This window comes from Podarcis pityusensis, assembly GCF_964106645.2.
Source record: "Podarcis pityusensis genome assembly, chromosome: 18".
NCBI classification, from domain to species: domain Eukaryota; kingdom Metazoa; phylum Chordata; class Lepidosauria; order Squamata; family Lacertidae; genus Podarcis; species Podarcis pityusensis.
Window position 1 is genome coordinate 6,077,474 of NC_138043.1, and position 121,727 is coordinate 6,199,200.

At 48.5% G+C, this 121,727-nt stretch overlaps 1 protein-coding gene across 3 annotated transcripts; it reads left to right on the forward strand.

Moving 5' to 3' along the window:
* Window positions 1-31,837: 31,837 nt before the first annotated feature.
* On the forward strand, window positions 31,838-99,571 carry NRTN (neurturin). 3 transcript variants are annotated; one of them, XM_080989254.1, is made up of 3 exons: window positions 31,838-32,918; window positions 86,109-86,346; window positions 90,936-99,571. In XM_080989254.1, exons 2-3 carry the CDS (start codon window positions 86,136-86,138, stop codon window positions 91,382-91,384), a joined length of 660 nt encoding a protein of 219 aa, XP_080845380.1. In that variant the 5' UTR covers window positions 31,838-32,918; window positions 86,109-86,135; the 3' UTR covers window positions 91,385-99,571. The 3 variants fall into 3 exon arrangements, with proteins under 3 accessions (XP_080845380.1, XP_080845382.1, XP_080845381.1); XM_080989256.1 differs by having other exon boundaries at window positions 86,207-86,346; XM_080989255.1 differs by having other exon boundaries at window positions 31,838-32,755.
* Window positions 99,572-121,727: the final 22,156 nt, after the last annotated feature.

Here is a 121,727-nt window from a genome sequence, read left to right on the forward strand (position 1 = left end):
AGTTCGAAAGCACGTCAAATGCAAGTAGATAAATAGGTACCGCTCCGGCAGGAAGGTAAACGGTGTTTCCGTGCGCTGCTCTGGTTCGCCAGAAGCGACTTTGTCATGCTGGCCACATGACCTGGAAGCTGTACGCCGGCTCCCATGGCCAGTAAAGCGAGATGAGCGCCACAACCTCAGAGTCGGCCACGACTGGACCTAATCATCGGGGTCCCTTTACCTTTACTTGGGCTATAGGGTGGGCAATTTCGAAAGTCTATTATAAGGGCTTGCGCACCATTGTTCAGGGTTCTCCTCCCTCCTGCGTGTGGGGACCCTGTTGCAACAGTTAATAAAAATCAGGCTTAATAGCCGCTTTGCTTCTCAATATTCTCTGCTTGGCCTCTGTTCTTTCCTCCTACCAATAGGGAACCCACTTAAGGACTCTATACTGGCTCCGGAATACCCCATAAGGGAAAAGGAGCAGTTTTTCTTATGGCACAATTATCTTTCCTGGCGCAGAAGGCAGACAAGTCGGAATAGCTCGGGGCACCAAATCCTGCCACCGTGGCTTGGAAGTTGGCACAACTTCTGTGACCTCTCTGCTTAGCTGCTTTCACTTCCGGGGGTGGCATTTCTTGACACTGCTATCTTCGTAGATCATTCTCCCATATCCCCAGTATTCAGACTGTGAGTGTTGTTGATTATTATTATTATTACTAATTTATGTACTGTCTTTTCCCCTGACAGGAAGTCAAGGTGGCTTACAGGTAAAAACAAAAACAACTAAAAACATGGGGGCGGAGGAAACCATCATTAAAAACAATTAAATATTGCTAGAATTAAAACTATATTCACATACATATATGCGTATGGGCCCAGCCCTACTGGGGGACATTGCTATCCCTGACAACAAATCCTAATTATTGGATTATTTTGCCTCATCTTTTTATGCCTGCCAAACAGCCATGTCACGCTTATGATAATATTTTATTCTCTTGTTAATTATGCTGTTTTAAATGTGCATTTTATATTTGACTTCACTTAGCAATGGTGCTGTTGTTTTTTGAAATGTTTAAGTTTTTTATAACTTTGTTTGTATTCTGTAGTTGACCTTTGCAATATTTTATTTTGAAATCTTTAAGATAATATTTAATTTTCTGTCAATTATGTTGCTTTGACTGTATACAGTGGTACCTCGGGTTAAGTACTTAATTCATTCTGGAGGTCCGTTCTTAACCTGAAACTGTTCTTAACCTGAAGCACCACTTTAGCTAATGGGGCCTCCTGCTGCTGCTGCGCCACCACTGCACGATTTCTGTACTCATCCTGAAGCAAAGTTCTTAACCTGAAGCACTATTTCTGGGTTAGCGGAGTCTGTAACCTGAAGCGTATGTAACCTGAGGTACCACTGTACTCTATACAGAAATGTTTGATTCTGAATTGTTTTATTGATGTTTGAATGTGCTGTAAACCGCTTTGAGATGTTTCTTAAATATATTAAGTGCTATAAAAGTGAAATATAATAATAATACATATATACAGGGCTTTTTTCAGCCAGAAGTCACCAGAAATCAGTTCCGGCACCTCTCAGGTGGACGCCGTTGCCATTCTAAGACGAGGGACACGTTCATGGTGATTTCTGGCGCCTCTTTTTCCAGAAAAACAGCTCTGCATCTATATACACACACACACACATAAAATCTATTAAAGCCATGCAGAGAATTGCAATGAAAAGAACATGTCGCCAGGCCTTTAATTGGAAGCAGTCAGTTCCCAGAAGCCCGTTGGAACGAAAAAGTCTTAGAATAGTAGAATTGGGGGGCTGGGACCCCTAGATCCATCTAGTCCAGCCCCCTGCGATGAAGGAATCTCAGCTCAAGCATCCATGACAGATGGCAAATATATATATATATTTGGGGGTCCGAAACTGCCTCGGCCCATAGCTGTCAACTTACAGATTTGAAAATAAGGGACCAGCAGCCTCGAAAATAAGGGACCAGCAGCCTCGAAAATAAGGGACCTGCAGCCAAAATAAGGGATCAACAATTACTTTGATAAAATACATATTTTGTTGCATGCAAATGGCTTTAGATACCTATTAGGTCCATAAATTACCATATAGCACATATTCAACACAAAAAACCAGCAACAATTTGTTGCTGACAAAGCACAGCTGGACATAGAAAGGGCCCCATTACCTTCAGTAGCTTATTTAAGGGACATCAACAATAAGGGACAGCAGCGGGACATGGCGCTGGGATAAGGGACTGTCCCGCCAAATAAGGGACGCTTGACAGCTATGCCTCGGCCCCTAGGAGTCGGTGCCTATGGCTCCTAACTTCTCGGCATTGGTTGAGAGAGCTGCGGAATCTCTGTTTCATGTGACTCTCATCCAAGAATTTTTATTACTCCTCGCTGTGTTTGTAAGTTTGATTGTCCCGGAATGGGCAGGGATTAATCATGACATCCTGTTAGTTCGCCGGGATTTTCTTAATGCCTTTGCTTTGATTCATCTGTTTGTGTCGCGATGTGGAGCCCATGGGCTGCTGGACATTTCAGATGACTCAATTGCTTCATCTCTCCCTCCCCTTTTCAATGCTTGTGGACATTTGTTCCCTCCACGTTTTGGGTGTGATAAAATGCCCTGAGCTTTTCTGACCCCCCCCTTCCACCTGTTTACATACATACATACATACATACATACATACACACACAATTTTATTTGTATGCGGCCTTAGGTAAAAAGTAAAGGACCCCTGGATGGTTAAGTCCTATCAAAGGTGACTATGGAGTTGCAACGTTCATCTCACTTTTAGACTGAGGGAACCGGTGTTCAGAAGGTTCAGAAGGTCGGTGGTTCGAATCCCCGCAACGGAGTGAGCTCCCATTGCTCGGTCCCAGCTCCTGCCAACCTAGCAGTTCTAAAACACATCAAAGTGCAAGTAGATAAATAGGTACCACTGCGGCGGGAAGGTAAACGGCGTTTCCATGTGTTTTGGTTTCTGTCGCGGTGTCCTGTTGCACCAGAAGCGGTTTAGTCCTGCTGGCCACATGACCCAGAAAGCTGTCTGTGGACAAACGCCGGCTCCCTCGGCCCGAAAGCGAGATGAGCGCCGGAACCCCATAGTCACCTTTGGCTGGACTTAAACGTCCAGGGGTCTTTTAAAAGGTAAAGGGACCCCTGACCATTAGGTCCAGTCGTGGCCGACTCTGGGGTTGCAGTGCTCATCTCGCTTTACTGGCCGAGGGAGCCGGCGTACAGCTTCCATGTCATGTGGCCAGCAGGACTAAGCCGCTTCTGGCGAACCAGAGCAGCGCACGGAAACGCCGTTTACCTTCCCGCCAGAGCGGTACCTATTTATCTACTTGCACTTTGACGTGCTTTCGAACTGCTAGGTTGGCAGGAGCAGGGACCGAGCAACGGGAGCTCACCCCGTCGTGGGGATTCGAACCGCCGACCTTCTGATTGGCAAGTCCTAGGCTCTGTGGTTTAACCCACAGCGCCACCCGCGTCCCTCCCAGGGGTCCTTTACCTTTACCTTATTGGGGCAGATGGGAAGCAGAAGGGACACAGCTCAATTCTGGCCCATGTTGCTGACACGCCAGTAAATGGGAAAGTTGGCCTCAGTGTGGTATTTTCCATATCCCACACGATTCTTCCTCTCTCGTCTGCATCTGAGTGACATCCTCCAGGGGGCAGAAAACGTGATGTTTGGGCATCTCCTTCTTGGCCCATGCCGAAGTCTCAAAGATGCTGGCAGAGAGATGCCCCCAATGGGCAGGGGTGTGCGCATGGAGGGCGGAGCGCATGTTCCACTCGAGGCCCGTCACTTGCGCTTGCGAAAATCCGCCCTGACAACGTGTGGGAAAAGGGGCCTCCGGTTTCTTCCAGGCTCTGTGAGGAGATCAGAAATACGTCAAGGTCAGCCGTGCTCTTCTCAGGCTCCCAGTTGGTCCTGGAAGATGCGAAGGAGACGGAATTAGACGAGGAGGCAGCATGATTTGGGGATCAGTCACGACCAGAGCGGCAGGAAGGGAAGGTCACGGCCGCTGCCACCAGGAGATCAGACTGATAAGGGCTGTGGAGCTTTCAATCTTCCGAGCTCTCTCTCACAAGATAGGAGTTGGGCTGCGCCGCCCAGCCAGGCAAGAGCTTGGCTGACGGGCCGTGAGAAAGAAAACCAAAGATTTCTAAACGTTTCTGCGAACCAAAGGGAGTGGGAAAGGTTGCAGTTCAGTGGCAAGGGCACATGCTCCTGTTGAAATCTGTTCAGAATCACGAGGACTGCAATCATTCACACTTCCTTTTGTACTGTGTTCCTACATGCAGGCCTGTGCTTTCAGACCTTCCAAGTGTCCTTATTTTCCAGGGACAGTCCTGGATTTACAGGAGTCATCACGGTTTTTGATTTGATCCTGGGATGCCTTGCTTTTCCTTTGTTGTTGTTGAGTCGTTTAGTCGTGTCTGACTCTTCATGACCCCCTGGATTGGAGCACGCCAGGCACTCCTGTCTTACACTGCCTCCCACAGTTTGGTCAAACTCATGCTGGTAGCTTCGAGAACACTGTCCCACCATCTCGTCCTCTGTCGTCCCCTTCTCCTTGCACCCTCCATCTTTCCCAACATCAGGGTCTTTTCCAGGGTGTCTTCTCTTCCCATGATGTGGCCAAAGTCTTGGAGCCTCAGCTTCACAATCTGTCCTTCCAGTGAGCACTCAGGGCTGATTTCCTTCAGAATGGATAGGTTTGATCTTCTTGCAGTTCATGGGACTCTCAAGAGTCTCCTGCAGCACCAGAATTCAAAAGCATCCATTCTTCGGCGATCAGCCTTCTTTATGGTCCAGCTCTCACTTCCATACATCACTACTGGGAAAACCATAGCTTTAACTATACAGACCTTTGTCGGCAAGGTGATGTCTCTGCTTTTTAAGATGCTGTCTAGGTTTGTCATCACTTTTCTCCCAAGAAGCAGGCGTCTTTTAATTTCGTGACTGCTGTCACCATCTGCAGTGATCAGGGAGCCCAAGAAAGTAAAATCTCTCACTGCCTCCATTTCTTCCCCTTCTATTTGCCAGGAGGTGATGGGACCGCTTTTCCTTAGGACATCCCAATTTTCATCGGAGAAATGTTCAGGGGATGGAGTTATGTGACCCCCAAGCTTAGGATATAAGGAACCATACAGCCTTTAGAAGACATCTGAAGGCAGCCCTATATAGGGAAGGGTTTTTAATGTTCAGTGTTCATTATTTTATTATGGGTGGGAAATCAGTCAATCAATCAATCAATCAATCAATCAATCTGGCAGTACAATTGACTTTTGAAGATGATTACATGAATTCCACTACATAAGAAGAACTTCCAAGTGTCCCTTTTTTCCAGGGACAGTCCCAGATTTACAGAAGCCATCCTGGTTTCTGATTTGATCCCGGAATGTCCCGCTTTCCCTTAGGACATCTCTATTTTCACTGGAGAAATGTTGGAGGGTAAGGAGTTATCTGATGCCTGAGCCATCTGAAGGCAGCCCTGCATAGGGAAGTTTCAAAGTTATAATAATAAAGTTGTTGTTGTTGTTGTTGTTGAATAGGACCTCCCTATTTTAATCAGAGAAATGTCGGAGGGTATGCACTTTAAAGCTGCATCGGAGCAAATGGTAAAACACCGGAAGACCAAATTGCTGTTTGTTCCAATTCAGCATTAGAGAGCAGGTTTTCCTAGGGAAAAAAGGCAGTGGGATCCGGGAAATCACTCAGACATGGCGCTTTAAAGCACTGACCTATGCCAAAAAAATACAGGGCAAAAGGTTAAGTGTGAATGAGCCCTTTATTTTATTTTTTGCTTGGGAGAGGGCTGCAGCTCAGTAACGCAGAAAAAACAAATGATTCAAAGGCAAGGAGCCCTGTGCCAAACCGAGCACGCTTCAATTTTGGAAATGGATTTCCGAAATTCTTGTGGCTGAATTCAAATGCGGGAGGCGCGGAATGCAGGACAGATGCAGAGGAGCCGAAGCAATGGATTTGTCGTGGAGCAACAGGGCCTGCTGGTCAACCCTCTGTTGACCACGTTGCATAGCAGGGCCAGTGTGCTGGTCCGGGGGGGGCATGGTCCGTGTCCGGTCTGAGGCTGAAGCGGGGTCCAAAGCGTGGAGTCAGGTGTGGTCAGGAACTCTGGCAGAAAGCAGGACAGGGTGCCGGCAGGAACAGGTTTCCAGCAATGTTGCTCCCGCAACCTGGGACTGGGCTGGCTGGCTTTTATCTCCTCCGAGGCATAGGGCGGCCCCGGTCCACAGGTGACTCGCCTCTCCTGGCCTGGAGGCGAGCCCTCCTCCTGCGGGAACTTAGTTCCCTCTGCCTCTCTGCCCTGAGCCTCTGCAGCTCAGGAGAGGCTGGAGGGTTACTGGACCCAGAGGCAACCTCAGCTTCCCCTGACAGGGCTGGGAGAGGAGCACCTGCAGGCAATGGGTCACCTCCGGAGCCAGAGCGGATTCAGCTGGTGTCTGCTCCTGAGGATCCGGCACAGGTGAGAACCCTTCAGATTCAAGCCCCAACCCTGGCTCAGCCGGCCCTGGAGGTGGGGACTCCTGTGCAGGCTGGGATTCCTCAGGTTCAGCCTCTGAATCAGATTCCCAGGCCATCACAGCCAGACCGTTACGTGCCTCATGCGCACAGAACGAAAGCGGCACGGGGCCAGCTTACGGGTTTCTCTTCTGCGTGGCATGTTCTCCCGCAGCTCAGTTTGGAGTTAGCGCTTGTGGCCCCTCTGACTTTCAACATCTGCACCAAAAACATCTGGGAGTTGGTGTAGGAACTGTGGCAACACGTGTCGACACGGCTCCGATTTCCTGGCTGCGACCAGCGGCACTATAAGGGCGGGTGCGGACAGAAATCCATTGTTAACTCCCGACTTGCGGTCGCACTGCACATCATCAGGTAGTTTCTACAGGTGCTTGAGTTTGGAATCTGCAGCTCCGATGCTTGGCTGAACCAGGGGGACAATATTAACTCTGCTCCCCAAGCTTTCATCAGGAACAGGAAGGCATGGGAGTGGGGAGCTTCCCCCAGCTACTGCTGAAAGTTGTGGGTATAAATACCAGCCGGCCCAAATCTTCCTTCACCTGGTCAGCAAAAAATGGACTTAGGTCTCCAAGGATGCACAATGTTTTCTGTGCCACATCTCACTGAAAGAATTGAGCAAACAGGATCCTCTCTCCCTATAGGGAGAGAGTAGGGAGACTGAGAGAGAGAGAGAGAAAGCGAGAAAGCGAGAAAGCGAGAAAGAGAGAGAGAGAGAGAGAGAGAGAGAGAGAGAGACTCCTGCCTTGCATTGCCAAGACTCCAGTTAATTTGTGATCATGTTCCATTTAACAAGACAGCCTAAATATTTAAAATAGATTTGCGAGCGCGGGGGACGCGAGATCTGAGCAAAAGCGCGCTTTGCGAGGTCCCCCAGCTGATCGGGTTACAGCGTGCTGCAGATGGAAATTATTACGGCTCCAAGCCGGGAAAGGAGGAGAGGCACGTAGGTTTTATACACTGGTGTGACAACAACAACAACAACAGCATCCGGACCATCAGAGCCCAGGCAGCTGTTTTGAAGCCTGATAATTTAATTCTGCTTCTAAAACAAAACTAATTCTGAGCAGGTGTGGTGAGTTGAGGATCATATCTCCATTGGCAAAACGAGGGTCTTGGATGCTGGGAATGCTCAGAGCGCTCCCAGGCAACTGTTCCACTGAGCATCCATCCTGATTTGTTTGCAGGGAGGTTAGACGACGTTGGCTATTTATTGTCGGACTGTGGTTTCTCCAGTATCCAGCTGCTAGTCCTGGAGCAACTTGGTGTCAGAAGTGGGATCCCTCTCTGGCCAGGCATTTCCCCCTGGTAATCTGGAGGAGCCAAACAGCAGACTCAATAAACAAATGTAACCCCCAGTTCTCCTTGGGGACAACCTCTTGTTATTAGTTATGGTGGTTGTCTGGGATCTCCCTGTACAGGAGCAGTCTACCTGTAAATGCCAAACAATGGGGGAAAGGCCAGTAGCTCAGCAGTGGAACATCTGCTTTGTGTGCAGAAGTCCTCAGGTTCAATCCTTTGCATTTCTGGGTAGGGCCAGAAAAGACTCCCTAGCAAGTTGGTGCAGACCACACTGGGCTAGATGAGCAACTTCCTATGTTAGTAAGAAGACTGTTGCCTTGATATTCTGGCAATGGGCTCCCAAAAGGCATTTGATAAGCTACTGTGGTAAGCAAGGTGATAGGGTGGATCACTTGCTCTGATCCAGCAGCTCTTCACTTAGGGAGCCAATCCCAGCTCTGCTGTATGGAACCCTTTAAGCTGGAAGGAGGGGAAGTGTTTTAACCTGGGATCTTCTGCATTTCATAGAATCATAGACAATTAAGGGTCATCTTGTCAAACCCTCTACAATGCAGGAATCTCAACTAAAGCATCCATGATAGATGATCATCGAAATGCTGTTTAAAAACCTCCAAGGAAGGAGAGTCTGCCACCTCCCGAGGGAGACTGTTCCACTGTCAAACAGCTCTCACCATCAGAAAGTTCTTCTGAATGTTTTGTAAGAATCTCCTTGCTTGCAACTTAAAGCCATGGGTTCGAGTCCTACCCTCCAGAGCAGGAGAAAACAAGCTTGTTCCCTCTTCCCTGTGACAGCCCTTGAGATATTGGAAGATGGCTCTTATATCTCCTCTCAGTCTCCTCTTTTCCAGGCTAAACATACCCAGCTCCTTCGACCGTTCCTCATCAGGCTTGGTTTCCAGACCCTTGATCATCTCAGTCACCCTCCTCTGCACACCTTCCAGCTTGTCAACATCTTCAGGGATGTTGCTGTAACACTCATAAGAGCTAAGGAGTCTTTGCCCCCCAATAAAATATTTTAGGGGGGCAGGACCCCCCTCCCAAGTTAATGGGCATTGCCATCCAAATGTTGTCTGTGCACGGCCTAGGACCCTTGTACCTACGGGACCGCCTCTCCTGGTATGTCCCACAGAGGAACTTACGCTCTTCAAACAAAAACATCCTGAAAGCCCCAGGCCACAGAGAGGTTAGGCTGGCCTCAACTAGAGCCAGGGCTATTTCGGCTGTGGCTCCAATATGGTGGAACGCTCTGGCACAAGAGACTAGGGCCCTGCGGGACTTGACATCTTTCCGCAGGGCCTGCAAGACAGAGCTGTTCCACCAGGCCTTTGGCCAGGGCACAGCCTGACTCCCTCCTTTGGCAATCTTCGCAGATCTCTGGCCCAGTCGTTGCCATCAGTTTGATTTGAGTTAATTTTATAATGAATGGTTTTGGTATGTTGTACTATTTTATTGTTAGCCGCCCTGAGCCCGGCTTCGGCTGGGGAGGGCGGGATATAAATAAAATTGTTATTATTATCACATCATGTGATCGATTATGCAAGACAGGGCTTACTTGCCCCCAAAATATTTTTTTCAAGTTGGTACCCCTGGTAACACTGAACAGCTTTCGGTTCCCAGTTGAAGGGACGGGACTCCTTCTCTATGGGGAAAAGCAACAGATTTGGCTAGGCAATAATTTAGAAAGCTTTAGATACAGAAGAACTTGGAGGACTTCCATGTTCTGAAGCAGTCTACCTCCAAACACTGGTTGTTAGGGACAAACAGCAGGGGAGAGGTGTTGCTTTCATATTTTCCCCAGAAGCACATGCTTGGTTGCTGTGAGAAACAGGAGGCTGGGACTTAGGGTAATTCTTCAGTCAGATCCAATAAGGGTCTTCTTCTGTGCTTAAGCTTGGTGGGCCATTTTTGTGGCACAGAGAACTTGCAACTGCCTACTGTGGCAGGTTGTGGTGGCCTGGGATTCGGACTTTGAGGCTGAACCTGAGGAATCCCAGCCTGCACAGGAGTCCCCACCTCCAGAACCAGCTGAGCCGGGGCTGGGGCATGAGCCTGAAGGGTCCTCACCTGTGCTGGGTCCTCAGGTACAGGCACCAACTGAATCTGCTCTGGCTCCTGAGGTGATGGAGGACCCATTGCCTGCAGGTGCTCCACTCTCAGCCCCGTCAGAGGAAGCTGAGGTTGCCTCTGGGTCTGGTAACCCTCCAGCCTCTCCTGGGCTGCAGAGGCTCAGGGCAGAGAGGCGGAGGGAACCAAGTTCCCGCAGGAGGAGTGCTCGCTTCCAGGCCAGGAGAGGCAAGTCACCTGAGGATCGGGGCCGCCCTATGCCTCGGGGCAGATAAAAGCCGGCCAGCCCCAGTCCCAAGTTGCGGGAGCAACATTGTTGGTTGCTAGTTCCTGCCTGAACCCTGTCCTGTTTTCCTGCCAGAGCTCCTGACCCGCCCTGGCTCCCTGCTTGCAAGCCTGTTCCTGACTTCACCCGACTCTCTGCCCTGCACCCAGCTTCCGCTACTATGGACTGCCTCCACGTTGCACCTTCGACCTCGGACTGGACTTGGACCTTGCCTCACGGAAACCCACGGGACCAGCACACATGTTATACTTGGTCCTAAGCAGTCAGTCCTTTGAAATTCAAAATTCTCTGAATTTTGCAATTCTGCCATTCGCAGAATAATGGAATTGTAGAGGGGACCCGAGGGTCATCTAGCCCAACCCCCTGCAATGCAGGAACTTTTTATCTAACATGGGACTCGAACCCACAACCCTAAGATTCAGAGTATCATGCTCTACCGACCGAACCCTTAAGAGACTGTTAAGCAGTGTGTATAGAAACACATATTTAATTTTAATTTTAATTGTTTTATTTTTTAAAGAAAAGAAGGATCTTTTTATCACATGTGGTGGGAATGTAAGAAAGCGAAAAGCTTCTGGGAAATGATATATAATGAGATGAAAAAGATGTTGAAATATACCTTTATTAAAAAAAAACCAGAAGCATTTCTACTTGGCATTGTAGGGGAGGACATTAATACACAGGATAATAAACTGTTTTTATATGCAATAACGGCAGCAAGAGTACTATTGGCACAGAAATGGAAACAAGAAGAACTACCGACGAAAGAGGAACGGCAGACGAAATTAATGGACTACGCAGAATTAGGCAAGGTGACAGGAAGGATTCAAAACCTGCGGGATCAAAGATTCTCAGAGGACTGGAGTAAATAAGTGAACTATTTGAAAAGCAATTGTAATCAATAGATTACACTAGTAGGATTGCAAGAAGTTTTGTAAGGAGGACTATGTGAAATATTGCAGAGAAAAGTATGAAGAGAATTATTAGTGAAGGACTATTAAAAGTAATAATGAAGTTAATGAAATGAAGATTAAGTGATAAAGATTGAAAAATCTTCAGATGTGCTTGATGTCCAAAACACTGAATAAGATGAGAAAATATGTTGTAATTTTTTTTTGGAAATTTCATGCATAAATTATATATATATATATATATATATATATATATATATATATATATAAAAAGAAACACTTATTTTAAGTGTTCACAAAATGCATACGCATTCTCACGAAAACAGCATGCCATTTGGGGAGACTGCATGCGAAAATATGTACGGCAGGACGAATCTCCATTAAAATGTTGGGGAATTTCCGTGAGGACTTGGGGGGGGGTGTATGAATTGCAAATGCGGAGAACCAAATTTCAGATCAGAAAAACGAAAAACGGTATCATTCATATGCGTGGGATGTTTTTGGGGTTTATTATATGCATTTTGAATTCTGGTGCTGGAGGAGACTCTTGAGAGTCCCATGGACTGCAAGAAGATCAAACCTCTCCATTCTGAAGGAAATCAGCCCTGAGTGCTCACTGGAAGGACGGATCCTGAAGCTGAGGCTCCAAGACTTTGGCCACCTCCTGAGAAGAGAAGACTCCCTGGAAAAGACCCTGATGTTGGGAAAGATGGAGGGCACAAGGAGAAGGGGACAACAGAGGACGAGATGGTGGGACAGTGTTCTCGAAGCTACCAGCATGAGTTTGACCAAACTTCGGGAGGCAGTGGAAGACAGGAGTGCCTGGCGTGCTCTGGTCCAGGGGGTCACGAAGAGGCGGACACGACTAAACGACTCAACAACAACAACAACATTATATGCATTTTCTGAAACTTGAAAAATAAGTTTTAGAAAGGAAATAAGAAAAGATGATAAGATAAGATAAGATAAGATAAGATAAGATAAGATAAGATAAGATAAAATAAGATAAAATAAAATAAAATAAAATAAAAGAGCATGCACCCATTTCCTTTGCCCGTCCGTCAACTCTGGAGGCGCCGCAACAAAGACTTGCGAAATCTGTTTGCCAGAGGCAATATGGTGTGTACACAGCCCATGATGTCTCTATCATAGTCCTTTCAGCGCTAGGAATATAAACCCGTCATCTGCCTCCAGCCGTACAGATCACTCCCATGGCAGCGGACCCCATCCCCTTGCTCTCTCACGCATGCACTCCCCTCCCCTGAAAATTTATTGTCCGGCACAACTCCCTCCCCCCCATGCTAAGCCATCGCTCCCCAGCCTGGATTCGCCCTCCCTCCCTGCTTTCTTCGTACCAATAACTCAGAGGAAATAGCAAAAAGCTTTCAAGTTTCTGTTGCTAAGGGCAACTGTTTTTATTGGGGTAGCCACATGTTGGGCACATGTGTCCAAAGCCATGACGGCTCTCTTTGCAAAAGGAGGAAAGGAAAAGGCTTGCCTTCCAGCCGAGGCCTCATTCCCCCAGCAAAACGCCGCTGAATCGCAGGAATCTTGAGCGGCGAGGCACCTAAGGGTTCATCTAGTCCACCCCGTGGAAGACGACAAGAAAGCAACCCTGACAGACGCCCACCAAGCCTCTACTTAGATGGGGGGCACCTGGCTTGCTAGTAGTAGGTGTGAAAAGGATCTAGGGGTCTTGGTGGACCACAAGATGAGTCAAGAATGTGAGGCTAATGCTATTCCAGATCAAGGGAAGTCATAGTCCCGTTCTGTTCTGCCTTCGTCAGACCACATCTGGAATGCTGTGTCCAATTCTGGGCAGCACAATTTGGAAAGGATGTTGACAAGCTGGAAGGTGTGCTGAGGAGGGCGACTGAGGTGATCAAGGCTCTGGAAGCCAAGCCTGATGAGGAACAATTGAAGGATCTGGGTATGTTTAGCCTAGAAAAGAGGAGACATGATAGCCTTCTTCAAATATCCGAAGGGCTGCCACATGGAAGATGGAGCAAGCTTGTTTTCTCCTGCTCTGGAGGGTAGGACTCGAACTCATGGCTTCAAGAAAGGAGATTCCGACTCAACATCAGGAAGAACTTTCTGATGGTGAGAGACGTTTGACAGTGGAACGGTCTCCCTCGGGGGGTGAAGGACTCTCCTTCCTTGAGGTTTTTAAGCAGAGGTTGGACGGCCATCTGTCATGGATGCTTTAGCTGAGATCCCTGCATTGCAGGGGTTGGACTAGATGGCCCTTGGGGTCCCTCTACAATTCTATGATCTCGTAAGTGAACTGGTCCCAAGTTGTTAAGGGCTTTATATACTACTAGCAAAACCACGAACCTGGTCCAGCAGCAAACCGGCAAGCAGTGAAGATCTCTGAGCACAGGCATTGCATTCTAACAAGGGCTCACTTCTGTCAGCAATTGTGTTGCAGCATTCTGCCAGTTCTGGGTCAACGGCCAGGGAAGCCCCACATGAAGGGCATTGCACTAGTCTATCCATAAAGCAAGCAACACATGAACGACTGTGTCAAGGCTTTATGGGAACTGCTTCTGGGTTTTTCCAGAGGTTTTTGAACTTATCGAGTGAAATTTGTTAAGCAGAATTAGTTTTTTGTCTCTGCATCTCAGCCCTGCCTGAATCCTGATTCAACCGAGATAAGAACTTTAATAATCATCCGCACCCTGCTTTCCTTTCTAAACTGGACATTGTCCTAGAAGGCAAGTTACTGATCTTCTGAGCACAAAAAGTGTAAGCTGGACGTGGCCTGCGTCAGATAAAACCCGAACATATGAAACACCCAGTCTAAAATCCAAAACAATAAATTCCGATAATATCCCAAAAATCAAACGCAGAAGGCGGCAGCGTAAAAACATTAAAATTAAAACAGCTAATTAATATCAGCTCCAGACTCGGAGGGTGAACACAGCTGGCTCCATATTTCAGCTCCTTTATTTCACTTGCAGCTTCCTGTCCCTGCTGCTGAGTCCGCACTGAAAAATTGCTGCCAGAGGGTAGGACTCGAACCAGTGGCTTCAAAGTCCTGGAACGAAGAATGCGGGGAGCACCGACCAAACCAGCTGGGAACTTGGGGATGAGGAGCGTGGTTTGTACCTGATGAGCAGATCTTTCTGTCCATGCTGCTGAGTCCACACTGATAAATTGCTGCGAGAAAGCAATGTTCTTGTGACCGTATGAGATGGTGGTGTCAAAATCTTTTCAGGAGAATTTGGGGACTCTCAGGTCTGGGGGCCAAATGTGGTCTTCTAGACTTTTCCATCTGGCCAGCATTCAAGCTACCCATCTCCTCCCACCCCCAGCTGCTGACCCTCCAAGTGTCCTGATTTTCCAGGGACAGTCCCAAATTTACAGAAGCCGTCCCGTTTGATCTTGGAATGTCTCGCTTTTCCTTAAAGGTAAAGGTAAAGGGACGCCCTGAGCATTAGGTCCATTTGTGACCGACTCTGGGGTTGCGGTGCTCATTTCGCTTTATTGGCCAAGGGAGCCGGCGTGCAGCTTCCGGGTCATGTTGCCAGCAGGACTAAGCCGCTTCTGGCGAACCAGAGCAGCGCACGGAAACGCTGTTTACCTTCCCGCCAGAGTGGTACCTATTTATCTACTTGCACTTTGACGTGCTTTCGAACTGCTAGGTTGGCAGGAGCAGGGACTGAGCAATGGGAGCTCACCCCATTGTGGGGATTCAAACCGCTGACCTTCTGATCGGCAATTTGCATCGGAAAAATCTTGGAGGGTATGGAGTTGTGCAACCCCCGAGCCCAGGAGATAAGGAACTATACAACCTTTAGAAGACATCTGAAGGCAGCCCTGTATACGGAAGTTTTTAAACATTCAGTGTTTTATTATGTTTTTATGTATGTTGGAAGCTGCCCAGAGTGGCTTTGGCAGCCCAATCAGATGAACAGAGTATAAAATTCTAACAGTGGTACCTTGGTTCGCAAACTTAATCCGTTCCGGAAGTCTGTTCAAAAACAGAAGCGTTCCAAAACCAAGGCGCACTTTCCCATAGAACGGATTAATCCCTTCCAGACTTCTAAAAACAACCCCTAAAACAGCAATTTAACATGAATTTTACTATCTAACGAGACCATTGATCCATAAAAGGAAAGCAATAAACAATGTACTGCAGCCACACAATCAATCCATCAGTGGCTGAACTGGGTTCCACACAGACACAGACACACAAAAAGAGCCGCAAAAACAAAAACGCAAAATAAATAGCAAAAACAGACAGACCTCAGTCTAACACATAAAATGGAAGTTTGGCACGCAAATTGGAAGCGTAACACTCAAAATGGAGCATGTTCAGCTTCCGAAAAAAGTTTGCAAACCAGAACACTTACTTCCGGTTTGGGTTCCAAGTTGTTTGAGTACCAAGGCATTTGAGAACCAAGGCACCACTGTATTGTTATTGCTGTTGTTGTTAGTATTAAATAGGACATTCCTATGTTCTTCAGATAAGGGATGTGGGTGGCACTGTGGGTTAAACCACAGAGCCTAGGACTTGCCAATCAGAAGGTTGGCGGTTCGAATCCCCGCGACGGAGTGAGCTCCCGTTGCTCAGTCCCAGCTCCTGCCAACCTAGCAGTTCGAAAGCACAAAGTGCAAGTAGATAAATAGGAACCGCTCCGGCGGGAAGGTAAACGGCGTTTCTGTGCGCTGCTCTGGTTCGCCAGAAGCGGCTTAGTCCTGCTGGCCACATACCCAGAAGCTGTACGCTGGCTCCCTCGGCCAGTAAAGCGAGATGAGCGCCGCAACCCCAGAGTTGGTCACGACTGGAACTAATGGTCAAGGGTCCCTTTACGACTCTTAAAGTGGTATAAGAGAGCTTTACATGTATGGTACTGGATGTGACCAGATGGGATCTGGAAAGACGGAGAAGCGAATTTAAGACTGGAGACAGGAGGGGAATGCGATGGGCAGAATTTCACCCTGTCCCTCCCTTGCCTGGCCTAGCAAAGTCCAGAGGGTGAGAGAGAAGGGGCAGGAAGCCCACCCCACCCCTTCTCTAAGTAATGATACCTCATTTGAGGTTCAGGGTGACTTTGTGGAGAAAAGAAATAAAATGACTTGGAGCATCAAAAGAGCAACAACAAACTGTAAAATGCAGACCGTCCTGGTCAGAGTCAGTAGCTGCTAAAGCAAACATCTTAATCTGAACCAGACTCGCTGCAGAAGAGAAAACATAGAAGCAGGGCAGAGGGGGGGGGGGAAGAGTTTGGAAAGCCCTTTTCACAAAAACTGGTTGTAGTTCAGGCATAGGCAAACTCGGCCCTCCAGATGTTTTGAGACTACAACTCCCATAATCCCTGACCGCGGGCCCTGTTAGCTAGGGATGATGGGAGTTGTAGTCCCAAAACATCTGGACGGCCCAGTTTGCCTGTTCTAGTTCAACCTTTCTCCAAAGGAACTGTTATGGAAATTACCGGAGGGGGGCACATCTTTAAAGTTAAATATTACAAATATTATGCCTGAATGTATCCTTTCAACTTGACAGCTCAGGGAAGTTACCTAGCTTTAAAAATAATATAAAATCATCTCCTTTCCCAGTTTCCTCCATTCCAAAGCTATTTTCCCCTTGGAAAAGGACTCCAGGAAGTTCCCAGAGGTGACAATTTCTGGGCTCATTGTTAGTCAAGGGTAGCCCAATCTCATCACCTGACTCGCCTCAGGCTCCAGACATGAAAGGAAGTTCTATTGTACTTTTGGGTGGTGGGTACTTAAGACATATTTGTCTATGCTGATCTTATACCTGAGTCTTGCCCTGCCATGTCGGCTTATGCTAATCTTGTACCAAGGACTTGTCTGGACATGTTTGCCAAGGTTAACCCCTCCCCTTCGAACTGTTTTCTGGGATGTGGTGGAAAAGTTTTAAAAGTCCTTGTCACCCCATCCTCAGGGTTCAAATTTGCTCTTTGAACCTATTGCTCAATAAACTTTGGTCTACAGCGGGAATTCGCGCTGTGCTCCGAAGGCTTCGGGTTCCTTTCGCTAAAGCCAGGAGAGTCTTGCTCTCCCCTGCACGCCGGAGGCTTCAGGCGGCTATCCCTGAAGCCTGGAGAGCGAGAGGGGTCAGTGCACACCGCCCCTCTCGCTCTCCAGGCTTCAGCGAAAGCAACGCGAAGCCTCCGGAGTGCGGAGGGAGCGCTCCCTCTGCGCTTCGGAGGCTTCGCGTTGCTATCGCTGAAGCCAAGGAGTCTGCATTCGCTCCATAAGACGCACACACATTTCCCCTTAATTTTTGGAGGGGGGAAAGTGCGTCCTATAGCGCGAAAAATACGGTATTTGTTTGTTACATTTATGTGCCAACTTTGTCTTGGGTCTCAAGGCGGTGCCCATGGTTCTCTGCCTCCCCATTTCATCCTCTCAACAAGCCTGCGAGGTAGTTTAAGAGATGCTGCGACGGACTCCAAGGTCCAGATGGATCAAGCAGCAGAATGTGAAATGATTTGTTACTTACAGTTCCCCACCCCCTTTTCTCTTTAAAGGTCCTATTTCGGTTTTCTTTTGCAGAAAAGGCACCCGTAAAGTCTCTCCAGCGGGTACCACGAGCCCCTCCCCCTCCCCCATCTGGAAACCTTATTTTCTGGGGACAGCTGGAAAGGCTTAACTCTTAACATCTGCATTGGCGGGGCTGGCAAAGCAAAGGGATGGGTGTTGTTGACGTTTGCTTCTCGCCCCTTTGGAAATGAAGAGACAAGTCAATGCAAAAGAGGTGGCTGGGAATTGCAGTACAGTGGTACCTGGGGTTACATACGCTTCAGGTTACATACGCTTCAGGTTACACACTCCGCTAACCTAGAAATAGTGCTTCAGGTTAAGAACTTTGCTTCAGGATGAGAACAGAAATCGGGCTCTGGCAGCGCGGCAGCAGCAAGAGGCCCCATTAGCTAAAGTGGTGCTTCAGATTAAGAACAGTTTCAGGTTAAGAACGGACCTCCGGAATGAAGTAAGTACTTAACCTGAGGTACCACTGTACTTTTCTAACTCCACAGGGAGAGATGAAGGCAAGGAGAATCGCAGACTCAAGGCCAGTTGCAGTCTCAGTTTTTGAATGTGGCAAGTGAGGCATGGAGTAAAGTTCAGTTTTTGGATCTGCCCGGTAAGTATCTTTATACAGCGATGTTAAGTAAAACAGTGTTTGCCTCCTGTTGCTCATGAATTACATTACATATATTTCAATATACATTGGTACCTTGGGTTACATACGCTTCAGGTTACAGACGCTTCAGGCTACAAACTTCACTAACCCAGAAACAGTACCTCAGGTTAAGAAATTTGCTTCAGGATGAGCACAGAAATCGTGCGGCGGCAGCGGGAGGCCTCATTAGCTAAAGTGGTGCTTCAGGTTAAGAACAGTTTCAGGTTAAGAACGGACCTTCAGAACGAATTAAGTAATTAACCAGAGGTACCACTGTACAGTGGTACCTCAGGTTACAGACGCTTCAGGTTACAGGCACTTCAGGTTACAGACTCCACTAACCCAGAAATAATACCTCGGGTTAAGAACTTTGCTTCAGGATGAGAACAGAAACTGCGCAACAGTGGTGTGGCAGCAGTGGGAGGCCCCATGAGCTAAAGTGGTGCTTCAGGTTAAGAACAGTTTCAGGTTAAGAACGGACCTCCAGAACAAATTAAGTTCTTAACCTGAGGTACCACTGTATATATATTTCAATATACTTTAAAAAGGTAAAAGTAAAGGACCCCTGACAGTTAAGTCCAGTTGTGGACGACTCTGGGGTTGCGGCACTCATCTCACTTTACAGGCCGAGGGAGCCGGTGTTTGTCCACAGACAGTTTTTCCGGGTCACATGGCCAGCATGACTAAGCCGCTTCTGGCAAAACCAGAGCAGCGCACGGAAACGCCATTTACCTCCCCGCCGCAGTGGTACCTATTTATCTACTTGTACTTTGACGTGCTTTCGAACTGCTAGGTTGGCAGAAGCAGGGACCGAGCAACAGGAGCTCACCCCGTCGCGGGGATTCAAACCGCCGACCTTCTGATCAGCAAGCCCAAGAGGCTCAGTGGTTTAGACCACAGCGCCACCCGCATCCCTTTCAATATACTTTAGTGCTGCCCAATTAATGCATTTTTGAAAAGAAAGACGCAGATGTGGAGAAAAGTGTTCTGTCTATTCTCAAAATTGAGAATGGACTATTCTTCTACTGAAGGAATCTGGAAACCAAGTCTCTTTCTAGGCTGAAGATTCCAAGCTCCTTCAACCATTCCTCATCAGGCTTGGTTTCCAGACCCTTGATCATCTCAGTCACCCTCCTCTGAACACCTTCCAGCTTGTCAACATCCTTCCTAAATTGTGGTGCCCAGAACTGGACACAATATTCCAGGTGTGGTCTGACCAAGGGGGAACAGAGTGGTACTATGACTTCTCTTGGTCTCCAACTTGGGGACTTCCCATTGGGGCAACTGAATGGTCACCGGGCTGTGGCAGCTGTCCCAGGTGGCAGAACCTCAAGAGTTGGCGCCCTGCCTAAACTACCGCCTTTGCTGTTGGTGGAGAAACGGCAGTGGCGACTTCTGGCAAGCTGTTGTTGAGATCTCACGAGATCTCATGAGCTTTGTGAGTTCGCGTGAGAGTTCCACAAGATCTCGCTCATCCCCACTGCTTCTTGGGTACCACCACACATTTGTCATGGGAGAAATGTTGGAGGGGATGGAATAGGATGTCCCTATTTTCATCGGGAAAATGTGGGAGGGGATGGAAGAGGACGTTAGTTTTTTCATCGGAGAAATGTTGGAGAGGATGGAATAAGATGCCCTTATTTTCTTGGAAGAAATGTTGGAGGGGATGGAATAGGATGCCCCTATTTTCTTGGAAGAAATGTTGGAGGGGATGGAATAGGATGCCCCTATTTTCATGGGAGAAATGTTGGAGGGGATGGAATAGAACGTCCCTATTTTCATCAGGGAAATGTTGGAAGGGATGGAATAGGACGTCCTTATTTTCATCAGGGAAATGTTGGAAGGGATGGAATAGGACGTCCCTATTTTCAAAAGAGAAATGTTGGAGGGGATAGAATAGGACGTCTCTATTTTCATCAGGGAAATGTTAGAGGGGATGGAATAGGATGCCCCTATTTTCATGGGATAAATGTTGGAGGGGATAGAATAGGACGTCTCTATTTTCATCGGGGAAATGTGGGAGGGGATGGAAGAGGACGTTAGTTTTTTCATCGGAGAAATGTTGGAGAGGATGGAATAAGATGCCCTTATTTTCTTGGAAGAAATGTTGGAGGGGATGGAATAGGATGCCCCTATTTTCATGGGAGAAATGTTGGAGGGGATGGAATAGGATGTCCCTATTTTCATCAGGGAAATGTTGGAAGGGATGGAATAGGACGTCCTTATTTTCATCAGGGAAATGTTGGAAGGGATGGAATAGGACGTCCCTATTTTCAAAAGAGAAATGTTGGAGGGGATAGAATAGGACGTCTCTATTTTCATCAGGGAAATGTTAGAGGGGATGGAATAGGATGCCCCTATTTTCATGGGAGAAATGTTGGCGGGGATGGAATAGGATGTCCCTATTTTCATCGGGGAAATGTGGGAGGGGATGGAAGAGGACGTTAGTTTTTTCATTGGAGAAATGTTGGAGAGGATGGAATAAGATGCCCTTATTTTCTTGGAAGAAATGTTGGCGGGGATGGAATAGGATGCCCCTATTTTCATGGGATAAATGTTGGAGGGGATAGAATAGGACGTCTCTATTTTCATCAGGGAAATGTTGGAGGGGCTGGAATAGGATGTCCCTATTTTCATCAGGAAAATGTTGGAGGGGAACAGGAATAGGACTCCCCTATTTTCATGGGAGAAATGTTGGAAAATATGGAATAGGATGTCCCTATTTTCAATGGCAGGACTGTACCTTCCCATTTTACCTCAGGCGGCAAAATGGAATGGGCCACACTCTACTTCGTGGGCCACTGGCCTGATTCAGCAAGCTGGCCTTACGATCTTAAGTCTAAAAATTTGTCAGACCTGACTGGGGAACCTATGTAAAACTGTGTGCCTTCCCTTTGTGATGAAATACACTTTCCTGGAGCCACCAGCGCACAGCCCTGGGGCGAAATCCTGCCCCTTGCTCTCGCCCCTGCCCTGCCCCAGGAGAAAGCAAGATGGGGAGCCCAGCCAGGACAAACCTTCTCCTGACCCCACACCTTTCCAAAGCCAGAAGACGCTTTAAATGGTCAAAACTGTACCACGGGGAAACATGCCATATTAATCATAATAATCCTAAATCCAGGTCAGCTATATAAAGGCTGATGTCAAGGAATTTAAATCCTATGAAAAATATACACAGCGCCGGTGTTTCAAACCAGAGTCGCAAAAAAGCATTGAGATTCTCTTCTTCGTACAACCCTTAGATTTACAGGGAGGTCACGTGGTACGGGCTATTTTGGGGGGCAAATAGTGGCGGGACTCCAGGGAGGACTTAACATTTTCAGGAACAATACTTGTTGCCCCTGTAGGTTTCAATACAGTGGTACCTTGGTTCTCAAACTTAAACCAAAACGTTCCAAAACCAAGGTGCTCTTTCCCATAGAAAGTGATGCAAAATGGAAGAACCTGTTCCAGACTTTTAAAAACAACCCCTAAAACAACAATTTAACATGATTTTTACTATCTAATGAGACCTTTGATCCATAAAATGAAAGCAATGAACAATGTAAAGGTAAAGGTACCCCTGACCATTAGGTCCAGTTGTGGCCGACTCCGGGGTTGCTCATCTCATTTCATTGGCCGAGGGAGCCGGCGTACAGCTTCCAGGTCATGTGGCCAGCATGACGAAGCCGCTTCTGGCGAACCAGAGCAGCACATGGAAACGCCGTTTACCTTCCCGCCGGAGTGGTACCTATTTATCTACTTGCACTTAGATGTGCTTTCGAACTTCTAGGTTGGCAGGAGCAGGGACCGAGCAACAGGAGCTCACCCCGTTGTGGGGATTCAAACCGCTGACCTTCTGATTGGCAAGTCCTAGGTTCTGTGGGTTAACCCACAGCGCCACCAGCATCGGTGTAAAATCAATAAAACAGTATTGTTAAAAATGAAAATGTATTTTTTCCCCTACCTGCACTGTCTAAAGTGGCTTTGCAGCTTTTATCCGCTTCCGCAGGCACACAATCGAATCGATCAGTAGCTGAACTGGGTTCTACACAGTCACAAAAACAAATGAACCAAAAAAGCCTCAAAAACAAAACGCAAAATAAATAGCAAAAACAGACAGACCTTAGTATAGCACTCAATATGGAAGTGTGCCACTCAGAAAGGAAGAGAGGCACTCAAATCGGAAGCGTAGCACTCAAATCGTGTCAGGTGTGCGTGCAGGAACCAGGCCCTGTGACCAATAGGACTCTGCAGGACTGGAGCCTTCCTAAGTTTGTTCTGAAGAGGCAAGGCACGGCTGCACAGGTGAGGCCGCTTGGTAACTTGCTGGACCTGGTGGCAAGAGCCGGGAAGGGATATAAGGTCAGCATTTCCCTTTGGCTCTTTGCCACAGCAACACGTTTCCTGCCTTGCTGTGTTTGGCTCCTTGATTTCTTGCTCCTCGGACCCCTGACTTCGTGATTCCTTGCTTCTTGATCCTCAGACCCCTGGCTTCGTGACTCCTTGCTTCTTGCTCCTCGGACCCCTGATTTCGTAACTCCTTGCTTCTTGCTCCTCGGACCCCTGACTTTGTGACTCCTTGCTTCTTGATCCTCAAACCCCTGGCTTCGTAACTCCTTGCTTCCTGACCCTCGGACCCCTGACTTCGTGACTCCTTGCTTCCTGACCCTCGGATCCTTGGCTTTTTGACTCCTGGCTCTCTGACCTTCGGACCCTTGGCTTCCTGACTTCTGGCTTCTGGACCCCTGTTCCTGCTCCCACTCCACCATCTTGCCCCCGGTCCTGACGTCCCCTGCTGGGACTTCGATCGCCCATGAACCGGACCGTGACAGCACAGTTTGTACCCAGTTTGGACTGGGTGAAGTCACCTCAAACTGGGCGGTGGTTATCTCCAGAAGTGCCCTCATCGGCACATTTTGGGTTCATCGTACCCAACCGCTCAGAATCATGCCAAAGTCATGCTTCGGTCTGCCCCCTTGATTCCAAATGCCCCCCCAGAGTCCAAACGTTGACTTGTCAACCCCATCTTGGGACCCCCAGTGCGGGTTTTGGCGACGGCATCTTGAGAGGCAGCTGAACCGAGGTCAAAAAAAAGGGCAAAGTCACACAGCAGCTGTGGTTCGGTTCAGCGTCTCGATTCAAAATGGCAGCTGGCAGCCAAAGGTCGGTAAAATGGCCGCCACTACCTCAGGAAGTTGTGCGCCAAGTTTGATGATGATATCTCAACACGCGTCTCAACCGATGCCCCCCCAAAACAGGCAAAGTTACATTTTAGTCTGCTATCTTGAGTCTAACTGTTGCTCAGTATCCAAGCAGGGATATCTTCCACCTCCTGCGCCTCAGAAACCCTCATGGAATTTTCTGCGACGATATCTCAGGAGGCATCCAACTTTACAATTCTACGATTTCTGGTTGAGCACAATATCCCTAGCGCAGTTACACTATAGATTTTTATAATGGCATTATGATATTGCCAGAAAGATACTGACCCCTTTCTTAATGTTGTCCCCTATGGAAATACCCAATTTTCGCAAGTTCCAATCAGGGTTGAGGGTTCTTCATGCAGGAAAATGTCACCCTGAGGCAAGGCCTGCGTTCTATTTTTATTCCGCCCCCAGCCCCCGCCTCCCCTGCCACCATTTTCTCTGAAAAGGGAACAGTTTGGTTGAAATACTTACTTACAGAAAACAAATGTCACATTAAATTTTAATTTTAACCATCTGGCTGAACTCGTTTTGGAACGAGTAGATGAGCGAATGTCGTGCTTGGCCCACTTTACTGACCAAGAACTGGGAATTGTATCTAAAGCCAGCCCTGCTCAGCACAGACCCACTGAATTAATGGACAAGGCTATGGTAGATTTGTTAATTTCAGTGGGTTTCTCCTGAGCAGAATTTAGCTTGATGGAGAGATGGCAGAATATCCTGGCGAAAACAGAAAGGAGAGTGGAAATCGCTGATATTTGCTTCTTTGTCCCATGTTCAGAACAGATGGATAGAAGATAGATTCTTTATTTGCATCAGCCACTGTTGTTGTTGTTTAGTCGTTTAGTCATGTCCGCCTCTTCGTGACCCCCTGGACCAGAGCACGCCAGGCACTCCTGTCTTCCACTGCCTCCAGCAGTTTGGTCAAACTCATGATTGTAGTTTCAAGAACACGGTCCCACCATCTCGTCCTCTGTCGTCCCCTTCTCCTTGTGCCCTCCATCTTTCCCAACATCAGGGTCTTTTCCAGGGAGTCTTCTCTTCTCCTGAGGTGGCCAGATTCTAGGAGCCTCAGCTTCAGGATCTGTCCTTCCATTGAGCTCTCAAGGCTGATTTCCTTCAGAATGGAGAGGTTTGATCTTCTTGCAGTCCATGGGACTCTCAAGAGTCTCCTCCAGCACCAGAATTCAAAAGCATCCATTCTTCGGCGATCAGCCTTCTTTATGATCCAGCTCTCAGCCACTAGCCATAGCAATAAAATGAAATAAAATGCACTGAAGATAGAGGTAAAAACTTAACTATAGGAAATACATTCGGGGGGTTTACATCAATAATCAAATAATAGATCTTCTACTAATTGCCTCTGCTAAAAAACTTGCAGTTTTTGCTGTCACCTGATCATCTTGATCTGCAAAGTAGCAAAGGTTGAGCAACCCAGCATGGGTAATAACATCACTCCTCAAATCTTTATAAAGCGTTAAAGCCAGAAACATACGAGCCACTGACTCAATACTGCCATCTCCACAGGGACATAACCGTTTTTCCAGTGGAATTTTCTGAAACTGACCCTCAAGTCCAGCCGAAGGCAGTCTTTTCAATCTTGCGAGAGTGAGAGCACATTTGTATTTTGGAATTGCTAAATTTCGCAGATAGGGTGCCCAAAGTGTCAAAATGACTAGGTGGGAAATAATCATACCATGGATACCTATTAAAGGTAAAGGGACCCCTGACAATTAAGTCCAGTCGCAAATGACTCTGGGTTTGCAGCGCTCATCTCGCTTTACAGGCCGAGGGAGCCGGCGTTTGTCCACTTCCACAGACTGTTTTTCCAGGTCTTGTGGCCAGCAGGACTAAGCCGCTCCTGGCGAAACCAGAAACGCCATTTGCCTTCCCGCCGGAGTGGTACCTATTTATCTACTTGCACTTTGACGTGCTTTTGAACTGCTAGGTTGGCAGAAGCTGGGACTGAGCAATGGGAGCTCACCCCGTTGCAGGGATTCGAACCACTGACCTTCTGATTGGCAAGTCCTAGGCTCTGTGGTTTAACCCACAGCACCACCCGCATCCCACAGATACAGTCATACGTCTGGTTGCGAACATGATCCATGCGGCAGGCACGTTTGCAACACACAGCATTCACAGCCTGAAGCGCCGCATTGATTTGGCACTTCTGTGCATGAGCATGACATCATTTTGCGCTTCTGCGCATGCCCGAGTGCCGAAACCCAGAAGTAACCCATTCCGGTACTTCCGGGTTAGGTGCGGTTTGCAACCCAAAAACGCTCAACCTGCAGCAAGCTATGACTGTACCTATTCGGTCCATAAATTAACCCATAAAAGGTAAAGGTAAAGGGACCCCTGACCATTAGGTCCAGTTGTGATCGACTCTGGGGTTGCAGCGCTCATCTCGCTTTACTGGCCGAGGGAGCCAGCGCACAGCTTCCAGGTCATGTGGCCAGCATGACTAAGCCGCTTCTGGCAAAGCAGAGCAGAGCACGGAAATGCCGTTTACCTTCCTGCCGGAGCGGTACCTATTTATCTACTTGCACTTTGATGTGCTTTCGAACTGCTAGGTTGGCAGGAGCAGGGACCGAGCAACGGGAGCTCACCCCATCGCAGGGATTCGAACCGCCGACCTTCTGATTGGCAAGCCCAAGAGGCACAGTGGTTTAACCCACAGCGCCCCCCACATCCCACAGATACCTATTAGGTCCATAAATGACCATGTAGTATATATTCAACACAAAAAACAGCGGCAATTTGTTGTTGACAAAGGGCAGCGGGGACATAGAAAGGGCCCCGTTACCTTCAGTAGCTCAGGGCCAGATTTAGGTTTGATGAGGCCCTAATGGGCTTGACTCCACCAGCCATCGGCATGTGAGTCGCACCCTGACCTCTCTGCGCCTCGCAACCCCCGCCCCACGCGCCCGGGTCCCCACCTTTGCCTTGGGGGCTGATGGCTGATGGATGGCCTCTCCTCTTTCGCTGACATCTGGTTTGCAAGCCGGAATTTGTTTTACTGCTGATGACTCAGGACTCGGGCTGGGCGTCCCCGAGGTGATGCTGAGGTATTAAAGGGGCCTTAGGTGGAAGCCGCGGAAAAGCCGGGATGATCCAAGAACCCTCCTCTGAGAGGAGGCTGACAGGATGTGAGGGCAGCGGGGAGATAACCAGACACAGCTTGCTGGTTCGGAATCTGTTGTCATTCTATTCCCATCACCCCTCCACCTTCCTGTTGCAGAAGGGAAGGCTGCCTGTCTGCTAAAATTCACCAGACCTCCGTTGCTTTGAGCAAAGCACTGGATTTATGAAGTGGAGTCCTTCCACAGTAGGAAGGGAGGGATAAATTTAGCCACTGAGCCTCTTGGGCTTGCCGATCGGAAGGTCGGCGGTTCGAATCTGCACAACACGGTGAGCTCCCGTTGCTCTGTCCCAGCTCCCGCCAACCTAGCAGTTCAAAAGCACACCAGCGCAAGTAGATAAATAGGTACAGCTGTGGCGGGAAGGTAAACGGAGTCTCCGTGTGCTCTGGTTTCCGTCACGGTGTCCCGCGGAGGCCAATTCTGGATCCACACGTCCTTCCACAATGTGGACATAGGTTTCTGGGCGGGAGTTGATCTTGGTGAGGGTTTGCCAAGCGTGCCTTCCTCTTGGCGCATTCCCCCTTTTCGCCCTGAGTTCGCGCTTCTTCAAAGCCCAGGATTTAAAAACAAACAAACGAAAAAGAAGTTTGGAAAAAGAGAAACGGAGAAAAACCAAAACTGGTAGGTCCCTCTTCCACAGTCAGCCTTGCGACTTTCTGGCATGGGAGTCTGCTATCCTCTGGGTTCCCTGCCATTTCGTTTTGTAGTCGTGGCTTCTTGTCTAAATTTATGTGAAACGGGCCTCCGTTAAGGTTAAAAAGCTCTCCAGCTAAAATGTCATAAAACACAATTACAACCATAAAACCCCTAATAACAGGCAGACATAAAAAATGATGTTAACATCCAGCACAAGCCGCACCCACTCGATATATGTAAAGCACATTGAATGCATATGGCTTGCCCCTAAAGGATCATGGGAACTGTAGTTTTCTTCTTCTTCTTCTTCACAGAACTACCCTCGCAGCACCCTTAGCAAACAGTTCCTACGGCCGCTGGAGCAAAGCCACGATTTTCACATCGGCTTTAACTGTCTGGTGTGGGTGTGCCGAATGGGTTACGTGACTACGATCCAACCTTTCAGCAGCACAAGAAAGACACAACTTCGGAGCATTCAGACTAAAGCAGAGGAACACAGAATGCCGAAACATTCAGTGGATGGGGGCTCTTGGGGCATGGCTGGTCCAGTGCTCCAGGGAGACATGGTGCTGCTGCAGATACGGATGCGGGTCTCTCTGTGGTCTAAACCTCTGAACCTCTTGGGCTTGCCGATCGGAAGGTCGGCGGTTCGAATCCCCACGACAGAGTGAGCTCCCGTTGCTCCGTCCCAGCTCCTGCCAACCTAGCAGTTTGAAAGCACACCAGTGCAAGTAGATAAATAGGTACCGCTGCGGCGGGAAGGTAAACGGCGTTTCCGTGCGCTCTGGTTTCCGTCACGGTGTCCCGTTGCGCCAGAAGTCATTTAGTTCTGCTGGCCACATGACCCGGAAAGCTGTCTGTGGATAAACGCCGGCTCCCTCAGCCCGAAAGCGAGATGAGCGCCGCAACCCCATAGTCACCTTTGGCTGGACTTAACCGTCCAGGGGTCCTTTACCTTTTTACCATTACCTGCAGATATGGACCTCCTCCATTGTACTTGCCTTCCAATCTAGCTGTTTTCAGAGGCAGGGAATCCATCACATACAGATTGGTGGACCGCCATATATATATATTCCTATATATAGATATATAAAAGTAAAGGTAAAGGGACTCCTGACCATTAGGTCCAGTCGTGGCCGACTCTGGGGTTGCGGCGCTCATCTCGCTTTACTGGCCGAGGGAGCCGGCGTACATCTTCCAGGTCATGTGGCCAGCAGGACTAAGCCGCTTCTGGCGAACCAGAGCAGCGCACGGAAACACCGTTTACCTTCCTGCCAGAGTGGTACCTATTTATCTACTTGCACTTTGAGGTGCTTTCAAACTGCTAGGTGGGCAGGAGCAGGGACTGAGCAACGGGAGCTCACTCCTTCGCGGGGATTCGAACCGCGACCTTCTGTGCTTTAACCCACAGCGTCACCCACATTCCAGGATATAGATATATAGATAACCCCAAAATTAAGTCCTCAAATTCAAAGCTTTGAAAAGCACAGTGGTCAGAGCCTGGCAGACAACTTCTTCTTCTCCTTCTTCTTCTTCTTCTTCTTCTTCTTCTTCTTCTTCTTCTTCTTCTTCTTCTTCTTCTTTTTCTTCTTCCTCTTCTTCTTCTTCCCCCACCCAAACAATGACTATCATCAGTGCAGGTAAGATTTTTTTTAAATTCATAATAAAATTCATGGTAAATTGCTGTTTTAGGGGTTGGTTTTAAAAGTCTGGAACCGATTAATCCATTCTGCATTACTTTCTATGGGAAAGCGTGCCTTGGTTTTTGTTTTGGAATGGACTTCCGGAATGGATTAAGCTTGAGAACCAAGGTACCCCCCCCTCTCTCTCTCTCTGTGTGTGTGTGTGTGTGTGTGTGTGTGTGTGTAATTTTTTAAATTAGATTTTCTAATTTACATTTCAAAATAAGAAGTCTTCCCCTGCTATAATCTTTAGCTTCCCTTTAACCCCAGGCACCTGCATTTCTCTACAGTTCTCTCACAGAATTGCAAAATTCAGAGAAGTGTGAATGTCAAAGGATGGCTGTTTTTCGATCCACATCTTGCAAGGATGAATGCTAACTTTGCAACTATCACCATTTCCTTCGCGAGAATTGCTCAGGCGTGAAGGAAAGGCACTCTGCAAACGCCCAGGAATATTGCATTTTTGGTTGTTGGTTTTTTTTACTACATAATGTTGCGTTTCCAAATATTGGCTATGTGAGAAAGCCCCTTCCGCTTTCAGGAGGAGTTGGGGTTGGGGGCTTCACGGCCCCTCCACGCGTGCAGTTGCTGGAGACCAGCCCCGTGCGATTGGGGGGATTCCCGGCTGCGTCACCCCCTAGCCGGCCAATCGGCTGGCTTTGGGGGCGTGGCCTGCCTTATATAAACCAGGACGCGGCCGGGTATCTCCCTCTTTGACACCCGCCAGCTGTTCCTGTTTTCCCACCCTATAAGGTTTTCGTTCCTTGACCTTGCTATGGACCTCGGTTGGTCGCCGTTGAGGGGCCTGGTAGGAATTTTTCCACTTGGCAATTTGGCACCAGCCACTTGGCTTTCACCTACCTCGTAGCAAATCGTCACAACTTTCTGGGTACAGTGGTACCTCGGGTTACATACACTTCAGGTTACAGACTCCGCTAACCCAGAAATAGTGCTTCAGGTTAAGAACTTTGCTTCAGGATGAGAACAGAAATCGTGCTCCGGTGGCACAGTGGCAGCAGGAGGCCCCATTAGCTAAAGTGGTGCTTCAGGTTAAGAACAGTTTCAGGTTAAGCATGGACCTCCGGAACAAATTAAGAACTTAACCCGGGGTACCACTGTATTGGTGGTTAGGCATTGGTATTGTTTTGTAGATGGAAAATGGGGAGGTAGCGCCATCACCTGCCCCACATATTGAAGGGTAGTCCGATAAAGGATTCCGGGGGGCATGGCCCTGTCTGAAGCCTAAGGAGGTTAGGGCCTAAGGCACGCCCCCTAGCGGTGACCCCGGGGGAGTTCCTAGTTGATGTGCATCAGCAGGACTCCCCCTACTGGTGGTTAACCCTTCCCAGACTTCAAGCGGACGGGGTGAAGTCGGATATAGTCGGTTAGGACCAATGCAGTGGAATTTGCTGCCAAGGAGTGTGGTGGAGTCTCCTTCTTTGGAGGTCTTTAAGCAGAGGCTTGACAACCATATGTCAGGAGTGCTCTGATGGTGTTTCCTGCTTGGCGGGGGGTTGGAGTCGATGGCCCTTGTGGTCTCTTCCAACTCTATGATTCTATGAATGCCTAAGCCAATATCGCTCATCACCTGTAATCAATAAAGTTGTGGCCTTTTTTTTTTTAGCACATTAACCTTAATAATTGCATAATGTGTCATTATTTCCACCTGGGGAACTTTCCATGCAATGCTGGGGTCAAATCACTTGTGGCTTCCTGGGACAGCTCAGAAGGCAGAGCCGCAAGACTCTTAATCTCAGGGCTGTGGGTTCCAGCCCCACACTGAGCAAAAGATTCCTGCATCACAGGGGGTTGGACTGGATGACCCTTGGGGTCCCTTTCTACAATTCTATGAGTCTATGAAAGAAAAGTGGAGCAGAACAAGCAGGTCCTGTACAGTGCTGCCCCGCAAGACGAATGCCTCGCAAGACGAAAAACTCGTTAGACGAAAGGGTTTTGCGTTTTTTGAGTCGTTCCGCAAGACAAATTTCCCTATGGGCTTGCTTCGCAAGACGAAACGTGCAGCGAGTTCTTGCGAGTTTGTTTCCTTTTTCTTAAAGCCGCTAAGCCGCTAAGCCGTTAATAGCCACTAAGCCGCTAAGCCGCTAATAGCCGTGCTTCGCAAGACGAAACGTGCAGCGAGTTCTTGCGAGTTTGTTTCCTTTTTCTTAAAGCCGCTAAGCCGCTAAGCCGTTAATAGCCGCTAAGCCGCTAAGCCGCTAATAGCCGTGCTTCGCAAGACGAAAAAACCGCAAGACGAAGAGACTCGCGGAATGGATTAATTTCGTCTTGCGAGGCACCACTGTACAACACTTTCGTCCTTTCTGCCTTCCTTCAAATCACTCTTCAATTTGCAGACTTCCCTGTGTGGCCTTCCTTTCTGAAAATCACCACTCCAAATTTTGACTGCCCTTATCTGGATTCATCCACTCCCTGGTTCCCCTCCCTGGTCCCCCCCCCAGCCTTGTTTGTTTATTTTACTTTGTAAGCTCCTAGGGGGCGGAGAGCTGCCTTCCACATTTTTGCCTCCGCGAGGAAGACAGCATGCGAATCGATGATGTCTACAAAAAGTGCCTCTTAAACGGCAAACGCCCGGATGACATCCTCGCTGAGCTATTTCAAATAAAATGTCCTCACCTGGTACTTAAAATAAAATCACTCCTCTCGTCTTCCCCCCCTACCCCCCCTGAAATCTAGATTTTCCAGCCCTCTCATCCTTCTCTCTTCCCATGGTTTGGGAGAAGCAGCTCCGACCGTCTCAGGAAAGACACGCTTAATCTTTTGGGCACTGGGGGGAAATTTGACACCCTCAGCCTTGGTGGTGGAGGGTGGGGCTTGCCAAAACCCCTCCCCTCGTGCATTCGGCTCTGTGGACTGCACCTTCTCCGCCCCCCTCCTTTCACCCCCCCCCAGAAAAAGAGTTGGAAGGCAGGAACAGATCCACCAAACCCTTTCACTGTTCCCCCTAAAGCAGAGAAGCTCCAAGGTGAATGTGAAAAATGCAAAGCAGGGGAGAAGGAAAATAGCTGCTGTGGAAGGAAATAACTTCTTGAAAAGTGACAGAACCAGAAGCCTTGGTTTTTTGTTTTTTTTTTTTGGTGTGTGGGGTTTCCCCCCCCTTGCATGTGTGCTTCTTGCTTGCTTTCTCTACCCCCACCGTTCTAAACAACCCTGCTGTTCTGTCTCCAAAGGATTTCTGAGTTGAGGCTGGCAGCTGGCTAGGAAGAGGAGGAAAGGTCGGCGTTTATGCACACCAGACGCACCAGCGCAAAGAGACTCCAGCTGCGGCCGGGAGAAGCGCTTCGGAAAGGGCATCCGAGTGACCTTTGGAGGCCTGAAGACCGCCACCTTCCAGCAAGAAGTGGCAGGGAATTAGTCAGCTGGGGGAGACCGATTCGCCAGGTGCCCAAAGGAGGCTCCGCTGGCGAGGATCGCACCTGGCCCAGGAGCAGAGGTGGGCGGCAAGAGCCACGTGCAGACGTCCACCTGCTTGACCTCCCTCCAGAGGACCTCTTCTCCCTCGGGGCGAGGCGAAGGAGGGAGGCCCAGGTCAGCAGAGGGAGCGTCCTCCGCCGCAGAGAGCCACAAAAACTTCTGGAATCTGCATCTGTGTGTCGTCCCCAGACCGTTTCCGATGTCCTTCAAAGTCTGGATCCCCAGGGAGTGAGAAGATGGGTTTTGGTAGCAAAGCTGCCCTGGTTTGGCAGAATGCAGAAAACGGAATGAGGTTTCGCAGGGCGGTTGGTGGTCAGAAGGAGGATTAACCCAAAGTCGGGTGTGGAGGTTTTCTGGAGTTGCCGCTGAATTATTTTTGGACTTTCCTGGATGAGATGGGCCCTTTGAGGTGATTTGTGTTCCCACCCCCCACCCCACCCCTTGTGTTTTTGTGGGTTTTTGTTTGTTTTTGCAAGGATGACTGGCCTTGTGGGTTTTGATTCTTTCGGAGATCTCTGCTTTCTCGGGGACGCTTTTTGACGGATGGTTTTCGGAGAGACTGGACTGCGAAGGTAAGAGGACGGGGGCTCTTCCCATTGTTTTCCGGGCTGTTAAGGCAGGGTATAATCCTGCTTTCCGGGGGAGGTGGAAATGTGAGGACATGCAGAGTTTGAGGACAACTTGCTGAGATCATTTTAACAACCAGATCAAGAGGAGAAGTGTCTTAAATATGGGAGGGTGACGGAAGATGTGTACATTTCCTTCTTTCCCCCCAGTGCCATCTCAAATCAGATCTGTCCCTGCAGCAAAATGAGGTGGTCGGATCCTGATGAAGTAGAATGGCTTTATACCCCTTCAGGCTGCATGGAGTGGCGGGGGACGTAGGAAATTATACATTGGTTTATCTACTCTCCGGTGTTTCACACAGGGGGGTAATTTGCAGTCCCCCCTAGAGATGACAAGGATTGAATCCTGGCATCCAAAATAGTTTCCCTACCCTTGGGCTCCATCCCTTCTCCAGCCACAGTTTTGAGCATTCCCCCATATTAAAATGAAAGCCAAGCAAAATGCCCCGCAAGCAGAAATCTAGCACAGCATGCAGAGGGCAAGGTTTTTCTCCTTGCGGTCAAACAAGGAGCTTTTTTTTTCTTTTCCATTTTATTACATGTCAGGAAGCATTTGAGCACCCCCCCCCCCCCGCTTGCAACCTTGAAAGCAGCACAGTCCACTACTCCCTTCCTCCTCAGGGCCATGCTTTTGGGCAAAGTGGAAATTCTACTTTTTGAACACAGGACCGGAGTTGGGAATTTATTTCTGGGCGGCTTAATGTAGCCTACGGTGAACGAACTTTACAAATTTGGGTGGCTCTCAGATGCTGGATAGAGAATAGTTTTCATATCTCTTGTTAGAGGGGTAGGGCAGTGCCAAATACTCAACTAATTGGGACTAAGAATTTATCCCTAGATTTAAATATTTGGTTTTTTTAGGTTAGGGGGATACCAAGAACACTGATATACCAACTGCTTCATTCACTAATTAATGAATAGCATACCTCCCCAGTGTTGACAGGGATGTGCAAAGTTAAAATCCCCAGGGAAGAATTTTGCACGTGAAATAATGGCTCGACGCACATGTTTCAACAGTGCGTAAACCAGAAAACTCTGCTTTCTCACTGTAGAGTTAGTGCAGGGCAGGGAAATGAGGGCAGGGCATATTCCTCCGTTTTCACGAATACATAAATGAGTATCAGAGCAGCTGCTCGCATCAACTATGAACTCGTTTCCAGAACTGCCCAACTTCTACTTACGGGAGCAAAACTGCATAGCCGACTATCGCAAACTCGGAATTTATTTATTTAGCGAAATCTAGCTTTGGGATACAGTGTGATTTCCTCACTTGCTGGCGACAAAAGCATGAAGCTTGCACCTTGTAATCGGTATGCCTAGGTGCACATTTAGAAATACCGTATTTTTTGCTCTATAAGACTCACTTTTTCCCTCCTAAAAAGTAAGGGGAAATGTGTGTGTGTCTTATGGAGCGAATGCAGGCTGCGCAGCTATCCCAGAAGCCAGAACAGCAAGAGGGATTGCTGTTCTGGCTTCTGAGATTCAGAATATTTTTTTCCTTGTTTTCCTCCTCCAAAAACTAGGTGCGTCTTGTGGTCTGGTGCGTCTTATAGAGCGAAAAATACGGTAATTGCAAAGGTTTATATAGAGATGCGTTTCATCTCCTGGAATGGGGAAGACTGACAAGGCGACTTGTATTCTGCATCTGTAAGCTGCCTTGAGTCTTTGTCTGGGAAACAGTCAAGGTATAAATAAATATATCATCATCAATATCACAATCTGTTGTTGATGTTCTCACTGTGGATGGGAAGCATGGAAGTATTTTCAGATCTGCCTTCTTGGCATTCTTTGGCAGTGTTCAGACCAGTGCCGGATTTACGTATAAGCTAAACAAGCTATAGCTTAGGGCCCCACTCTCTTGGGGGGCCCCAAAAAAATTAAAGGAAAACACTGGATGTACATTTCCAAAATATAAGATAAAAAACAGACCAATAATATAAGACCTACATACAGCAACAGCGCTTTGTGTTGTGTAGGCTCCTATGATGTAAGTCATGGGCCCCGCCTGCTCCCTAAAATATCACTGGTTTGCACCTTTCTATATATAGGGTGCCTACATTCTGCATGGACTGGTTGCAACATGGGCAAATGGCTTGAGATACCTATGAGATCCATAAATGACCATATAGCATATATTCAACACAAAAAAACAGCGACACTTTGTTGTGGACAAAGGACAGCTGGACATAGAAAGGGCCCCATTACCTTCAGTAGGGCCTCATCAAACCTAAAACCAGCCCTGGTTCAGACTATACATTTAAATACATACGATTGGATCCTGACGTTTACCCACTACAGAGCTACATTTCCCAGCACCCAGAGCAAACTACAGTTCCCAGGATTTCTTTGGGGGGGGGAATCACGTGTCCTTATGTGTGTCTGCAGACTTTTGTCTCTAGACTAGGCTTGGGCTGGACAGCCCCCCAGACAGAGAGCAGACCCTCCAAGCCTCTCTGTTTTCCAGGGACAGTCCCGGATTTACAGAAGCCATCCCAGTTTCTGATCTGATCCCGGAACGTCCCGCTTTTCCTTAGGGCGTCCCTATTTTCATCAGAAAAACGTTGGAGGGCAAGGAGTTATGTGACTGCCCCCCCGCAAGCCAAGGTGATAAGTCACAATGCAACCTTTAGAAGACATCTGGATAGGGAGGTTTCTTAATGTTCTGTTTTCTTATGTTTTTACCTATGTTGGAAGCTGCCCAGAGTGGCTGGGGAAACCAGTCAGATGGGCGGGGCATAAATAATGAAAGTGTTGTTGTTGTTGCTCTTCTTCTTCTTCTTCTTCTTCTTCTTCTTCTTCTTCTTCTGGTTATTATTATTATTATTGATGTTCTAGTCAGACGAGCGAACTGCTAGGTTGGCAGGAGCTGGGACTGAGCAACGGGAGCTCACCCCGTCGTGGGGATTTGAGCCGCCGACCTTCTGATTGGCAAGCCCTAGGCTCAGTGGTTTAACCCACAGCGCCACCCGCATCCCTAAAGGTAAAGGGACCATTGACCATTAGGTTCAGTTGTGGACGACTCTGGGGTTGCAGCGCTCATCTCGCTTTACTGGCCGAGGGAGCCGGCGTACAGCTTCCGGATCATGTGGCCAGCAGGACTAAGCCGCTTCTGGCGAACCAGACCAGCGCACAGAAACGTCGTTTACCTTACCGCCGGAGCGGTACCTATTTATCTACTTGTGCTGGTGTGCTTTCGAACTGCTAGGTTGGCAGGAGCTGGTACAGAACAACGGGAGCTCACCCGGTTGCGGGGATTCGAACCGCCGACCTTCTGATCGGCAAGTCCTAGGCTCTGTGATTCTGTGATCCTGAACTCAGCTTCAAGGTTCCATCTCTCTCTCTCTATAGATCACTCTCTTGTTTAGGCTTCCTCAAATACCTCTGGCCGCTTGCTCTTTCGAGACGCTGCCAGGCGCCGTGGAGTGTCTTAAGTCATATAAATTTTTACTGTATTGCAATCTCAAGTGCCTTCTGGAGAAGCGAAGGACCGCTGCCAAGCCGCTTCACGAGAAAACTTTGTTTAGGGAAGCATGTTATTCCAAGGCCCTGCTCCTCCCCTCCCGGTTCTGCAGGCTGTGGCCGCATTTCCCCCCAAGCACGCATGCTTTCCTTGACTGAGATGGTTGTTCCTGAACCATGCGCTGAGTGGTGGCTGGTGCTCCTTGCGACTGGACCCAGAGCCAAGGACAAGGGAGGGCCAAGCCATTCTACTTTGGTCTCGCTCCTCTTCGCTCCTGAGTTCTACAGGAGCAGCCTTGGGTCTTGAGGAGCAGGAGGAAGGTGGAAGGAAGCATCTCCCTCTAGTTTGGCTGAAAGTAACAAAGGTCCGTACAGTTAAAGCTTTGGTTTCCCCAGTAGTGATGTATGGAAGTGAGAGCTGGACCATAAAGAAGGCTGATCGCCGAAGAATGGATGCTTTTGAATTATGGTGCTGGAGGAGACTCTTGAGAGTCCCATGGACTGCAAGAAGATCAAACCTCTCCATTCTGAAGGAAATCAGCCCTGAGTGCTCACTGGAAGGACAGATCCTGAAGCTGAGACTCCAAGACTTTGGCCACCTCATGAGAAGAGAAGCCTCCTGGGAAAAGACCCTGATGTTGGGAAAGATGGAGGGTGCAAGGAGAAGGGGACGACGGAGGACGAGATGGTGGGACAGTGTTCTCAAAGCTACCAGCATGAGTTTGATCAAACTGCAGGAGGCAGTGGAAGACAGGAGTGCCTGGCATGCTCTGGTCCAGGGGGTCACGAAGAGTTGGAAATGACTAAACAACAACAACAAAGGATCTAGTGGCTGGCTGAGGGCATACATAGAACACCGGTCCTGAAAGACCTCCATTGGCTCCCAGGACGTTTCCGAGCACAATTCAAAGTGTTGGTGCTGACCTTTCAAGCCCTAAACGGCCCAGTATACCTGAAGGAGCGTCTCCACCCCCATCGTTCAGCCCGGACACTGAGGTCCAGCTCCAAGGGTCTTCTGGCGGTTCCCTCCCTGCGAAAAGTGAGGTTACAGGGAACCAGGCAGAGGGCCTTCTCGGTGGTGGCGCCCTCCCATCAGATGTCAAGGAAATAAACAACTATCTGACTTTCAGAAGACATCTGAAGGCGGACCTGTTTAGGGAAGTTTCTAATGTTTGATGTGCTTTTAATATCCTGTTGGAAGCCGCCCAGAGTGGCTGGGGAGACCCAGCCAGAGGGGCGGGGTATAAGTAATAAATTATTATTATTATTGAGTGTTTGGGGCACACTGAGCCAATTCTGTTTCAGGGACTAAGTACCAGTTGTCAACTTGTGGGGCAATGTCTGGAGAATCGAGAAGTTGTCTACCTTTGCCTTGTCGAAAAGGGATCCGTGAGCTACCTGTTCAATGAATACTCCTTCCTGCTGTGGCTACCTTTTGTGGGAGGTATTTAAACAGCGTCTGGTTGTTCGTCTGTCGGGGATGCTGTGCATTCATGAAGGGATTTCTGCTCGACCTGTCTTCCTCACAGCTGTTTCTGTTCTGCTGCGATTCGGTTCCGCCAAATGCCACATTCCTCTGTGGCATCCCCTGCCTGCTATTTAATGCAACCTCAGTGATTGGTTGCATATGTTACCCTAAGCTGCGAATTCCATGGAACCAAGGGCATAATTATTTCTACCCCCTCCGCTGAAATGCAAAGGAAGCGCGATTTAAACGGGGGAAAGTAATCAGTTACAGGCAGAAAACAACAGCAGCGAACTTCTAAACATCTCCAGCGCTGCACCCTTTTCTTGCAGGGCTCCAACCCTTGATTGTTTCGCTGCCCCTTTTCCAAATCTTTTCCAAACTCTTCAATGTCCTTTTTGAGCGACGGTGCATTGTAAAGGGTTGGACTAGATGACCGCAAGGGGGCCCTCCAACTTTACAGTTCTATGATTCTCTGTGTCCTAACACTAGAACCCATGGAAATCCAATGAAGCTGGACACCGGAAGATTCAGGACAGACAAAGGCCTACTTCACAGAGCATGTTAAGTGTAAGAGAACATGTAAGACTAAGAGTACCGTATTTTTTGCTCTGTAAGACTCACTTTTTCCCTCCTAAAAAGTAAGGGGAAATGTGTGTGCGTCTTATGGAGCGAATGCAGGCTGCGCAGCTATCCCAGAAGCCAGAACAGCTTTCACTGCGCAGCGATCCCTCTTGCTGTTCTGGCTTCTGAGATTCAGAACATTTTTTTTCTTGTTTCCCTCCTCCAAAAACTAGGTGCGTCTTGTGGTCTAGTGCGTCTTGTAGAGCGAAAAATACGGGTATGGGCTCTCTCTGGCGCAAGGATTCATATCCTAAACCTGTGCCAAAATAAGCACCCCTCTCCCTTAATGCAAATTGAGGAAATGTGCGCAGTGCTTCTTATTTTGCATAATTCTGGTTTTCCTAGTTGAGGCAGGTGGGAGAGCCCATCTTCCCCCTCCCCTCCCCGGTTGCTGGAAATCTGCAGCCGATTTTTGCACCCACTCTTAAAACGGCTATTGAACCGCTTTCCTGCTTCTGGAAATCCCAGTCTAGCGACAAGGCAGTACCGAGTCGCCGTTGAGGCAGACGGGCTGTGGGACGCCTTCTTCTCCCTTGTTAACTGGGAAAGGCAAGCGGTGATATATAAAGCGTTATATGCACATCCTCTGAATGGCTCTCGCGCACATGGACTGAATATTTCCCAGAACCTCTCTCTCTCTCTCTCTCTCCTTAAGTAAAGCAAGCTGAGATTCTCAGGAAGTTGAGTTGTGGGGTCAAAGCTGCTTTCTGTGATTTTTACGGCGTTCCTGGAGAATCGCAGCATCTAAACGCAGCCCTGAATTAGACGGATTTCCTGCTCTGTTGAAGTAAGGTGGAACTCAGGAGGCTAGCGGTGAATGGAAGGAGGTCAGCTTTCTCTGTTCCTGAAATAACCTGCTTCCTTTGGGTTCTCTCTCACACCTCTATTTTACTGCCCTCCCAGTGCTAATAAAGACTTCACAATTCTCTCTCTCTCTCTCTCTCTCTCTCTCTCTCTCTCTCTCTCCCTATTCAAGTTGGAAGAGGATTTTGGAGGGGCACTCACACTCTGCAATTTGCTTTTGCATTTTGTTTCAGGAATATTTTATTTCTTCCTCCCAACTAGTCAGTCAGTCAGTCAGTTTTATTGCACATAGCCAAAGGCTGCTGCAATGTACACAGAATTATTTGACAATTAAAAGAAAATATACTGAAAGACTTAAAACATTTATATTATCAAAACATTACGTATTCAAAACAGAGCTATAAAAGTACCCCAATGTACAAATCAAGACATTAAACAATAAAATTCGTAAGCTGAAATCATCACATGGCCACTAGTGTTAAAAGCAATGTCAATTAATACAGTGTGCAATTTATACTCAGGGTTTGGTGACAAAGATAGAGCAGAGCCTGAGGTAGATAGATAGGATCAAATAAATTAATCTCCTTTACAGTTAATGGCTACCTTGGCTATATAATTTGCTCTGATTTTCCTAGCAGCAGTTGTAAAAAGTGCTACACACTATTAGGAAGCTATTAGGAAGAACTTACTGATGACATGAGGTGTTTGACCGTGTGGACGGACTTTCCTTAGAATCACAGAATCACAGGGTTGGAAGGGACCCGGGGCGGTCATCTAGCACAACCCCCCTGCAACGCAGGAAAATATGCAGCTGTCACATGCAGGGATCGAACCAACAACCTTGAGGTCTTCAGGACCACACCCTAACCTACTGAGCTATCCAGACTGTGCTCAACTTCCTCATAGACTTTTAAAACTAGGCTGGGCGCCTACCTGTCGGGGGGAGGAATTTGGTTTGGCTCATATTTTAATGCAAACCCACCTGATTCACAATTTCTGAAACAATTTGTTGTTGTTGTTTAGTCACTTAGTCCTATCCGACTCTTCGTGACCCCCTGGACCAGAGCACGCCAGGCACTCCTGTCTTCCACTGCCTCCCGCAGTTTGGTCAAACTCATGCTGGTAGCTTCAAGAACACTATCCAACCATCTCGTCCTCTGTCATCCCCTTCTCCTTGTGCCCTCCATCTTTCCTAACATCAGGGTCTTTTCCAGGGAGTCTTCTCTTCTCCTGAGGTGGCCAAAGTCTTGGAGCCTCAGCTTCAGGATCTGTCCTTCCAGTGAACACTCAGGGCTGATTTCCTTCAGAATGGAGCGGCTTGATCTTCTTGCAGTCCGTGGGACTCTCAAGAGTCTCCTCCAGCACCAGAATTCAAAAGCATCCATTCTTCGGCGATCAGCCTTCTTTATGGTCCAGCTCTCACTTCCATACATCACTACTGGGAAAACCATAGCTTTAACTATATGGACCTTTGTCGGCAAGGTGATGTCTCTGCTTTTTAAGATGCTGTCTAGGTTTGTCATTGCTTTTCTCCCGAGAAGCAGGCGTCTTTTAATTTCGTGGCTGCTGTCACCATCTGCAGTGATCATGGAGCCCAAGAAAGTAAAATCTCTCCCTGCCTCCATTTCTTCCCCTTCTATTTGCCAGGAGGTGATGGGAAAAGTGGCCATTATCTTCGTTTTATGATGTTGAGCTTCAGACCATATTTTGCGCACTCCTCTTTCACCCTCATTAAGAGGTTCTTTAATTCCTCCTTACTTTCTGCCATCAAAGTTGTGTCATCTGCATATCTGAGGTTGTTGATAGTTCTTCTGGCAATCTTAATTCCAGTTTGGGATTTATCCAGTCCAGCCTTTGAAACGCAGCCGTCCTTCTGAATTCTCGCTTGTCCCTGAATTTTGTAATACAGCTCTATAGCCAGGAGCCGTGTACAAAAAAAGGCACGTACTAAGGGGATGTGTACATAAAAATGAATATATTGCTGAAAAAGGACCAATAGTGCATTGCATTGGGAGGGGAAAGGCTTTGTAAATAATGTGTAGCTTGGGAGAATTTCGCACTGAACCGTTGATGAATTTTAACGACTTTATGATACTGCACATTGCTGCAGAAATGTGGAGAACTGAATTTAATTGGGGTGTGTGCGTGAGAAATTGAGATAAACTTAAATTTTCAGATTCCCCCCTTAGTCTAAGGAGATCCCTTTCACTTCTGTGGTTCATTGATAAATCTCCACCACCCCAGCCCCATCTATGTGCAGGATCTGAAACACAGGTAAAAACAGATTCATAGCAGGGCAAGGTTACTCAGAAGCAAGCCCTGTTGGGTCCAGTAAGGCCTACTCTCTAGTCTAGTAAGTAGCGATTGGGGATAAATTTGGTACCAGCAATCCTTCAAAATCTTCACCTACCTCCCATCCAAAAATAACCCCCAAAGTGTCATGCTGCAATAAAATAACAATTCACAGGGAGACAGCAAACTAAGTCATACTGAATTTAATGGGCTAGGGACGTGGGTGGCGCTGTGGGTTAAACCACAGAGCCTAGGGCTTGCCGATCAGAAGGTCGGTGGTTCGAATCCCCGCAATGACGGGGTGAGCTCCCGTTGCTCGGTCCCTGCTCCTGCCAACTAGCAGTTCGAAAGCACGTCAAAGTGCAAATAGATAAATAGGTACCGCTCCGGCGGGAAGGTAAACGGCGTTTCCGTGCGCTGCTCTGGTTCGCCAGAAGCGCCTTAGTCCTGCTGGCCACATGACCCGGAAGCCGTACGCCGGCTCCCTCGGCCAATAAAGCGAGATGAGCGCTGCAACCCCAGAGTCGGTCACGACTGGATCTAACGGTCAGGGGTCCCTTTACCTTTTAACTTTAACTCCATTGATTTCAATATGTCATCTCTATGACTAACATTCAATGGTACCCACATTGGGTTTTTTAAAAATAATAATAAGACAGCTTTAGGGCTTGTTTGGTTTCTTAAACCACTTAACACAACCAACTAAAACAAACAGAGGCAGAAGGATTTATTTATTCAAAGAGCAGTGCCTTGAAGAAGTAATGGTTGTCAGAATATTGTTATAAGCACTTCTCTGAATGGGGAGATATCCTAAAATAAGCACTGCTGCAGCGCTTAGGAACCCAGAGAGCTCCTTATATGGGCTGCTCATATGGAATCAGACCATTGGCCCATTTAGTCCAGTATTGGCTGCACGGGCTTGCAGCAGCAGCTCTCCAGGATTCCAGACAGTGTGGTGTAGTGGTTAAGAGCGGTGGACTCGTAATCTGGTGAACTGGGTTGGCTTCCCCGCTCCTCCACCTGCAGCTGCTGGGTGACCTTGGGCTAGTCACACTTCTCTGAAGTCTCTCAGCCCCACTCACCTCACAGAGTGTTTGTTGTGGGGGAGGAAGAGAAAGCAGAATGTTAGCCGCTTTGAGACTCCTTCGGGTAGTGATAAAGCGAGATATCAAATCCAAACTCCTCTTCTTCTTCTACCTGAACACAAGGTGTTTTCAGGAATCATTTGTCAGGCGAGTGTTAACCTAACAAGTTGACGATTTCCATTGATTCCTATGGGGAAATTTCTAATGCGTTCCCAGCCATGGAATTTTGACCCCCCCCCCCAAAAAAAATGCCTCAGGCATCATCTGAACCAAGCCTGGGGCCTGAACCTGAAGAGTCCCGGACTGCACAGGTTCCCCTGCAACAAACACCAGCTGGGCTGAGTCAGGTGCCTGGGCCTGCCCTGGCTCCAGATGCGGGGATGACCTCGTTGCCTTCAGCTGGGCCATCACTTACAGCTGCTCCACTACCGGTTGGGTCAGGAGAGGCTGAGGCGGCCTCTGGGTCTAGTAACCCACCGACGTCTCCCGAGCAGCAGAGACTCAGGTCTGAGAGAAGGAGAGACCTGAGTACTCGCAGGAGGAGTGCTCGCCTTCATGCGAGTCAGGGAGGTGAGTTGCTGGGGGATCAGGACTGGCCATTACCCCGACAAAGATAAAAGGCTGTCGGACCCCACCCCAGGTTGCGGGAGCAACATTGCTGTATGATAGATCCTGCCTGAGATCCTGTACCTGTTCTTGCCTGGTTTCCTGCCTCGTGTCCTGCCTTGACCCTGTCGGACTGACTCCTAGAGGAACCTTTGGATTCGGGACCACACCTGGACCGCGTTGCTCGGGTTACCCCTAGGGCCAGCATAAAAGGTAAAGGGACCCCTGACCATTAGGTCCAGTCGTGGCCGACTCTGGGGTTGTGGCACTCATCTTGCTTTATTGGTCGAGGGAGCCGGCATACAGCTTCCGGGTCATGTGTCCAGTAGGACTAAGCCGCTTCTGGCGAACCAGAGCAGAACATGGAAACCAGAGCAGCACACAGAAACGCCGTTTACCTTCCCGCCGGAGTGGTACCTGTTTATCTACTTGCACTTTGACGTGCTTTCGAACTGCTAGGTTGGCAGGAGCAGGGACCGAGCAACGGGAGCTCACCCCGTCGCGGGGATTCGAACCGCCGACCTTCTGATCGGCAAGTCCTAGGCTCTGTGGCTTAACCCACAGCGCCATCCGTGTCCCAGGGCCAGCATACTTCCGCCCTTATTTGTGACTGTCCCGTGATGCGCCTGCGGTTGTGGGCATCTGGAGTGAGAGGCCCTCCGCCTGAACCTGCGTTCTGCTGCTTCAGAACTGGACCCAGTCCAGAGCAGTGGAATCTTCCACGGGATAAAGGAAAGTATGTGAAGCATCCTTTCCCCCTTCCTCTGACTAACTCCAGCTGGGTTCGGAGCGGCCCTGTTCCCTTTCACGGCTGTTTTCAGCGCCGGAGAGAGGGAGCAAAGAAATGTGTTTCGTTTCACCTCTGCTTTTGGGAAGCGAGAAGAGTTATCCCTCTCCCCGCTTGCATTTTCTTCTTTAGAAAAAGAACACACACACACACACCCGCCCTGTTGTGTTCTTGTGACTTTTATGAAGTGTTTCGCTCTGCTGTGCAGGCGGTCCCATTCCTGCAGAAAGAGGAGGAGGAAAAGTATTGGTGGGGGGGGCGGTTGTGGGCCCGGGGGGGGCAGCACTGCCCCCATTGTAGGGGCGAGGGCACAAAGCTTGTTAAATGTTCCATGTGTGACTTTTTGTACATATATGGTAGCTTGGAAGGAAGAGGGAAAGAGGAAGGAGTGACAGGGGAAACTCATTAGCACGCCCTGTCTTCAGCCAAAACCGGGAACTGCTTTGAAGATAATAATACCTTTCTTGTCAATGTACAACCTGTGTACAATGAAATTAACTGAGCCTCCCCCCCCCAAACACTCAATTTCATTGCACTCTGTGTGCTTGTCGCACAACACACCAACCCCGAAAGTCAGTTGCACTATATTATTTTCCGTTCAGCAGCCTAACGGCCCATGGACAGAAGCTGTTTTGTAGCCTGTTGGTACGACTGATTATGGGACGCTGTGGGTTAAACCACGGAGCCTAGGACTTACCAATCAGAAGGTCGGCGGTTCAAATCCCTGCAATGACGGGGTGAGCTCCCGTTGTTCGTTCCCTGCTCCTGCCAACCTAGCAGTTCAAAAGCACGTCAAGTGCAAGTAGATAAATAGGTACGGCTCCGGCGGGAAGGTAAACGGCGTTTCCGTGCGCTGCTCTGGTTCGCCAGAAGCGACTTAGTCATACTGGCCATATGACCCGGAAGCTGTATGCCGGCTCCCTCGGCCAGTAAAGCGAGATGAACGCCACAACCCCAGAGTCGTTGAAGACTGGACCTAATGGTCAGGGGTCCCTTTACCATACAACTGATTATACTTCTATATCTCCTGCCCAAGGGTAGAAGATTAAAGAGGTGCTGGCCGGGGTGTTAATCGTCCCTGAGAATTTTTCTCGCTCTCCTAAGGCAACGATCCCTTGCAATGCCATCTAACGGGCTCAGGGGACAGCCCATGATATCATGTGCTGTGTTAACCCCCCCTGTAAAGACTTTCTGTCCGTGACTGTCAAGCCAACGTACCACACTGTGATACAAAATGAGAGGACACTTTCTATTGTGGACCGGTTGAAGGAGGTCATCAGTTGTTGTTTAACACTGTTCTCTCGCAAGACCCTGAGGAAATGGAGTCTCTGTTGGGCCTTCCCAGCCACCTGAGTTATATTGTTTTTCCTGTCCCCACCCCCAATTTTTTATTCATTTTATAACACAACTAAACAACACAAACTGAAAAACAATACAAACACATTCTTGTCTTATCCTTATTTTTTCTAAACATTGTTAGGTGGGCTTCCCCAAGTCCCCCCTATCTGATTTTCATTTTACCTCATCTTTAGCAGTTTACATATATAATAATTTTTTTCATGCTTACTTTTACCATAAAAATCTTCACAGTTTATCACTTACAAATAATACTATTTAAAAATACACTATCTTCTACTTCTAACCCTACAGCCCATATTGTTTGTCCAAGTGAGGTCTTCACTAAGGTAAACTCCCAGAAATTTAAAGGAAGAGATTCTCTCCACACAACCCCCCCTGATATACAATGGGGCTAGTTCCCCTCTCTTCCTCTGAAAGTCCAACACCATCTCCTTTGTCTTGCTAATATTTAGGTGCAAGTTACAGTGGTGCCTCGCAAGACGAATGCCTCGCAAGACGGAAAACTCGCTAGACGAAAGAGTTTTCCGTTTTGGAGGTGCTTCGCAAAACGAATCTCCTATGGGCTTGCTTCGCAAGACGAAAATGTCTTGCGAGTTCCTGCGGTTTTTTTTCCCTTTCCCCCCCTTTTTCTAAGCCGCTAAGCTGCTTATCTGCTTATCTGATAAGCTGATAAGCCGCTAAAAGCCGCTAAAAGCCGCTAATAGCGCTAATAGCGCTAATCCGCTAATCCGTCAATGGGCTTGCTTCACAAGACGAAAAAACCGCTAGACGAAGAGACTCACAGAACGGATTCTTTTCGTCTTGCGAGGCACCACTGTATTCTCTAGGCACCATGTAGATACTTTTTGAACCTCCCCCCGTACGCTGATTCATCTCCACCTGTAATTAGACCCATTATGGTAGTATCATCTGCAAACTTAAGAATTGCAGTAGATGGGTCAGGTGAAATACAGTCATATGTGTACAATGAGTACAGGTAGGGACTCAGCACACATCCCTGTGGGGTGCCAGTGCTGAGCTTCAGGGAGGTAGATGTAACAGGCCCAATCCTCACTGTTTGTGGTGGAGGCTAGCATGGTGGCGCAATCAAACAATTTTAGGCTCTGGTCTTAGAGGAGCTCCATTCAATACATGGTCCATGCTCATTGCCTCGCTTGCATCAGAAGTGTAGTGACTGTTAGGATATTTCCGTTCCACCTTAAAAGGGAGCAGGATGTTTGTGTCACAGCCTGCGTATTTCCTGTTCACAGGATGTTTCTGTTGTGTCTATGCTTTCGTTTCTCTCTCCCTGTGTCTGAGACACCGAAGCAGGCAGTCATGTTTTCTTTGTTCTGACCAACACTGAATAAACTTGTAAATAATGCTCTCCTGCGTGCATCTTTCGCTGTGTGAATTCTGCTGATAGAGCGTACATGAGCTCTGGAATGTGGCAAGCTATTTCTGGAGCTCGTGTCGCTAATTGCTGATACGGAGACAACGTGGAGTCATGATGGACTTTGTCTCCCTGGCAGTATCCCAACAGTGACCTTTGTTGTAAACAAAAATTGCCCTTTTCCCTTATGGGGTATCCAAGAGCCCATATAGAGTCCTTACATAGGTTCCCTATTGGTAGGAGAAAATAACAGAGGCCAACCAGAGATTATTGAGAAGCAAAGCAGTTATTAAGCCTGATCTTTATTAAAGCTGTTGCAACAGGGTGGTCCCCTCACCCGCACGAGAAGGAGGAGGAAGGACCCAGAACAATGGCGTGCAAGGCCTTATAAAGACTTTTGAAATTCCCATTCTGTAGATCAAGACCACCCCCAGAAACATCATACATACATCACAGAAGGGGTGTAACCTAAGACCACCACCCCCAGATACATCACACCTACATCACAGAAAAGGCAGTCTAAAACAGAAAATTTGAATGTTGTTTTTCTCCTGTTGTTGTTTATCTCCTGTCTGGCAGGTTACTTGATTGGATTGCCTGGGGAGCCTGGCCAGTCTTTTGTAGTGATAAATGCTTAGTTCCTGGGCCAGGTCACAGGCTCACACCCTAGTCATATCTTAAATGTGTCCTTAAGACAGGATTTGTGAGGAAAGCGACAATGGGGAGGTTCCCCACTTTGACCTTGCAGAGGAAACATTTGGTCAGTTTAGGAATCAAAATGGTTGCAGGTTGGCCTTCCTGTGCTGATCTATGTACATGCTTGGTTGGTACACTTATGAACATTACCATATATCTAAGACCATAAAATTCTTATCACAATATACACCCCTGCACACATGGAGGGGTCGTGAGAGCGCGCAACCCCACCTCCTCCTTAAGGCGGAAGTGGCTTTCTCAGCCAGCAGCCAGCAAGATCCATTGCTGAGCGCCTGATCTCAAATCTCTCTGGGGATCTGCAGCAGGAGGTCAGATCAGCTGCTTGCTTTAGGGAACCCACCCCGGAGAAGAACCGGCCTCGCCTGTGACTCACTGGTCTCCGCTCCTCAGACTACCTGTGCAGCAGGCAGGATCCAGGGAGTGTGCAAAAGTAGGTGAAAGGAGGATTTGCCCAGCGGGGTTGGTTAATGAACCAGCCGCCCTGCTCTTGTTGACTCATTCGTCAAAAAAGAACGGGTCAGAAGACAAGAGAGCAGACAGAGGGTTGGCTTGTCTGAAAGCATCTATACATGCCCCATGAAACTTCTTTCTTGAATGCCCTTCTCCTTTGTTTCGCTCCTCTCTTTCGCTTTCCATTTATTCTGGAAAGGCTGTTTTTGGTCCTCACATCAGGGGGTTACCCAAGTATTCGAGAGGTACACAGGTGGACAAAATTGTGGAAACCTTTTGGGAAATTTATGAGGTTTGATGTCTCATAACACCACCAGAGCCAATGTGGTGTAGTGGTTAAGAGCGGTGGACTCGTAATCTGGTGAACCGGGTTTGCGTCTCCGCTCCTCCACCTGCAGCTGCTAGTGACCTTGGGCCAGTCACACTTCTCTGAAGTCTCTCAGCCCCACTCACCTCACAGAGTGTTTGTTGTGGGGGAGGAAGGGAAAGGAGAATGTTAGCCGATTTGAGACTCGTTTGGGTAGTGATAAAGCGGGATATCAAATCCAAACTCTTCTTTTTTTGGAGCAATACCGTAAAATTACATTATCAACGGAAAGATAATTTAATGAAGAATGTAAGGCAATGAAGTTTGTTCAATGATCTGTATTCTATCAAAAGTTAGAGCCAAATAACCAGGCAGAGGGCCTTCTCGGTAGTGGCGCCCTCCCTGTGGAACGCCCTCCCACCAGATGTCAAAGAGAACAACAACTACCAGACTTTTAGAAGACATCTGAAGGCAGCCCTGTTTGGGGAAGCTTTTAATGTTTGATGTAACATAGTATTTTAATATTCTTTTGGAAGCCGCCCAGAGTGGCTGGAGAAACCCAGCCAGATGGGCGGGGTATAAATAATAAATTATTATTATTATTATATAAATAACCAGAAAAAGGAAGCACAATTTGCTTAGGTTGATATGAGGTAGATTTTCTTCATTTGAATGCAGCCAATGAGCAAAGTGTCTAGAGAGCCAATCAGGTGTTATGAGCCATCAAACCTTGGAAATGCACTTTCCCCAAAAGGTTTCTGTCTTGTCATCTTGTTTTGGCAATGAGCCATTCAGGTCACAGTAGGATTCAGCTATTGATGTTATGTACTGGAGATGAGGGGACGTGGGTGGCGCTGTGGGTTAAACCACAGAGCCTAGGGCTTGCCGATCAGAAGGTCAGTGGTTCGAATCCCCGCGACGGGGTGAGCTCCCATTGCTCGGTCCCTGCTCCTGCCAACCTAGCAGTTCGAAAGCACGTCAAAGTGCAAGTAGATAAATAGGTACGGCTCCGGCGGGAAGGTAAACGGCGTTTCCGTGCGCTGCTCTGGTTCGCCAGAAGCGGTTTAGTCCTGCTGGCCACATGACCCGGAAGCTGTACGCCGGCTCCCTCGGCCAATAAAGCGAGATGAGCGCCGCAACCCCAGAGTTGTCCACGACTGGACCTAATGGTCAGGGGTCCCTTTACCTTTACTGGAGCTGAGAGGAGGGCGTTTGTCAGAGTGCTAGGTGATTGCTATCAAGTTGGTTGTTTTTGGTTCTTTCATTTAGTGAGCTTGTAAAACATAATACAAATTAAAGAAATGGCGCAAAGAGTTGACTGGTCACTCAGAAAGCAATGTGATTACTTCTGCATTGGCTGTTCATGCCAGTTCTTCATCAGCTGATGGGCAGGAGGTTAAATCCTGCTCAGTTTGGCAGGATTCAGTGCAATCCGGAAGGGGGTCACGTTAAAACGCCTGATAAAAAATGAGGGTTCTTGCTTTAGCAAGGTGCTTTGACGTCCCGACTTTGGGACGTCAAAGTGCCGAAACACCTGGTGTCATTGTCGCTTCCAGCCCCACTCACCCATCCAATTTGGTTCACGAGGCCGGTCCTGATGAAGATCTGGTCCATGGAGCCAAAGAAGACCCCCACCCATGGGATAGAGAGTTCCCAAGCAAGGCTGGGATTTCTCTCGCAATCTGTGGGACCATTGAGCTCTCATTCCCGAAGCAAGCTTCTGTGCAAAGCTTGGTGGCTTCATTGCCCTTTTAACAATGTTGGTTTTGGCATGGGATCCTAGGACGACTCTTGGACAGTTTATTGCAAACTCTTGTTGACTTCTGACCCAGTCCTATAAATGAGGGAAGTTGTTTGAAAACAGAGGGAGGGACTGAAGACGATCTCTGCTCTCTTTTGCACCAGTCCATGCTTCTGGGAGGAAAGCTTCACTTTCTGGAGAGTCATGCCTTTGTGTGTGTAATTGGTGGGTTTTGTTGGAAAGTAGGGATACAGGGGGCGCTGTGGGTTAAACCACAGAGCCTAGGACTTGCCAATCGGAAGGTTGGAGGTTCGAATCCCCTTGTCGTGGTGAGCTCCGGTTGCTCGGTACCTGCTCCTGCCAACCTAGCAGTTCAAAAGCACATCAAAGTGCAAGTAGATAAATAGGTACCACTCCGGTGGGAAGATAAATGGCATTTCCATGTGCTGCTCTGGTTTGCCAGAAGCAGCTTAGTCATGCTGACCACATGACCCGGAAGCTGTAAGCCAGCTCCCTCAGCCAGTAAAGCGAGATGAGTGCTGCAACCCCAGAGTCAGCCATGACTGGACCTAACGGTCAGGGGTCCCTTTACCTTAGGGCTCATCCCATGCCCACCCCAACCCTGGTATTTCATTTATTTACGTGCACAAAGTGAAAAATGAATAGATGATGATGATAGTAATAGAAGTAGTAGTAGTAGTAGTAATAATAATAATAATAATACAGTCGTACCTCGGCTTCCGAGTGCCTTGGGAGTCAAACGTTTTCAAACGTTCTTTTGGAACTCGAATGTCCGACGGGGCTTCCATGGCGTCTGATTGGCTGCAAAAGCTTCCTGTAACCAATCAGAAGATGCGTTTTGGAAGCTGAACATTTCAGAAGTCAAATGGACTTCCGGAACAGATTCTGTTCTACTTCCGAGGTATGACTGTAATAATACTAAAAATAATTTATTAGTTATACTCCTCCCATCTGGCCAGGCCTCCCCAGCTACTCTGGGCAGCTTTCAACCGAAAATTAAAAACACAGTAAATCAAACATTAAAAACTTCCCTAAACAGGTACATATACCACCCAGATGTGTATGAACACCCTCCAACATTCTTGACCCTGGCGTTTCTTGCTGTCTCCCCACCACAGAGCATTTCCTATCCGAAGAAGGGCGGGTGCCAACACCATGGGTAGGCAAACTAAGGCCCGGGGGCCGGATCCGGCCCAATCGCCTTCTAAATCTGGCCCGCGGGCAGTCCGGGAATCAGCGTATTTTTACATGAGTAGAATGTGTCCTTTGATTTAAAAGGCACCTCTAGGTTATTTGTGGGGCATAGGAATTCGTTCACCCCCCCCAAAAAAATATAGTCCAGCCCCTCACAAGGTCTGAGGGACAGTGGACCGGCCCCCTGCTGGAAAAGTTTGCTGACCCCTGCTGTAGAGGACCTCGCCTGTCCGTGTTCTCCCTTTCTATCTCTGCCTGAGATCTTGGGGAGCTAAGAATGGATGCTTTTGAATGATGGTGCTGGAGGAGACACTTGAGAGTCCCATGGACTGCAAGAAGATCAAACCGATCCATTCTGGAGGAAATCAGCCCTGAGTGCTCACTGGAAGGACAGATCCTGAAGCTGAGGCTCCAAGACTTTGGCCACCTCATGAGAAGAGAAGACTCCCTGGAAAAGACCCTGATGTTGGGAAAGATGGAGGGCGCAAGGAGAAGGGGGCGACAGGGGACGAGATGGTGGGACAGTGTTCTCGAAGCTACCAGCATGAGTTTGACCAAACTGCGGGAGGCAGTGGAAGACAGGAGTGCCTGGCGTGCTCTGGTCCAGGGGGTCACGAAGAGTCGGACACGACTAAACGACTCAACAACAACAATTCTGAGCAGGCAATTTCCAATGCTTGGCTTCTACTCGACTGGGTTGTATAATCTCCCAAAGGGCACCCATCTCAGGCCTCTCCTTGCAGGCCCCTGCTTGCACATCTCTCCGGCAAGATTTTCATGAGCGTGGAAACTTGCCAGAAAGATAATGAGCTGGCGTTAATTAAGATGAACCCTCGCCCTTTTTAACATCTCCATCAACATCCCGGGATGGTGAATGTGAACCTGGCTTGACAAACCATCGTGTTTTGGAAACCGAGGTGGATAAAAAGGTAGCCGAGGGCTCTTTGGAATAGTTTTGAAAGCACCCGAGACTCTCCTCTTTTGCAGCAAAGGGAACAGAGGTGTTTTGCTCCCTCGGGTTAACCGAATACTTTGATTTTGCCATTTGACTTTCTGCCAAAGAGCCTGGAGGAATAATTCTCTGAACCATTGACACAGTCATTACAATCTCGCTAATGCTCGTTTTATTTTTATTTATACCCAGCGGTGGGAGAGAGATCAAATTCGGTTTGCAGCTACAGGGAAACCTGCCAAATCTGCCCTTTCCGAAATAGCACGAGAACCAAAACACAGAACCAACTTTTGAAATGCACGCTTCTCCGAAATTTACAGCCATGCAACGTGTAGAGAAACAGGCACCTTTCAGGGCTGAATGCGCACAGAAATACTTATGTTAGTAAATACAAAAGTGCATTTATTTGTGGAAACTGCTTTGCAAAAGTACACACACACACACACACACACACACACACACACACACAGAGAGAGAGAGTGGTACCTCGGTTTAAGAACAGCCCAGTTTACAAACGATTCATTTTGCAAACTCTGCAAAACGTGTCCCGGTTTGCTAACTTAACCTTGGTCTAAGAACGGAATCCACGGAAGCCGCTTCTCACGAACTGGAGCAGTGCACAGAAACGCCAATTACCTTCCCGCCAAAGCGGTACCTATTTATCTACTTGCACTTTGATGTCCTTTCGAACTGCTAGGTTGGCAGGAGCAGGGACGGAGCAACGGGAGCTCACCCCGTCGCGGGGATTCGAACCGCCAACCTTCTGATCAGCAACCCCAAGAGGCTCAGTGGTTTAGATCACAGCGCCACCTGTATCTCTTACTCTATATATAGAAAGGAGCAAACCAGTGATATTTTAGGGAGCAGGTTAGCAGGCAGGGCCCACGACTTACATCATAGGAACCTACACAACACAAAACACTGTTGCTGTGTGTAAGTTTTTTAATCTTATATTTTGGAAATGTACATCCAGTTTTTTGGGGGGCCGCCAAGAGAGTGGGGCCCTAATCTACAGCTTATTTAGCTTATACGTAAATCCGGCACTGCTCTGGTGTTGTGTGGAAATGGCCACCTCTTGCTCATTGGAAAAATGGAAAATAGGGGCACAGGGATGGCCTCATTGGGGTGCAAGTGTCCTGGCAGCTCCCCAAGGATGTTGACTGCTCCCTCGCGTTCTGGATCTTCCTGGTAACGTCTAGTTTTAAAAATGGCGCGATTGCACTCAGCATTCCGGTGCCCCTGCTTCACCTGCAGGGCTTGGCATTATAGGGAGACACCTGGAGGAGGAGAGGTGGGTCGGTGGCCGCCATATGCCCTGGTCCCTTCCAGCAATGAGCTTCCCATTCAGCCCGCGGACTGTCCTGCCAGAGTGGTGCATGCTCTAGTTATCTCCTGCTTGGACTACTGCAACACGCTCTATGTGGGGCTACCTTTGAAGGTGACCTGGAAACTGCAATTAATTCAGAATGCGGCAGCTAGACTGGGGACGGAGAGTGGCCGCCAAGACCACATAACACCGGTTCTGAGAGATCTGCATTGGCTCCCAGTACGTTTCCGAGCACAATTCAAAGTGTTGGTGCTGAACTTTAAAGCCCTAAACGGCCTGGGCCCAGTATATCTGAAGGAGTGTCTCCACCCCCATCGTTCAGCCCAGACACTGAGGTCCAGCGCCGAGGGCCTTCTGGCAGTTCCCTCATTGCGAGAAGTAAACCAGACAGAGGGCCTTCTCGGGAACCAGACAGAGGGCCTTCTCGGTAGTGGCGCCCACCCTGTAGAACACCCTCCCTTCAGATGTGAAGGAAATACGTAGCTATCCTATCTTTAAAAGACATCTGAAGGCAGTTCAGGGAAGTTTTTAATATTTAACGCTGTATTGATTTTAACACTTGATTGGGAGCCGCCCAGAGTGGCTGGGGCAACTCAGCCAGATGGGTGGGGTATAAATAATAAATTATTATTATTATTATTATTATTAGGACACAGGTGGAGGACCCGAATCCCGACTGCCCCACCCATTTGACACATGGGCCGTGCTGATATTATGACATCAGATGATGACATCAGAAGGGTTTCTTGTCAGTGCAAAGCAGCACCGACAGCAAGTCCTGATTTGCGTGTTTGCAGCGACAGCACGATACTACGGAGTTTTCTGGTCGCAAGACAGCAACAGAGGGAGGGAGGGAGGGAGGGAGGGAGAGTTCACCAGTGGAAAACTGGCAGGTGGCTATCGTTTCGCAGAGCACTTTGTGGTACCCAAAGGATGTTGACTTGTTCTCTTGGGCTAGAGTGATGCCTTGGAACAGAGTAGAAGTTGGGTTTTGCATGACTTTCCACGCCATATATACTCACAAAGGATACTTCTGTTGCAATCAGGGCTTTTGCCAAACTTCAGACTCATGTCCCCTTGGGCATTTGAAGTGCTGATAGTAATGTCATTCTAATTTTTTACAGTTGTGCCCTTCCCTCAGTTTAATTAACTTTTCCTCCTTCGAAATGACATTTCTGCAGAGGCGTTCGTTCATTTGGCTGGCGTTGTATGTGTGTGTGCTGAAAGGCTTTCTGTGACCAGTGACATAGCGTGAGTTGCTGGTGCCCGGGGCAAAGCAAGTGTTGCTCCCTCCTGGTAGACTGGGCAGTTGGGTTGGAGGCATGTGTGTCCCAGCCTGGGCACATCTTGCCTTCCTGCAGCTTAAGAAGATGGCGGGAGTTCAGCCATGCAGGCTCAATAAGGGAACCTGTCGTGGGGGCACCTAGTTGTGCCCCTCTCAGAATTTTGCGCCTGAGACCACCACCCCCTCTGTCCCTCCACGCTATGCCATCTTCTGTGAACATAATGCAGGCTGCACACTCAAATCAATCAGCTTTATTTACATCTTATTCTTACATATCGTATTTTTCGCTCTATAAGACGCACCAGACCACAAGACGCACCTAGTTTTTGGAGGAGGAAAACAAGAAAAAAATTATTCTGAATCTCAGAAGCCAGAACAGCAAGAGGGATCACTGCGCAGCGAAAGCAGCAATCCCTCTTGCTGTTCTGGCTTCTGGGATAGCTGCACAGCCTGCATTCGCTCCATAAGACGCACACACATTTCCCTTTACTTTTTAGGAGGGAAAAAGTGAGTCTTACAGAGCAAAAAATACGGTACTCTTAGTCTTACATGTTCTCTTACACTTAACATGCTCTGTGAAGTAGGACTTTGTCTGTCCTGAATCTTCCGGTGTCCAGCTTCATTGGATTTCCATGGGTTCTAGTGTTAGGACACAGAGAATCATAGAACTGTAAAGTTGGAGGGCCCCCTTGCGGTCATCTAGTCCAACCCTTTACAATGCAGGAATCTCAGCTCAAACATCCAGGACAAATGGCCATCCAATCTCTGCTTTAAAAACCTCCAAGGAAGGAGAGTCCATAACCTCCCAAGGGAGACCGTTCCGCTGAGAAAAACATAATTTTGATTACCTCTGTCATGTGTCTATTTACTCACTTTTCCTCCAAATTCTGGGCACAATTCAAAGTATCCCTGTATAACTGAAGGAGCATCTCCACTCCCATCGTTCTGCCCGGACACTGAGGTCCAGCTCCGAGGGCCTTCTGGTGTTTTTCTCCCTGAGAGAAGTGAGGTTACAGGGAACCAGGCAGAGGGCCTTCTCGGTGGTGGCACCCTCTCCGTGTCATGCCCTTCTGTCAGATGTCAAGGAAATAAACAATCTGGTTTTTGGAAGACATCTGAAGGCAGCCCTGTTTAGGGAAGCTTTTTTAACGTGTAGTGTTTTATTATGCTTTTGTAGTTTGGATGCTGCCCAGAGCAACTGAGGCAACGCAGTCAGATGGGCGGGGTACAAATAAAATGAAATATAAGATAATTGGCAAAGTTTTTATCGGTGGTTGCAAGAACAAATGATCCCTATATTCTGAACAAAATGCTTGTTTAACCTGGAGGTAGGCTGTCTGAATTGTGTATTGCTTTGTAATGATTTGTTGGGTCTCTGGACCGTAATAAAGATGGATTGATTGATAATTGAAAAGCCCCAAATGTTTCAGCCTTTCCTCAGAAGGGTTTGCTCCACCTGCTTGATCCCCAGCAAACAACAGGATCTCTTCCCTCCTTGCTAGATCATCCCTCACAGCCTCCCTTTCCCACGGATCCGGTTGAGTTCCAGCAGTTCCAGGCTGGAGGTACAGTGGTACCTCGGGTTAAGTACTTAATTCATTCTGGAAGTCCGTTCTTAACCTGAAACTGTTCTTAACCTGAAGCACCACTTTAGCTAATGGGGCCTCCTGCTGTTGCTGCCGTGCTGCCGGAGCACGATTTCTGTTCTTATCCTGAAGCAAAGTTCTTAACCTGAAGCAGTATTTCTGGGTTAGCGGAGTCTGTAACCTGAAGCATATGTAACCTGAGGTACCACTGTACGGTCCACACTTTAAACCTCCGTGTCCAAGCTACCCAGCTTTTTTTTACTTCATAGCTTCCCCTGCAAAACCCCACTCTTTAAAGCTGAATCACAGTAAACATCGATCCACCGAAACCCCAGATTGCCATTTGCTCCAATGGGGCACTAAAGAGCAGGCTTTCGCAGAGCTTTCAAGTGCTTCCCTTTTCCTAGAAAGAGCAGAGCTAAAACTTAAGTACAGCTAAGTCCTGCTAAAGGTAAAGGGTACCACTGTATAGACAACCCTCAGCTAGATAGACTTCTTATGTTCCTTTGGTAGCCCAAGCAGGGTAGCCCACAGACTTAGGGTCCCCTCTGGGCAAAAGCAGCAGAGCCCAAGATATGCCAGAGGGCTGTGGTTCACATCCTCTTGCCCCAGAGCTGTGCTGAGCGCCTCGCTCTCCCCCCCAAAGAGAAGGACTTTGTGCCTCCGCAGGGGAGATTTAGTAGCAGAGGCTCTGACGGCAGAAAAACAGCTGCCGAGCGGGGAGGGGGCGACTCTCAAGTCCCCAGCGCCTGCATATTTCTGCCTCATTAGCGAAATCAGAAACAGTTCCGAACCCCCGAGGAAGGAGAAGAAGAGAGGAGTTAATATGGCCTCTTCCCAGAGAGCAGCACTCAATCCCTGATCTTTCCTGCCAACTGCACATTTGGGAAAGGCGCTCAGCTTCTCGCAACGGGCGGCTCTGCTTCGGCGGACTTCGGATTCCCCGCTCTGGCCTTCGCGACACAATCGCATCGGGCAGTGGGAAGCAATGGGGCGCCAGCCATCGGAAGCAGCATTTCATCGGCGCTAGGAGAGGCTGGAGGGACGCGGGTGGCGCTGTGGGTTAAATCACAGAGCCTAGGACTTGCCGATCAGAAGGTCGGCAGTTCGAATCCCCGCAATGACGGGGTGAGCTCCCGTTGCTCGGTCCCTGCTCCTGCCAACCTAGCAGTTCAAAAGCACGTCAAAGTGCAAGTAGATAAATAGGTACCGCTCTGGCGGGAAGGTAAACGGCGTTTCCGTGCGCTGCTCTGGTTCGCCAGAAGTGGCTTAGTCCTGCTGGCCACATGACCCAGAAGCTGTACGCCAGCTCCCTCAGCCAATAAAGCGAGATGAGCGCCGCAACCCCAGAGTCGGCCACGACTGGACCTAATGGTCAGGGGTCCCTTTACCTTTTATGAGAGGCTGGCTCGATGTCTAGACAGGAGCCTCCCACCAAGGATCCATCCGGCCTGTAATTCTGTTTCACACAGTGACCAAAAACAGCTACAAATATGTCAGTGCATCCCGGCCCGGCCCTAGGGCGAGGCGGAGTGAGGAGGCAGCTGGTTCTGATGTGGGGGGAGTGTCCAGTGTTTGAGTGCCATATGACCTGCCCTACACCTGCTAAGCTAAAGGGATGCGGGTGGCGCTGTGGTCTCAACCAGTGAGCCTCTTGGGCTTGCTTATTGGAAGGTCAGCGGTTCAAATCCCCACGATGGGGTGAGCTCCCGTTGCTCTGTCCCAGCTCCTGCCAACCTAGCAGTTCGAAAGCACACCAGCACAAGTAGATAAATAGGTACCACTGCTGCGGGAAGGTAAATGCCGTTTCTGTGCGTTCTGGTTTCTGTCATGATGTCCCGTTGCGCCACAAGCGGTTTCGTCCTGCTGGCAACATGACCCAGAAAGCTGTGTGCGGACAAATGCCGGCTCCCTCGGCCTGAAAGTGAGATGAGCGCTGCAACCCCATAGTCGCCTTTGACTGGACTTAACCTTCCAGGGGTCCTTTACCTTTTTACCTGCTAAGCTAGCCCGTTGCCCATCATCATCATCATCATCAAATAAGTCGCTACCCTTTCGCCAGAATTGGAGTAAGATTCAACTACCAGTCCAATTGGCTTCTATATGTGCCTTTTTATACTCTGTTCTGTTCCTAGAGCAATACTAATTTTCCTTAATCTTCACTGGAAAAGTAAAGGATGAATTTGTGCGATGAATTTTGACAACCGGTTAGCATGTGAAGGGCAAAATACCTGCCATATTAGTCACTGCAGGCTGGGATATTATGAAGGTTGAGGATAATAGTTTGTGAAGTTAGAAATGGTTCGCAGTAGTAAATAGACTCTGCTATAACAAGTACATCTGTTTGCTGGCTCAGTTTTGAGTTTCAGTTTTGCATGGGTCATGGCACAAGAGAGGATTGTATTGTCATGAATTAAATTTGGATACTGTCCTTCGTCTGAAGATCACAGGGTGACTCACAACCTGAAAATGCGCAGAGAGAACACAAAATACAAAATGAAAAGAAAAAACCCCCAATAACCCTCTTGACAGAAACACATTTAAAAGAACGGCTCAGGACTGCAAAGACCGCCTCTCTCCATATGACCCTACCCAGACCCTGAGATCATCCTCTGAGACCCTTCTTTGTGTGCCTCCTCCACGAGAGACCTGGAGGGTGGCAACACGAGAACAGGGCCTTTTCTGCAGTGGCTCCCCGTTTGTGGAATACTTGCCCCAGAGAAGCCCGCTTGGCTACTTCATAGGCACTGGGCAAAAACGTTCCTAGAATCATAGAATCATAGAATCATAGAGTTGGAAGAGACCACAAGGGCCATCGAGTCCAACCCCCTGCCAAGCAGGAAACACCATCAGAGCACTCCTGACATATGGTTGTCAAGCCTCTGCTTAAAGACCTCCAAAGAAGGAGACTCCACCACACTCCTTGGCAGCAAATTCCACTGTTGAACAGCTCTTACTGTCAGGAAGTTCTTCCTAATGTTTAGGTGGAATCTTCTTTCTTGTAGTTTGGATCCATTGCTCCGTGTCCGCTTCTCTGGAGCAGCAGAAAACAACCTTTCTCCCTCCTCTATGTGACATCCTTTTATATATTTGAACATGGCTATCATAACCTCCTCTTCTCCAGGCTAAACATGCCCAGCTCTCTTAGCCGTTCCTCATAAGGCATCGTTTCCAGGCCTTTGACCATTTTGGTTGCCCTCCTCTGGACACGTTCCTCTTTAACCTGGTTCCTCTTTAACCAGGCCTTTTAAAATGTGTTGTGGGAGGGAGGAATTATTGGGTTGTCTTTGTTTCTATATGATGTATTTTGTGTTCTTTATGTTGTGATTTTATTTTGTGAACCTCCCCTGAGATCTACAGGTCTAGGGCAAAAATAATAATGATAACTGGGAGATTGCAACATCTTGTCCTTTGCCTCAGGTGGCAAAATGTCTTGAGCAGGCCCTGATACAGTGGCACCTTGGTTCTCCAACGCCTTGGTCCTCAAACAACTTGGAACCTAAACACTGCAAACCCGGAAGTAAGTGTTCCGGTTTGCGAACTTTTTTCGGAAGCCGAATGTGCTCCATTTCTAGTGTTACACTTCCGATTTGAATGTTACTCTCAGGCCTGTCTGTTTTGCTATTTATTTTTGCGTGTTTTTTTTTTTTTTTGTGACTGTGTGGAACCCAGTTCAGCTACTGACTTACTGACTGACTGATTGATTGATTGATTGATTGATTGATTTCATGACTGCAGTACAGTGGTACCTCAGGTTACAGACTCCACTAACCCAGAAATAGTACCTCGGGTAAAGAAATTTGCTTCAGGATGAGAACAGAAATTGCTTGGTGGCAGCAGGAGGCCCCATTAGCTAAAGTGGTACCTCAGGTTAAGAGCAGTTTCAGGTTAAGAACAGACCTCCGGAACAAATTAAGTTCTTAACCCGAGGTACCACTGTACATTGTTTATTGCTTTCATTTTATGGATCAGCGGTCTGGTTAGATAGTAAAAACCATGTTAAATTGCTGTTTTGGGGTTGTTTTTAAAAGTCTGGAACGCATTAATCCGTTTTGCATGACTTTCTATGGGAAAGCGCGTCTCGGTTTTGGAACGCTTTGGTTTTGGAACGGACGTCCGGAACGGATTAAGTTTGAGAACCAAGGTAGCACTGTATGTCCTTTGTACTCCAAAGAACAAACAGATAAAAACAGAATCCTGCGCTTTGCATTCTTCCATGTTTGCAACGCATCCACAGATTCCTCTCCCCCCCCCCCGGTCAGGCCCTTTGCTGGTAATGAGCTTCCAGTTGAATAAAACCAATTTCAGGACTGAGCAGCAGGGACAGGAGCAGACTGGGAGCAAAGCACATCTTTGCTTCAGAACCCAGACGCAGCTGTTTGCTTTGTGTCACTTTCTTTGCCATATCTGCCCCGTCTCAAGCAGAGATAATCCCGACAGGGCAATCTCTCCCCTTTGCTTTCCTGGGACGGCGGGGGCTGGGGGGTGGCCTTTCCTCTTCCGAAGCTGTAAACCAGACCTACTGTGATCCTCCAGCGCATGTGAAATTTTGTGGCAGCTGTGCTCTTCCGTCTTTGGGCTTCCCTGAACGGCGTTCCCATCCCACTTGGAATGCCAGAAATCTTGCTTGCATAGCTGTGGTTCCTCTACCCCCTAAGCATGTAGGGAGTTTGGCCACAAAGACGAATGGTACCTGAAACAGACAGACAGACAGACGGACCCTGCTCCGGCCGGCCGTTCCGTTCCCTCCCTCCCCGACACCCGTTTACCGCTTTTCTCCTCCAACCGACTCACAACGTTCTGTGTAAGGATGCTAGAAAAAATGGGAAGTTGCCAACAATTGCTTATACCCAGAACGGAAATCAACCCGGCGATCGATGATTGCAATTGTTGCTTTCGATTTGCAAATGGCACATAATTTATTACTCCCTCCCTCACCCCACCCCAATTTAATAATAACAATTTTTTATTTATACCCCGCCCTCCCCAGCCAAGGCCGGGCTCAGGGCGGCTAACAAGCAATAATAAAATCAAGTTGAATGATTACAACTTAAAACAAAATTAAAATACAACATTAAAATATCAAAATGCCTCATTAAAATGTCTCATCGCAGGAGGAGAAGGAAAAGAAAAAAGAAAGAGAGGGAGGGAATCAAATTGGCTCCAAGCCAAAGGCCAGGCGGAACAGCTCTGTCTTACAGGCCCTGCGGAAAGAAATCAGATCCTGCAGGGCCCTGGTCTCATGAGACAGAACGTTCCACCAGGCCGGAGCCAGTGTTGAAAAGGCCCTGGCTCTGGTTGAAGCCAATCTAACTTCCTTAGGGCCTGGGACCACTAGGGTGTTGCTATTTATGGACCTTGAGGCTCTCCGTGGGGCATACCGGGAGAGGCGGTCCCGTAGGTACGAGGGTCCTAGGCCGTGAAGGGCTTTCAAGGTCAAAACCAGCACCTTAAATCTGATGCTGTACTCTACCGGGAGCCAGTGCAGCTGGAAAAGCACTGGGTGAATCTGCTCCCATGGCAGAGACCCCGTGAGGAGCCTCGCTGCAGCATTCTGCACCCACTGGAGTTTCTGGTACAGCTTCAAGGGCAGCCCCGCGTAGAGCGAATTACAGTAGTCAAGCAATTACAAGTAGTCAATTTGTGTTGCATTTGCTTTGAACAAATTGTGGAATCGTGTGGCAATGGTGTAATTAATTATGTTAAATTCTATCGCAGCAGACAGGAGAATGACACAGTATTTGACAGAAGCCCAACTGCAGCAGAATGGAAACATCGCTGCGTGGGGAGGGAAAGAGATCAGAGCAGAAACTTTTGCCTTCTTCCATTCTTAACTCTCTGGCTACTAACCATACTTAATTCTCCATGGGTGCGCGCTCTCTCTCTCTCTCTCTCTCTCTCTCTGTGTGTGTGTATTTCCCACCCAACCCCTATTTAAACTTTTAAATAATATTTGGGTTCCTCTATAGATGCTGCTAGGGACGCGGGTGGCGCTGTGGGTTAAACCACAGAGCCTAGGGCTTGCCGATCAGAAGGTTGGCAGTTCGAATCCCCATGACGGGGTGAGCTCCCGTTGCTCGGTCCCTGCTCCTGCCAACCTAGCAGTTTGAAAGCACGCCAAAAAGTGCAAATAGATAAATAGGTACCGCTCCGGCGGGAAGGTAAACGGCGTTTCCGTGTGCTGCTCTGGTTTTCCAGAAGCAGCTTAGTCATGCTGGCCACATGACCCGGAAGCTGAACACCGGCTCCCTCGGCCAGTAAAGCGAGATGAGCGCCGCAACCCCAGAGTCGGTCACAACTGGACCTAATGGTCAGGGGTCCCTTTACCTTTACTATAGATGCTGCTACAATCTTCTCGTTTCCCTTTCTTATTTCTCACTAGCGTTGTTTGGTTTAATTCCTGTTGGCCCTCACTACCTGAGTTGGTCATTAGAAAGAGTGGTGATTCGCCACCCCTCTCGAAGAAGTGAAGAAGGAAAAGTTTATGTTTGTGTGTTTCTTTGCCTGTGAAACTGAAGAGCGCTAGGAAAAAGTGGACCTGCGTTCTGGTGGGAATTGGGTTATGCATGAGGATTATTTTTTTTTTTACAGCAAAGCAGAACCATCTGGAGGCAAAGAGGATAGCTCTGGTTTTGCTTACAGCTTGGATGGAGGTGCATGAGAAGGAAAATAAGAAACAGAAGCAGCCTGTTAATAATAATAATGTTAATTGGATGCTGCGCCAACGATGTCCAGAAAATCTTGTCTCCTGGCAAAGAGTCGCTGGCTCTTTCGGGCCGTTAGAGAAATCTCCTGGTGATCTGACAAGAAAGTGTTGCAAATGTCGGATCCTTCCTGGACGCGTTTGTTATGCCTGGAAAGAAAGGATGTGGTTGACAGCTTTGCAGAGCACGGATTTGGTTTATAAGGCCGAAAGTGTACTGGCGAGAAGTGTGTAAGAGTTGGACTCTGGCACCCAATTCAGTGTTTCTGGTTGTCAGATAGCACTGGAGAATCGCCCGGCGAAATGGCCAGTTCAGCAGATTCACAGAGGTTCAGGCTATTAACCTCGGGGTTTAACTTGCTTATTTTGAGGCAGTCTATAAGGTAAAGGTAAAGGGACCCCTGACCGATAGGTCCAGTCGTGGCTGACTCTGGGGTTGCGGCACTCATCTCGCTTTATTGGCTGAGAGAGCCGGCGTACAGCTTCCGGGTCATGTGGCCAGCAGGTCTAAGCCGCTTCTGGCGAGCCAGAGCAGCGCATGGAAACGCCGTTTACCCTCCCGCTGGAGTGGTACCTATTTATCTACTTGCACTTTGCCGTGCTTTCGAACTGCTAGGTGCTAGGGCAGGAGCAGGGACCAAGCAACGGGAGCTCACCCCGTCGCGGGGATTCGAACCGCCGACCTTCTGATCGGCAAGTCCTAGGCTCTGTGGTTTAACCAACAGCAGTGGCCCCAAAAGTAGTCATGCAGTTGAACCAATGAGATTCATCGCAATAGATTGTATGGGTACACATAACTAAAACACCACTAAGTGGCAGTCAGACTTTGGGTGGACAGTGGAGTCAGATGAAAGGATTAATTGTGAATGATGACAGCGAACTTGAGTCAAGAACAATGAAAGTGGATTCCGCAGCAGGCTACCTACTTTTGAGCCACCTTGCAAATCCTATTTTGTGTTACTGGGTGGCCAATTGCGTGAATGAGTGTGTGCTTCATCTCTTAATCGTAGGCCTCCCATAGCCTCAGCGCTCTTCTTCCTTCCTCAGGGAGAACAGGCCCACCAATGATAGCTGCTAGCCATGGCAGTTGAACGGAACTTCCATGTTCCAGAGCAGTCTACCACTGAATAGTAAAAGGACGTGGGTGGCGCTGTGGCCTAAACCGCTGAGCCTCTTGGGCTTGCCGATCAGAAGGTTGGCAGTTCGCGACAGGGTGAGCTCCTGTTGCTCTGTCCCAGCTCCTGCCAACCTAGCAGTTTGAAAGCACACCAGTGCAAGTAGATAAATAGGTATCACTGTGGCGGGAAGGCAAATGGTGTTTCCGTGCGCTCTGGTTTCCGTCCCGGTGTCCCGTTGTGCCAGAAGCGGTTTACTCCTGCTGGCCACATGATCTGGAAAGCTGTCTGTGGACAAACACCGGCTCCCTTGGCCTGAAAGCGAGATGAGCGCCGCAACCCCAGAGTCGCCTTTGACTGGACTTAACCGTCCAGGGTTCCTTTACCTTTTACCACTAAATGCAAGATATTGCGGGCAAACCAGTAAGAGAGGGCTTTTAATGTCCTGTTGTTAGTGTACCTTTGGAGCATGTGGACGGTCTCGGTTGCAAAAAAAAATGAGATAAACGGATACTGGCAGAGATTGGCATTTGGTTCCATCGTTGGTGAGAGTGACCATTTTGGGCAGCAGCTCCTCATGTGTAGGCAGGCAGGGGGTGGCAGTTTGATAACAGAGCCATAGGTGCTATGCTCTCATACCTGTTCAGAGAGAGGTTGCTTTCAAACAGAGGACAGTCCAGTTCGGTTCTTCACAATTTGCAAATTTGCAAAATTTTCACGAAATTTGCAATTTGCAAAATCTTCACGAAAATTCACCTGCATTGTAATGCGAATTTGTTCTGATAATTACACTTTTGTATGCGACTAACACACACACTTCTGCAAGTTGTTGTTGTTTAGTCATTTAGTCGTGTCCGCCTCTTCGTGACCCCCTGGACCAGAGCACGCCAGGCACTCCTGTCTTCCACTGCCTCCCACAGTTTGGTCAAACTCATGCTGGTAGCTTCGAGAACACTGTCCCACCATCTCGTCCTCTGTCGTCCCCTTCTCCTTGTGCCCTCCATCTTTCCCAGCATCAGGGTCTTTTCCAGGGAGTCTTCTCTTCTCAGGAGGTGGCCAAAGTCTTGGAGCCTCAGCTTCAGGATCTGTCCTTCCAGTGAGCACTCAGGGCTGATTTCCTCCAGAATGGAGAGGTTTGATCTGCAAGTGGTTTTCCCTAATAGGATGCTTTTGCATGTACTGTTTTCATACTGTGTGCATTTGCACGGGAACTCTCTGTATGCACGCTTTACTTGCAGTCCTTGGTTGGAGACCTGACCTGTCAGGGAACTGACATTGGAGCTAGAGGTGGAGGGGAGGCTCTCTAATGATGCTGGAGAAGGGCCCAGCAGGGAGAGAGGCAGCTCAGCAGATGGGGAAGCAATTCAGTGCAACACCAGGAATAAGGAGGGGCAGATGGGGGAATCGGCCAGAGGGCTCCCAGACTCTTCACCGGACACCAGCGGGGAGAGCACTGGTCCTCCGCTACCCACGCCCTCCCTGCGCAGGAGACTTCCGCGCAGAGAAAGTAGGAGGAGACTGGGTGTCAAACAACTTTTATGTTGGAAAAGGTTTAAGAAACGCCCACTGACGGATTCTGCTAGCGACTGAGGCAGCCACGAATTGAAGGGCTGTCCAGACAGAAAGGTTTAACAAGGCAACATAGCCAGGAGAGGCGGCAACTTACGCAAGAGCAACCCCATACCATTATATGACCCTTGCAGAATTTGGAGACATGTGATTCTTAACTCATGGCTGTGTCGCATTCCTCCTATTGTTCTGGGAAGTGTGAATTGGGGAGATTCTCCCTTAAATGCTAACGGATCTGGATTTCTGCCCCTGCTCCCGACTTCGGTCACCCTGAGAACAAATGAAGATCCCATTTAGCTGAGCATCCTGTTGTCACGCTGACCAGCTAGATGCCTCTGGGTGACCCACACTCAGCACTTGAACGGGACTTAAATTACAAGAAAGGAGAGTCCGACTAAACATAAGAAAAAAACTTTCTGACAGTAAGAGCTGTTCAGCTAATAATAATAATAATTTTTTTTATTTATACCCTGCCCTCCCCAGCCAAGACCGGGCTCAGGGCGGCTAACACCAGGTTTAATAATAATAATAATAATAATAATAATTTATTATTTATACCCCGCCCATCTGGCTGAGTTTCCCCAGCCACTCTGGGCGGCTTCCAATCAAGTGTTAAAAACAATACAGCATTAAATATTAAAAACTTCCCTAAACAGGGCTGCCTTCAGATGTCTTTTAAAGAGAAAACAGCTGCTTATTTCCTTCACATCTGAAGGGAGGGCATTCCACAGGGCAGGCGCCACCACTGAGAAGGCCCTCTGTCTGGTTCCCTGTAATCTCACTTCTTGCAATGAGGGAACCACCAGAAGGCCCTCGGTGCTGGATCTTTAATCAAACAATTGATTAAAATACAACTTAAAAACAAGATTAAGATACAACATTAAAATGCAGCCTCATTTCAATAGAAACTCAGATCAAAAACTTTTTGGGGATGAAAACATTAAATCTTCACCAAGGCCAACTATCCAGACTGGTCCTACGTGGGCCAGAAAAAAGCCAGGGAAGTCCCCAAAAAGGAGTTCCATCACAGAAAGAGAAAGGAAAGAGGAAAGAGTGGGAGGGAATCAAGTTGATTCCAAGCCAAAGGCCAGGCAGAACAGCTCTGTCTTACAGGCCCTGCGGAAAGAAATCAGATCCTGCAGGGCCCTGGTCTCATGAGTCAGAGCATTCCACCAGGCTGGAGCCATCACTGAGAAGGCCCTGGCTCTGGTTGAAGCTAATCTGACTTCCTTAGGGCCCGGGACCACTAGGGTGTTGCTACTAATGGACGTTAAGGTCCTCCGAGGGGCATACCGGGAGAGGCGGTCCCATAGGTACAAAGGTCCTAGGCCGTGGAATGGTCTCCCTCGGGAGGTTGTGGACTCTCCTCCCTTGGAGGTTTTTAAGCAGAGGTTGCGTGGCTATCTGCTGCGATTCCTGCATTGCAGGGGTTGGACTAGATGGCCTTTGGGGGATCCCTTCCAGGTCTACGATTCTAGTCGGGTGTCTTGGTTTGTACTCCAGAAGCTTTTGCACCTCATAGTATAACACCAGCGGCGATAAGAGAAGGGCGGAGGGAAACACGGAAGCGTTTTTGGCAGTGACACCCTTCTCTTTTTTCGCAAGGGCCGCCAAGAACACTTCACCAATTATTGGCCGGCGGATTGAAGATAAATCTTCATTTCCTGATGGCTTCCATCCCCTCGGCTTTGCCAAGACAAACTTGGGAGTGGGGATCTTTTGCTCTCTCTGACTCCACCCCCCCATCCCGGCCCCCAACTGGGTCACTTCGGAGATTCATCCTCTGTACCCCAACCCAATTTTGTCGACGGAGAGAAATGTCACCACGTGACCCGCCGACAAAACAAGTGGCGCTTTTTCCGTCGTCTTGTTTTTGAGAGCTGGATATGATTCAGAGCAGTACCGGGGGGAAGAGGGGGAAACAGCCATAATAATCTCTGTGTGAGGAGCATGTGTTTTCTAAGCTGCACAAAGATGCAAGTGTCTCTTTTGACGGTGTACACAGTGGAAGTTGAGCCCGAGGCGTGTTGGGACCGGGGACAGAAATTCTGGCCGTGTTAAGAGTCTCGAAAAGGCTGGTTTGTCCCATCCTCCTGCCTCTTGCCAGATACCCCTAGGAAGTTTGCAAGTGTGACCCACTCTTGTTTATAAGTCCTTGTTGATTCCCCAGCTTCTGGTATTAGAAGCCGATTATTTTTAGACAGCGGAGGCTCAACAAGGCTGTCGTAGTTCAACTAGGCACGGGAGCCAAATCCAGTCCGGTTTGCATTCAAAGGAGAACTTACCTTCATGCTTTCCAAAACGCATCGCAAACGGAAACCCAACCCATTCTTCAAAATTCACACTTCTGCAGATGCCATAGTGAAGCTCGCCAGGCAGGTAACGGTAAAGGTAAAGGGACCCCTGACCATTAGGTGCAGTCGTGGCCGACTCTGGGGTTGCGGCGCTCATCTTGCTTTATTGGCCGAGGGATCTGGCGTCCAGCTTCTGGGTTATGTGGCCAGCAGGACTAAGCCGCTTCTGGCGAACCAGAGCAGCGCACGGAAATGCCGTTTACCTTCCCCCTGGTGCAGTACTTATTTATCTACTTGCACTCTGATGTGCTTTCAAACTGCTAGGTTTGCAGGAGCAGGGACCGAGCAACGGGAGCTCACCCCGTCGCAGGGATTCGAACCGCCGACCTTCTGATCGGCAAGTCCTAGGCTCTGTGGTTTAACCCACAGCACCACTCGTGTCTCATCCCCAGGCAGGTAATATGTACCAAAAAGAGGGGTACAATAGTACCTCGGGTTAAGAACGTAATTCGTTCTGGAGGCCCGTTCTTAACCTAAAACTGTTCTTAATCTGAGGTACCATTTTAGCTAATGGGGCCTCCTGCTGCTGCTGCGCCACCGCTGCGCGATTTCTGTTCTCATCCTGAAGAAAAGTTCTTAACCCGAGGTACTATTTCTGTGTTAGCGGAGTCTGTAACCTGAAGTGTATGTAACCTGAAGTGTCTGTAACCTGAGGTACCACTATATATCAGTGCAGATTGATATGAAAACTGTTCGATTCACCGATCCCTAAGTTAAGTTTTTAAAAAGGTAAAGGACCCCTGAATGGTTCAGTCCCGTCAAAGGCGACTATGGGGTTGTGGCGCTCATCTCGCCTTCAGGCCGAGGGAGCCGGCGTTTGTCCGCAGACAGCTTTCGGGTCATGTGGCCAGCAGGACTAAACTGCTTCTGGCACAATGGGACACCGTGACGTAAACCACAGTGCACGGAAACGCCGTTTACCTTCCCACCACAGTGGTACCTATTTATCTACTTGCACTGGTGTGCTCCCTGGGAACCTTCTGGGGGCTGCATGCCAACGGCGGGCGGGGCCAAATCAGTGGGTGGAGCCAAACCAACACCTGCCCACCCTCACTGGCTGCCAACGGTAGGGCAGGTTAGTCCCACCGGAGGCCCTGTGAGCATGTACAGAGGGCTTTCCTTTTCTCTGATCAGGGGAAATTCCGTTGCTCTGGATTGGGGCGGGGGCTGCAGAATTCTAGATCAGACAATTTGGCTCCTATATCGGGGCTGCTTGAGTCTTTTCGGAAGAATGCAGTGTCCCCCCCCGCAAAGATCCTGAGAACCGTCACGGGGCTGGGGTCGGCGGCTCTGAAACCCCTCCAGTAACAACTGGTTCCACTTACATGCTCATTCTGTGTGTATGTTGAAATTGAAAGAATAAGCTTGTTTTGCTTTCATGCAAGAGATTCTCTCTTCTCCCTGCCCCCCCCCGAAAGCACGGCTTGTTTTTGCAAAACCTCCTTTAAGCTTCCTAATCCAGTCCTTCCCTAAACATCTTGACAATGTCTCTTTAACAGACAGCCCAGCGCTGTGTCGGAGGGGGCAAATTGCAAAAACAGACCCTCGCTCCTTCCGCCAGCCTCCTCCGCCGCCAAAGGCAGGCTGCTGTTTGGCTGGAAGAGCCCTCCTAAAGTTTTATGGGTTTTAAATAAAAAAGTGGTTTTTTGTGGGGGGGGGTGAGAGAGAGGCCTAAGCCCCCCCCCTCACAATCGCCGCCCATGCCCAATCTGTCTGCCTGCATCGTTGCACATGCAAGCGAACTGCGGCGGAAACCCTTAGGGATTTGACATCTGCAGCCCACGTTGGGCAAGGATTTGGCAGCGGCAAGGTGCAATCCTGCTGCCGCATGGATTCCTTCGGCGCCTAGGCATTTGCAGAGAGCAGCCCTTCGCTGCAAGGGCTGTCAGAACACACATCTCTATCTGATAGGGCTGGGGTGGGAAATCCGATCCCCTATGTGTTCAAAGGCTGATGTGGGTTAAACCACAGAGCCTAGGACTTGCCGATCAGAAGGTCGGCGGTTCGAATCCCCGCAATGACGGGGTGAGCTTCCGTTGCTCGGTCCCTGCTCCTGCCCACCTAGCAGTTCAAAAGCACGTCAAAGTGCAAGTAGATAAATAGGTACCACTCCGGGGGGAAGGTAAACTGCATTTCCATGCGCTGCTCTGGTTCGCGAGAAGCGGCTTAGTCCTGCTGGCCGCATGACCTGGAAGCTGTACGCCGGCTCCCTCAGCCAGTAAAGCGAGATGAGCGCCGCAACCCCAGAGTCGGCCACAACTGGACCTAATGGTCAGGGGTCCCTTTACCTTAACCTTATCTAAACAGCATGCGAGTGGGAATAGCAGCCATTCTCCGAATCGTAGAATTGTAGACTGGGAAGGGACCCCGCGGGTCATCTAGTCCAACCCCCTGCAATGCAGGGGTCTCAAGTAAAGTATCCAAGACAGATGGCCGTCCAACCTTTGCTTTAAAAACCTCCAAGGAAGGAGAGGCCCCCACTTCTCTTGGGAGTCTGTTGCGCCGTCAAAGAGCTCCTACCGTCAGAAAGTCGGAATCTGCTTTCTTGCAATGCGGTTCGCTGCTCAAGTGATCTCTGTAAATATTGTTAGTATTGTTAATAATAATATTTATTCAATTTATACTACTACTACTACTACTACTACTACTACTACTTTATTACAGTAGTACATAACAAGTCGAACGGAATCTGTTCCGGAAGCCCGTTTGACCTCCAAAATGTCCGGAAACCAAAGCACGGCTTCTGATTGGCTGCAGTAAGCCCCTGCAGCCAATCGGAAGCCGCGGAAGCTACGCCGGATGTTCGGGTTCCAAAGAATGTTCGCAAAATGTTCGGCTCACAAGTCGTTCATCAACCAAGGTACAGATTAAGTACTTAATTCGTTCCGGAGGTCCATTCTTAACCTGAAACTGTTCTTAACCTGAAGCACCACTTTAGCTAATGGGGCCTCCCGCTGCCGCCTCGCCGCCGGAGTACGATTTCTGTTCTCATCCTGAAGCAAAGTTCTTAACCCGAGGTACTATTTCTGGGTTAGCGGAGTCTGTAACCTGAAGCATATGTAACCTGAAGCGTCTGTAACCCGAGGTATCACTGTACAGCTGTATTTTTACTTCGCCCATCTGACTGGGTTTCCCCAGCCACCCTGGACGGCTCACAGCACATAAAATTTTTTGTAAAACGTTAGACATTACAAAATTTCCCAATACAGGGTTACCTCCAGATACTGACCTTCGCCTAGAGATCTCAGGGTGGTTCGCAACATAAAAATACAATACTGTATATTTAAAAGAACACAAAATAGACGCGGGTGGCGCTGTGGGTTAAACCACAGAGCCTAGGACTTGCCGATCAGGAGGTCGGCAGTTCGAATCCCCGCAATGACGGGGTGAGCTCCCGTTGCTCGGTCCCTGCTCCTGCCCACCTAGCAGTTCAAAAACACGTCAAAGTGCAAGTAGATAAATAGGTACCACTCCGGCGGGAAGGTAAACGGCGTTTCCATGCGCTGCTCTGGTTCGCCAGAAGTGGCTTAGTCCTGCTGGCCACGTGACCCGGAAGCTGTACGCCGGCTCCCTCGGCCAGTAAAGCGAGATGAGCGCCGCAACCCCAGAGTCGTCTGCGACTGGACCTAACGGTCAGGGGTCCCTTTACCTTTAGGCACATGTGAGTCTAAGTAACAGGCAAACGTTGGGGGAAATTGCTTTGAAAACCTGTGTACATTAGGCAGTCAGCCTACAGGGGAAGTCCCTTGTAGAGAGGATTGCAGCAGTCTAGTCAATCAAGGAGTGGCTGTACCTGTTGCAGCAGCTGGTGCTCCTAGCCTCTGAAGATGCCTGGGCCTTGGGGGACAAAGATGGATCTGGAAGTATTCCCAAGCCATGCACTTGCTCTATCAGAAAAGTTTGCGGTCCACGACACAAAAGAATTGGCTGGCCAGTTTCCCGGACCGGGAAAATGCTCCCCTCCCCGCAAGCCTCTGTCCCGCCATAAACTTCAGGGTCACATCTGATTCAGAGGTTGTTTTTGTTTTGTAACATTCACATTCCACATGGTTGCAATAAAACTTCAAAGCAGTTCGCATGAAAAGACGAAAATGATAACATTATGATAACATTATCAGTAAAAAGAAAAGTTAAAACCTTTTTTAAATACCCCAATTAAAATCAACTGTAAGCTACAGACCAAACACATGCCAACATCCGGCATTCGAACACATGTCTGGATCGACTTTCCCGGGCAATAATGTTTCTAGCAAGCGCCAAAAAGGATACAGTGAAAGTGCCGGCTTGCTTTCAATAGGCAGGGAGTTCCACTCTTCCCACAAGTATTATGCGGCACCCATAACAGGGCCAGTTCCACAGGCTGAAGCCGTCGCGTGGGCACGTATGGGTTAAGGTGATTTTGCAGGTGATCTGTTGTGATTCAAGGAGCTGCCAACCGCTTGGGGATAAAGACACATGGACACAGTATATTAGGTTAATGGGCTAAAAAAGGCCACAACTTTATTGATTACAGCATGTGAGAGGTATTGGCTTAGGCATTGGATAAAGCAACAGAGCGTGACTCCACCCCCTCAGGGAGGGGTGAGTCTAACAAGGGTTAACCACCAGTGGGAGGAGCCTGTTGATGCAAATACAACTGAAAACTCCCACCGATGTCACCGGGAGTCTTGCCATGGCCCTAGCCACCAGCAAGGGCATCACACAGGATCCACGACCGCCGGATTCCTTTATCAGAATACCCATAAAGTAGAGGGGTAGGTGATGGCCACACCCTGCCCTCCAATACACAAACATATTCCCATGCCTAACCGCCAATACCTAAAACTTGTGACAATTTGCTACCAGGTAGGCAAAAAAACCAAGGGACGCGGGTGGCGCTGTGGGTTAAACCACAGAGCCTAGGACTTGCCGATCAGAAGGTCGGCGGTTCGAATCCCCACGACGGGGTGAGCTCCCGTTGCTCAGTCCCTGCTCCTGCCAACCTAGCAGTTCGAAAGCACGTCAAAGTGCAAGTAGATAAATAGGTACCACTCCGGCGGGAAGGCAAACGGTGTTTCCATGCGCTGCTCTGGTTCGCCAGAAGCGGCTTAGTCATGCTGGCCACATGACCCGGAAGCTGTACGCCAGCTCCCTCGGCCAGTAAAGTGAGATGAGCGCTGCAACCCCAGAGCCGGCCACGACTGGACCTAATGGTCAGGGGTCCCTTTACCTTTACCTTAGGCAAAAAACCAAGTGTCCGGTGCCAATTTGCCAGTTGGATAAAAATTCCTACCGGGCCCCTTGGCCAACCAAGGCGACCAACCACAGGTCCATAGCAATGTCAAGAACCAAGCAGTGAACTAAAGGGATGGTGGGTGGGTGATCCGACGAAAACCAGCAGCGGAATGAAAGGGGAGTGCTGCCGTGGCCACGTTTGAGCGGCAAAACCCCGCCCCCAAGCCTCCACCTGGTTGGTTGGCTACCTGGGGGCGCGGCACCCTGGGGAAACGGCCCCTGCTCACAACTCCTCCCCTCTGTAAGGAGGAGAGGCTATTTCAAACAGAGCAGCAGAAAACACGCTTGCTCCATTTTCCAACCCCTGGGATACTTAAAGATGGCTCTCGTATCTCCTCTCAGTCTCCTCTTTTCCAGGCTAAACGTACTCAGCTCTGATCCTCTTTCAAATCCATCTAACTGCTGGCCATCACTGCCTCTTGGGGGGAGCAAATTCCATCACTTAACTACGTGCTGAATGAAGTCCTGACTTTTATCCACCCTGAATCTTCCAGCCCTTTGCAGGATTAGCCTTTGCACACTCAACACTGCCTTGACCAAATTGGGTAGCACTTATCAGCCCCAGAATCGCCTTGCGAAAAGGCTCAAAGTTGAAGGAGCCCATATTTGGCTGTTTCGCTCTGTCCCCAATTCCTGTCACCTCTCGGGAGATTTTGCACAATAACAAACTGAGCTGCGTCGTGTTTTGGCACCGGCGATTTGCTAGGCGGGCACTGAGTCTTGCGGCAGTGCTGGGAGAGAGTCACACAATGCCTAACATGTTGTAAAAGGCCATTAAAATAGGAAAAGGACTGGATTTCCTAGAAGTGTCTGTTTCTGCCAGAAAAAGCTTGATTTGGGACGGCTCTCCTGTTCTGTGCGGTTCATTCCACCAAATTGCAAACAGATCCTGCAAAAGAAAGTGCTGCGTTTAAAGCTCTGTTTGTGATAGGTTTCGTTCAGGGATGAAAGGAGGAGGCGAGTTCCATGGCGTTCGTCACAATCTGCGCTTCTTCCTTTCCACTGCAGTTCGGCTTCTGCTAAGACTTACTCTGTTTGTCTCGCTATCCGCTATTGCCAAAAAGGACGCAATGAATTACGGTGCATTTCGCTGAAAGGGAAATGTCAAAAGCAATGCAGAAAATAATGTAATCATTTACATAATATTTGTGGGCAACAGTGAATGCTTGCCCAGTTTCCATTCCTGACACTGGATGAGCAGGTGAATCGCAGCAAATTTCGGCTCCCAATTCCATTTGTGACTGAGTGATCTGACATCTCTAAATAGTACAGTGGTACCTCTAGCTGTGTTCCGCTCTGGTTACGGACTTTCAGCTTACGAACGCAGCAAACCTGGAAGTGTTTACTTCCAGGTTCGCCATGCATGCATGTGCAGAAGTGATCTGCGCACTTTGCACATGCGCAAAAGCGATCTGCGTGCTTATCGCATGCGCAAAAGCAATCTGCGCGCTTATCGCAAGCGCAAAAGCAATCTGCATGCTTCTCGCATGCGCAAAAGCAATCTGTCCACATCACGCTTGCGCAGAAGCACTTGATCAAGCCATGCACATGCGCAGAAGAGGCGCTATAGTTGCGGACTTTTCAAGGTGCGAACGGCACCCCAAAACGAATTAAGTCCGCAGCTAGAGGTACCACTGTGCCTCTGTTTTGCATGTCACAAGATTCCTTTGCTGGTTCATACCTGGCAACCGGTCTTCCACAGTCATGCTCCATTGCGAAGCTCCTAAGCAGGGCAGGAGGGATGGCCAGGGGTGGGAATTCATGCAGCCCACAATTTTAATATAAACTGACTTAATTCGCATTTCCTGAACTCAGATGCGAGCCAAAACCCAGCTATCCTGCACATGAACATTCTCCAGTCTGGAAATGGGGGAGAACAGCATCACATTTGGGAAGCGAGAGCAAGGCATTCTGAACTCCAGAACTCAGGAGAGAGAGATTTCATAGAATCAGAGAATTCTGGAGTTGGAAGGGACCCTGAGGGTCATCTAGTCCAACCCCCTGCAATGCAGGAATTTCAGCTAAAGCATCCATGACAGATGGCCATCCAACCATAGCTGTCAACTTTTCCCTTTTCTTGCGAGGAATCCTATTGGGAATAAGGGAAATTCCCTTAAAAAAAGGGAAACGTTGACAGCTATGGATCCAACCTCTGCTTAAAAACCTCCAAGGATGGAGAGTTCGTGATCTGAGCACTCGTGGCTCAAAGGCAATGAATCATCGCGCAACAGCCCTTTGAACTTTGGGCACCAATTCTGTTCCTCCCAACTTTTTGATGTCTCCATTCTTGCGATCTGTTGGCAGCTGCACCCTCCCATCGCCCACCGCGACGTCACAATTTCAACAGCCGGGGACGGATGATTTAGTCTGCGTCTAGACATGAAGGAAGGAGGGTGCATCTCAAAAGTTCGCAAATATCCATCAGCGCTTGCTGTAAGAAATGTCTGCTTTGGATTCCGTGAGACAGTTTGGCCTGCGGGCAAGGCTTCCTTTGGTCCTCCTCAAATCTATAAGGAGAGCCCAGCAGGGACACATTAAAATGGGTACATCTGAAGGCATGCATTTTACTTCCCCCTAGCCCAGCAAATGGTGTTCAAAGATAAACCATTAAAAAAAAAAATACAGTGGTACCTCGGGTTACATACGCTTCAGGTTACAGACTCTGCTAACCCAGAAATATTACCTTGGGTTAAGAACTTTGCTTCAGGATGAGAACAGAAATCGTTCTCCGGCGGCGTGGCAGCAGCAGGAGGCGCCGTTAGCTAAAGTGGTGCTTCAGGTTAAGAACAGTTTCAGGTTAAGAATGGACCTCCGGAACGAATTAAGTACCGTATTTTTTGCTCTATAAGACACACTTTTCCCCTCCTAAAAAGTAAGAGGAAATGTGTGTGCATCTTATGGAGCGAATGCAGGCTGCGCAGCTATCCCAGAAGCCAGAACAGCAAGAGGGATTGCTGCTTTCACTGCGCAGCGATCCCTCTTGCTGTTCTGGCTTCTGAGATTCAGAATTTTTTTTCTTGTTTTCTTCCTCCAAAAATTAGGTGCGTCTTGTGGTCTGGTGCGTCTTATAGAGCGAAAAATATGGTACTTAACCCGATGTACCACTGTGCAGACTTTTATCATAAGATAAACCATTCTTGAAGCCATTGGGAGACCTTGCCTCCTCCTCTTCCTCCTTCCTCCACAAGTTTGTGGTTGGTTATTTCCAGGCAATTTCCCCTGACAAGGACTCAAGACACACTAGAGCTACAAGTTTCATTCATTCCCTTTATCTGTCAAAGGTTTTGTACAAGATCCCTTCCCTAAAACATTTTTTTCTTTACAACGATCCTGCAAGGTTGGTGAGGCAGAGAGGTTGCAATTGGCTCAAGGGGACCGATGTTGATGTGTAGACAATGTCTATGGGGGAGAGATCAAACGCAGGAGAAGCTTCCTAATGGAGAATAGGACGTCCCTGTTTTCATTGGAGAAACGTTGGAGGGGATGGAATAGGACGTCCCTATTTTCATCAGGGAAATTTTGGAAGGGATGGAATAGGACATCCCTATTTTCATGGGAGAAATATTGGAGGGGATGGAAGAGGACGTCCCTATTTTCATGGGGGAAACGTTGGAGGGGATGGAATAGGACGTCCCTATTTTCAAAAGAGAAATGTTGGAGGGGATGGAATAGGACGTCCCTATTTTCATGGGAGGAATATTGGAGGGGATGGAATAGGACGTCCCTATTTTCATCAGGGAAATGTTGGAGGGGATGGAATAGGATGTCCCTATTTTCAAAAGAGAAATGTTGGAGAGGATGGAATAGGATGTCCCTATTTTCATGGGGGAAACGTTGAAGGGGATGGAATAGGACGTCCCTATTTTCATCAGGGAAATGTTGGAGGGGATGGAATAGGATGTCCCTATTTTCAAAAGAGAAATGTTGGAGAGGATGGAATAGGATGTCCCTATTTTCATGGGAGAAATATTGGAGGGGATGGAATAGGACGTCCCTATTTTCACTGGAGAAATGTTGGCGGGGATGGAATAGGATGCCCCTATTTTCATGGGGGAAACGTTGGAGGGGATGGAATAGGACGTCCCTATTTTCATGAGGGAAACATTGGAGGGGATGGAATAGGACGTCCCTATTTTCCTCCGAGTAATGCTGGTGAGAGATTTTACTTTCTTGGGCTCCATGATCACTGCAGATGGTGACAGCAGCCACAAAATTAAAAGACGCCTGCTTCTTGGGAGAAAAGCAATGACAAACCTAGACAGCATCTTAAAAAGCAGAGACATCACCTTGCCGACAAAGGTCCGTATAGTAAAAGCTATGGTTTTCCCAGTAGTGATGTATGGAAGGGAGAGCTGGACCATAAAGAAGGCTGATCGCCGAAGAACGGATGCTTTTGAATTCTGGTGCTGGAGGAGACTCTTGAGAGTCCCATGGACTGCAAGAAGATCAAACCTCTCCATTCTGAAGGAAATCAGCCCTAAGTGCTCACTGGAAGGACAGATTCTGAAGCTGAGGCTCCAATACTTTGGCCACCTCATGAGAAGAGAAGACTCCTTGGAAAAGACCCTGATGTTGGGAAAGATGGAGGGCACAAGGACGACAGAGGACGAGGTGGTGGGACAATGTTCTCAAAGCTAGCAGCATGAGTTTGACCAAACTGCGGGAGGCAGTGGAAGACAGGAGTGCCTGGCGTGCTCTGGTCCAGGGGGTTACGAAGAGGCGGACATGACTAAACGACTCAACAACAACAATGCTGGTGGATATGTAGAAAATAAGAAACTGATTCATCTGTAGCATTCAAGCCTTCGAGATGGCTCCACCAATTTTCCAGGCTGCTGGTGGAGAACTCCCTGCCCCCCCCCCCAAATCTGGGGAGCCCTGGAAAGAGCAGAAACAGAGTCACCCTATCCAGCAAGTCAGCACAAGGGCTGGGTGCCTATTTAATTTGGAGAAAAGTCACGAGATGCTGCCACAGGGTGCAAGCTGGGCGTGCTACGCCGAACGGGCTCACCGTGGGGTGGGGGGAAATGACGTCACTTGGGGAGTGGCGTGTGTCAGAGGCACGAGGAACACAGCCTCCTTTCTCCTTTCAGTTCCCAAATGCCTTCGCGTCTTTCATTTCGGTTTTCCCCCCTCCGGGGCAATAATTAAGCTGGCACACGAAGATCCTCGCCCGCCCTGTCTTGGGGGCATGTCTTAATCATCAGAATAATTGCTGCTTATCATTTGATGGGAGAGATTGACGGGCCTCGGGCAAATGGCGTGTGTGCATGTGTGTGCGCGCGCATGCAATGTTTGGTTGGGCCTCATCGTCGGCAACAAGAACATTAATTTCTGGCAAGGCTATCTCCCCAGCAGAGAAATCAGTGCTTTTGCCAGTTTCTCCCTAAACGTCTGGTTGTTTTGCTCAAGATCATTTACCTTTAGACTATGTGAAAGGAGGCAGTAAGCACTGCCCGTTTCCATGTCTCCGTGGCACAGGGTCTGGGGACCTGGGACCCTCCAGGTGTTGGTGAAATTCAGCTCCCATCAATCTCAGCCAGCCTGTTGTCAGGACAGGACCACAGCTGTTAACTTACAGATTTGAAAATAAGGGACCAGCAGCCTCGAAAATAAGGGATCAGCAGCCAAAATAAGGGATTTTCCAAGCACAGGTATGTTCAACTTCTGAGCCCCTCTGAGCCAAAGGCAGAAAGCCCAGCCAGCAGCCAAACGAAGCCTCAAGTGGTGGTTCCCACAGCGCAGCAACCCAGCAAAGGAGATGCAGCAAGGAAAACCACCGTCACCTCTCCGCTGGGAAGCGCTGAGCAAAGGCGAGTCCCCAGGCAAGGCGGCCGATCTGATCGGCACAAGGCATGCAAGCTCCACCCCCCAGTCGTTCTTAGACTCCTTATTGGGTGAGCAAGGCAGCCAAGCAACACAGTTGGAGCCTCCCTCCTCCCCGGCCGGCAGGGAGCGAGGGAGAGGAGCTGTTTCCTTTGAAACCTGGGAAATTTAAGGGACATCATCAATAAGGGACAGTAGCGGAACACGGCGCTGGGATAAGGGACTTTCCCACCAAATAAGGGATGGTTGACAGTTATGGGCAGGACAGCAATAACTCACAAGGTGCCAGCAAAGTTAACTATTCGCTGAAACAAAATCAGAGCAGGCCTAGCGAGCACGGCAACTCTTCCCAGTAGGTCTGGCCCCAACGAGGCAGTTGCAAGGAATGGAGGCCTTCCCACAGCTCCCTGAGTCTCCTCCTCCTCCAGGTCCTTCCCAAGCAATCTGAGACTCTGGTGTCTTGTCTGTCTCTGCACCGCCCTCTTCGTACCCCTGTGGGTGACCAGGGCGGAGGGAGCAGGTTGCAGCAGGAGGGCGAGATTCCCTGGCTTCTTCAGCAGCCAGCCTCCTCTCTGGACTCAGCTGCAAATAAAACGTTTTAAATGTGTTGTAAGGCGCAATATACAAATGCGACACTAGATGGCGACAGTGAGCTATGCAGAATTCAGCGTATTTTTCAAAACTTTTTTTTTTTAAAAAAAGCATTTTCACAGCGTTTATTATATGTGTGTAGATTCCGCCTCTGTCTCTTGGCCTCCCTTCTCTCCAGCCTCTGCTTCTACCTCTGAACCTGCACTGCTCTCTGGCACAGAATCTCCCTGCTCACTAAACCCTGTTGCCTCTTCAGCTTCCGACACCACCCCCTCCCATTTTATATATATATTCTGTTTTGCAATTTAAAATACTCATTTAAACATCCTTAAAATAGCAATGACTTCCCTTCCTCTCTTTCCATGGTTCATTTTGCGTATCATAAATCCCTGCATATTTTACAAAAACTAAACCATTCGGTATTCCATTATTGCATCCATCAAAACTTATTTACACTGTTGAGTTTCTCTTAATGCTGCCAGCGTTTTCAGCCGTACACAGTTATTTCCCATATATTCAATAAACGTTTTCCAATCTTCTATAAACGTATGTTCTTCTTGTTCTCTTATTCTATTTGTTAAGTCTGCAAGCTGCGCATATTCCATCTGTTTAAGTTGCTATTCTTCTTTGCTTGGGACCTCGCTCGTTTCCCATTTTTCGGCTAACAAAACACGGGCCGCAGTAGTGGCATACATAAATAACCTTTTTTTGACACCTGGGAATTTCAGTCTGAATTATCCCCAACAGAAAGGACTCTGGGGGGTTTTTTTTGGGGGGGGAAGTACTTTTAAACATTTTCCCCAATTCATTATATATCATTTCCCAATACTCTTTTACTCTTTTACAAGTCCACCACCTGTGAAAGAACATTCCCTGTTTCCCACCCCTTCTCTGCATTCACCCATGGCCACTGTTCAGAAATGGCAATGGTGGAAACAACATCTGGAGGGCAAAAGGCTCCCCATCCCTATATATGAATTTATTTCAGTTTACGGACCCTGCAAATGGACACCTAGACACACAGCTGGTTTAATCGTAATTGTGCTGGATGGAGGGACATATGGATTGGTTATAATCCTGTCCTGATGTATCAGGATGTTCTGCGTTGCTTTTATGTAATGCATATCTTTCCCCCAAATACAATGCATGCTTGAATCTTATATTCACCGATACATGCATTTTTCTACGCCCGCTTTACGTAGTGTATGCAATTTTGTAAATATTATCTGCCTGGAGAACTGCATTGCAAAATCCCCCCCCCCCCCAATATATTTTATTAAAGTTTGAAATAAAGCTTAATATTAAATATCCAATTTTTTTATTGGAGATAATAGAAGCTAATCTAAATAAAAACACAAACCGAAAGGAGGGGAGAAAAGGAAGGGAAGGGATTAAAAGAGAGAGAGAGAGAATTTCTGTCTCTTCATCTGCCAGCTATATAGAGATTCCCCCCCACCAAAAAAAAAATCCACTCCAATATAACACCCAAGAATTCCACTTTCTAGAAACCACACTGGAAAATTCGAAGAAATTTGGATTTTGATGGATGGCTGCATTTGGATCCAGGAAGTGTGAATTAGGTAAAGGTAAAGGGACCCCTGACCATTAGGTCCAGTCGTGGCCGACTCTGGGGTTGCGGCGCTCATCTCGGTTTATTGGCCGATGGAGCCGGCGTACAGCTTCCGGGTCATGTGGCCAGCAGGACTAAGCCGCTTCTGGTGAGCCAGAGCAGCACACAGAAACACCGTTTACCTTCCCGCCAGAGTGGTACCTATTTATCTACTTCTACTTGACGTGCTTTTGAACTGCTAGGTTGGCAGGAGCAGGGACCGAGCAACGGAAGCTCACCCATTGCGGGGATTCGAACCACCGACCTTCTGATTGGCAAGTCCTAGGCTCTGTGGTTTAACCCACAGCGCCACCCGCGTCCCGTGAATTAGGTAGAAACACCTTTAAATGAGAATTGGAAATACCGTATTTTTCGCTCTATAAGACGAACTTTTCCCCTCCTAAAAAGTAAGGGGAAATGTGTGTGCGTCTTAAGGAGCGAATGCAGGCGGGAGGCTCTGCTCAGTGCTCCCTTTAAAGAGCCGCGTGGAGTGTGCGCGCAGCTCTTGGGGGCTGCCCTTCTCCCTCCTCGGGGAAAAGCCCCCAAGAGCTGCACACATGCTCCACGTGCTCTTTAAAGGGAGCACGGCTCTTGGGGGAGCCTTCATCCGCTGTCCTGAAGAGGCTTAACGCGGCTATCCAGGAAGCCAGAACAGCAAGAGGGATTGCTGCTTTCACTGCGTAGCGATCCCTCTTGCTGTTCTGGCTTCTGGGATTCAGAATATATTTTTTTTCTTCTTTTCCTCCTCCAAAAACTAGGAGCATCTTATGCTCTTACAGAGCAAAAAATACGGTAATTTCTGCCCCTTCCCTAAACTAGGAAGGATTAACGTTATTAGCTCTCTGGTAGGGTGATAACTGACTTTAGGCGGTAAGATTTGGTGGGAAGCAAACTCTGCTTGCCAAAACGAACCGTTTTCGTAACTTTCGGTCTCAGAGTCTCTGCTTAACATCAGGAGTTGCTTTTCGAGTCGAAGCGGATGTAACGAGGGATCTGTTGTGCTGACATTTTTATTAGCGAATTTTAACCGAGAGCAAGCATGGTTATGAGTTACTGATCTGGAACCTGGCAGCAAGCCTAAGACCGTGAATCATACAGAGAAACAACGGCCAGCGTTCTCCGTCGCTTAGAGCTCACACAAGCTCCATTCATTGTTTTTAACTGACTGGTTTCTTGTGGGACACCATTTGGGCAGCTACTGCTTTCAGAAAATTCTGCAGCGCTTACGGGTCGGCTGCTAGGATCAGCTAATGTTTTGTTGCTTCCCCTATTTATAACGTTCCTGCGTTTGACAGCATAGCGATTGCAAAGTTTGTTTGCTTCTAATAAAGGTAAAGGGACCCCTGACCATTAGGGCCAGTCGTGGCCGACTCTGGGGTTGCGGCGCTCATCTCGCTTTACTGGCCGAGGGAGCCGGCGTACAGCTTCCGGGTCTTGCGGCCAGCATGACTAAGCCGCTTCTGGCGAACCAGAGCAGCGTACGGAAACGCCATTTACCTTCCCGCCGGAGCGGTACCTATTTATCTACTTGCACTTTGACGTGCTTTCAAACTGCTAGGTTGGCAGGAGCTGGGACTGAGCAACGGGAGCTCACCCCGTCGCGGGGATTTGAACTGCCGACCTTCCGATCGGCAAGCCCAAGAGGCTCAGTGTTTGCTGTCGCAAAAGCGGAATAGAAATATTAAATCAAATCGAAAGAAGCCTTGCGAAAACCGAGTTGTCAGATGAAAAGCAGAGGCCCTTGCAAGACTGTGCAAAACTGGGGATGGGGCTTGCTATCAGAAAAAACTCCTCCTTTCCCTTTTGGGGTACCAAAGAACCCATTTAGAGTCATTATGTAGGTTTTCTATCGGTAGGAGAAAATAACAGAGGCCAACCAGAGAATATTGAGAAGCAAAGCAGCTAGTAAGCCTGATCTTTATTAAACTGTTGCAACAGGGTCTCCACTCACCCGACGCAGGAGGGAGGAGGAACCCAGAACAAAGGTGTGCAAGCTCTTATACAGACATTTGAAACTGCCTACGCTGTAGCTCAAGACCATCTCCCCTCCCCCCCCGAAAAAATACACATACATCACGAAAGAGGCGGTCTATAGCAGAATCCTGTCTGGCAGGAAACCTGTTAATGGTCACTGATTGCTTTTATCTGGGCACCCTGGCCATTCTTCAGTGATGGTAAATACTCGGTTCCTGAATCCAGATCACAGGCTCACCCTATTCATACACAAATACGCCCTTAAGACAGGATTTGTAAGCAAAAAGACAATGGGGAGGCTTTTCCCATTTCCTCCCTCCTTGCAGAGAAACATTTGAGGTCAATTTGGGAGAGTCAAAATGGTTTCAGGATTGCTCTCCTGTACTATTTCAGACACGTGGTTTATAAGCTTATGTATGTGTTTGCCTTGCACATTTATGCACATTTATTTTATATTTGGGGACGCGGGTGGCGCTGTGGGTTAAACCACAGAGCCTAGGACTTGCCGATCAGGAGGTTGGCAGTTCGAATCCCTGCGACGGGGTGAACTCCCATTGCTCAGTCCCTGCTCCTGCCCACCTAGCAGTTCGAAAGCACGTCAAAGTGCAAGCAGATAAATAGGTACCGCTCCGGCGGGAAGGAAAACGGCGTTTCCGTGTGCTGCTCTGGTTTTCCAGAAGCGGCTAAGTCCTGCTGGCCACATGACCCGGAAGCTGTACGCAGGCTCCCTCGGCCAATAAAGCGAGGTGAGCGCCGCAACCCCAGAGTCAGTCACGACTGGACCTAACGGTCAGGGGTCCCTTTACCTTTACCTTATTGAGGCTGAAGGAGAGCAACGTGCCTACAATTTGCCATATTGTGAATTCACAGCAAAGCGCGCTCTTTCTTTTTTTCTCTCTTTCTCTCTCTTTTTCTCTTTTATGAACATATGATTTATATATATATATATGAGACCTTAGAATTCCTATAACAGGCTACAAAATGCTTTGGAAGTACATTGCTCTTTGCAGAGAGATTGGGACACAAACAGCCAGGGGAGCCGTGCAAAGAGGACCTAAATACCTTTGCTTCTCGTCTCTGGAGGCTGGTCCATTAGATTGGATGGGGCACTGCTCCACCAACCACAGTCCATAGATTCCTCTATGCCCACCTGCCTTCTTCCTTAACAATGAATCCAGTGGGTGGCTTTGCCTGTCATTTTCCTACTCAGTAGCAGGTGGCGCTGTGGGTTAAACCACAGAGCCTAGGGCTTGCCGATCAGAAGGTTGGCAGTTCGAATCCCTGCAACGACGGGGTGAGCTCCCGTTGCTCGGTCCCTGCTCCTGCCAACCTAGCACTTCGAAAGCACGTCAAAGTGCAAGTAGATAAATAGGTACCACTTCAACAGGAAGGTAAACGGCGTTTCCGTGCGCTGCTCTGGTTTGCCAGAAGCGGCTTAGTCATGCTGGCCACATGACCCGGAAGCTGTACGCCGGCTCTCTCGGCCAATAAAGCGAGATGAGCACTGCAACCCCAGAGTCGGTCACGACTCGACCTAATGGTCAGGGGTCCCTTTACCTTTACTTTTAGCAGGACTTAGCTGTGCTTAAATTTTAGCTCTGCTCTTTCTAGGAACAGGGAAGCACTTGAAAGCTCTGCGAAAGCCTGTTCTTTAGTGCCCCATTGGAGCAAATGGCAATCTGGGGTTTTGGTGGATCAATGTTTACTGTGATTCAGCTTTAAGGAGTGGGTTTTTGCAGGGGAAGCTATGAAGTAAAAAAAAGGGGGGTAGCTTGGACACGGAGGTTTAAGTGTGGACCGTACAGTGGTACCTCAGGTTACAGACACTTCAGGTTACAGACTCCGCTAACCCGGAAGTAGTACCTTGGGTTAAGAACTTTGCTTCAGGATGAGAACAGAAATTGTGCAGCGGCAGCAGGAGGCCCCATTAGCTAAAGTGGTGCTCCAGGTTAAGAACAGTTTCAAGTTAAGAACGGACCTCCGGAATGAATTAAGTACTTGACCTGAGGTACCAACCTCGGTTCTCAAACTTAATCCGTTCTGGAAGTCCGTTCCAAAACCAAAGCGTTCCAAAGCCAAGGCTCTCTTTCCCATAGAAAGCAATGCAAAACGGATTAATCCTTTCCAGACTTTTAAAAATAACTCCTAAAACAGCAATTTTGCTATCTAACGAGACCATTGATCCATAGAATGAAAGCAATAATCAATGCACCATACTATAAAATAAACAAGACAGTATTGTAGATGATAAAAATTAAAATTACCGTATTTTTTGCTCTATTAGAGTCACTTTTCCCCTCCTAAAAAATAAGGGGAAATGTGTGTACGCTATCCCAGAAGCCAGAACAGCAAGAGGGATTGCTGCTTTCACTGCGCAGCGATCCCTCTTGCTGTTCTGGCTTCTGAGATTCAGATTTTTATTTTTTTCTTGTTTTCCTCCTCCAAAAACTAGGTGCGTCTTGGGGTCTGGTGCGTCTTATAGAGCGAAAAATACGGTAATCTTTCCCTCTTACCTGCGCTGATGACAGTCATTGTTTGGATAGGAGGCTTTTATCCATTTCTGAGTTTTTCGGAGGAGGAGAAGCCCCCCCAACGCCACGTGCGCCTCTTTCGAATGCTATTGCAGGGGGTCTGGGTGGGGCAGGGATGCCGGTGTAATAAAGACTGTCGTTTTTGCCTGTTTTGCAGAGTTTCAATGTTCTGACTTGGTCTAAGATGAAGGTATGGAAGCTGGCAGCTCTAGCCTCGATGCTCTTCAGTTCCATGTTGTCCGTTTTGGTTTGTAGAGACTTGTTCACCAGGAGCCAGGAGCACACCCTCTTCTCCTCGTCGCTGTTTTCGAGAACCTCGTCGTCTTCCTCGCTCGCCGACGGCCACAGGAGGCACGCAAGGGCTCTGGGACGCCGCGGGTCGCTGATCTCCCAGTGTAAGCTTGGGCTCTCAGCCCTTCCTTCTCCCAGTGGAAAATGAGTAGGCTTTTTTGGGAGGGTGCAATAGTGCTTATGAGATAGAGGTGGGTGTGAACCTAAGGTGTTCTCAATGTGGCCTCTTTAGATGCTTCCTCAAGGGTGGCGCTGTGGGTTAAACCACAGAGCCTAGGGCTTGCCGATCAGAAGGTCGGCGGTTCGAATCCCCGCCACGGGGTTGAGCTCCCGTTGCTCGGTCCCTGCTCCTGCCAACCTAGCACTTCGAAAGCACCTCAAAGTGCAAGTAGATAAATAGGTACCGCTCCGGCGGGAAGGTAAACGGTGTTTCCGTGCGCTGCTCTGGTTCACCAGAAGCGGCTTAGTCCTGCTGGCCACATGACCCGGAAGCTGTACGCCGGCTCCCTCGGCCAATAAAGCGAGATGAGCGCCGCAACCCCAGAGTCGGCCACAACTGGACCTAATGGTCAGGGTCCCCTTTACCTTGATCATTATAAACTTGGGCTTCTATGCAGCATATCCCGGTGTAAAACTCTCTCCTGAACAGAGGTCCTAAACTCGAGACTAAATCGACTCATCACATATGCACGCAAAATTTATGCGATTTCACACATGCTCGCAAAATTGATGTAACTGCATCTGCAAATCCCTGCTTAGAAAACTGTGTATGGTAGCATGAGATTTCCTATGACAGCATACAATCAAATCCAGACCTGTCCTACCGAACTGGGATGGGATGGGGAGATTAGATGAATTTTGGGGACTGTTTGACTGGGACATGGTTGCTTCTGAGATTGGTTACATTTGGCTACCCCCCCCCCACTGAAAAAATGGATTTAATTGCATGTTTGTATATGGATTAGAATTCTTTCAAAGGCAGTTGATTGGGGTGGGTTTGTGTATACGATTAGATCAGGCTTTTTGCGGTTATCAGATGCCTCCAAATTCCAGCTCCGAAGGAGAGAGGGCGACTTTGACGGGGGGCACCAGGCTGATTTCAGTCAGAAGCACGATACTAAGGCGAGACAGAGTGCTGCCAGCCCAGTTCTGGGTGCCTCGCTTTAAGAAGCGCATGGGCACGCAGGAGGAAGAAACCAAATTTCAGCCCGCAAGGGACTCCCTCTTAGGGATGGGTGAAGAAGGGCTTGGTCTAGCTCTATCTAGTCATTCCTGTGAAGGGACACGGGTGGCGCTGTGCGTTAAACCACTGAGCCTAGGACTTGCCGATCAGAAGGTTGGCGGTTCGAATCCCCGCGACCTGGTGAGCTCCCGTTGCTTGGTCCCTGCTCCTGCCAACCTAGCAGTTCAAAAGCACGTCAAGTACAAGTAGATAAATAGGTACAACTCCGGCGGGAAGGTACATGGCATTTCCGTGCACTGCTCTGGTTCGCCAGGAGCGGCTTCGTCATGCTGGCCACATGACCCAGAAGCTGTATGCCGGCTCCCTCGGCCATAAAGCGAGATGAGCGCCGCAACCCCAGAGTCGGTCACGACTGGACCTAATGGTCAGGGGTCCCTTTACCTTTACCTTTACCTTTAGGCATTCCTGTAAGCTACCAATTGCACACACCGGGAGAAGAGTGAAGTGCTCCAACCCCCACCTCCATCCCATCACCCTCCAGGAATTTTTCTATACAGTGGGCTCCCAGGTTGCGAACGTGATCCGTGCGGGAGGCATGTTCGCAACCCGCAGCGCCACGTCTGCACACGCTTGGGTTGCGATTCAGCGCTTCTGCGCTTGCGCAAAGCCCGATGTAGCGCTTCTCTGCATGCACGGCCGCCAAAACCTGGAAGTAACCCATTCCGTTACTTCCGGGATTCGGCGTGTCCATAACCCAGAAAAACGCAACCTGAAGCGTCTGTAACCCGAGGTATGACTGTATGTTGGAAGCTATCCAGAGTCACTGGGGCAACCCAGTCAGATAGATGGGGTATAATAATAATAATAATAATAATAATAATAATAATAATAATACAGTTGTACCTTGGATGCTGAACGCCTTGCGAGTCGAATGTTTTGGCTCCCAAACCCTGCAAACCCAGAAGTGAGTGTTCCGGTTTGTGAACTATTTTTGGAACCCGATTGTCCGATGCGGCTTCCGATCGGGTGCGGGAGTTTCAGCGGGGAGAGGGAAGGAGAACAACAGCAAAAAAAAAAGGGGGGGGGAGGTCAAGGGGGGTCAGTTGGCGGGGGGGTGAGTGAGAAATGTCCTTATTTTCATCTGAGGAGTGTTGGAGGGTATGTAAGGAGGAGAAGGAAGCTGTAAGTAAGAAGGCGAGCAGGTGCGGGGTCTGGCTGGCTGAACAAACTTGAAGGGGCAGTGCTGACTATGCCCTAATGGGGCCTCCTTCCCCAACGTGAAGGGGAAACCCAGCCAGATGGGCGGGGTATAAATAATAAATTGTTGTTGAGTCGTTTAGTCGTGTCCGCCTCTTCGTGACCCCCTGGACCAGAGCACGCCAGGCACTCCTGTCTTCCACTGCCTCCCGCAGTTTGGTCAAACTCATGCTGGTAGCTCTGAGAACACTGTCCCACCATCTTGTCCTCTGTTGTCCCCTTCTCCTTGTGCCCTCCACCTTTCCCAACATCATGGTCTTTTCCAGGGAGTCTTCTCTTCCCATGAGGTGGCCAAAGTATTGGAGCCTCAGCTTCACGATCTGTCCTTCCAGTGAGCACTCAGGGCTGATTTCCTTCAGAATGGAGAGGTTTGTTCTTCTTGCAGACCATGGGACTCTCAAGAGTCTCCTCCAGCACCAGAATTCAAAAGCATCCATTCTTCAGCGATCAGCCTTCTTTATGGTCCAGCTCTCGCTTCCTTACATCGCTACTGGGAAAACCATAGCTTTAACTATACGGCCCTTTGTCGGCAAAATAAATGATGATGATGATGATGATGATGATGATGACGTGCGAAGCAAGCAAACCCCGACTGTTTCAAACTGAGCTTTCTGGGCCCTTCCCCAAGTTGGCGCCAGCGAATTACTGGTGGCGAATGGTCATTGGAATCAGATACTGCTGTCCCCTTTTCTTCTTTTCTGCCTGGGAACGGAATAAAAGCCTCCGGCCGCTGGGTCCTTTAAAGGCCCTCGGAGGCTTCGTGGAGGCTGTTAAATCCAGGTTGGGAGCGGAGGCCAAGTTGCCTTCGTGGAAAAACGCTGGATGCTCGGAGCGTGCTAAACAGCACACCGGCTTGGGTTGGGGGGAGGGTATTTAATGCAAAAATAAAACTAGAGGGCTGCGCCCCATGTTTGTGGCGGTGGACGGGAGAGTTTTGGGTCCTTTCTAAAGAAAAAAAACTTTTACCATATCCATATATGAGATTCTCTGAATCTCAGAATTTCCCCTCGTGTCCCCTGCATGGGTCCTTAACATAATTATTCTAGATACAAGTAGGTAGCCGTGTTGGTCTGCTGTAGTCGAAATAAAATTAAAAAATTCCTTCCAGTAGCACCTTAGAGACCAACTAAGTTTGTTATTGGTATGAGCTTTCGTGTGCATGCACACTTCTTCAGATACATGAAAGCTCATACCAATAACAAATTTAGTTGGTCTCTAAGGTGCTACTGGAAGGAATAATTATTCTAAAACTACATATCATTACGTTCTCCACAGTTTTCATCTCTCTGAAATATCCATCCCACCCCCCCCGTTTCTTTACAAGTTGTTTTTAAAGTCCAGCTCACGTTTTTATTTGTTTAACAACGGTCTCCTAAATAAGTTATAAATTCTTCCCATTCTTTTTTTAAAGTCATTATCTTCTTGATTCCTGAATCGCCCGGTCAGTTTTGCCATTTCAGTATAGTCCTTACGGTCTTCAAACAAAAACATCTTGAAGGTCCCAGGCCACAGGGAGGTTAGGCTGGCCTCGACCAGAGCCAGGGCCTTTTCGGCTGTGGCCCCGATCTGGTGGAACACTCTGTCACAAGAGACTTGACATCTTTCCGCAGAGCCTGCAAGACAGAGCTGTTCTCCCAGGCCTTTGGCCAAGGTGCAGTCTGACCCCCTCCTTCGGTAATCCTCACAGAACTCTAGCCCAATGGTTGTCATTAATCTGATTTTGAATTGAATTTAAAATGAATTGATTTTAGAATGCTGTGTTGCTTTTATTGTTGTTGGCCGCTGTGAGCCCGGCTTCGGCTGGGTAGGGCAGGATATAAATAAAATTTAATTATTATATTATTATTAAGGTAAAGGGACCCCTGACCCTTAGGTCCAGTCATGGCCGACTCTGGGGTTGCGGCGCTCATCTCGCTTTACTGGGCGAGGGAGCCGGCGTACAGCTTCCGGGTCATGTGGCCAGCATGACCAAGCCGCTTCTGGCGAACCAGAGCAGCACACGGAAACGCCATTTACCTTCCCGCCGGAGCGGTACCTATTTATCTACTTGCACCGGCGTGCTTTTGAACTGCTAGGTTGGCAGGAGCAGGGACCGAGCAACGGGAGCTCACCCCGTGGCGGGGATTCGAACCGCCGACCTTCTGATCGGCAAGCCCTTGGCTCTGTGGTTTAACCCACAGTGCCACTCACATCCCTTATATTATTATTATAATAATTATTCTAATTTTCTGTTGTTTCTTTTAAAAATTCCAGACAGCACGTTGTTCGAGAGCTACACAGAGGGAGAAATCCGCCACCTCATCTCCACGCTGATCGAGAGGTACAGCCAGTCCATGAATTCTGGGGGCCACGAACTGCCGCTCTTCGCCAAAGCCGGCAACCGGATGAAACGCGCCAAGGCCCGCCACAAGCCCTGCTCCCTCAAGGAGCTGGAGGTGACTGTCAGTGAGTTGGGCCTCGGGTACAAGTCAGACGAGACGGTCCTCTTCCGCTACTGCAGCGGCACCTGCGACTCGGCCGTGCGCAACTACGACCTGTCCCTTAAGAACGTGAGGAGCATGCGGAAGATCAAGAAGGAGAAGGTGAGGGCCCGGCCGTGCTGCCGCCCCCTGTCGTACGACGACGATGTCTCCTTCTTGGATGCGGGGAACCGCTACTACACGGTGAATGAGGTGTCAGCCAAAGAGTGCGGCTGCGTGTGATGGAGCAAAGGTTGGAAGAGGAGGAGCCTGGCTGCGTACCCAGCAGTGCCCAGAGGCTGCTGGCGTGTGGGTGGTTGTCCAAAGGTGGAAGAGGACGCGAGGAGAAGACCGCCAGGACATCCCCGCTTGGAGCAGCCAAGGAGACAACTGGATTTTAAGTCTACCTCAGGGCGGTCAGCGGAGACCAAGGAAAGCCAGCGTCTGGTTGGGGGCCTCCTCAACTGGTGGGGAGCCGGGGAAGCTCTTGATTCCAGCAGTGCAAGGAATCCTGTCAAGGGCCTCGCCAGAACAGCCCACCGTGCTGCCGCGATGGAGGCACTCTCGACGCAGCCGGCTGGAGAAACGTCGTTCCAAGCTTCGCAGCGGATCGAAAACAAGAGAGATCTCTTGCCTGGTGGTCTTCTGGAGGAGCCGCCCCGTGGGCAGTGCCCGCTTTGCCCAAGCTGGAGATCTTTATGGGGATGGTTCCACATGGGGCCAGGGTGCCAGGGGCCGTTCCTGCCCGTGAATCCTGTGGGCAAAGAAGGGTTGAGAGATTGAGGAGCGCTCCTCCCATACTTGCAGAGGAGCCATCCTGCCGCCACCTTAAAGTACACACACCGTTATAACAGTGCTGTGTAAAATGTATGTTTGTATATACATGTAGACATAGGTTTAAAGTATTGACAAATGTGTACAAAAAGGCTGACGTTCCTTTCCAGGCATTGCATCAAATTCTTAATGGAATCGGTGGCGTCCAGGGGATTCTGAAATCGAAGAGCTCAAATGTTCCACATTAAACATTGGAGGGACATTGGAGAAGACGACGGTTTGGTGGCAGGGTTTTGCAGGTTTCGATTCCTGGCGCTTCCAGTTATGTCTGAAATCATGGAGAGCCTCTGCCAGCAGGTTGGGCCAACGTGGAGCTCTGTGTCCCTGACTCAGTTTTAGGCACCTGCACTGTTGTTTCAATCTGCGCAGAACCATGAGGACTAGGTGCTTAAATTGATTTTATGGGAAAAAGGCATTGCTGCATGCAGGCGGTCCAAAGTTCGATCTCTGGCAACTCAAGGTAGTTCAGGGAAGGGCTGTGGAGAACTGTTGATGGTTTAGTATAGAGAGAATCATAGAATGGTCGAGTTGGAAGGGACCCTGGGGGTCATCTAGTCCAACCCCCTGCAATGCAGGAACCTCAACACGCAGTCGTCCCCCCATCCTGTTTGAAAGCATACCAGACCCTGCTCATGTGCTAGCTGTTTTATTGGGACACAATCCTCAGATCGCCTACTCCTGAGAAGTGGAGCAGGCCAGTGTTACGACTACCATCATCCCTAGCTAGCTGGTCAGGGATGATGGGAACTGTAGTCCAAAAACAGCTGGAAAGAGATCTAAGTTTGGGAAATCCTGGACGAGGCAGTGTGTGAGCTCCTAAAGCTCTGGCCAAGGCCACTTCCTGTCTCCAGACTTTGTGAGGGGCCATAATTTTGGAAGCAGAACGTCCTGAGTTCAAATCTCTGGAATTGCCTGCTTTCCAAAAGGTGTCAGGTTCCAGGTTCCATCTTTGCCTCAGGGAGAACTGCAGGAGCCACAGCCAATCAGAGGAGAACAGCCTCTGGACATCACAGAACTACAACTCCCATCTGTCTCCACCAGCTTAGCCCAAGGGTCAGGGATGCTGGGCATTGCAGTCCTATAACATCTGGAGAAGGTTACACAATAATCCACTAGATGAATCAATGAACTGACTTGGCGTTAAGGCAACTCTCTCTATTCCGTGAAATAATGGAAATGACAGTCAAAACAAGTTTTAATTTGCAGTGTCGCTGTGCTTCTCAAAGTGAGGTTGATGGCTTCTCTACTGAAGAAGGAACCAGATATTCAGCCTTAAGAGGCATTTGCTGCTGACCGGTGAGGAGGGAGAGAAATTTGATTCAGTAACCATTTAATGGCAAATCAACAACAACAACAACAACAACAGCTTAATATTTATACCCCACCTGTCTGGCTGGGTTTCCCCAGCCACTCTGGGCAGCTCCCAGTAGAATATTAAAAACATGATAAAACATCAAACATTAAAAACTTCCCTAAACAGGGCTGCCTTCAGATGTCTTCTAAAAGTCAGATAGTTGTTTATTTCCTTGACATCTGATGGGAGGGTGTTCCACAGGGCGGGCGCCACCACCGAGAAGGCCCTCTGCCTGGTTCCCTGTAACCTCACTTCTCGCAGGGAGGGAACCGCCAGAAGGCCCTCGGAGCTGGACCTCAGTGTCCGGGCTGAATGATGGGGGTGGAGACGCTCCTTCAGGTATACTGGATTCACACGTCCCCGAAACAATATGGGAGCCAAAACAGCCATCCTTTGACATTTGCACTTCTCCAAATTTTGCAATGCAGTTCTCCAGTCAATTAAACTGCAAATGAATATACATATGCTAGAGTTAAATGTGAATACATATGCATATGACGTACAAAAATCCATTGCACGAGGTACATATATTGGGGGGGGGGGGGAGTGTCAAATTTGTAATAAAATGCTCATCAATTTTCATGAGAACTTTCCCCCAAGAAAAATTGCAAACTAGTGCGGAAATGTGATGGAACCGAACTTAAGATTGGGAAAAATAATAATCAGAAACCGGGACATAGATGCCCACCCATACTTCTGGCGAAAGGGACGCGGGTGGCGCTGTGGGTTAAACCACAGATCCTAGGACTTGCCGATCAGAAGGTCGGCGGTTCAAATCCCCGCAATGACGGGGTGAGCTCCCGTTGCTCGGTCCCTGCTCCTGCCAACCTAGCAGTTTGAAAGCACGTCAAAGTGCAAGTAGATAAATAGGTACCGCTCTGGCGGGAAGGTAAATGGCGTTTCCGTGCGCTGCTCTGGATCGCCAGAAGCCGTTTAGCCCTGCTGGCCACATGACCCGGAAGCTGTACGTCGGCTCCCTCGGCCAATAAAGCAAGATGAGCACCGCAACCCCAGAGTCGGTCACAACTGAACCTAATGGTCAGGGGTCCCTTTACCTTTACCTCCCCGGCCATTGCCAGGTTCAGGGCGGCTAACATAAAACTAACACAGTATACAAAGAACATAAGAACACAAAAACAGGCAATCGATTAATTAAAATACATCTTAAAATTAGTTCAGAGCAAATTAAAATCTGGACAGATGGCAGTCCACGGGTAAAATTGAGAGTGGTTAATATTCTCCAGGGCCAAATGTTACCACTGGTCTTATAAAGGACCTGTGAGCGGGCTAGGAAAAGAAGAATCAGACTGAACCCTGACCAAAGGCCTGGCGGAACAGCTCCGTCTTGCAGGCCCTGCGGAAAGATGTCAAAATCCCGCAGGGCCCTGGTCTCTTGTGAGAGAGCAGCAGCTATTCATCCTTTGTTGCCAGCCTCACTTTTGCTGGCAAGGCTGGGATTGAGGCAGTTGCACCAGTCCTAGAGACTCAGGCCTGATTCATTTGCAGGTCAGCGAGGAATTGTTGCTTGTGTGGAAGGAAGTGCCCATCTCGTCACAAATAGGAACCTTTGTTCTGCTTCGCGGCATGCGTTTTGCCCTAGTTGTCCGCCCTGACTGGACAGCGGGCAGCTGCCCTGATCCGTAGGGCTGGCTTGCATTCCACGTTCTTTGCTCCCGCCTGCAAAGGGCGGCAGGACTTTACGGTTAGTCCTTCTGTTTAGCATTTCCTTGGCCCGGGAAGGTGGCCAAGAAAGGGGGGGGGGGGAGAGAAATGCTCTTTTGGGAGACAAATGAAGTTGGCTTGGCCAAGGCAGAAGTCCGAGGGCTCATTTATATCCTTCCAGAGTAAACAACGGTGACATTGCTGTGAAACGTTGCCTGCTATCGCGGAGCTCTTTGTCCAACGCTGCTCTGAAAACCAGTTTGGAAATAAGAGAGTCCTTGCTCAAAGCTAGGGACGCTGGATGAGGGACGCGGGTGGCACTGTGGGTTAAACCACTGAACCTAGGACTTGCCGATCAGAAGGTCGGCGGTTCGAATCCCCGCCACGGGGTGAGCTCCCGTTGCTCGGTCCCTGCTCCTGCCAAACTAGCAGTTCAAAAGCACGTCAAAGTGCAAGTAGATAAATAGGCACTGCTCTGGTGGGAAGGTAAATGGTGTTTCCGTGCGCTGCTCTGGTTCGCCAGAAGCGGCTTAGTCATGCTGGCCACATGACCCGGAAGCTGGACGCCGGCTTCCTCGGCCAATAAAGCGAGATGAGCGCCGCAACCCCAGAGTCGGCCACGACTGGACCTAACGGTCAGGGGTCCCTTTACCTTTACCTGCTCAAAGCTATAAGTGTCGTGGATTGCAGTCAAATCTCATGGCATCTGTGGATGCGGCGACCGGGTGGTGGAAACTTCCTCAGTCTGGGTTTAGGGGTGGCAGGAGAGAGGTTCGATTCGGTCTGCATTTTAAAGGCACCCTTTAGCCAATTTGCACTTTCATGAGAACCGAAACACATTTGAGATTTGCACCTCTCACGGTTTTGCAGCACGCAAGAAATGCATGTGCCAATGCGTACGCATGCAAAGGCACACGTTAGCGCAAATAGCGCACGAGCGCATGCCGTGTGCATTGAAAAGAAGGCATGGAGGGTTGTGGGGGAACTAGGGGGCTGCACGATGTCCGCTGCTGAAGAGCCATCAAACACAAGGGGGAGCGTTATCCCTGAGCACAGGTGCATTCTGATACAAACCTGGACCGTTTGGACCAGAACAAACCAACAGGCAGCAGCTGTGCAGGATTTCAGATAGGGGTTGCTCCCCACCCTTCCTGCAGGTGCCGGCGATATGATCCTGGGACCTTCTGCATGCAAACTCACTGGGCTGCAGTCTCCCCCCTCAAAGACATAACTACCGAACCAAATAACCAGTTCATCTAGCTCAGATTCTGTCCATGGTTGTTGGGTCTTGAACAACAACAACAACAACAGCAATGTTGTTGTTGTTCTTGTTGTTGTTCAGTCGTTTAGTTGTGTCCGACTCTTCGTGACCCCCTGGACCAGAGCACGCCAGGCACTCCTGTCTTCCACTGCCTCCCGCAGTTTGGTCAGACTCATGCTGGTAGCTTCGAGAACACTGTCCCACCATCTCGTCCTCTGTCGTCCCCTTCTCCTTGTGCCCTCCATCTTTCCCATCATCAGGGTCTTTTCCAGGGAGTCTTCTCTTCTCATGAGGTGGCCAAAGTCTTGGAGCCTCAGCTTCAGGATCTGTCCTTCCAGTGAGCACTCAGGGCTGATTTCCTTCAGAATGGAGAGGTTTGATCTTCTTGCAGTCCATGGGACTCTCAAGAGTCTCCTTCAGCACCAGAATTCAAAAGCATCCATTCTTTGGCGATCAGCCTTCTTTATGGTCCAGCTCTCACTTCCATACATCACTACTGGAATAATAATAATAATTTATTATTTATACCCCGCCCATCTGGCTGGGCTTCCCCAGCCACTCTGGGCGGCTTCCAAAAAATTATTAAAATACCGTAATACATTGAACCTGGGAGCTTTTGCAATTGCTCTCCCAGTGTGCTTTGACCATTCCTGTAGCTGTTTTCCAGGCCATTTCTCCTCCTTCTCCATCCATTCTGCACCAGTTTAGCTCAGGGGCCTCTCTTTCTCTCTCCCTCTCCCTGAGTTCCTCCCATCCGTCTCTCCATTCAGCCAGCCAGGAGGACATTTCCCAGTCAACAGCAGTTTTTCCTTAAAGATGCCCCTTTCTCACAATATCTTCCTTTCTCAGGACCGTGCTTCTGCATGAAAACGGACCATTTCCGCCGTGTTTAAATCTCCAAAGAGTTGGCAGAAGTGAGATCCGAGGTGGGTAGAAAAAACATCTGTACGTGAAAAGGCTCCCTTTTATTCTTGCCATCTTTCCTTTTTTGTCCCCCACCCCACCCCACCCAACGTTCTATTCTGTTTTGTTTTGCTAATCGTTGTCCAGGAAAGGCCTCCGTTCAATAACAGCCCCGATACAGATGTTTGGGAGAGAGTAGCCATGTAGTGAAGGCCCCTTTCCAGGTTTCTGTCTTTGCTTTGGCTCGGCCGCCCCAGAAGCGTCCAGATGACATCAACACACAGAGTGCTTCCACGGTTGGGCAATGAGAGGTCCAAACCGCAGGCCAGGATTGCATCCACGAACGGGACGACATCTCCAGAAAAATGTTCTTGAGAAGGGCCAATTTGGAGAAAATATTTGGGATGGGAACGGGACGCGGGTGGCGCTGTGGGTTAAGCCACAGAGCCTAGGACTTGCCGATCAGAAGGTTGGCCGTTCGAATCCCCGCGACGGGGTGAGCTCCCGTTGCTCGGTCCCTGCTCCTGCCAACCCAGCAGTTCGAAAGCACATCAAAGTGCAAGTAGATAAATAGGTACCACTCCGGCGGGAAGGTAAACGGTGTTTCCGTGCGCTGCTCTGGTTTGCCAGAAGTGGCTCAGTCATGCTGGCCACATACCCGGAAGCTGTATGCCGGCTCCCTCGGCCAGTAAAGCGAGATGAGCGCCGCAACCCCAGAGTCAGTCACGACTGGACCTAATGGTCAGGGGTCCCTTTACCTTTACTATTTGGGATGGGGAGGAGGTGTTTTGCCTCTCCACTTCCCCATCAGCTTCTTTCCCCATCCATCTCTTCGCCACCTGGTTCTGGAGATGGTATCAAAGCACTATCAAAGATTCTTCTCCCCGCTGGATCCCCTTATCTTGGGGATTATGCCTCTAGTTATCTCCCGCTTGGACTACTGCCATGCACTCTACGTGGGGCTGCCTTTGAAGGTGACCCGGAAACTGCAGCTAATCCAAAATGCGGCAGCTAGACTGGTGACTGGGGGCGGCTGCCGAGACCACATAGCACCAGTCTTGAAAGACCTACATTGGCTCCCAGTACATTTCCGAGCACAATTCAAAGTGTCAGTGCTGACCTTTCAAGCCCTAAACAGCCCGGTATACCTGAAGGAGCGTCTCCACCCCCATTGTTCAGCCTGGACACTGAGGTCCAGCTCCGAGGGCCTTCTGGTGGTTCCCTCCCTGCGAGAAGTGAGGTTACAGGGAACCAGGCAGAGGGCTTTCTCAGTGGTAGCGCCCGCCCTGTGGAATGCCCTCCCATCAGATGTCAAGGAAATAAACCACTATCTGACTTTTAGAAGACATCTGAAGGCAGCCCTGTTTAGGGAAGCTTTTAATGTTTGATGTTTTAACGTGTTTTTACTATTGTGTTGGGAGCCTCACAGAGTGGCTGGGGAAACCCAGCCAGATGGGCAGGGTATAAATATATTATTATTATTATTATTATTATTATTATTATTATTATTATGCCTTGCTGGCTGCCACAACATATTTGAGCCCCCCAGCTGATGGGCACTGGCATTCAAGTTTCATTAAATTCCCACAAATTTCACATAAAATTCCAATACATAATAATTTATTTTTGTTGGTTCTATCAACTTCCCATCCCATTTCCCGTGGTATTTTTTTTTTATACAATATTATTGCTGCACCCTATCTTCCCTCTTTTATATATTTTGCTGGCGACATTCCAACTTCTGAACCTTTTCCTTTCAGTCCCAGATCTGCAGCTGTGTCATTGCTAGCCGCCACCAGCCATCAAAAGCCATCGACGACTACTGGTGCTCATTGAGAAATGTATTAACATGGAAAGAAAGGGCTGCTGTCGCAATGTATTATTTCCCTGCGATCTAAAGATGTGCTGGGGGAAGGACTATAGTAGAGCATGTGGTCTCCACTTAGTGTTGGGAAAAGCAAAACTCTGGAGAGCTTCTGCTGGCCCGTGTAGACAATATTGAGTTAGATGGACCTGGCGTAAGCCAACAATCTGTGTTCCCAGAGAGCTTTGAGGGTCTCCCAAACCTGGTGTCAACACCACCCATTGATTTACCTTGAGAAGTTGATGCAATTCCACTGTATATTATGCTGAGTTCTATTTATTCAAAGTAACTTATGATATTTATTTAGGTACCCTAAAATATATCCTACCTATTGCGCTGAGGGCATCTCCATCTTATTCCCCTCCTTCTCCTAATTTATTGTGCAAAACAATGTCAACCTTTGCTTGCCTTTCAGGTACGTTTTTCTTTTACCATTTATTTCTCGGCCGAAAGCATCGAGTTCTTGGAGGAAGAAGCAAACGCCTTAAGAACCGAACGCGATGTTGACATGGGGGGGAAATGATTAAAAAAGAGAGGAATAACTGAACAAAAGCAATTGGTGTGGTGTGTTGATTTTGCATCAGGACGAAGATACAATGGGTGCCATTCTATAAGGGTAGAGTCGTTGAAGTTCATAGATAAGAACTGAGGTTCGTTAATTTCAGTGGGTCTGTGGGTTGAACCACAGAGCCTAGGGCTTGCCGATCAGAAGGTCGGCGGTTCGGATCCCCGTGACGGGGTGAGCTCCCGTTGCTCGGTCCCTGCTCATGCCAGCCTAGCGGTTCAAAAGCACATCAAAGTGCAAGTAGATAAATAGGTACAGCTCCAGCGGGAAGGTAAATGGCATTTCCGTGCGCTGCTCTGGTTCGCCAGAAGTGGTTGAGTCCTGCTGGCCACATGACCCGGAAGCTGTACGCCGGCTCCCTCGGCCAGTAAAGTGAGATGAGCGCCGCAACCCCAGAGTCGGTCACAACTGGACCTAATGGTCAGGGGTCCCTTTACCTTTACTTTGAGTAGGGCATAGTTAACCCTGCCGTGCTCCTTTCAGCTCATAGCTGAGATGTATAATATAGGTAGGTAGCCGTGTTGGTCTGCCGTAGTCGAAACAACATAAAAAAATTCCTTCCAGTAGCACCTTAGAGAGTTTGTTATTGGTATGAGTTTTCATTTGCATGCACACGAAAGCTCATACCAATAACAAACTTTTTTAAAAAAATCATTTTTATTAAGTTTTCCATTTTAACAATCCAATCAAATCACATTAAGTATTCCAGATTATACATATACATATCAATTAATCCAATAAAGCGAGATGAGCGCCGCAACCCCAGTGTCAGTCACGACTGGACCTAATGGTCAGGGGTCCCTTTACCTTTACCTTACACCTGCTCTCCAAAAGGCTCCCAGAGTCGCTTCCATACAAAACAAGACAGTTTCTACCCACAGGCTTACAATCTGGGAAAAAATAATAATCACCACCATCATCATCATCACACAACACACGAGGAAAAAGGAACAGGGAGGGATGAGGAACATCAAAACTCGATTTCTAAACCGTTGACCAGGTGGCACAGTTATAGAACCGTAGAATGGTAGAGTTGGAAAGGACCGTTTGGGTCACCTACTCCAACCCCATGCAATATAGTATTGTTGTTGTTTTTGCCCAAGCTGGGGCTCGAACCCACAACCCAGAGATTCAGGGGCAGGAGCTGGGCGTCCAGCAAAGCTGGTGGAGTGTGAGCCCTGCTGCTTCCCATGTTTCCCACTGAGGGAATGGCCGCCGCCCCCAGGTGACAATTGTGGAGAGAGGACACCCGATGAAGCTGGCCTGCCAGAACAGATCCAACGAAGGGAGCCCCTGTGGGATGTGAAACACAAGAGCAGTCAAATACATCATTCCTAGAGTCTCTGCAATCTCCCCGATCGAAGGTTTCCTTCCTCTGTTGGCTCGGGGCTTGCAAAGAGTCCGCTCTATGCTTAAGCAAGTGGGAGAGAAAACGAACCGAATCACAGCGAGAGAGGACAGCTGCCCACCAGCCCATCGAGGTCAGTGTTGTCGGCACCAACTGGCAGCACCTTTCCAGTATCTCAGGCAGAGGCCAATGGCAAACCTTCCTGGTGATGTCGAGTTGCTTGTCTTCTGCTGTGTTGTGTACAAACACCCTGTTGATCGCAGCTAAGAAGCTCCACAGATTGAGGTTGAATCCTGACAAGACAGAAGTCCTGTTTTGGGAGGACAGGGGGCGGGCAAGTGTGGAGGACTCCCTGGTCCCGAATGGGGTAACTGTGCCCCTGAAGGACCAGGTGTGCAGCCTGAAAGTCATTTTGGACTCATAGCTATCCATGGAGGTGCAGGTCAATTTTGTGTCCAGGGCAGCTGTCTACCAGCTCCATCTGGTACGCAGGCTGAGACCCTACCTGCCTGCAGACTGTCTGTCCAGAGTGGTCCATGCTCTGGTTATCTTCCGCTTCAGCTGGCTGGATCTGATGGTTTTGTGGGATGTGAAACACAAGAGCAGTCAAGTACATTCCTAGAGTGAACATGTTTACACATGGGGAGGAATGTTTGTCCAGCCAGCAGGTAAACTTCCTGTTTCCTTCTGGGCTGGGACAGACTTCCTCTGCATGGGACTAGAGGTGGGCGTGGCCTCACCTGTGCAGGTAATGACAAAAGCACAGGGCAGGGCGGCCATCTCTCTCTTTTTGACTACATGCATCGAAGAAGCAACATCTGCTTAGCCAAAGATGCTCTCTTGGCCAAGAGAGGACAAAGGGACTGTCTCTTTATGGGATAGTTTCCAGGTGTATGTTACTTTTCTAAGATAAGTCTGCCTTCTGGGATCCGATTGTGAACAGAATGTGAGCAAATTCTTTTTATACTTTTATAGAAGACTGTGTCGTGTCTTATCTTTTATGAGGGAATAAGGGGAAAATACCAGAACAGTTAAGAGATGCGGGTGGCGCTGTGGGTTAAACCACAGAGCCTAGGACTTGCCGATCAGAAGGTCGGTGGTTCGAATCCCCATGATGGGGTGAGCTCCCGTTGCTTGGTCCCTGCTCCTGCCAACCTAGCAGTTCAAAAGCATGTCAAAGTGCAAGTAGATAAATAGGTACCGCTCCGGCGGGAAGGTAAACGGCGTTTCCGTGCGCTGCTCTGGTTCGCCAGAAGTGGCTTAGTCCTGCTGGCCACATGACCCGGAAGCTGTACACCGTCTCCCTCGGCCAATAAAGTGAGATGAGTGCTGCAACCCCAGAGTTGGCCACGACTGGACCTAATGGTCAGGGGTCCCTTTACCTTTACCTTTACCAGAACAGTTATCATAGAGGCTTTAGCGAGCCTGAGCAAACGCATCCACTGTGCAGGTTTAAAAGGGGGAATGTTACTCTGCTAAATTGTGAACTTGTTAACACAAGTTGGAAAGACGGTAACCAAACAATATATCCTCTCCTGCATCCCTGAACATTCCCACAGCCCCGAGATCTGCAAAGCTTCCTTTTGCATGCCAGCCTAGTGAAGGGGGGAAAAACAACGTTCTCTCCCTGCTGTTCCAAACTGGACAATGGAAACACCAGATTCCAGGGGCAGACAAGTGAAGATTTGGAAAGTACCCCGAGGGGCATAGAAGCATAGGTGGAAGGGACGCCAAGAGTCAACTAGTCCAACGCCCTGCAATGCAGGAATCTCGACACGCGGTCTCCCATCCAATTCGAAACCACACTGGACCCTGCTTAGCTCTGCCAATGTGGCAGCAGTTTCATTGCTGCGCCACTAGGAGTGATGTCGGCTGCACCCGGCAAGCTCCAGGACCCTTTCCCGAAATCAACTCATCCTTTCCATCCATTGCATCGCTTTCCCCCCTTTCCTGCTTACGGGACAGGAGCCAGAATCGGAGCTCGCCAACAAAAGAGGGTGAGATGCAAGAGGAATGCGAGCCCATCACCCTTCTCTGGCGCCATTCACTTGGTGCAAAGGTAAGAGTCCGTCCTTCCGATTGCTTAGCTCAGGGGTCAGCAACCTTTTTCAGCCACGGGCCGGTCCACCATTCCTCAGACCATGTGGAGGGCCGGACTATATTTTGAAAAATAATATGAACGAATTCCTATGCTCTCTTCTGCACACCTCGCAGCTTGTCAACATCCTTCTAAAATTGTGGTGCCCAGAACTGGACGCAGTATTCCAGGTGTGGCCTGACCAAGGCAGAATAGAGCGGTACTCTTACTTCCGTTGATCTGGATTAAGTCAAAATGGTTCGAACTTCTGCCCCCAAACAAACTCGATTCGGTCAGTCCTGGGAATTACCGTATTTTTTGCTCTATAAGACTCACTTTTCCCCTCCTAAAAAGTAAGGGGAAATGTGTGTGCGTCTTATGGAGCGAATGCAGGCTGTGCAGCTATCCCAGAAGCCAGAACAGCAAGAGGGATTGCTGCTTTCGCTGCGCAGCGATCCCTCTTGCTGTTCTGGCTTCTGAGATTCAGAATATTTTTCTTCTTGTTTCCCTCCTCCAAAAACTAGGTGCGTCTTGTGGTCTGGTGCGTCTTATAGAGCGAAAAATAAGGTAATTTCAGTTGTAGTTCAGAGGGGGTGGGTTTTGAACTAATTCGGGGAACTTCGTTCAGTCAAACTGCAGCATTCAGAACTGGCAACAGCTCAAGTCACACAGTGAGCTATAGAACCGCAAAAAATTTCAGACCTTAAGGACTAGACACTAGGCTTCCAGTATGAATCGTGAATGTTGTGGGGCCAGGGAAGTGGACCCTCTGGAAAAGATGTGAAGGTGTCTTTCCTTCCTTCCTTCCTTCCTTCCTTCCTTCCTTCCTTCCTTCCTTCCTTCCTTCCTCCGTTCTCCCCCTCCCCAGAAAACAAAGTGCCTTTAGACAGCCCTGAAGATTTATAGAGTTTAGGGGAATGGAAAAATGTTCCGTTTATATTACCGCGCCTTGTGCCACCCAGATTTCTGACAGCGGCAGGAACAGAAAGGGCTCGGGTAGAGAGCCAGGCCCCCTCTCCCACATCCAAAGCCACGCTCTGTAAATATTTTATTAAGCATCTTTGGAGTCTCATAAATCTTATTTCTTTAAAACAGGAAAGTGCCGCCAGGTCTTCCACAGCAATAACAACGAAGAGGGGCTTTGGGTGGGCCGGGGAGGGGGAGGCAACTAAGATTGGCAATGGCCATCTTGGAAGGCGATGTCCAGAGAGTCTGGCTCACAGAAGAAGGGGTGAAGGAGGTGGAAAATTGCACAGGGGGGTGGAGCAGCCAACATGATCGATGGTTTGCCCTACATGGAAGATCCCAGGGGGGGTTAGGAGAAATATGACTTTGGGGAGAGGTTTATAAAATGATGCCTGGGCTGGATAAACAGGAGAGAGAGAGAGATTTTCTCCGACTTCCGTAAGACTAGAACTCGGGTCGCCTCCACGGAGCTGGTGTGCAGGAGATTAGCTAATGGCACACAATTAAGAGCAAGGAATCTGTTCCTGTTAAGGTCCCAGTTGTGGCCACAGACTTGAGTTTTATCTTCTTTCTTTTTTGACAAAGTAATAATCATAAATAAATCAGAAGAAAAATGTGCACCCCACAGACCCGAGACCATTCCGTTGTAACTAGCCAGCCTCCCAAAATTTCAACACCTTTTGCGATGGTTTGACGGCCCCTTTCTGTTTTAACGGTACAAATTCAACAGACACCTTCCATATCTCCTCAGAATAATTTCTTCTGCATATTCCCCGTCTTACCTTAACGGCGCATGTTAATTTATCATTAATACCCCACGACGCTTTATACCATTCTTCCATTTTATATTCTGCTGGCCCCTTCCGCTTCCTGGCTATCATAATTTGTGCAGCTGTCAATAAATTTGTGAGCAAGCCCTTACTAGCCTGCGAACCTTCCACCCCATCGTAAATTGATAATAATGCTATCTCTGGACTTTCGGTCAGCTTTAACCCGGTGATTTCTGTTACCTCCTTAAACACCTTTTGCCAGAAAAATTGTACATATTTACACCCCCACCACATGTAAACATAATTCCCTGTTTTCCTGGCATTCCTTCCAACATAACACCGAATATTTCTTGTTTATTTGATTTAATCTGACCGGTGTTGAATACCATCTCCAAATTAATTTATAATAAAGGTAAAGGGACCCCTGACCATTAGGTCCGGTCGTGGCCGACTCTGGGGTAGCGGCGCTCATCTCGCTTTATTGGCCAAGGGAGCCGGTGTACGGCTTCCGGGTCATGTGGCCAGCAGGACTCTGCCGCTTCTGGCGAACCAGAGCAGCACACAGAAACATCGTTTACCTTCCCGCTGGAGTGGTACCTATTTATCTACTTGCACTTTGAGGTGCTTTCGAACTGCTAGGTTGGCAGGAGCAGGGACTGAGCAATGGGAGCTCACCCAGTCGCGGGGATTCGAACCGCCGACCTTCTGATCGGCAAGTCCTAGGCTCTGTGGTTTAACCCACAGCGCCACCCGAATAATAATTTTCTTTTATTCTTACAGACAGCATTTTCAACGTACGTTTCTCCCATAATTTCCCCCAGCTGTGACTATCTATCTGACCTGTTGTCTCCTTTCCCCACACCTCTTTTAACTGATCTTCTTGCCCCTCCATTTCTAGTAATATTTTATAAGGCCACAGACTTGTGGGGACGGACAAACTGACAGAGTCGGTTATGGGTTGGGGGGAATTTGACTCATGCAAATTGGTTTGAGATGCCTTCCTCCTGCCAGAACCAGTGGCCCTTTTAACACCAGGGAAGGGGACGTTTTCCTCTGAGGGCCACATTCTAACTGAGGTAAGGTGTCAGGGGCCTGAGGCAAAACTGGTGAGCTTAGCATGGAAACCCCACATTCTCTCTCGTAGTTATACAAAGGTAATAAGGTGAAGATCCCCTGGGCAGCTAAGTCCAGCCAAAGGCGACTATGGGGCTGTGGCGCTCATCTCACTTTCAGGCCGAGGGAGCCAGCGTTTGTCCACAGACAGCTTTCTGGGGTCATGTGGCCAGCAGGACTCAACCACTTCTGGCACAACAGGACATTGTGACAGAAACCAGAGCGCACGGAAAAGCCGTTTACCTTCCCGCCGCAATGGTACCTATTTATCTACTTTCACTGGTGTGCTTTCGAACTGCTAGGTTGGCAGGAGCTGGAACAGAGCAACGGGAGCTCACCCCGTCGTGGGGATTCGAACCGCCGACGTCCTGATCGGCAAGCCCTAGGCTCTGCGGTTTAACCCACAGCGCCGCCCGCATCCATTGAGCAAAGGTACACAGAGTCATTTCCTGAGCCTCACAGAATAAATCTGCTCCCTTTGCAATGGCCTGCTCTGACAGCCAGTGTGGTGTAGTGGTTAAGAGCGGTCGACTCGTAATCTGGTGAATCGGGTTCGCGTCTCCGCTCCTCCACATGCAGCTGCTGGGTGACCTTGGGCCAGTCACACTTCTCTGAAGTCTCTCAGCCCCACTCACCTCACAGATTGTGGGGGAGGAAGGGAAAGGAGAATGTTAGCCACTTTGAGACTCCTTCGGGTAGTGATAAAGCGGGATATCAAATCCAAACTCTTCTTCTTCTTCTTCTTCTTCTTCTTCTTCTTCTTCTTCTTCTTCTTCTTCTTTCGCTTGCTGCCTTATGGAAGAGGCTGTGCGTGAATGTGTGCTAATGAGCCTGCGAGAACAGCTCCCCCCCTAAAAAGAATAATTAAGTTTTAATATAGTGCTAGATTCCTCAGCAGATTTGGTTGTGCTTATGAGAGAACGAGAACATCTCTCAAACACATCCAGGAAATGTCACCCGAGCAGTCTTGCAATCATATGTGAATTTTTATACAATTGCATATGCCCTATCCAGGGACAGGCAAGGAAATGACCAACATTCACATTTTCATCAGGAATGGAGGTCATGTAAAAGAATATGAGCAGTATTTGCTCTTGTTTTTATAAGTCCGCAAACATTATGTACATAACTACTTTATTTTCCACCTTGTTTTTGAGGTTTTCCTTCCACTGAATCATAAAATCATAGAATTTTTTAGAGTTGGAAGAAACCCTGAGGATTGTCTCGTCCAGCTCCCTGCAGTACAGGACTATTATTACAGTGGTACCTCGGGTTAAGAACTTAATTCGTTCCAGAGGTCCGTCCTTAACCTGAAACTGTTCTTAACCTGAGATACCACTTTAGCTAATGGGGCCTCGTGCTGCCGCCGTGTCGCAAGAGCACAATTTCTGTTCTCATCCTGAAGCAAAGTTCTTAACCTGAGGTACTATTTCTGGGTTAGCGGAATCTGTAACCTGAAGTGTATGTAACCTGAAGCATATGTAACCTGAAGCGTATGTAACCTGAGGTACCACTGTATTATTATTATTATCATTTGTATCCCACCTTTTTCCCTAACAGATACTCAAGGTGGTTTACAGAGTACAGTGGTACCTCGGGATGCGAACGGGATCTGTTCCGGAGCCCTGTTCGCATCCTGAACGGAACGCAAGGCGCGACGGCGCGTCTGTGTGTGCGCGGGTCGTGTTTCGCCGCTTCTGCACATGCACATGACGCCATTTTGAGCGTCTGCGCATGCACGAGCGGCAAAACCTGGGAGTAACGCACTCCGTTACTTCCGGGTTGCTGCGGAGCACAACTCGAACGCACTCAACCTGAAGCACATTCAACTCGAGGTATGACTGTAAATCTGGATTATTTTGAATGTTGCATGAAGTTTTGCATTAAATGCATTAAATGCAACTGTCCCATGCAGGGATTGAACCTGCAACCTTGCTCTAAGCAGCAGCACCACAGTCTAACTGCACGAGCTACACTGAAGTTAATTACATAATGAATTACATTCACTTCGGCCATAGCAAAGATGGACAATGTAGGCGTTTGCAGAAGCCGAACTGCAGCTGAGCGGAAACAGCACCGATTGCAACAAATCCAGGGCTGCACGGAAGTTTACATCCCTCTCTGCAAATCCTGCTGCGAACACTTGCGAAGAAGGCTTTTTTAAAGCTAGTGGGGATTACTTCTGAGTAAAAACACCTCTTGTGTATGCTGCTTTTTTTGCTGTTCTGTTTCGCGCGCACATTCAAACATGCGCTGCTTTTCCACTGGGGGAAAGGTACACAATTCATTTCCGTTCCCAAGTAAACGAACATCTTCCGAAGTGTTGTTGTTGTTTAGTCGTTTAGTCATGTCCAACTCTTGGTGACCCCCTGGACCAGAGCACGCCAGGCACTCCTGTCTTCCACTGCCTCCCGCAGTTTGGTCAAACTCATGTTTGTAGCTTCGAGAACACTGTCCAGCCATCTCGTCCTCTGTCGTCCCCTTCTCCTTGTGCCCTCCATCTTTCCCAACATCAGGGTCTTTTCCAGGGAGTCTTCTCTTCTCATGAGGTGGCCAAAGTCTTGGAGCCTCAGCTTCAGGATCTGTCCTTCCAGTGAGCACTCAGGGCTGATTTCCTTCAGAATGGAGAGGTTTGATCTTCTTGCAGTCCATGGGACTCTCAAGAGTCTCCTCCAGCACCAGAATTCAAAAGCATCAATCTTCCGAAAATATTGTCAGCATCTTCCGAAGTATTGTCAGTTAAAAAAAAAAAAAAGGCAAAAGAGAGACACGATTTGTAGAGTAGCCAAACAATCTCGGCAACTGCTTGGAGTTTTTGCCGTGCGTGAGAGCGGTGTGTGCATGTGTCCATTTTTCAACACCCACCAAGACAACACTTGATGAATCCCCTAAAAGGCGGCAAAGAGGGACGTGGGAGCGGGAATAAAATTTGCGAACAGATTTTCCTTCCAAGCTGGCTTGGGGTGTTTCGCGAAACCTCGCTGACAGCTCCGGGAGAAACATGGGTATGCTTGTGTCATGAAGGCTACACCGCAAAGGGGATGGGGTGTGGGTGCCCCCAGCCACTTTTATAAAGTGACGGAGGGAATCGTTTTAATTATCGCCCGGCAGTCTTCCATGAGGTCACCACTGCTACAGCTGATCTGCATTAGCAGAACCACCATGTTCCCATGAGAGCACTCCTGCCGCAAAGGTCACTGTGGTTCTGGCAAGGCCGGTGCAAAATATCTCGGCACTGGGAAGCCCTCATGAGGAAGGCCTGTGGCCTTCAGGTGCCGTTGCGGGGCTCCAGAAAGCTGTGGGAATGTTCAGGGATGCAGAAGAGGATATATTGTTTGGTTATAGCCTTTCCAACTTGTGTTAACAAGTTCACAATTTAGCAGAGTAACATTCCCCTTTTTAAACTCACAGCGGATGCGTTTGCTCAGGCTCGCTAAAGCCTCTATAATAACTGTTCTGGTATTTCCCCCTTATTCCCTCATAAAAGACATGACACAATCTTCTATAAAAGTATAAAAACAGTTTACAGTGATACCTCGGGTTAAGTACTTAATTCGTTCCGAATGTTTGTTCTTAACCTGAAACCGTTCTTAACCTGAAGCACCACTTTAGCTAATGGGGCCTCCTGCTGCCACTGCGCCTCCGGAGCACGATTTCTGTTCTCATCCTGAAGCAAAGTTCTTAACCCAAAGTACTATTTCTTAGTTAGCAGAGTCTGTAACCTGAAGCATATGTAACCTGAAGCGTATGTTACCTGAGGTACCACTGTACTCACATTCTGTTTACAATTGGATCCCAGAAGGCAGACTTATCTTAGAAAAGTAACATACACCTGGAAACTATCCCATAAAGAGACAGTCACTTTGTCCTCTCTTGGCCAAGAGAGCATCTTTGGCTAAGCAGATGTTGCTTCTTCGATGCATGTAGTCAAAAAGAGAGAGATGGCCGCCCTGCCCTGTGCTTTTGTCATTACCTGCACAGGTGAAGCCACACCCACCTCCAGTCACATGCAGAGGAAGTCTGTCCCAGCCCAGAAGGAAACAGGAAGTTTACCTGCTGGCTGGACAAACATTCCTCCCCATGTGTAAACATGTTCACTCTAGGAATGTACTTGACTGCTCTTGTGTTTCACATCCCCCAAAACCATCAGATCCAGCCAGCTGAAGCGGAAGATAACCAGAACATGGACCACTCTGGACAGACAGTCTATGGGCAGGTAGGGTCTCAGCCTGCGTACCAGATGGAGCTGGTAGACAGCTGCCCGGGGCACAAAATTGACCTGCATCTCCATGGATAGCTATGAGTCCAAAATGACTTTCAGGCTGCGCACCTGGTCCTTCAGGGGCAAAGTTACCCCATTCGGGACCAGGGAGTCCTCCACACTTGCCCGCCCCCTGTCCTCCCAAAACAGGACTTCTGTCTTGTCAGGATTCAACCTAAATCTGTGGAGCTTCTTAGCTGCGATCAACAGGGTGTTTGTACACAACACAGCAGAAGACAAGCAACTCGACATCACCAGGAAGGTTTGCCATTGGCCTCTGCCTGAGATACTGGAAAGGCGCTGCCAGTTGGTGCCGACAACACTGACCTCGATGGGCTGGTGGGCAGCTGTCCTCTCTCGCTGTGATTCGGTTCGTTTTCTCTCCCACTTGCTTAAGCTTAGAGCGGACTCTTTGCAAGCCCCGAGCCAACAGAGGAAGGAAACTTTCGATCGGGGAGATTGCAGAGACTTGTGCAACCGAGAAGCCGCTCCAAGAGACACATTAGATTTTGGCAGGCTGCGATGTTGTGTTCTGGAAAAGGTGTTCAAGGCAGGGCTGCCTCCGCTCTGCCAATATCCTCGGGGCAAGACTGTTCCGCTTGCTCCTCTTTCCCCGAGTGTGAAGAGACGACATTGCCATGGGTGACCTGTCTTTACCCTGCTCTGCCATTGACGGCTACTAGGACATCGGCACTTGCCAGGCCTGAAGCGGAAGAAAAATAAACTTGGTGCAAGCCACCTTGCGGGTAGGGGGAAACTTCCCAAATTCTCCGTCCTGGGTTTGGAGGCACTGAATCCTCTTATCCCTGCAATAGGGTCGTGATCCTGCATCCAGGATGAGCAAAGGCGTCCTCTCCATCAGGGAGCTCGCTGGCAAGACTCAGACCCCACTGGTCCTGCTCCTTCTTGCTTCCTGGTCAGCTTGCCTGTGCCTTGCAATTTTTGCATGGTTCTACCAATGCTAGTGGGATGCGGGTGGCGCTGTGGGTTAAACCACAGAGCCTAGGACTTGCCGATCAGAAGGTCGGTGGTTCGAATCCCCGCGACGGGGTGAGCTCCCGTTGCTCGGTCCCTGCTCCTGCCAACCTAGCAGTTCAAAAGCACGTCAAAGTGCAAGTAGACAAATAGGTTATTTGTGGGGCCTGCTTGGTGTTTTTACATGAGTAGAATGTGTCCTTTTATTTAAAATGCGTCTCTGGGTTCTTTGTGGGGCATAGGAATTCATTAATTCATTTATTTTTTCAAAATATAGTCCGGCCCCCCAAAAGGTCTGAGGGACAGTGGACCGGCCCCCTGCTGAAAAAGTTTGCTGACCCCTGAAACAGAGGATCAGGCGTAACCCTGAATAAATGGCAAGCCTGTCTTCAAAATGCACTGTAGGGTTTTCCTTGCTGTGACACTGGGTGCGTTTACGGGGCGAGAGACTTGCTTTCGCCTGCCCCAAATGTGGAGCAATCAGGAGGCTTGCCAAAAACAAGGGCGTGTGAATCGGCCGTGGGGAGGAAAAGGGTATTTCCCCCAATACGACTGATGTGCTTTTACGGGTTTCCTTTTGACAAATTGGAAGGGAGTGCAGACGCCTCCCAGAGCCACCTCTGCGGTTGAAAAAGCCGCAGCAAACAGAGACGAGGAAGCAGATAAGAGCTGCTTTGTATGGTCATGCCTAAAACACATCGGCCCAGTTTCCTGTTTCCAAGAGTGGACAGCCTCTGGGAAGCTCGCAAACATGGCATCGAAGCGATAGACTTTTCTCTCTTTATTTTTGGCCTGCCCCATCAGGCCTGCTATCCTTAAACAGGGTGGGTCATCATGGCTATGAGCCCTTGGTACTTTTCTGCTCTATAAAGATCAGGCCAAAGTTTCAGCATCCCAGTAAGAAGAAGAAGAAGAGTTTGGATTTGATATCCCGCTTTATCACTACCCTAAGGAGTCTCAAAGCGGCTAACATTCTCCTTTCCCTTCCTCCCCCACAACAAACACTCTGTGAGGTGAGTGAGGCTGAGAGACTTCAGAGAAGTGTGACTGACCCAAGGTCACCCAGCAGCTGCATGTGGAGGAGCGGAGACGCGAACCCGGTTCCCCAGATTACGAGTCCACCGCTCTTAACCACTGCACCACACTGGCTCTCTCTTCCAGTGTACTGGAAGAAGCAAAGATCACCCGTGTCGAAGCAATGATTCTTCAATATCAACTTCGTTGGACTGGTCATGCTGTTCGGATGCCTGATGATCGTCTTCCAAAGCAACTACTCTATTCCGAACTTAAAAATGGAAAGCGTAATGCTGGTGGTCAACAAAAGAGGTTCAAAGACTCTCTCAAGGCAAATCTAAAAAAATGTAGTATAAACACTGACAACTGGGAAACACTGGCCTGCGAGCGCTCCAGTTGGAGAACAGCCTTTAACAAAGGTGTCATGGGCTTTGAAGACGCTCGAACTCAGGACGCAAGGGAGAAACGTGCTAAGAGGAAGGCATGCTTGGCAAACACTCACTGGGATCAACTCCTGCCTAGAAACCTATGTCCCCACTGTGGAAGGACGTGTGGATCCAGAATTGGCCTCCACAGTCACTTACGGACTCACTGTTAAAACTGTGTTTATGGAAGACAATCTTACTCGGCTACGAGGGATCACAGAAGAAGAAGGAGAAGGAGAAGGAGAAGGAGAAGGAGAAGGAGAAGGAGAAGGAGAAGGAGAAGGAGAAGGAGAAGGAGAAGGAGAAGGAGAAGAAGAAGAAGAAGATCAGTTGTGCCAGGCAAATGTTCTCATTTTTGTACACATTCCTTCATGGGAGAAGATAAAATCTAGGACCTCTTGCTGGAGACTCATCGAAAACCCAGCTGAGCTCCAGTTAGGTGAAAATCCACGGATACTGGAACGGCCTGCATTTTGATTGCAGGTGTGTCAGTGAGAGGACAAAGGTCCGTATAATTAAAGCTATGGTTTTCCCAGTAGTGATGCATGGAAGTGAGAGCTGGACCATAAAGAAGGCTGATCGCCAAAGAATGGATGCTTTTGAGTTCTGGTGCTGGAGGAGACTCTTGAGAGTCCCATGGACTGCAAGAAGATCCAACCTCTCCATTCTGAAGGAAATCAGCCCTGAGTGCTCACTGGAAGGACAGATCCTGAAGCTGAGGCTCCAATACTTTGGCCACCTCATGAGAAGAGAAGAGTCCCTGGAAAAGACCCTGATGTTGGGAAAGATGGAGGGCACAAGGAGAAGGGGACGACAGAGGACGAGATGGTGGGACAGTGTTCTTGAAGCTACAAACATGAGTCTGACCAAACTGCGGGAGGCAGTGGAAGACAGGAGTGCCTGGCGTGCTCTGGTCCAGGGGGTCACGAAGAGTCGGACACGACTAAACGACTAAACAACAACAACAACAACAACCCTATACCAGGGGATCTCAGGGCAATTCACAGAATAAAATCAAGATATAAAACTACAATAGGTAAAGGTAAAGGGACCCCTGACCATTAGGTCCAGTCACTCTAGGGTTGCGGCGCTCATCTCGCTTTATTGGCCGAGGGAGCAGGCGTACAGCTTCCAGGTCATGTGGCCAGTATGACTAAGCCGCTTCTGGCAAACCAGAGCAGCGCACGGAAACGCCGCTTACCTTCCCGCCGGAGCGGTACTTATTTATCTACTTGCACTTTGACATGCTTTCAAACTGCTAGGTTGGCAAGAGCAGGGACCGAGCAACGGGAGCTCACCCCATCACGGGGATTCGAACCGCTGACCTTCTGATCGGCAAGCCCTAGGCTCTGTGGTTTAACCCACAGCGACACCCGCATACCTCTACATATAATCAAAATTAAAACAACAACGCAATACCACCCCCCGCAAAAAAGAACCACATTTTTAAAGGGCATAGGGTGTAAATCGGATCAACCAAATACCTAGTTAAAGAGGAATGTTTTTGCCTGGTGCCTAAAGGTGTTTAAAGAAGGCACCAGGCGAACTTCCCTAAGGAGAGCATTCCACAGACAGGGAGCCACTGCAGAGAAGGCCCTGTTCTTGCATTGCCACCCTCTGGACCTCTCGAGGAGGAGACACACGAAGGAGGGCCTCAGAAGATGATCTCAGGGACCGGGTAGGATCATATGGAAAGAGGCGGTCCTTAAGGTATTGCTATCCTGAGTCATTTAAGGCTTTATAGGTCAAAATCAGCACTTTGAATTGGGCCCGGAAACTCATTGGTAGCCAGTGCAGTCGAACCAGGATCGGTGCAATATGTCACGTAGGAATCCTGCCCGCAGCCGTTCCCTGGGTGGGCTTGAACCACCAATCTTTTGGTCAACAGCCGGATGCACTGACCCACTGCGCCACCCGGCTCCCAAGACTTTGGGAATGCGCGGGATTTAGCCTCGTTGCTTGTTGGAGCTGAGCCAGGCTGGTCTGCCAGGAGCAGCTCAAGGCAACGACCCCACAAAGCGTGCAAATCAACATTCCTCGCTGGCAGCTGAGAAAGCTATCACAAAGGGGGTGAGATTTCCCTTCTGCTTGCAGCCTCCCTGTTGGCTGTGGCTGCGGGCAGGGGCATTGGGGTCAATGGGAAAAGAAAGGTGAGCAGGAGCTGGATTCAAGAGAAGGAAGCTCTCTTCACCTTCAGTGTGGCACCGTTCAAAGCGCTGACAGTTTTCCCAGTGGAACGGTCTTCTTCTTCTTTGGAGATCCCTCATACCCGAGTAAGATTGTCTTCCATGAACACGGTCTTAACAGTGAGTCTGTAAGTGGCTGTGGAGGCCAATTCTGGATCCACACGTCCTTCCACAGTGGGGACATTGGTTTCCGGGAGGGAGTTGATCACGGTGTGGATTTGCCAAGCGTGCCTTCCTCTTAGCATGTTTCTCCCTTTCGTCCTGAGTTTGAGCATCTTCAAAGCCCATGACACCTTTGGTAAAGGCTGTTCTCCAACTGGAACGCTCACAGGCCAGTGTTTCCCAGTTGTCGGTGTTTATACTACCTTTTTTTAGATTTGCCTTGAGACAGTCTTTGAACCTCTTTTGTTGACCACCAGCATCACACTTTCCATTTTTAAGTTTGGAATAGAGGAGTTGCTTCGGAAAACGATCATCAGAACAACATGGCCAGTCCAACAAAGTTGATGTTGAAGAATCATCGCTTCAACACTGATGACCTTTGCTTCATCCAGTACACTGGCATTAGTTCACCTGTCTTCCCAAGTGATGTGTAATTTTTTTCGGAGACACCGTTGATGGAATCTTTCGAGGAGTTGGAGATGGCGATTGTAAGTGGTCCATGTTTCATAAGCATACAGTAAGGTTGGTGGTACAATAGTTTTGCAAATGAACATTTTGGTTTCACTGCGAATGTCCCGGTCCTCAAACACTCTGCACTTCAATCGGGAGAAAGCCACACTCACAGAGCTCAGGCGATGCTGGATTTCAGCATCAATGTCGGCCCAGGTAGCAGAGGTGATCGACACTTTCCAACCTTACACCATTGAGTTGGATTTGTGGCACTGCAGGGGGGTTGTTTTCTGCATGACTGGCTGGCAGGCAGGCACCTTAAACAACAGGGACAATAATGACTTTGGAAATCAAAAGTTATATTGGTTAAATTCACACAATTTAGTTTTTGCTTGTTGAGCAAAATGTGTGCAAAATCGTGTAGAAATCATTAAAAATTATAGCAAAGTGCTTGCAGTTAGATTTATTATTATTATTATTATTATTATTATTCATTACCTGAGATGTTCAGAAGGTAAAATGGTAATACTTTGGTTTTCCGAAAGCAATTGATGTCCTTCTTCGTCAAGCGATCAAGCTGAATGTTGCCCAGTCACAAACACAAATTGGCAGATTTGAATTCCTCAAATCCAAAAACGTATTTTTAAGACCCCTCACTGAAGAAATTTGCAAAAAGTAAGTTTCGCCCCCTAGACAAAAAATGGAAAACACAAGAACTACCAACAATTGAAGAATGGCAGATGAAGATGATAGAATTTATGGAGCTGGCTGATCTCACTGGGAGAATCCGCGACCAGAAGGAAGAGGAACATCAAGAAGATTGGAAGAAATTTAAAGACTATTTGAATAAATATTGTAATATTAAAGATATGTAACCACTTGAAAGAATCAATTAGGCCTAGGATTAAATTGGGATTAAATTTATAAATAAGAAAATGCATGATAAGGAAAGTGATGTAATATGATTATGACTGTGATTTGGTTTTTTGAAATATTGATACTGGAAACTGCTACAGATAATTACTAAGAAATTCAGATGGAAGAGACTCGAGGAAGTCAAATACTATGTTTATGAAGATGGATGGTACTTAATTGTAATTAATTAAATGGCATTATTCTGTATTGTATGTTTTAATTTTTTTCCTTTTTTCTATCTTTTTTCTGTTTTATCTTTTGTTTGTTTTTGCTACTGTTAATTCTTTTGTATTATTCTTATTTACTGAAAATGATAAATATTATTTGGGGGGGAAGTAAGTTTCGCCCCCCCAAATGACACACCCTACTGGCGCCCCCCAGTTTTGCTGGACTCCAAGCTCTGGTTAGAACCAGCCAGGTCAGGGGTGACTGGGACTGAAGTTTTGCAAAATCTGAGTGGCCGCAAACTCTCCACTTCTGGTTTCTTGCTCCAGAGGAGCCGCCTTGTCGCCTGGACAGTGTGGAGAGTTTGGGTTTGGAGGGGGAGCGTTAAAAACATTTACAAGGTTTGGAGTCCTCGCCTGTCTGCTTCTTCGGTTGCCTCCAGTCCTGACTTCGGGGATTCGTCTTGAGCCTATAGTGGTCAAAACAGAACAAAAAGCAGCTACTACACGTACGCAGAGGCCGGCTCCGGGAATTTCTGCGCCAAATTTCCATGCTAATAAAACACGACACCCGGTGTGATAATCGCTTAGCAAAACCTTAATTGGATGCCTTGTCCCTTCACAAACTGCAGGGCAAGGGCTGTTTGCTGGCGCTGCAAAAATGAATTTCTAGCCAAGTCTTGGAACCAGACTTAGGCACCCCAGCTGACCCCAGCTTGCTAGCAGGGTTTTTTTTTTTGCGAAGTATAAAATGAAGAATGCCTGTATGTATGTTGCTGAAAGGGTTTAACATTGGAAATTTCTATTAAAGCGTGCTGAAGCTCTCTCTAATCTCTAGCTGGGTTGATAAGGAACTGTTGATGTTCTCTGCTGGCCTTCACATGAGTGTTTAACCTTAGATCATGCGATTAAGGTACTCAATTACAAATCTCCATCTTGAAGGGAGTTGCCTGTTGGTCTTTCTCAGGACATAACGGAAACAACAACGAATGTAATAATCTGTCCAGGAGCTGCATAGCCTTAGGCTGGATGCAGACTAATGCAAGCTATGGGAGAGACAGAGATTTGAATTTTATTCTGATTGTAATTATGTTACATATACTTAAGAAGAAGTACCTGTGCTTGGATATTACGGAATTATCTGGATGTATCATTGATGTTTTGTACCTGTTTTGAAGACGTTCTGGCTAGTAAAGCTTTGAATCTGAATATTTTTTATTCCAAAAGGATTCTGTTTTCTGCATCCAATCGCTTCATGCTGTGCAATATTAATATCTGCAATATATTTAGCTCGCTTCCCATGATCTGCAGAAGCTAAGAGTCTGTAAATGCATTTGGAAGGAGAAGGTGTCAGAAAGGACTATATCACTTTAGCAACAGGGAGAGTGTTGTCTGTTCAGGAGAGGAATTGTAGCTTAGCAAAAGAGTCTTTGATTGACATATAGAACACCCCAGGTGGAGTTTACGTAGCGCTGAGAAAGGCCCCATCTAAAACCCCAGAGAGGGGTTAACAGTCAGTGGAATTAAATCTAAGCTACATTTGATTCAATTCACTTTGTATTTAAGAGCGAGCCTGGCTAATTTCCTGTTTTTGAAACAAAACACCAAATCTCAGCCATCCTTCAAAATTCACACTTCTCTGAACATTGCGATGCGGTTTTCCAGCCAAGAATTGTGCATGAAAATGCATTTACTAGTCAAATTGTGCAAGTGAAAATAACATGGAAAGGTGTATTATATTAAGGAAAACTGATTTGCAAAATAAATAAATAATGAGCATGTTATGGAAAATTGCATGCAAAACTGTGTATAATTGGAGAATTTCACACTGAGATGTGGATAATTTTTTGCGTGGACTTAAAAATTAGTAATCTCAAAGTGATGTGGAATGTGGAGAACTAAATCTAAGATTTGGGGGCAGGGGAGCGAAATGGAGAGGAACTGAAATGGGCATGTTCTCTACCAAACCAGGTAAATTTTGCAGATAAAGCTGATGTTCTACCATTAAGCTAAGCTTCTCCCCTGCCCCCCAAAAAGCATAAACAAGATTATAGTCTTCATGGTTTTAAATCAAGGGCGTATTGAAATAGGAAGCTAGGTTGTTTGTGGGCAGGACGTGAAATTCCAGCCTCCTCTCCTCTTTTGAAGGCCAACTTCTCTGGCCATCGAAAAGCCAGAGGTTTCTAGACCTCAGAATTCAGCTTCCACCCAGGCAAACAATTCTTGGGGCTACAAAAGCCTTATTGCCAAGCAGTTGAGACTTTATATCCATCCCTTCCTAAAAGGAAGGGTATCTTTTTGTACGCAACTGCGGCAGCAAGAGTTCTTATCGCGGCAAAATGGAAGAGTAATGAAATTCCCTCTCTGCAACGTTGGATCTGGATGAATCCCTAGCCGGAATTAAGATTGCCGGAAGAAATATCAACAACCTCAGATATGCAGATGACACAACCTTGATGGCAGAAAGTGAGGAGGAAATAAAGAACCTTTTAATGAGGGTTAAAGAGGAGAGTGCAAAATATGGTCTGAAGCTCAACATCAAAAAAACGAAGATCATGGCCACTTTTCCCATCACCTCCTGGCAAATAGACGGGGAAGAAATGGAGGCAGTGAGAGATTTTACTTTCTTGGGCTCCATGATCACTGCAGATGGTGACAGCAGCCACGAAATTAAAAGACGCCTGCTTCTTGGGAGAAAGGCGATGGCAAACCTAGACAGCATCTTAAAAAGCAGAGACTTCACCTTGCCAACAAAGGTCCGTATAGTTAAAGCTATGGTTTTCCCAGTAGTGATGTATGGAAGTGAGAGCTGGACCATAAAGAAGGCTGATTGCCGAAGAATGGATGCTTTTGAATTCTGGTGCTGGAGGAGACTCTTGAGAGTCCCATGGACTGCAAGAAGATCCAACCTCTCCATTCTGAAGGAAATCAGCCCTGAGTGCTAACTGGAAGGACAGATCCTGAAGCTGAGGCTCCAATACTTTGGCCGCCTCATGAAAAGAGAAGACCCTGGTGTTGGAAAAGATGGAGGGCACAAGGAGAAGGGGACGACAGAGGACGAGGTGGTTGGACAGTGTTCTCGAAGCTACCAGCATGAGTGTGACCAAACTGCGGGAGGCAGTAGAAGACAGGAGGGCCTGGCATGCTCTGGCCCATGGGGCCACGAAGAGTTGGACACAACTAAACAACTAAACAACAACAAGGTTGGATCCAAAAGCTGACAGAATAGGCCGAATTTGGTGGTCTATCAGAAAAAATAAAGACTAATTAAAAACAGGAATTTGTCTCCAAATGGAAGGTTTTCAAAGAATATTTGAAATACAGAAATAGTAGCTTAAACTCTGTTGCAGCATTCGAGGAACTTCAGTAATAGTTGCAAGGTAGATATAAGAATTAAGATATATTAAGAAAAAGTTAAATGATGATAAAAGTGTGTATTGGCAATAAGTAATATGAAATCAAAATAAGGAATAGACGGGAGGTTGGGTCTTTAGTGTTAAGACCAATTTATGTTTTGTTGTTTGTTAAGAAAATTTTGTGTCTGCTGTTATTCCTGTGTGTAATTTGGTATTTGTGTTTTCTCTTTTTTTCTTTTCTTGCTGTATCAATAAAAATAATTTTTTTAATTTTTTTTAAAAGGAGAGACTTAATATCCAACCCATTTGATCGGGGTGGGAAGAAGGAGATTTCAACCTTGCAAATTGCAGCGCAGTCAGGGGGTCTTGACTGACAGACTCAGAGAAAGCCTGCGATGTCTTGTCGTTGTTCACAAAAACACCCCTTTTGATGTGCTTTGTTGTTTAGTCGTTTAGTCGTGTCCGACTCTTCGTGACCCCCTGGACCAGAGCACACCAGGCACTCCTGTCTTCCACTGCCTCCCACAGTTTGGTCAGACTCATGTTTGTAGCTTCGAGAACACTGTCCCACCATCTTGTCCTCCGTCGTCCCCTTCTCCTTGTGGCCTCCATCTTTCCCAACATCAGGGTCTTTTCCAGGGAGTCTTCTCTTCTCGTGAGGCGGCCAAAGTCTTGGAGCCTCAGCTTCAGGATCTGTCCTTCCAGTCAGCACTCAGGGCTGATTTCCTTCAGAATGGAGAGGTTTGATCTTCTTGCAGTCCATGGGACTCTCGTCTCCTCCAGCACCATAATCCAAAAGCATCCATTCTTCGGCGATCAGCCTTCTTTATGGCCCAGCTCTCACTTGATGTGCTTATCCTCTTCCATTGTTCGCCATTTGACTATTGCGACGATCCAGAACTGCAGGGAATAATACATCTGGCCTCAAAACCTTCGTGGCCAAGCCAGCAAACATACTATAAATTACAGCAACATGCTTAAAGAGAGATGCGGGTTTTCCGTTGAGGAGTTTTATAGACTTGCTCCAACCTCAGCTGGAAGTTGGAAGCCTATGCTTCTCTCTCTTCCAGCAATGTTTTCAGAGACACGCAAACACACATAACACACACACACACATATGGTGGTAAATCTTAAGATTGCTTTGATAGATTTTGTAATCACTCCATTAGTGGCTCGTTTGGGAACGGTTCAAGGAAGAGCTTTTTTTATAATCCGTATCAAATAACTCCAAAATAAGGAAGCCATATTCTTGGGATAGCCAAGTGGAATTTTCTCCTTTCCAATCCTTGACAGTTCCTCTATTTTAGGGGCGAGGAAACTCAGACAAGGGAGCCAAGTGGGGCCTTCTGGACCTGTGTCCCTGACCATTGGGACTCTGCCCCAGGCCTCTTCCCTCCCCATACTGAGCCCAACAAGAGACACTTTTGTCCATCTACTGGGAGGAGCCACCACTGAGAAGGCCCTCTTCCACATTCCCACCTGGTGGGACCAAGACCCAAGCTGTCTGTCCTATTCTTTTGTATTACTAAAGCATATATTATTATTATTATTATTATTATTATTATTATTATTATTATTCCGCCTATCTGGCTGGGTTTCCCCAGCCACTCAGGGCGGCTCCCAACAGAACATTAAAAACACGATAAAAGATCAAACATTAAAAACTTCCCTAAACAGGGCTGCCTTCAGATGTCTTCTAAAAGTCAGGTAGTTGTTTATTTCCTTGACATCTGATGGGAGGGCGTTCCACAGGGTGGGCGCCACCACCAAGAAGGCCCTCTGCCTGGTTCCCTGTAACCTCGCTTCTCGCAGGGAGGAAACCGCCAGAAGGCCCTCAGAGCTGGATCTCAGTGTCCGGGCAGAACGATGGGGGTGGAGTCGCTCCTTCAGGTATATTGGACTGAGGCCATTTAGGGCTATAAAGGTCAGCACCAATGCTTTGACTTGTGCTCGGAAACGTA

Coding starts and splice junctions, on each gene's coding strand:
- NRTN (XM_080989254.1), top strand. CDS start 86,136: ATGAAGGTATGGAAGCTGGCAGCTCTAGCCTCGATGCTCTTCAGTTCC. Junction 86,347..90,935: donor CGGGTCGCTGATCTCCCAGT/GTAAGCTTGGGC, acceptor TAAAAATTCCAG/ACAGCACGTTGTTCGAGAGC.